At 46.9% G+C, this 144,179-nt stretch overlaps 2 protein-coding genes across 4 annotated transcripts in view; both read left to right on the top strand.

The window, feature by feature from the left end:
• calca (calcitonin-related polypeptide alpha) overlaps positions 1–7,267 on the top strand; it is a 14,843-nt gene extending 7,576 nt beyond the window's left edge. Inside the window, exons 4-5 of one of the 3 annotated variants that reach the window (XM_031900377.1) lie at positions 5,531–5,730; positions 6,786–7,267. In XM_031900377.1, coding sequence (XP_031756237.1) covers positions 5,531–5,705 — 175 coding nt within the window. In that variant the 3' untranslated portion in view covers positions 5,706–5,730; positions 6,786–7,267. Of the gene's footprint in view, positions 1–3,513; positions 4,068–5,527; positions 5,731–6,785 lie in introns of those variants that run through there. The other 2 variants (XM_031900376.1, XM_031900375.1) reach the window with 2 other exon arrangements.
• A 19,641-nt stretch (positions 7,268–26,908) lies between these two features.
• insc (INSC, spindle orientation adaptor protein) lies at positions 26,909–112,521 on the top strand. The gene is made up of 14 exons (XM_031900374.1): positions 26,909–27,204; positions 32,303–32,434; positions 49,032–49,126; positions 57,718–58,063; positions 61,139–61,191; positions 62,971–63,094; positions 68,514–68,627; positions 75,196–75,321; positions 92,371–92,542; positions 94,414–94,592; positions 98,525–98,591; positions 100,270–100,425; positions 100,995–101,071; positions 111,687–112,521. Exons 3-14 carry the CDS (start codon positions 49,074–49,076, stop codon positions 111,813–111,815), a joined length of 1,596 nt encoding a protein of 531 aa, XP_031756234.1. The 5' UTR covers positions 26,909–27,204; positions 32,303–32,434; positions 49,032–49,073; the 3' UTR covers positions 111,816–112,521.
• Positions 112,522–144,179: the final 31,658 nt, after the last annotated feature.

Raw genomic sequence — 144,179 nt, 5'->3', positions numbered from 1 at the left:
TCCCTGCACTGCTGGTTCTGACTCCTGATACAACTCCCCAATACCCATTCATTCCTCATTCTCACTGGGTTTATAGTTATGTGTAACTATCACTGTGTCTGTCCCTTTCCCTTCCCTGCACTGCTGGTTCTGACTCCTGATACAACTCCCCAATACCCATTCATTCCTCATTCTCACTGGGTTTATAGTTATGTGTAACTGTCACTGTGTCTGTCCCTTTCCCTTCCCTGCACTGCTGGTTCTGACTCCTGATACAACTCCCCAATATCCATTCATCCCTCATTCTCACTGGGTTTATAGTTATGTGTAACTGTCACTGTGTCTGTCCCTTTCCCTTCCCTGCACTGCTGGTTCTGACTCCTGATACAACTCCCCAATACCCATTCATTCCTCATTCTCACTGGGTTTATAGTTATGTGTAACTGTCACTGTGTCTGTCCCTTTCCCTTCCCTGCACTGCTGGTTCTGACTCCTGATACAACTCCCCAATATCCATTCATCCCTCATTCTCACTGGGTTTATAGTTATGTGTAACTGTCACTGTGTCTGTCCCTTTCCCTTCCTGCACTGCTGGTTCTGACTCCTGATACAACTCCCCAATACCCATTCATTCCTCATTCTCACTGGGTTTATAGTTATGTGTAACTGTCACTGTGTCTGTCCCTTTCCCTTCCCTGCACTGCTGGTTCTGACTCCTGATACAACTCCCCAATACCCATTCATTCCTCATTCTCACTGGGTTTATAGTTATGTGTAACTGTCACTGTGTCTGTCCCTTTCCCTTCCCTGCACTGCTGGTTCTGACTCCTGATACAACTCCCCAATATCCATTCATTCCTCATTCTCACTGGGTTTATAGTTATGTGTAACTGTCACTGTGTCTGTCCCTTTCCCTTCCCTGCACTGCTGGTTCTGACTCCTGATACAACTCCCCAATATCCATTCATCCCTCATTCTCACTGGGTTTATAGTTATGTGTAACTGTCACTGTGCCTGTCCCTTTCCCTTCCCTGCACTGCTGGTTCTGACTCCTGATACAACTCCCCAATATCCATTCATTCCTCATTCTCACTGGGTTTATAGTTATGTGTAACTGTCACTGTGTCTGTCCCTTTCCCTTCCCTGCACTGCTGGTTCTGACTCCTGATACAACTCCCCAATATCCATTCATCCCTCATTCTCACTGGGTTTATAGTTATGTGTAACTGTCACTGTGTCTGTCCCTTTCCCTTCCCTGCACTGCTGGTTCTGACTCCTGATACAACTCCCCAATATCCATTCATTCCTCATTCTCACTGGGTTTATAGTTATGTGTAACTGTCACTGTGTCTGTCCCTTTCCCTTCCCTGCACTGCTGGTTCTGACTCCTGATACAACTCCCCAATATCCATTCATTCCTCATTCTCACTGGGTTTATAGTTATGTGTAACTGTCACTGTGCCTGTCCCTTTCCCTTCCCTGCACTGCTGGTTCTGACTCCTGATACAACTCCCCAATACCCATTCATTCCTCATTCTCACTGGGTTTATAGTTATGTGTAACTGTCACTGTGTCTGTCCCTTTCCCTTCCCTGCACTGCTGGTTCTGACTCCTGATACAACTCCCCAATACCCATTCATTCCTCATTCTCACTGGGTGACAGACGGGCAGCGAAACCCTAATAACTGCGCGACAGGTCGGCGTTATGACTCAGTATAAAGTTGCTGCACAAGGACATGAAAATACTTAATTGTCTGTTTATTCCCATAATAAGTGGAGAGGCAAAGCTCCCTGGAGTTCATTGGGGTGGAGGTTTATTAAAGGGATGTGTAAGAGTGAGGTAGGTTGTTCCATTGGGAGAGGCGGAAGGATGAGCCCGGGGGGGTCTGAGCTCCTCAGTCAGTGCGGTGCATGAGTCGGAAGCAGCATGGATTATACTAATGGCCCCCCCCGCTCCCTGCACTGCAGCCATGAATAATACCTGGGCGGATCCCCAATGCACTTAGTAGCAATGACTTCATTCACAGAGCGGGCAGATCAATGGCGGAGCATGCAGTGCATACTAATGGCCCCCCAGCATGATCGGCATGGCCGGCACGTGGCACCGGGCGCAGGAAGCCCCCCAGTAGTGCCAGGCATGCCCCCTGCCTGCCCCAGTGCATGCTGGTCCCTTCCCAGAAGAGCATGATGACTAAACTGTGTACTAAACCCCCCACTAATAAAGGGGAAATTCACCTTACTATTAACGTTTGGTATGATGCAGACCAGGGTTGGGCGAACCGCAGCCACGGGGGTCGCTACCTCATCCCTTTAATACCGGCCCATATGAGTCCTAAACGCTGCACTGCTACTTAGTGACTGAAACAAGTGTATTCTGCAGACTGCAGCGGTGTCTAAGCAGCCATGCAGCTTGAGGATATCATACACGTGGGAATTAAAGGGTTAACCTTTGATATAACTTTTAGTACGATGTAGAGAATGATATTCTGAGACAATTTGCAATTGGTCTTCATTTTTTATCATTTGTCGTTTTTCAGTTATTTCGCTTCTTGCTCGGCAGCTCTGCAGTATCAGGTTGCTAGGGTCCAAATTGCCTTGGTAACCACAGAGCAGTTTGAATGAGAGAGAGTGATATTCTGAGACAATTTGCAATTGGTTTTCATTTTTTATCATTTGTCGTTTTTTAGTTATTTCACTTCTTGTTCGGCAGCTCTGCAGTATCAGGTTGCTAGGGTCCAAATTGCCTTGGCAACCACAGAGCAGTTTGAATGAGAGGGTGGTAAATGAATAGGAGAGGGACTGAATAGAAAGATAAGGAATAAAAAGTAACAATAACAATAAAACTGGAGCCTCACAGAGCAATTGTATTTGGTTGCCGGGGTCAGTGACCCCTAATTAGAAATCTGCAAATAGATTAAAAACGCTAACAAATAAATAATGAAGACCAATTAAAAAGTTGCTTAGAATATGCAATTATATGTCGTACTATAAGTTGACTTGCCAGCCGACTCTATGTTGGACTACAACTCTCCAATAGGAATTGTAGTTCAACTTGATACGGGTAACAGCATTCATTGCAGTTGGTCTTTATTTCTTTTATGGCACGCCTTTTTTACACCAAATCAGCTTTTTCTGGTTGCCAGGGCGACTGACCCTGGCAACACAATGGCACTTATGTTTTATGAGACATAAAAGAAAAAAAAAAAAGACCAATATCCCAAGTGCTGGGATGAACCCCCCCTGGAATCTGCAAGGTACTTAAACTTGATTGTGAGGTTAACTTTCCCTTTACTTTCCCAGGCAGACAATGGCAGCCCCTGTGCTGGGTACCTGAGGGGGGTGGGATGGAGAGGTGAGTCAGTCTGTGCCCAATGATGCCCAATTGGCTCATAATAGTGGGACGTGATTGGCTCACCCCTGGGGGCGGGGCATACTAGCATGGGGGTGGAATGTGATGCATGACTTGGGCACTGGGCACTGCCCCTTGGCCCGGCTTTCTTCTGGCATGTTCTTTTTGTTTCCCTCCCTCTGCAGCCCGGATAGATCCATTTCCAAACGCTGCTCCAATCTGAGCACTTGCGTCCTGGGGAAACTGTCGCAAGAGTTGCACAAGTTGCAAAGTTACCCTCGTACCGACGTGGGCGCTGGTACCCCCGGCAAGAAGAGAAACATTCTGCCCGACATGGACAGTGACCGTTACAGCAGCTACGGGGAGCAGTTTGAGCATAACTAGAGCACGGAGCCCCTTTATTCATTTAGTTTGCTCCTTTTGTCACTCGATGCATGTGATGTTGTTTCCTGATTCAGCTCCGGACACTAAAACCCCCCCCCTGACTCGGATCTCAGATAGAATAGGGCACGGAATGGCAATTGATCATAACAGTGCGCCCCCTAGAGTCCACAATCATTTTGGGAATAGAGAAAAATAGACGTTTGTACCCTCAGATCGCAAGTGATCGTTTGGCGTCTGCGTGTGTGTGTGAATCGCCAGATCCGCGTAGGAACGCACACAGGCAGCCGCCTCACTCACCCAAATCATATCCTTACGCCTGGCCATGCAATTAATTAATAAACCTATTTTTCTACAAGTTATAAGGGTCTGATGTTTTAATTAAGGAGACAAAGGGTTAATAGGGAGAGGGAATTGTGTCGGGATTTATCCCTGTGCCAAGTTCATTAGACTGGAAAATAATCCAATAAGGTAATAGAATCACTGAGAGTAGGAACGAAGCCTCCGATTGGATGTAAGTGACAGGTAAGTGCCCCTCTCTTCTACTCTCGCTTTCTATTGGTTGAATATTATACTTACCTGCTGTGTATTGTACCTGTACTGATCCCTGTAATATCTAGATACAGAGATAGAGAATAGACAGACAAATTGATAGATGATAGATAGATAGATAGATAGATAGATAGATAGATAGATAGATAGATAGATAGATAGATAGTAGAGAAATAGTTAATAGATAGACAAATTGATTGATATATAGATAGATAGATAGATAGATAGATAGATAGATAGATACATAGATAGATGATTGATAGATAGATAGATAGATAGATAGATAGATAGACAGACAGACAGATAGATAGATATATAGATAGATAGATGGACTTATAGATATGATACATAGACAGATGATAGATAGATAGATAGATAGATAGATAGATAGATAGATAGATAGACAGATGGACTTATAGATATGATACATAGACAGATGATAGATAGATAGATAGATAGATAGATAGATAGATAGATAGATAGATAGACAGATGGACTTATAGATATGATACATAGACAGATGATAGATAGATAGATAGATAGATAGATAGATAGATAGATAGACAGATGGACTTATAGATATGATACATAGACAGATGATAGATAGATAGATAGATAGATAGATAGATAGATAGATAGATAGATAGATGGACTTATAGATATGATACATAGACAGATGATAGATAGATAGATGATAGATAGATAGATAGATGATAGATAGATAGATAGATAGATAGATAGATAGATAGATAGATAGATGGACTTATAGATATGATACATAGACAGATGATAGATAGATAGATAGATAGATAGATAGATAGATAGATGGACTTATAGATATGATACATAGACAGATGATAGATAGATAGATAGATGGACTTATAGATATGATACATAGACAGATGATAGATAGATAGATAGATAGATAGATTGACTGATAGTAAGTAGAATGAGACAGACAGACAGATATAGATTGAGATAGATAGTAAATAGGCAGACAGAAAGACAGACAGATATACAGACAGACAGACATTATTAGTTAGATAGATAGATAGATAGATAGATAGATAGAAAGTAGAAGGACAAACAGACAGACAGATTATTACATAGATAGATAGATAGACAGATGGATATACAGACAGACATTATTAGTTGCAGGTCCCTAACTGCACCATTGGCAGTGCCAGTGTTTGCCCGGTGCAGCCAGAAGGTGGCGCTCACCGTACGGGGGGCCCAGGCTGACGGAATGTTCCATTTATCTCCCAGCAGCAGTAGCAGTAGCAGTGTGACGGCACAGAAGCGAGCGTGTAACACGGCCACCTGCGTAACGCACCGCCTGGCAGACTTTCTCAGCAGGTCAGGGGGAATGGGCAAGAACAACTTCGTGCCAACCAACGTGGGCTCCAAGGCATTTGGCAGAAGGCGGAGGAGCCTTTACTTCTAAATGGAGGGATTACATCAGGAATATGGTACTTACTGTCCCCCCCCCCCATACAGGGGGTTGTCATTATCTCTCCTAAGGCCAATAATTCTCTTTATTATAAGTTACAGTTAGTACTGTCCTGCCCCCCCACTATGTGCCCCCCCTTACTGTCCCAGCTTTACTCCCACTATCTTTCTCACTGCTCCTCCCTATCCTCTGTGCTGCCTGTGCTCTCGTCATATACACACAGGGGTGAACTGACTGCATAGTGTACAGGCTATGAGCAAACTTAGGGGGCTGTTCCTGCTGAATTGTGCTTAGTACAGGGGAATCCCTATGTGCCATAGGTTTATGGTATCTCTCTGTACAGGCTATGGACAAACTTAGGGGGCTGTTCCTGCTGAATTGTGCTTAGTACAGGGGAATCCCTATGTGCCATAGTTTTATGGTATCTCTCTGTACAGGCTATGAGCAAACTTAGGGGGCTGTTCCTGCTGAATTGTGCTTAGTACAGGGGAATCCCTATGTGCCATAGTTTTATGGTATCTCTCTGTACAGGCTATGAGCAAACTTAGGGGGCTGTTCCTGCTGAATTGTGCTTAGTACAGGGGAATCCCTATGTGCCATAGTTTTATGGTATCTCTCTGTACAGGCTATGAGCAAACTTAGGGGGCTGTTCCTGCTGAATTGTGCTTAGTACAGGGGAATCCCTATGTGCCATAGTTTTATGGTATCTCTCTGTACAGGCTATGAGCAAACTTAGGGGGCTGTTCCTGCTGAATTGTGCTTAGTACAGGGGAATCCCTATGTGCCATAGTTTTATGGTATCTCTCTGTACAGGCTATGAGCAAACTTAGGGGGCTGTTCCTGCTGAATTGTGCTTAGTACAGGGGAATCCCTATGTGCCATAGTTTTATGGTATCTCTCTGTACAGGCTATGGGCAAACTTAGGGGGCTGTTCCTGCTGAATTGTGCTTAGTACAGGGGAATCCCTATGTGCATTAGTTTTATGGTATCTCTCTGTACAAGTCCATCTGTAGTTCCCCTTTAAAGTGTGTCATTTGACCACAACATCCAATACTCCGTGTGCTTATTTTCCAGATCGCCATGCCAACGGGACTTCCGAGTCGCCCTTCTTCCAGAAACCACATGACGAGAGCCAAACCAACAAACCGCCCCGCATTCAGCTAGAACCCCATGATCCGATTTCCTTTCCGTTTGCGTTCGGCGCCACTAGAGCACTTCCGTTACTCGCCCACCAAACCGACCAATCATTATATTCTTATATATTTTTTTTTATATTTTCAAATAAAATGTCATGGCATATAGTGACGATTTCTTTGCCGGCAGATATATATAAATACGTGCAACGTGACGGACGCGGTGTGTCATGCGCAGTCTGCGAATCTCGGGGATTATACACTATAGCTGCCCGTGTTGTCGTGCCTTGATGTATAACATGACTGATTGTACAGTATATTTAAGAAGAAAAAGAGAAAAAAAAAAACAAAAAAAAAAAATTATAAGAGAGAAAAATTCTTCGACATTGTATCAATTGTGAATTTCAGCAAGATTAAAAAAAAGTATTTTAGATACAATCGGATTGGCAGACTTTTCATTGCATATGGTGGTGACCCTTGAAAGGGGGTGGGGCAGGGGCGGGGTCTATATAAAAGAATCTGGGCATTAAACTCATTTCAGGGCAAAGATAATCAGTTGGGGCCACAATGGGACCCTCACAAAATCATAGACCCACTGAATATTATTCCTCCTCTTGTATCTGTGTGTATAAGGTGTGTGTGTAGGGACTGTATCTGTGTGTATAAGGTGTGTGTGTAGGGGCTGTATCTGTGTGTATAAGGTGTGTGTGTAGGGACTGTATCTGTGTGTATAAGGTGTGTGTGTAGGGACTGTATCTGTGTGTATAAGGTGTGTGTGTAGGGACTGTATCTGTGTGTATAAGGTGTGTGTGTAGGGACTGTATCTGTGTGTATAAGGTGTGTGTGTAGGGGCTGTATCTGTGTGTATAAGGTGTGTGTGTAGGGACTGTATCTGTGTGTATAAGGTGTGTGTGTAGGGACTGTATCTGTGTGTATAAGGTGTGTGTGTAGGGACTGTATCTGTGTGTATAAGGTGTGTGTGTAGGGACTGTATCTGTGTGTATAAGGTGTGTGTGTAGGGGCTGTATCTGTGTGTATAAGGTGTGTGTGTAGGGGCTGTATCTGTGTGTATAAGGTGTGTGTGTAGGGACTGTATCTGTGTGTATAGGTGTGTGTGTAGGGACTGTTCTGTGTGTATAAGGTGTGGTGTGTAGGGACTGTATCTGTGTGTATAAGGTGTGTGTGTAGGGACTGTATCTGTGTGTATAAGGTGTGTGTGTAGGGACTGTATCTGTGTGTATAAGGTGTGTGTGTAGGGACTGTATCTGTGTGTATAAGGTGTGTGTGTAGGGGCTGTATCTGTGTGTAATAAGGTGTGTGTGTAGGACTGTATCTGTGTGTATAAGGTGTGTGTGTAGGGACTGTATCTGTGTGTATAAGGTGTGTGTGTAGGGCTGTATCTGTGTGTATAAGGTGTTGTGTGTAGGGGCTGTATCTGTGTGTATAAGGTGTGTGTGTAGGGACTGTATCTGTGTGTATAGGTGTGTGTGTAGGGGCTGTATCTGTGTGTATAAGGTGTGTGTGTAGGGGCTGTATCTGTGTGTATAAGGTGTGTGTGTAGGGGCTGTATCTGTGTGTATAAGGTGTGTGTGTAGGGACTGTATCTGTGTGTATAAGGTGTGTGTGATAGGGACTGGTATCTGTGGTGTATAAGGTGTGTGTGTAGGGGCTGTATCTGTGTGTATAAGGTGGTGTGGTGTAGGGGGCTGTATCTGGTCGTATAGGTGTGCTGTGTAGGGGCTGTATCTGGTGTGTAATAAGGTGTTGTGTGTAGGGCCTGGTATCTGTGTGTATAAGGGTGTGTGTGGTAGCGGACTGTATCTGTGTGTATAAGGTGTGTGTGTAGGGACTGTATCTCGTGTCGTATAAGGTGTGGTGTGTAGGGACTGGTATCTGTGGTATAAGGTGTGTGTGTAGGGACCTGTATCTTAGTGGTGTAGGACTTATGGTGTAAGGTGGGTTAGGGACTGTCATCCTGTGTGTATAAGGTGTGGTGTGTAGGGACTGGTATCTTGTGGTATAAGGTGTGGTGTGTAGGGGCTGGTATCTGTGTGGTATAAGGTGTGTGTGTAGGGACTGTATCTGTGTGTATAAGGTGTGTGTGTAGGGACTGTATCTGTGTGTATAAGGTGTGTGTGTAGGGACTGTATCTGTGTGTATAAAGGTGTGTGTGTAGGGACTGTATCTGTGGTGTATAGGTGTGTGTGTAGGGACTGTATCTGTGTGTATAAGGTGTGTGTGTAGGGACTGTATCTGTGTGTATAAGGTGTGTTGTGTAGGGGGCTGTATCTGTGTGTATAAGGTGTGTGTGTAGGGACTGTATCTGTGTGTTATAAGGTGTGTGTGTAGGGACTGTATCTGTGTGTATAAGGTGTGTGTGTAGGGACTGTATCTGTGTGTATAAGGTGTGTGTGTAGGGACTGTATCTGTGTGTATAAGGTGTGTGTGTAGGGACTGTATCTGTGTGTATAAGGTGTGTGTGTAGGGACTGTATCTGTGTGTATAAGGTGTGGTGGTAGGGCTGTATCTGTGTGTATAAGGTGTGTGTAGGGACTGTATCTGTGTGTATAAGGTGTGTGTGTAGGGACTGTATCTTTTTTGTATAAGGTGTGTGTGTAGGGACTGTATCTGTGTGTATAAGGTGTGTGTGTAGGGACTGTATCTGTGTGTATAAGGTGTGGTGTGTAGGGACTGTATCTGTGTGTATAAGGTGTGTGTGTAGGGACTGTATCTGTGTGTATAAGGTGTGTGTGTAGGGACTGTATCTGTGTGTATAAAGGTGTGTGTGTAGGGACTGTATCTGTGTGTATAAGGTGTGTGTGTAGGGACTGTATCTGTGTGTATAAGGTGTGTGTGTAGGGACTGTATCTGTGTGTATAAGGTGTGTGTGTAGGGGCTGTATCTGTGTGTATAAGGTGTGTGTGTAGGGACTGTATCTGTGTGTATAAGGTGTGTGTGTAGGGACTGTATCTTTTTTGTATAAGGTGTGTGTGTAGGGACTGTATCTGTGTGTATAAGGTGTGTGTGTAGGGACTGTATCTGTGTGTATAAGGTGTGTGTGTAGGGACTGTATCTGTGTGTATAAGGTGTGTGTGTAGGGACTGTATCTGTGTGTATAAGGTGTGTGTGTAGGGACTGTATCTGTGTGTATAAGGTGTGTGTGTAGGGACTGTATCTGTGTGTATAAGGTGTGTGTGTAGGGACTGTATCTGTGTGTATAATGGTTCATAAAATACACAGTTGGGTCATTTCCCTATGGAACCAAACTGAAAATTATATCCTTATAATCGGAGCTTAGTGATGTAATATCTGTCACATGACTCACTAAAATTTGTATATTATTATAAATAACGTGCCCCCTGTTGTAAAAAATAAGGATATTAAAAGTCACTTTGGAGTTCCATAACCTTTATAAAAGCATTTGGCCATCGGCCTTTTACCTATATATGGTCATAGAACTGGTCAGGGACATATAATATCCTTATATTTTACAATAGGGGGCACTTTATTCACTATATATTATAAGGAACTCCTCGGGGACTTATAATATCCCTATATGTTACAATAGGGGGCACTTTATTCACTATATATTATAAGGAACTCCTCGGGGACTTATAATATCCCTATATGTTACAATAGGGGGCACTTTATTCACTATATATTATAAGGAACCCCTCGGGGGCTTATAATATCCCTATATGTTACAATAGGGGGTACTTTATTCACTATATATTATAAGGAACTCCTCGGGGATTTATAATATCCCTATATGTTACAATAGGGGGCACTTTATTCACTATATATTATAAGGAACTCCTCGGGGATTTATAATATCCCTATATGTTACAATAGGGGGTACTTTATTCACTATATATTATAAGGAACTCCTCGGGGACTTATAATATCCCTATATGTTACAATAGGGGGCACTTTATTCACTATATATTATAAGGAACTCCTCGGGGACTTATAATATCCCTATATGTTACAATAGGGGGCACTTTATTCACTATATATTATAAGGAACCCCTTGGGGACTTATAATATCCCGATATGTTACAATAGGGGGCACTTTATTCACTATATATTATAAGGAACCCCTCTGTGACTTATAATATCCCTATATGTTACAATAGGGGGTACTTTATTCACTATATATTATAAGGAACTCCTCGGGGACTCATAATATGTTACAATAGGGGGCACTTTAGTCACTATATATTATAAGGAACTCCTCGGGGGCTTATAATATCCCTATATGTTACAATAGGGGGCACTTTATTCACTATATATTATAAGGAACTCCTCGGGGACTTATAATATCCCTATATGTTACAATAGGGGGCACTTTATTCACTATATATTATAAGGAACTCCTCGGGGACTTATAATATCCCTATATGTTACAATAGGGGGCACTTTATTCACTATATATTATAAGGAACCCCTCGGGGGCTTATAATATCCCTATATGTTACAATAGGGGGCACTTTATTCACTATATATTATAAGGAACCCCTCGGGGGCTTATAATATCCCTATATGTTACAATAGGGGGTACTTTATTCACTATATATTATAAGGAACTCCTCGGGGACTTATAATATCCCTATATGTTACAATAGGGGGCACTTTATTCACTATATATTATAAGGAACCCCTCGGGGGCTTATAATATCCCTATATGTTACAATAGGGGGTACTTTATTCACTATATATTATAAGGAACTCCTCGGGGATTTATAATATCCCTATATGTTACAATAGGGGGCACTTTATTCACTATATATTATAAGGAACCCCTCGGGGGCTTATAATATCCCTATATGTTACAATAGGGGGTACTTTATTCACTATATATTATAAGGAACTCCTCGGGGATTTATAATATCCCTATATGTTACAATAGGGGGTACTTTATTCACTATATATTATAAGGAACTCCTCGGGGGCTTATAATATCCCTATATGTTACAATAGGGGGCACTTTATTCCCTATTTATTATAAGGAACTCCTCGGGGACTTATAATATCCTTATATGTTACAATTGGGGGCATTTATAACTAACTCCGTCAGTAACGGACATGGGAATATTCCGTTTTAGTCACACAGGTGGGAGCGAATCTTGATCTCCCAGAATTCCCTGCGGCAGGACCCCCATCATTCAATCAGGCAGATCACCCCCAGTTCCCCGAGCGGAACGACAGGAATAGTTACATTTATATCAAGTAAATACAATGTCATTGTGACAAGTGTTCCCAAAGTGACACATTCCCCCCCCCCCCCCCCCCCGCAGATCCCCCGTATACCGATCCTCGCAGTGTTGGGGGCTCGTCACCTTATTATTTCAGTTTATTGTCACCGCTCTGACAGGGAGACGGGAAGGAAATCGCCATGATATAAAGAAGCCTAAAATTAGTTCTACACCCAAGCAAGAGCTTCTGCTGGGAGCTGCCATATTAACCAGACACATTAAAGGGGAACTAAACCCAACCGTAAAGCTGCCCCACTGCGCCCCCTAGCTCTCTATAGAAGTTGATGAAAAACATAATTACACATGGAAACCAATTCCCCAATGAGAATTCTACTGACCCAAAGCTTAATTGACCAATGAGAATGCTGATTCCCTGTGTCAGGCCCCTTGCTGGTACCTTACATATAGAGATAATGATGGCATTTTCCCGTCATTATATGGCACAGGAATCAGACATGGGGATAAAGGGACAGACTTGTTCAGTGCTGGGAAACTGTGCTTATTGCTCCCAACTCCAATTGCAGGAACAGAGAACAGGGAGCCGGATTTACTCACATCAGCTGGGATTCTCATTGGAGGATTCTTTTGCATTTCTGCCAATGCGGGCCCTAGAGAGCTGGGAAAGTTTTATTGGGCAATATTGCTTTAAGAATCCAACCCTGATGTTGCTGGACTACAGCTCCCAGCATGCCTCACCTGTCATTATATGTTACATTATTCTGGGATTTGAAGTCCGGCAACAGCTGAATAACGTTTGGTTGAGCCGCGCTGTGCTGCAGGGTTTAGTTTCCCTTTATATATCTATTTCCAGCCAGGGCAGATGAGCATTTGCTATTGGAAGCTCTGTCTGCACTGCTGGTTCTGACTCCTGATACAACTCCCCAATACCCATTCATTCCTCATTCTCACTGGGTTTATAGTTATGTGTAACTGTCACTGTGTCTGTCCCTTTCCCTTCCCTGCACTGCTGGTTCTGACTCCTGATACAACTCCCCAATACCCATTCATTCCTCATTCTCACTGGGTTTATAGTTATGTGTAACTGTCACTGTGTCTGTCCCTTTCCCTTCCCTGCACTGCTGGTTCTGACTCCTGATACAACTCCCCAATATCCATTCATCCCTCATTCTCACTGGGTTTATAGTTATGTGTAACTGTCACTGTGTCTGTCCCTTTCCCTTCCCTGCACTGCTGGTTCTGACTCCTGATACAACTCCCCAATACCCATTCATCCCTCATTCTCACTGGGTTTATAGTTATGTGTAACTGTCACTGTGTCTCTCCCTTTCCCTTCCCTGCACTGCTGGTTCTGACTCCTGATACAACTCCCCAATACCCATTCATCCCTCATTCTCACTGGGTTTATAGTTATGTGTAACTGTCACTGTGTCTCTCCCTTTCCCTTCCCTGCACTGCTGGTTCTGACTCCTGATACAACTCCCCAATACCCATTCATCCCTCATTCTCACTGGGTTTATAGTTATGTGTAACTGTCACTGTGTCTGTCCCTTTCCCTTCCCTGCACTGCTGGTTCTGACTCCTGATACAACTCCCCAATACCCATTCATTCCTCATTCTCACTGGGTTTATAGTTATGTGTAACTGTCACTGTGTCTGTCCCTTTCCCTTCTCTGCACTGCTGGTTCTGACTCCTGATACAACTCCCCAATATCCATTCATTCCTCATTCTCACTGGGTTTATAGTTATGTGTAACTGTCACTGTGTCTGTCCCTTTCCCTTCCCTGCACTGCTGGTTCTGACTCCTGATACAACTCCCCAATACCCATTCATTCCTCATTCTCACTGGGTTTATAGTTATGTGTAACTGTCACTGTGTCTGTCCCTTTCCCTTCTCTGCACTGCTGGTTCTGACTCCTGATACAACTTAAACAATGCAACCCTACCCCAGTTCCCACAATGCATTGCACATTCCATGATTCACCTTTTGTTACAGGTCTAATAAGAACAATAAACATCATTTATTAGAAATACATTGGCTTTTATAATGCAAAGTTTGGGTTTACTTTCCCTTTAAAGGTAACCCAATGTATTTCTGTCCCTATAACAGCACCTAAATGTGGTATAAAACGGATAATGACATTCAGGGAGGCTGTTTGTGTGTCTCACAGTTCAGCCCTGATGAATTCTGGGAGATTGGCCCCATCTGTGCGCGGCTGGGAACCCCCTGCTATTGGTCCATATCTCTGCTATTAAATGGGATTCCCAGTCGCAGGGGGCAAACTGTGACCCTCGCTATCCATTTAGGATATTAGAGATTGGTGTTATTACTAACATTAACCTTCCGTCTGGCCCGGGGGGGGGTCCCAGCAGCGACTGGTGTAGCAGTGAGCTGACTGTATAAACAGCATCGGGGGGCGGGGGGGGGGGGCAATGGGACAGGGGGAGGGGCTTTCATTCTTTATTAAAGGGATACGGACACAGGAAAAGATGTTTTTTTTTCCAAAACCCATCAGTTAATAGGGCTTCTCCAGCTCTGTAATCTGTTTTTCCCATGGGGCTAGCCATATTCTTCATTTCCCAGGGTGCCACAGCCATGTGACCTGTGTTCTGATAAACTTCACTCACACTTTACTGCTGCGCTGCAAGTTGGAGTGATATCCCCCCCCTCCCCCCCAGCAGCCGATCAGCAGAACAATGGGAAAGGAGCAAGATAGCAGCTCCCAGTAGGTATCAGAATAGCACTCAATAGTAAGAAATCCAAGTCCGGCTTGGGACTCCTCCAGTTACATGGGAGTAGGAGAAACAATAGGTTAGCTGAAAGCAGTTCTAATGTGTAGCGCTGGCTGAAAGCTCAGACTCAGGCACACTTTACTGCTGCGCTGCAAGTTGGAGTGAACTACAACTCCCAGAATTCCCTATTGGTGGTCTATGCAGTCAGAACCGACAGTACAGAGAATAGCAAAGCGACAAACAGACACTGCTTTCAGTAGTGATTTCACAGCTAAACCCAAATAGAACCTCCCCGGAGCGCTGGCCCAGAGAGGCACTGAGTGGCCGACTACAACTCCAGACCCTTTTAAGGTTATTAGCTAAAAATGCAGTCTGACATCAGTGTTTATATTCCATTATGTTCCATCCCTGATAAACAATTCACTTAAATACACTCAATGCCAAACGGCGGCCGGGGAGATACACGTTCACTCTAATTATTAATACGGTTAATAATATATGATGTATTGGGCTCATTCTCCTGCTCCCGGGTCCGAAAGAAGGAAAATATTCTGGATTTGTTTAAAAGGCTAATTTTGCCTTTGCTATAAATTCTCATTTGCTAAATATTTGCACACAATGTAAGATAATACTTATATTAATAATATATTAATAATTATATATTATTCTGAGAGATGATGGTGCCTATAGTAGCAGTGAGGGGGATAATAGCCTCTGGGAAGGGACTGGGGCTGTGGGATAGCAGGTATAGTAGGGAGAGATGGTGCCTATAGTAGCAGTGGGGGGATAATAGCCTCTGGGAAGGGACTGGGGCTGTGGGATAGCAGGTATAGTAGGGAGAGATGGTGCCTATAGTAGCAGTGGGGGGATAATAGCCTCTGGGAAGGGACAGGGGCTGTGGGATAGCAGGTATAGTAGGGAGAGATGGTGCCTATAGTAGCAGTGGGGGGGATAATAGCCTCTGGGAAGGGACAGGGGCTGTGGGATAGCAGGTATAGTAGGGAGAGATGGTGCCTACAGTAACAGTGGGGGATAATAGCCTCTGGGAAGGGACTGGGGCTGTGGGATAGCAGGTATAGTAGGGAGAGATGGTGCCTATAGTAGCAGTGGGGGGATAATAGCCTCTGGGAAGGGACTGGGGCTGTGGGATAGCAGGTATAGTAGGGAGAGATGGTGCCTATAGTAGCAGTGGGATAATAGCCTCTGGAAGGGACTGGGGCTGTGGGATAGCAGGTATAGTAGGGAGAGATGGTGCCTATAGTAGCAGTGGGGGGATAATAGCCTCTGGGAAGGGACTGGGGCTGTGGAATAGCAGGTATAGTAGGGAGAGATGGTGCCTATAGTAGCAGTGGGGGGATAATAGCCTCTGGGAAGGGACTGGGGCTGTGGAATAGCAGGTATAGTAGGGAGAGATGGTACCTATAGTAGCAGTGGGGGGATAATAGCCTCTGGGAAGGGACTGGGGCTGTGGGATAGCAGGTATAGTAGGGAGAGATGGTGCCTATAGTAGCAGTGGGGGGATAATAGCCTCTGGGAAGGGATTGGGGCTGTGGGATAGCAGGTATAGTAGGGAGAGATGGTGCCTATAGTAGCAGTGGGGGGATAATAGCCTCTGGGAAGGGACTGGGGCTGTGGGATAGCAGGTATAGTAGGGAGAGATGGTGCCTATAGTAGCAGTGGGGGGTTAATAGCCTCTGGGAAGGGGACTGGGGCTGTGGATAGCAGGTATAGTAGGGAGAGATGGTGCCTATAGTAGCAGTGGGGGGATAATAGCCTCTGGGAAGGGACTGGGGCTGTGGGATAGCAGGTATAGTAGGGGAGAGATGGTGCCTATAGTAGCAGTGGGGGGATAATAGCCTCTGGGAAGGGACTGGGGCTGTGGGATAGCAGGTATAGTAGGGAGAGATGGTGCCTATAGTAGCAGTGGGGGGATAATAGCCTCTGGGAAGGGACTGGGGCTGTGGGATAGCAGGTATAGTAGGGAGAGATGGTGCCTATAGTAGCAGTGGGGGATAATAGCCTCTGGGAAGGGACTGGGGCTGTGGGATAGCAGGTATAGTAGGGAGAGATGGTGCCTATAGTAGCAGTGAGGGGGATAATAGCCTCTGGGAAGGGACTGGGGCTGTGGGATAGCAGGTATAGTAGGGAGAGATGGTGCCTATAGTAGCAGTGGGGGGTTAATAGCCTCTGGGAAGGGACTGGGGCTGTGGGATAGCAGGTATAGTAGGGAGAGATGGTGCCTATAGTAGCAGTGGGGGGATAATAGCCTCTGGGAAGGGACTGGGGCTGTGGGATAGCAGGTATAGTAGGGAGAGATGGTGCCTATAGTAGCAGTGGGATAATAGCCTCTGGGAAGGGACTGGGGCTGTGGGATAGCAGGTATAGTAGGGAGAGATGGTGCCTATAGTAGTAGTGGGGGGATAATAGCCTCTGGGAAGGGACTGGGGCTGTGGGATAGCAGGTATAGTAGGGAGAGATGGTGCCTATAGTAGCAGTGGGGGGATAATAGCCTCTGGGAAGGGACTGGGGCTGTGGGATAGCAGGTATAGTAGGGAGAGATGGTGCCTATAGTAGCAGTGGGATAATAGCCTCTGGGAAGGGACTGGGGCTGTGGGATAGCAGGTATAGTAGGGAGAGATGGTGCCTGTGTGCCCCCCCCACACTGGAGAAACAATCACGACTCTCATGTTGCCTTTAATTCCTCCTCGGTACAAATACAAATTAATTTACGTCTGTGCCGCTGTTCCTCACACTCGGGGTGGGTTTCATATCCCCCCATATAAGCCCGGCACAATCCCCCCTAAGCCGCGACTGGATTCCTGCCGATATGAAGAATACCGCCGCGCAGCTACAAATCCCCTTTATTGCGGCCTTAGCGGAGATTTCGGCTCCGGGTTTCAGGAAATTTCATTAATTGATTCCTCCTCCGGGGCCCAAAGCGAATGGATAAATCTGACGCCGAGCGGCGGCGTAACGACTCCGGCACGTTGGCAAAGTGGTCGTCACGGTTACTTGTCAGCCAATAACTGGCACCCAATATGCCTAAATATGAGCAATATGGGGTCCCCAGTCTGACGGAAAATCAAACCTGCCCAGTCAAGATCTGGCCAATTTTAGGCCCGTCGGGGTTGCCCATACATAGGCAGATAAGCTGCTGAATCTGCCCGTGTAAGGCTGCCTTTACTGAACCGTTTCCCTTCTTCCAAATGCGCTACACAACTCTCCTGCTTTATGGCTGATAGTCACATGTTTCAGAGCCGGGGATACTCAGAATGTTCTGGCACAGGCAGCTGCCCAGAGATGCCCCGAATATCCATAAGTGCCCTCGACTGGCAGCTGCTCCTGCCCAACCCTTCTCTGGCTCATTGCTATGTTGGTGCTTTATAAATAACACATTACAATAATTTATATAACTATTTATATATATATCATCTATATATCTGGATCTGCCAATTGGTCTATCTATCCAGGCTCGGACTGGGCCGGAAAAAACCCAGTGGGCCCTGCTGGGGGTGTAAGTGCCCCTGGGGTGGCAGCCCTTGTAGGCCTTGCACCCCCCAGTGCAACTCTCTATCAATCTATCTGTCTGTCTGTCTGTCTATCTATCATCTATCATCTATCTATCTATCTATCTATCATCTATCTATCTATCTATCTATCTATCTATCATCATCTATCATCTATCTATCTAACTATCTATCTATCATCTATCTATCTATCTATCTATCTATCTATCTATCTATCTATCATCATCTATCATCTATCTATCTATCTATCATCTATCTATCTTTCTATCTATCATCTATCTATCTATCTATCTATCATCTATCTATCTTTCTATCTATCATCTATCTATCTATCATCTATCTATCTATCTATCTATCTATCTATCTATCTATCTATCTATCTATCTATCTATCTATCATCTATCTATCTATCTATCTATCTATCTATTATCTATTATCTATTATCTATCTATCAATCTATCTATCTGTCTGTGTACAGGGGTGTGGAGGCCCCTGGGGTGGTGGCCCCTGTGGGCCTTGCACCCCCAGTCCAATCTTCTATCTATCTATCTATCTATCTATCTATCTATCTATCTATCTATCTATCTATCTATTATCGATCTATCTATCTATCATCTATCTATCATCTATCTATCTAACTATTTATCTATCTATCTATCTATCTATCTATCTAATCTATCTATCTATCTATCTATCATCTATCTATCTATCTATCTATCATCTATCTATCTATCTATCTATCTATCTATCTATCTATCTATCTATCTATCATCTATCATCTATCTATCATCTATCTATCTATTATCTATCTATCTATCTATCTATCTATCTATCTATCTATCTATCTATGTATCCCGGGTCGGGCTGTGCCGGGAATCATTGTTTAGTTGGGGCAACACTGTATCACAGTCACTAATTACCCCCCATTCTCAGCCCTATTGAACTTGCTGGAAATAAAAGTGACAGTTTCCCTTTAAGGCGCACCGTCGGCGAGTCTGTCGCCGGGAGACGCCGCCCTCTCCCCTAATTGCTAAATGTTGTCGGTTACTGAGCCCCCCGCCCCCCACCCCTTCGCTTTAGCGCCATGGAAACTTTATTAAATCACTAATAATATTTAGGCTCACAATGGAATTAGCTTTTAGCGGTACAAGTGTCAGTTGAAAATGAAATGTGAAAACGCGGATTGATCAAGCGCCGCGGAGAGAGGGGATTAGGGGGGAGAGGGAAGGGGCTTTCATGGCCGCCGGGGCTCCGAGCCGCGTAATAAAGGCGATTCGAAAACACTTTTCCATTTTGTTTAATTAAGGAAATAACCTCTTCCCCCCGGCGCGGGTTAAGCAGCGAGGTCTCAGCAGCGTCTGCACCGGGCGAGAATAGATAGGATTGGGGCCCTCTGTGGCTCTGTATGTGGCCCCCCCCATATGGGCAGGGTCCCTCTGTGGCTCTGTATGTGCACCCCCTCTGTCTGGGCAGGGTCCCTCTGTGTCTCTCCATTCTGTATGTGCCCCTCATCTTCCCCTCTGTCTGCGCAGGGTCCCTCTGTGTCTCCCCATTCTGTATGTGCCCCTCATCTTCCCCTCTGTCTGGGCAGGGTCCCTCTGTGTCTCCCCATTCTGTATGTGCCCCTCACCTTCCCCTCTGTCTGGGCAGGGTCCCTCTGTGTCTCCCCATTCTGTATGTGCCCCTCACCTTCCCCTCTGTCTGGGCAGGGTCCCTCTGTGTCTCCCCATTCTGTATGTGCCCCTCATCTTCCCCTCTGTCTGCGCAGGGTCCCTCTGTGTCTCCCCATTCTGTATGTGCCCCTCATCTTCCCCTCTGTCTGTGCAGGGTCCCTCTGTGTCTCCCATTCTGTATGTGCCCCTCATCTTCCCCTCTGTCTGGGCAGGTCCCTCTGTGTCTCCCCATTCTGTATGTGCCCCTCACCTTCCCCTCTGTCTGGGCAGGGTCCCTCTGTGTCTCCCATTCTGTATGTGCCCCTCATCTTCCCCTCGGTCTGGGCAGGGTCCCTCTGTGTCTCCCCATTCTGTATGTGCCCCTCACCTTCCCCTCTGTCTGGCAGGGTCCCTCTGTGTCTCTCCATTCTGTATGTGCCCCTCACCTTCCCCTCTGTCTGGGCAGGGTCCCTCTGTGTCTCCCCATTCTGTATGTGCCCCTCATCTTCCCCTCTGTCTGCGCAGGGTCCCTCTGTGTCTCCCCATTCTGTATGTGCCCCTCACCTTCCCCTCTGTCTGGGCAGGGTCCCTCTGTGTCTCCCCATTCTGTATGTGCCCCTCCCCTTCCCCTCTGTCTGGGCAGGGTCCCTCTGTGTCTCCCCATTCTGTATGTGCCCCTCACCTTCCCCTCTGTCTGGGCAGGGTCCCTCTGTGTCTCCCCATTCTGTATGTGCCCCCCCCTCTGTCTGGGCAGGGTCCCTCTGTGTCTCCCCATTCTGTATGTGCCCCTCACCTTCCCCTCTGTCTGGGCAGGGTCCCTCTGTGTCTCCCCATTCTGTATGTGCCCCTCACCTTCCCCTCTGTCTGGGCAGGGTCCCTCTGTGTCTCCCCATTCTGTATGTGCCCCCCCTCTGTCTGGGCAGGGTCCCTCTGTGTCTCCCCATTCTGTATGTGCCCCTCATCTTCCCCTCTGTCTGGGCAGGGTCCCTCTGTGTCTCCCCATTCTGTATGTGCCCCCCCTCTGTCTGGGCAGGGTCCCTCTGTGTCTCCCCATTCTGTATGTCCCCCCCCCCTCTGTCTGGGCAGGGTCCTTCTGTGGCTCCCCATTCTGTATGTGCCCCCCACCTTCCCCTCTGTCTGAGCAGGGTCCCTCTGTGTCTCCCCATTCTGTATGTGCCCCTCATCTTCCCCTCTGTCTGGGCAGGGTCCCTCTGTGTCTCCCCATTCTGTATTTGCCCCTCACCTTCCCCTCTGTCTGGGCAGGGTCCCTCTGTGTCTCTCCATTCTGTATGTGCCCCCCCCCTCTGTCTGGGCAGGGTCCCTCTGTGGCTCCCCATTCTGTATGTGCCCCTCACCTTCCCCTCTGTCTGGGCAGGGTCCCTCTGTGTCTCCCCATTCTGTATGTGCCCCCTCACCTTCCCCTCTGTCTGGGCAGGGTCCCTCTGTGTCTCCCCATTCTGTATGTGCCCCCCCTCTGTCTGGGCAGGGTCCCTCTGTGTCTCCCCATTCTGTATGTGCCCCCCCTCTGTCTGGGCAGGGTCCCTCTGTGTCTCCCCATTCTGTATGTGCCCCTCACCTTCCCCTCTGTCTGGGCAGGGTCCCTCTGTGTCTCCCCATTCTGTATGTGCCCCTCACCTTCCCCTCTGTCTGGGCAGGGTCCCTCTGTGTCTCCCCATTCTGTATGTGCCCCTCACCTTCCCCTCTGTCTGGGCAGGGTCCCTCTGTGTCTCCCCATTCTGTATGTGCCCCCCCCTCTGTCTGGGCAGGGTCCCTCTGTGTCTCCCCATTCTGTATGTGCCCCTCACCTTCCCCTCTGTCTGGGCAGGGTCCCTCTGTGTCTCCCCATTCTGTATGTGCCCCCCCCTCTGTCTGGGCCGGGTCCCTCTGTGTCTCCCCATTCTGTATGTGCCCCTCACCTTCCCCTCTGTCTGGGCAGGGTCTCTCTGTGTCTCCCCATTCTGTATGTGCCCCTCACCTTCCCTCTGTCTGGGCAGGGTCCCTCTGTGTCTCCCCCTTCTGTATGTGCCCCCCCCTCTGTCTGGGCAGGGTCCCTCTGTGTCTCCCCATTCTGTATGTGCCCCTCCGCTCTGTCTGGGCAGGGTCCCTCTGTGTCTCCCCATTCTGTATGTGCCCCTCACCTTCCCCTCTGTCTGGGCAGGGTCCCTCTGTGTCTCCCCATTCTGTATGTGCCCCCCCCTCTGTCTGGGCAGGGTCCCTCTGTGTCTCCCCATTCTGTATGTGCCCCTCACCTTCCCCTCTGTCTGGGCAGGGTCCCTCTGTGTCTCCCCATTCTGTATGTGCCCCTCACCTTCCCCTCTGTCTGGGCAGGGTCCCTCTGTGTCTCCCCATTCTGTATGTGCCCCTCACCTTCCCCTCTGTCTGGGCAGGGTCCCTGTCCCCTCTGTTGTCTCCCCCATTCTGTATGTGCCCCCCCCTCTGTCTGGGCAGGGTCCCTCTGTGTCTCCCCATTCTGTATGTGCCCCCCCCTCTGTCTGGGCAGGGTCCCTCTGTGTCTCCCCATTCTGTATGTGCCCCCCCGCTCTGTCTGGGCAGGGTCCCTCTGTGTCTCCCCATTCTGTATGTGCCCCCCCCCTCTGTCTGGGCAGGGTCCCTCTGTGTCTCCCCATTCTGTATGTGCCCCCCCCCTCTGTCTGGGCAGGGTCCCTCTGTGTCTCCCCATTCTGTATGTGCCCCTCACCTTCCCCTCTGTCTGGGCAGGGTCCCTCTGTGTCTCCCCATTCTGTATGTGCCCCCCCCTCTGTCTGGGCAGGGTCCCTCTGTGTCTCCCCATTCTGTATGTGCCCCTCACCTTCCCCTCTGTCTGGGCAGGGTCCCTCTGTGTCTCCCCATTCTGTATGTGCCCCTCACCTTCCCCTCTGTCTGGGCAGGGTCCCTCTGTGTCTCCCCATTCTGTATGTGCCCCCCCCTCTGTCTGGGCAGGGTCCCTCTGTGTCTCCCCATTCTGTATGTGCCCCCCCCTCTGTCTGGGCAGGGTCCCTCTGTGTCTCCCCATTCTGTATGTGCCCCCCCGCTCTGTCTGGGCAGGGTCCCTCTGTGTCTCCCCATTCTGTATGTGCCCCCCCCCTCTGTCTGGGCAGGGTCCCTCTGTGTCTCCCCATTCTGTATGTGCCCCCCCCCCTCTGTCTGGGCAGGGTCCCTCTGTGTCTCCCCATTCTGTATGTGCCCCTCACCTTCCCCTCTGTCTGGGCAGGGTCCCTCTGTGGCTCCCCATTCTGTATGTGCCCCTCACCTTCCCCTCTGTCTGGGCAGGGTCCCTCTGTGTCTCCCCATTCTGTATGTGCCCCCCCTCTGTCTGGGCAGGGTCCCTCTGTGTCTCCCCATTCTGTATGTGCCCCCCCTGTCTGGGCAGGGTCCCTCTGTGTCTCCCCATTCTGTATGTGCCCCCCCTGTCTGGGCAGGGTCCCTCTGTGGCTCTGTAGGTGCCGCTCCCATTGCAGTAAAGTTTCCAAGCGACACAGAGGGACAAAACAAAACAAAAAGCCACAATAACAACGTTCTGCAGACGGGAAGGGAATCGGCATCTGGAACAGTTTCTTTGGGGGGGGGGCAGGTTGTGGGGGCAGGTTGGGGGGGCAGATCTGGGGCCTATATTCAGGCAGGAGAATAGCTGCTAATTACAGAGGAGCCGTTACGCTCAGTAAGTTCCGACTCACAAGTTGTTATTATCCCCATTTCTGGGCAGGGAGTTCCCTCTCCCCAAACCCCCAACCAGACGGCGCTGGGGCATCAGGATATGGGGAGTCGGCTACGTTCACCCCCCGCTCGCTCTCCAGACGCTTCTGTAAAATGTTTCCCACGTTGCCCGGATACTCCAGCTGCTTCATATTCATATGAACTACACTTCCCAGCATGCTCAGCTGCTCAGTAGTCACACTTAGGGGCCTATTCGGACGGCAACATTCGCCATTTATTTTGCACCGTTATTTCAGCGAATTTTGTTTACGCAGCATAATAAATAGGCCCCTTCGCCCTATGGCGCGCGTATTGCTACCCCCCTATGCAGAGCCAGTAGCCAATAGGAACGCAGCAAGTCCTGACGGATACAATGTATCACAGTTTATCCCCCATTAGCGCTGGTTTATGAATGGCGCGGCTGTTGGATGAATGGGACGCACACAAGGGGCCTGTGTAACCCCCAGTGTCTGATATACAGGATATTGCGCTGGACTCTATGAGGGATGTTTGTGTAAAGCCGAAACCGCGACAGTAGGTACCGAAAACAGGAAACGAAGGGAAACAAATGTGGGTTTTGTCGCCATCGGACAAGGAAAATAAACAGCTTTTCCCTTCAGTCGGTCCCTCTCCTGCCCTGTTAAAGGGGAAGTTCACCTTTAATTTATCTGACCAAGTCTAAGCAACTTTTCAGTTGGTCTTCATTTTTTTTACAGCTTTTAAATGGGGGTCACTGACCCCGGCAGCCAAACCCTATTGCTCTGTGAGGCTCCAGTTTTATTGTTATGGTTACTTCTTTTCATTAGTTTTTCTATTCAGTATCTCTCCTGTTCACTCATTCAAACTCACTGCCTGGTTGCTAGGATAATGTCAACCCTAGCAACCAGTTGCTGAACAAAAAGCTAAGTAATTCACAAACCACAAATAATGAAAAATGAAGACCAACTGCAAATTGTCTCCAGATGTCACTCTCTACATCATACTGAACCCAGGACCTTTCCCATTCAGCTTTCTATTCAGCCCCTTCCCTATTCATATGTCTTTCATTCAAACCACTGCCTGGTTGCTAAGGTAATTTGGAGCCTAGCAACCAGACAGCTGTTATAACCCCAAACTGGAGAGCTTCTGAATGACTGAAATAATTAAAAATAATAAAAAATGAAGACCAGTTGCAATCTGTGCACTGTCAGTTCTCACTCATGACTTCTAATAGACATTTCCCATGAAGACCAATTGCAATCTGTGCACTGTCAGTTCTCACTCATGACTTCTAATAGACATTTCCCATGAAGACCAATTGCAATCTGTGCACTGTCAGTTCTCACTCATGACTTCTAATAGACATTTCCCATGCAGACCAATTGCAATCTGTGCACTGTCAGTTCTCACTCATGACTTCTAATAGACATTTCCCATGCAGACCAATTGCAATCTGTGCACTGTCAGTTCTCACTCATGACTTCTAATAGACATTTCCCATGCAGACCAATTGCAATCTGCGCACTGCCAGTTCTCACTCATGACTTCTAATAGACATTTCCCATGCAGACCAATTGCAATCTGTGCACTGTCAGTTCTCACTCATGACTTCTAATAGACATTTCCCATGAAGACCAATTGCAATCTGCGCACTGTCAGTTCTCACTCATAACTTCTAATAGACATTTCCCATGCAGACCAATTGCAATCTGCGCACTGTCAGTTCTCACTCATGACTTCTAATAGACATTTCCCATGAAGACCAATTGCAATCTGTGCACTGTCACTTCTCACTCATAACTTCTAATAGACATTTCCCATGAAGACCAATTGCAATCTGTGCACTGTCAGTTCTCACTCATGACTTCTAATAGACATTTCCCATGAAGACCAATTGCAATCTGTCAGTTCTCGCTCATGACTTCTAATAGACATTTCCCATGAAGACCAATTGCAATCTGTGCACTGTCAGTTCTCACTCATGACTTCTAATAGACATTTCCCATGAAGACCAATTGCAATCTGTGCACTGTCAGTTCTCACTCATGACTTCTAATAGACATTTCCCATGCAGACCAATTGCAGTCAGTGCACTGTCAGTTCTCACTCATGACTTCTAATAGACATTTCCCATGAAGACCAATTGCAATCTGCGCACTGTCAGTTCTCACTCATGACTTCTAATAGACATTTCCCATGAAGACCAATTGCAATCTGTGCACTGTCAGTTCTCACTCATGACTTCTAATAGACATTTCCCATGCAGACCAATTGCAGTCAGTGCACTGTCAGTTCTCACTCATGACTTCTAATAGACATTTCCCATGAAGACCAATTGCAATCTGTGCACTGTCAGTTCTCACTCATGACTTCTAATAGACATTTCCCATGAAGACCAATTGCAATCTGTGCACTGTCAGTTCTCACTCATGACTTCTAATAGACATTTCCCATGCAGACCAATTGCAGTCAGTGCACTGTCAGTTCTCACTCATGACTTCTAATAGACATTTCCCATGAAGACCAATTGCAATCTGCGCACTGCCAGTTCTCACTCATGACTTCTAATAGACATTTCCCATGCAGACCAATTGCAATCTGCGCACTGTCAGTTCTCACTCATGACTTCTAATAGACATTTCCCATGAAGACCAATTGCAATCTGTGCACTGTCAGTTCTCACTCATGACTTCTAATAGACATTTCCCATGAAGACCAATTGCAATCTGTGCACTGTCAGTTCTCACTCATGACTTCTAATAGACATTTCCCATGCAGACCAATTGCAATCTGCGCACTGTCAGTTCTCACTCATGACTTCTAATAGACATTTCCCATGAAGACCAATTGCAATCTGTGCACTGTCAGTTCTCACTCATGACTTCTAACAGACAACTCCCGGGGACATGAGGAAGGAATGAACATCAGCTGGAGTTTTACAGGCTGGAATGTGTCTCCAAGGCTCTGGGAGTGTTTATAGGGAAAAGCCGCAGGATTGCACCTCCCTGAAAGGAAAATAACCCCTTGGGGGGGGGGGGCAGAATTTCAAGACAGGAAAGTTTTATGGAATGTTCCGCCCGGCAAAGAGCTGGAATTTCTATGGGAAACACCTGCCCTGGGCTCTGTAGGTTCCATATCTCCTGCCCCGGGGGTTGTTAGACTCTTCCAGCCTATCCCATGGTGCAAAGTGTTCCCCCCCCCTCCCGGCACAAAATTGCTGAATTATTATTATTTTACTTGGCCTTTTCCCCCCCCCCCCCCGTTGGTCTCTAATTTCACTCCTCAAAGCCCGACCAACGGGCGCTCGTTAGGGGCCCCCGCCGCCAGTCTGCTTCTGTGCGAGGGCCGGACAGAAATAGAACCAACCGAGTGGCTGTTATTGGCCGGGGGCCCGAGCCCAACTGTCAGCCAAACTATGCGCCAGAGGTTTTTTTGATGGGCAGAGCGGCTGCGACTGGGGAGTAAATGTTACAAAAGGGGCTTTTTGTTATCCCGGCCGAGCAGCGAGGGAAGCGGAGGAGCAGCTCCGGCTGAGGATTTGGGGGCCCCCCTGTAACTCTACGTAAGTACAAATCTCATAGCAGATGAACTAAAGCGTCGGGGGGGGGGGGGTCTGGGAAGCACAAATGGTGTTTATTTAGAGATATTCTGAGACACTTTGCAATTGGTCTTCATTTTTTCTTTATTTGGGTTATTTCGCTTTGGCGTTTCAGCAGCTGTGGGGTTGCTAGGGTCCGAACAATCCTAGCAACCAAGCAGGGGTGCGAGTGAGACATTAGGATATGAATAGGGGAGGGACTGGATAGAAATATAAGGAATAAAAAGTAACAGTAACAATAAAACTGGAGCCTCACAGAGCAATAGGGTTTGGCTGCCGGGGTCAGTTATCCTGTTGCTAGGGCTCCAATTACCTTAGCAACCACAGAGTGATTTGAATGAGACACAGGAATATGAATAGGGGAGGAGCTGAATAGAAAGATAAGGAATAAAAAGTAACAATAATAATAAAACTGGAGCCTCACAGAGCAATAGGGTTTGGCTGCCGGGGTCAGTTATCCTGTTGCTAGGGCTCCAATTACCTTAGCAACCACAGAGTGGTTTGAATGAGACACAGGAATATGAATAGGGGAGGGGCTGAATAGAAAGATAAGGAATAAAAAGTAACAATAACAATAAAACTGGAGCCTCACAGAGCAATAGAAAGCATTTGAAAGCTGCAAAGATAATGAAGACCAATTGAAAAGTTGCTAATTCTATAACATACTCAAAGTTAATTTGAAGGGGAACCACCTCTTTCAGTAAACTTTTAGTATGTAATAGAATTAGCAACTTTTCAATTGGTCTTCATTAATTATTTTTGTATGTTTTTTTTTTTTATTATTTAAGTAAATAAAAAAATAATAAGTCAGCCTTCTGCTCACTCATTGTAGCTTTCAAATGGGGGTCACTGACCCCGGCAGCCAAACCCTATTGCTCTGTGAGGCTCCAGTTTTATTGTTATTGTTACTTTTTATTCCTTATCTTTCTATTCAGCCCCTCTCCTATTCATATTCCTATGTCTCATTCAAACTGCTCCCTGGTTGCTAAGGTAATTTGGACACTAGCAACCAGATAGCTGCTGAAATACCAAACTGGAAAGCTGCCGAACAAAAAGTGAAATAATTAAAAAAACTACAATTAATAAAAAAAATGAAGACCAATTGCAATTTGTCTCAGTATATTACTCTTTATATCATTCTAAGAGTTAACTCAAAGGTAAACAAGCCCTGTAATAGTCAATCCCTGCACATTCACTAACTGGATTGGAGGCGGGGGGATCGACCCCCATTACTCACCGAGCTCTGCCTTTTAAAAAAAATTGTGAGAGTAATTGCGCCGTTTATTGGTCGGTTTGGGTCAGACGGGACGTGTGTGACACTGAGATGAGGTTTTTTCTGATACAAAATGCACTTGAGGTTTAAAGAAATGTTATTAGAATTATTATGAACAATTTCATTCCCTAAAACTGCTTTGTAGAAAAACACAGAGTGGCAGCACTAGGTAGGTACCTAATATATAGGGGCAGAGACAGGGGAAAGTGTTGGAAGGGTTACTGCCTGCCCTGCTCTCATTTCCCTACAGAAATAGGGGTTGGTAGCACTAGGTAGGTACCTAATATATAGGGGCAGAGACAGGGGAAAGTGTTGGAAGGGTTACTGCCTGCCCTGCTCTCATTTCCCTACAGAAATAGGGGTTGGTAGCACTAGGTAGGTACCTAATATATAGGGGCAGAGACAGGGGAAAGTGTTGGAAGGGTTACTGCCTGCCCTGCTCTCATTTCCCTACAGAAATAGGGGTTGGTAGCACTAGGTAGGTACCTAATATATAGGGGCAGAGACAGGGGAAAGTGTTGGAAGGGTTACTGCCTGCTCTGCTCTCATTTCCCTACAGAAATAGGGGTTGGTAGCACTAGGTAGGTACCTAATATATAGGGGCAGAGACAGGGGAAAGTGTTGGAAGGGTTACTGCCTGCCCTGCTCTCATTTCCCTACAGAAATAGGGGTTGGTAGCACTAGGTAGGTACCTAATATATAGGGGCAGAGACAGGGGAAAGTGTTGGAAGGGTTACTGCCTGCCCTGCTCTCATTTCCCTACAGAAATAGGGGTTGGTAGCACTAGGTAGGTACCTAATATATAGGGGCAGAGACAGGGGAAAGTGTTGGAAGGGTTACTGCCTGCCCTGCTCTCATTTCCCTACAGAAATAGGGGTTGGTAGCACTAGGTAGGTACCTAATATATAGGGGCAGAGACAGGGGAAAGTGTTGGAAGGGTTACTGCCTGCCCTGCTCTCATTTCCCTACAGAAACATTATATGAGTGATTACAGTCAGTAGGTGGGTAATACAATATGTATATATACAGTATATATACAGAAACTTGTTTCTATTTCCTATAAAAGCCATTTCAGGTCAAGTGTTTCACTTCTAAAATATGTTGGTAGAGACATCAGTGTTTTAAATGTTTCTGGGAAAGAAGCTGCGGTTTTGCCCATAATAACATGTTCTTTACGCGACTAAAGGGAACCTAAAACTTAACAAAGGAATGCTGCACATTATGTTTTAGGCTTCTGTTCCAGCCCCAAAGTACAGCTGTGCTGCTGAAAATGCCACCAGTAGCCCCCCATCTTCTTTCTCATGGGCTGCTATGGTGCCTATAGTAAGCTAGGGAACCACTCACTATACAGTATATACACACTATAACGGGCCCACTATACAGTATATACACTATAACGGGCCCACTAAACAGTATATATACACTATAACGGGCACACTATACAGTATATACACTATAACGGGCCCACTATACAGTATATATACACTATAACGGGCCCACTATACAGTATATATACACTATAACGGGCCCACTATACAGTATATACACTATAACGGGCCCACTATACAGTATATATACACTATAACGGGCCCACTATACAGTATATATACACTATAACGGGCCCACTATACAGTATATACACTATAACGGGCCCACTATACAGTATATATACACTATAACGGGCCCACTATACAGTATATACACACTATAACGGGCCCACTATACAGTATATATACACTATAACGAGCCCACTATACAGTATATACACTATAACGGGCCCACTATACAGTATATACACACTATAACGGGCCCACTATACAGTATATACACTATAACGGGCCCACTATACAGTATATATACACTATAACGGGCCCACTATACAGTATATACACACTATAACGGGCCCACTATACAGTATATATACACTATAACGAGCCCACTATACAGTATATACACGATAACGGGCCCACTATACAGTATATATACACTATAACGGGCCCACTATACAGTATATATACACTATAACGAGCCCACTATACAGTATATACACTATAACGGGCCCACTATACAGTATATATACACTATAACGGGCCCACTATACAGTATATATACACTATAACGGGCCCACTATACAGTATATACACACTATAACGGGCCCACTATACAGTATATATACACTATAACGGGCCCACTATACAGTATATACACACTATAACGGGCCCACTATACAGTATATATACACTATAACGAGCCCACTATACAGTATATACACGATAACGGGCCCACTATACAGTATTTATACACTATAACGGGCCCACTATACAGTATATACACTATAACGGGCCCACTATACAGTATATACACACTATAACGGGCCCACTATACAGTATATATACACTATAACGGGCCCACTATACAGTATATATATACTATAACGGGCCCACTATACAGTATATACACACTATAACGGGCCCACTATACAGTATATATATACTATAACGGGCCCACTATACAGTATATACACACTATAACGGGCCCACTATACAGTATATACACTATAACGGGCCCACTATACAGTATATACACACTATAACGGGCCCACTATACAGTATATATACACTATAACGGGCCCACTATACAGTATATACACACTATAACGGGCCCACTATACAGTATATACACACTATAACGGGCCCACTATACAGTATATATACACTATAACGGGCCCACTATACAGTATATATATACTATAACGGGCCCACTATACAGTATATATACACTATAACGGGCCCACTATACAGTATATACACTATAACGGGCCCACTATACAGTATATATACTATAACGGGCCCACTATACAGTATATATACACTATAACGGGCCCACTATACAGTATATATACACTATAACGGGCCCACTATACAGTATATACACACTATAACGGGCCCACTATACAGTATATATACACTATAACGGGCCCACTATACAGTATATATACACTATAACGGGCCCACTATACAGTATATACACACTATAACGGGCCCACTATACAGTATATATACACTATAACGGGCACACTATACAGTATATATACACTATAACGGGCCCACTATACAGTATATATACACTATAACGGGCCCACTATACATTATATATACACTATAACGGGCCCACTACACAGTATATACACACTATAACAAACCCCTATACAGTATATACACACTATAACGGGCCCACTATACAGTATATATACACAATAACGGGCCCACTATACATTATATATACACTATAACGGGCCCACTACACACTATATATACACACTATAACGAACCCCTATACAGTATATACACACTATAACGGGCCCACTATACAGTATATACACACTATAACGGGCCCACTATACAGTATATATACACTATAACAGGCCCACTATACAGTATATATACACTATAACGGGCCCACTATACAGTATATACACACTATAACGAGCCCACTATACAGTATATACACACTATAACGGGCCCACTATACACCATATGCAGTAAATTATGGGCAAAGGGTAAGTTTTCCCTTTAAAATAACTTGTTGTCGCCATTTTTTCCCCAGTGTTTAATATTCAGCCACAATAAAATCCAGAGATTCCAGGCCGTTGTCGTTGCAGCTTTAATTGGTTCTGATCCTCCAGAAAGTCATAAGGAATTTGTAGAGACAATTGTGCTTTTGTTAGATGCCTTTTTGCTGCCTTGTGGCTCCGAGTGCGACTAAATAGTGTTGTGTTGTATCCTACAGCGCGGCCCGGGCACCTCTCTGTCTTACCCAGCCCTGGGACCAGAGGAATACCCCTACCTGCCCCAAGGTGAGATGCAACTGCCTCCTCCACTGACTGTCGCACATCTGCATTATCCAGTAGCACTATAAAAGGTGAGAATTTATCCCTTTAGTATTAGATTCTGTGAGCCAATATGTGCTTTTGGGGACTAAGCAAAGGGGGTGCTGTTCCTCTGGGGAGGGATTGGGGCTGTGGGATAGCAGGTATAGTAGGGAGAGATGGTGCCTATAGTAGCAGTGGGGGGATAATAGCCTCTGGGAAGGGACTGGGGCTGTGGGATAGCAGGTATAGTAGGGAGAGATGGTGCCTATAGTAGCAGTGGGATAATAGCCTCTGGGAAGGGACTGGGGCTGTGGGATAGCAGGTATAGTAGGGAGAGATGGTGCCTATAGTAGCAGTGGGGGGATAATAGCCTCTGGGAAGGGACTGGGGCTGTGGGATAGCAGGTATAGTAGGGAGAGATGGTACCTATAGTAACAGTGGGGGGATAATAGCCTCTGGGAAGGGACTGGGGCTGTGGGATAGCAGGTATAGTAGGGAGAGATGGTGCCTATAGTAGCAGTGGGGGGATAATAGCCTCTGGGAAGGGACAGGGGCTGTGGGATAGCAGGTATAGTAGGGAGAGATGGTGCCTATAGTAGCAGTGGGGGGATAATAGCCTCTGGGAAGGGACTGGGGCTGTGGGAGAGCAGGTATAGTAGGGAGAGATGGTGCCTATAGTAGCAGTGGGATAATAGCCTCTGGGAAGGGACTGGGGCTGTGGGATAGCAGGTATAGTAGGGAGAGATGGTGCCTATAGTAGCAGTGGGATAATAGCCTCTGGGAAGGGACTGGGGCTGTGGGATAGCAGGTATAGTAGGGAGAGATGGTGCCTATAGTAGCAGTGGGGGATAATAGCCTCTGGGAAGGGACTGGGGCTGTGGGATAGCAGGTATAGTAGGGAGAGATGGTGCCTATAGTAGCAGTGGGGGGATAATAGCCTCTGGGAAGGGACTGGGGCTGTGGGATAGCAGGTATAGTAGGGAGAGATGGTGCCTATAGTAGCAGTGGGGGGATAATAGCCTCTGGGAAGGGACTGGGGCTGTGGGATAGCAGGTATAGTAGGGAGAGATGGTGCCTATAGTAGCAGTGGGGGGATAATAGCCTCTGGGAAGGGACTGGGGCTGTGGGATAGCAGGTATAGTAGGGAGAGATGGTGCCTATAGTAGCAGTGGGGGGATAATAGCCTCTGGGAAGGGACTGGGGCTGTGGGATAGCAGGTATAGTAGGGAGAGATGGTGCCTATAGTAGCAGTGGGGGGATAATAGCCTCTGGGAAGGGACTGGGGCTGTGGGATAGCAGGTATAGTAGGGAGAGATGGTGCCTATAGTAGCAGTGGGGGATAATAGCCTCTGGGAAGGGACTGGGGCTGTGGGATAGCAGGTATAGTAGGGAGAGATGGTGCCTATAGTAGCAGTGGGGGGATAATAGCCTCTGGGAAGGGACTGGGGCTGTGGGATAGCAGGTATAGTAGGGAGAGATGGTGCCTATAGTAGCAGTGGGGGGATAATAGCCTCTGGGAAGGGACTGGGGCTGTGGGATAGCAGGTATAGTAGGGAGAGATGGTGCCTATAGTAGCAGTGGGGGGATAATAGCCTCTGGGAAGGGACTGGGGCTGTGGGATAGCAGGTATAGTAGGGAGAGATGGTGCCTATAGTAGCAGTGGGGGGATAATAGCCTCTGGGAAGGGACTGGGGCTGTGGGATAGCAGGTATAGTAGGGAGAGATGGTGCCTATAGTAGCAGTGGGGGGATAATAGCCTCTGGGAAGGGACTGGGGCTGTGGGATAGCAGGTATAGTAGGGAGAGATGGTGCCTATAGTAGCAGTGGGATAATAGCCTCTGGGAAGGGACTGGGGCTGTGGGATAGCAGGTATAGTAGGGAGAGATGGTGCCTATAGTAGCAGTGGGGGGGGATAATAGCCTCTGGGAAGGGACTGGGGCTGTGGGATAGCAGGTATAGTAGGGAGAGATGGTGCCTATAGTAGCAGTGGGGGGATAATAGCCTCTGGGAAGGGACTGGGGCTGTGGGATAGCAGGTATAGTAGGGAGAGATGGTGCCTATAGTAGCAGTGGGATAATAGCCTCTGGGAAGGGACTGGGGCTGTGGGATAGCAGGTATAGTAGGGAGAGATGGTGCCTATAGTAGCAGTGGGGGGATAATAGCCTCTGGGAAGGGACTGGGGCTGTGGGATAGCAGGTATAGTAGGGAGAGATGGTGCCTATAGTAGCAGTGGGGGGATAATAGCCTCTGGGAAGGGACTGGGGATACCATGAGTAGCTACAGAGACTCGTGACCTTACAAGCTCTTTATGTTTAATCGGATCAGGGAGCGCTTGTATTCAGACTCGGGGACTCAGTCGTCGCTCTGATCAGATATAAATCCATTACTTTTATTTCTGAAATAGATTCCTTTATGCCGGGTTCAGTTAATGCATTAAGCAGGGAATTCATTTTCAATTTTGGAAGCGGCGAGTACAATCTCCCTTCCCATAATGCACTTGGCTCCGAAACCTTTTTAACTTTGCAGATTCAGCGCGTCCAAATTCTCTAAATCAAAGACTTAATTGAAACCTTTCCCAGAATCCCCTGGGTTCCTTTGAGCAGAAGACATGGCCGCCCACAGTAGTTTGGATGAAGTTTCAGGCGCAGTACCCATTCCCACCTGCTCTTTCCCATAGGGCAGCAACAGAACAGCGCCCCCACTTGTGCTGTAGATAAGTGAAGGCAATTGAATGGTTTTAGTGCTATTTATAAAGGTAACTGTTTTTGCAAGCAGTATTTTCTTATCCATTTCTGTGCTGATCAGGAGTCGGAACCAGCAGTGCAGGGGATAAGCATCCAGACAGTGATGAATAGTAAATGGAAAATGACTAAGAATCATATTTTATTTCATTAGGCAGAAACAGGTTTTGGGTGGAGTTTCCCTTTATTAAGAAAAGAACTTTTGCCCGTGATTAAGGGCTTGTAACTCATTTTTAGGAAGAGAAATCTGCTTCTGTGATTTGTATATCTGGCCCATAATAATACAGAGCCCCTGTAATTTAGCTCATTGTGGGGGGGGGGGGGGGGGGGGGGGGGGGGGTTGGAGCCACAACAGTTCAGCCACACGCCATTGGCATCGCTTGGTCTCTGTACAAAGGCCCTTTGTTCCTCTGGGGCTAATTCTTTCCATACAGACTCCAAGCAAATCTTTCCAAGCCCAAGTGTTTCTGCAGAACTGCAAAATACTGATCCGATTCATCCTCTCTCCTCTGGGGCACTGATACCTCTTCCCTTCCCTGAACCCTTTCCTCTTATTCCCTTCACTAAATCCCTGGGAGGAATCCCAGCAGCTCTAAGGGAAACACTATGGCACCTCCTACCCATATGTATAAATACAAATATACAGAGAAGGAATGCTCTGGGCACACAATAAGCTGTACCCCCATACTGTACTGTCTAAGGGAAACACTATGGCACCCCCTACCCATATGTATAAATACAAATATACAGAGAAGGAATGTTCTGGGCACACAATAAGCTGTACCCCCATACTGTACTGTCTAAGGGAAACACTATGGCACCCCCTACCCATATGTATAAATACAAATATACAGAGAAGGAATGTTCTGGGCACACAATAAGCTGTACCCCCATACTGTACTGTCTAAGGGAAACACTATGGCACCCCCTACCCATATGTATAAATACAAATATACAGAGAGGGAATGTTCTGGGCACACAATAAGCTGTACCCCCATACTGTACTGTCTAAGGGAAACACTATGGCACCCCCTACCCATATGTATAAATACAAATATACAGAGAAGGAATGTTCTGGGCACACAATAAGCTGTACCCCCATACTGTACTGTCTAAGGGAAACACTATGGCACCTCCTACCCATATGTATAAATACAAATATACAGAGAAGGAATGTTCTGGGCACACAATAAGCTGTACCCCCATACTGTACTGTCTAAGGGAAACACTATGGCACCCCCTACCCATATGTATAAATACAAATATACAGAGAAGGAATGTTCTGGGCACACAATAAGCTGTACCCCCATACTGTACTGTCTAAGGGAAACACTATGGCACCTCCTACCCATATGTATAAATACAAATATACAGAGAAGGAATGTTCTGGGCACACAATAAGCTGTACCCCCATACTGTACTGTCTAAGGGAAACACTATGGCACCCCCTACCCATAAGTATAAATACAAATATACAGAGAAGGAATGTTTTGGGCACACAATAAGCTGTACCCCCATACTGTACTGTCTAAGGGAAACACTATGGCACCTCCTACCCATATGTATAAATACAAATATACAGAGAAGGAATGTTCATTGAATATTTAACAGCGCCACCATCCTTTACACTAGGGTACTGCAGGCCCATAGTGAATATGACCAGGTGGAAGGATTAGGGAGTCAGATGGTGCCATATGTAATGACAAATGATTTATTCATGGGTTTCACACTGGTACCTTTGTCACATTCTCCCATGTCCGTAACTGAAATGTCTCGTTCATCCTGGTTATGGGGCCGGTTCCATTTTGCTAATAACCCAATTGTGTCTCTATTGTAGCTGTTTGTGTTCAGCCGTTTTTTGTGGCTTCTTTCCCGCTTCCCTGAGCTGCCCCACGTGCCCCATAGCCCAAGGTGCCGCACAAGAGAAGCCCCAGTGCACCTGAATGGCCGCTATCAGTTTACACCCAAGTAAATGTTTTATGTGCTTAGCAGCCTGTCAGTCCCACAGCCCCTTGCACTATCAGATCCTTGCACCAACGGGTAGTGAGCTCTGCGGCACAGGGAATTGCTTTACTATATCCCCTGGTTCCGACATTGCCCCGGGGTGGAATTTACTGACGAATAGCGGAGACAATGGGTGAGTGATACCTGATGCCCTATTACCCCCCCCCCATGCAATATCCTTACTAAGTACTTAGGGGAAAAGCAGATAATAAGCAGTCGGTTCTTGCAGTTATAATAAGAAAAGCAAGCTTCTGATTGGTTGTGGGATATTGGGGCAAATTCTCCTGAGTACTTAATACCGGGGGCAAGTATTTCTTAGTATCACAGGGACATCCAGGGAGGCTGCAGTGTGAGTGGAGGCAGCAGGGGTGGATAGTGGAGTCTGGTGCAATTAATCTGCTGGGTTTCTTAGTGGGATCCTAGTGCTTCTATGGCAGTCAGTTATTTACACAATTACCCAACACAAGCGCTGGGGGGCGCTACAGCCTTTCCAAGACAATCAAGGCCCTTTTACCTTGGAGGTATCTGCCCCATTAGCCCTAGGGACCCAATCCCAAAACCCAAAATCTTACCCCATCTTTATTGCCCCGAAACAACCACATCCCCTGTCATTTCTAACAGCATCTCCCCGTACATCCCAGCCTCTCTGTGTGTGACTTGCCCTCTCTCGTGGCAACATTACACCACTCGTCCTATTGCCCTTCCCCATATGTACTTCCCTATCAGGTTCCACCTCCTACCCACCATCTGTCTGCTGAAACCCTACCCACTGCACCTAGCACCCAGCACCCAGCACCCTGCCTGCAAGAGACACAGACAGGATACCCCTTTGAGTTAACTTTTAGTATGACGTAGAGAGTAATATTCTGAGACAATTTGCAATTGGTCTTCATTTTGTATTATTTGTAGTTTTTTTTAGTTATTTTGCTTTTTGTTCAGCAGCTCTGCAGTTTGGCGTTTCAGCAGCTATCTGGTTGCTAAGGTCCAAATGACCTTAGTGACCAGGGAGTGGATTGAATGAGAGGCTGGTATATAAATAGGGGAGGGGCTGAATAGAAAGATAAGGAATAAAAAGTAACAATAACAATAAAACTGGGGCCTCACAGAGCAATAGTTATTTGGTTGCCGGGGTCAGTGACCCCCATTTGAATGCTGCAAAGAGAAGAAGAATAAGGGAAATAATTAATAAACTATAAGAAATAAATAACGAAGACCAATTGAAAAGTTAATTAGAACTGGCTATTTATAACATACTAAAGGTTGACTCGAAGGTGAACATACACATTATGTGCACCCTAAAGTGTCCAATTGACATCTGGGCAATTTTGGCCATATATTGGTCGGGGGGGGGGCCTGCCGGAGGGCCCCCCAGTCTTAAGGAGCCGAATCCCCAGTTGAAATCTGACCACTTTCAAAATTACCCCAACCAGGTGCCATTATTACAATATAATTTCCCCTCTGCCCCTGTCACATGATAGATGTCTAATTAGGATTTTGCCCAATCGGGGTTTCCCTTGATTATTTGCACAATAAAATGAAATTGTGTTTGTTCCAATGAACCTGTACATATATTTATATTTATTTCCTTTTATAATACGTGGAATGGAGGCGCCACCTGCGCCGGTCGGAAGGATCACGCCATTATTTGTTGTAATTAGGGGCCAATTCATTGTTTTCTATATTTATTGCACAGAAATCCGTATTGTGCTGCTGAAATGAAACAATATAAGATTATAATGGCCCCCATCCTCCTCCCATGAGCCTATGAGTAAGTGAGCCGGGCTTATACACTACAGACCCCCCCGTATATCTGTATTATATAGATTCTCTCTGTATTAAACACCTGAGCACAGGCAGTAAATAGAAATGAACCCCCCGCTGAATGGAATAACCCTCTCTGCCCCCCACTTGTCTAATGATGCACAATGAATAAATCGGGGTCCTCGTAGGTTTAACTTTCCTATAATCCCAATAAATGTTCCGTAAAACACAGGAATGAAGATTATTCTGCCCAGAAAACCCTTTTATCTGTCTATTTGCATTGATACATATGTGCAGGAACTGCCTTTGCTGATGTAAAGGGAATGATCAATAACACAAGCCTTTTGGGGGTGCCACTGCAGCTTTAATGGGAGCCCCCAGTATAATGGCCCTTGTAGTAGTGGGTGCAACGGATACACTGAAGATCTATATAAACTGCCTATTTACTTATATATATCCAATAGGGTTTCCTGACTGAATATGAACATGGGAAAGGCAGGGATTGGTATTTTGTTTGTGACACTAATGGAAATATTCATATATAAGTTTAATTATTTGCCTCCATTTCTTTTTTGCCCTTCTATCCGTAAAGCAGCTCAGCTTCATGGTACAGTCTTGCAAAGAACTCCATTGTTCAAACAGTTTAGGGGCTGTTCCTGCTGAATTGTGCTTAGTACAGGGGAATCCCTATGTGCCATAGTTTTATGGTATCTCTCTGTACAGGCTATGGGCAAACTTAGGGGGCTGTTCCTGCTGAATTGTGCTTAGTACAGGGGAATCCCTATGTGCCATAGTTTTATGGTATCTCTCTGTACAGGCTATGGGCAAACTTAGGGGGCTGTTCCTGCTGAATTGTGCTTAGTACAGGGGAATCCCTATGTGCCATAGTGTTATGGTATCTCTCTGTACAGGCTATGAGCAAACTTAGGGGGCTGTTCCTGCTGAATTGTGCTTAGTACAGGGGAATCCCTATGTGCCATAGTTTTATGGTATCTCTCTGTACAGGCTATGGGCAAACTTAGGGGGCTGTTCCTGCTGAATTGTGCTTAGTACAGGGGAATCCCTATGTGCCATAGTTTTATGGTATCTCTCTGTACAGGCTATGGGCAAACTTAGGGGGCTGTTCCTGCTGAATTGGGCTTAGTACAGGGGAATCCCTATGTGCCATAGTTTATGGTATCTCTCTGTACAGGCTATGGGCAAACTTAGGGGGCTGTTCCTGCTGAATTGTGCTTAGTACAGGGGAATCCCTATGTGCCATAGTTTTATGGTATCTCTCTGTACAGGCTATGGGCAAACTTAGGGGGCTGTTCCTGCTGAATTGTGCTTAGTACAGGGGAATCCCTACGTGCCATAGTTTTATGGTATCTCTATGTACAGGCTATGGGCAAACTTAGGGGGCTGTTCCTGCTGAATTGTGCTTAGTACAGGGGAATCCCTATGTGCCATAGTTTTATGGTATCTCTCTGTAAAGGCTATGGGCAAACTTAGGGGGCTGTTCCTGCTGAATTGTGCTTAGTACAGGGGAATCCCTATGTGCCATAGCGGCAGCCAAACCTTATTTATGGTGAGGGAGGGAAGAATGTGTGTGCTTTCTGTTAAGATTTATTAAAACCCCACCGCTTCACTGAACTGATAAGATTTCTTTATATTTCGGATCCCAATTCCCCATCAACTCTGTCTTATTCAACCGCAGAGGGAAACAGAAACCTTTCTATTCGGCTGCCAGACTCATTTCCTCGCTGCAACAGTGAATAAATGGGACATGAAATGCACGTTACTCTCCTACAGCTGAGATTTCATTTATATCAAAGGGCAACTGAGTGGAAGCTAAAAATATTCTCTGAGTATAAATCATGAACATCACCCAATATTCCTCTTGGCTTCACACTAAAGTAATTAGGAGCATCCCCTCATGTACCGAGATCAGTAATAATAAAGATAATCAGGATCTGTGCCACTGTGACAGAATGCTCTGTTATACAGATAGCTAGAATCTCACCCATAAAGCAGGGCAGGACTGCTGCTTACAATGGGGGGATCAGATAGGATCTGTGCCACTGTGACAGAATGCTCTGTTATACAGATAGCTAGAATCTCAGCCATAAAGCAGGGCAGGACTGCTGCTTACAATGGGGGGGATCAGATAGGATCTGTGCCACTGTGACAGAATGCTCTGTTATACAGATAGCTAGAATCTCAGCCATAAAGCAGGGCAGGACTGCTGCTTACAATGGGGGGGGGATCAGATAGGATCTGTGCCACTGTGACAGAATGCTCTGTTATACAGATAGCTAGAATCTCAGCCATAAAGCAGGGCAGGACTGCTGCTTACAATGGGGGGATCAGATAGGATCTGTGCCACTGTGACAGAATGCTCTGTTATACAGATAGCTAGAATCTCAGCCATAAAGCAGGGCAGGACTGCTGCTTACAATGGGGGGGATCAGATAGGATCTGTGCCACTGTGACAGAATGCTCTGTTATACAGATAGCTAGAATCTCAGCCATAAAGCAGGGCAGGACTGCTGCTTACAATGGGGGGGGATCAGATAGGATCTGTGCCACTGTGACAGAATGCTCTGTTATACAGATAGCTAGAATCTCAGCCATAAAGCAGGGCAGGACTGCTGCTTACAATGGGGGGATCAGATAGGATCTGTGCCACTGTGACAGAATGCTCTGTTATACAGATAGCTAGAATCTCAGCCATAAAGCAGGGCAGGACTGCTGCTTACAATGGGGGGATCAGATAGGATCTGTGCCACTGTGACAGAATGCTCTGTTATACAGATAGCTAGAATCTCAGCCATAAAGCAGGGCAGGACTGCTGCTTACAATGGGGGGGATCAGATAGGATCTGTGCCACTGTGACAGAATGCTCTGTTATACAGATAGATAGAATCTCAGCCATAAAGCAGGGCAGGACTGCTGCTTACAATGGGGGGATCAGATAGGATCTGTGCCACTGTGACAGAATGCTCTGTTATACAGATAGATAGAATCTCAGCCATAAAGCAGGGCAGGACTGCTGCTTACAATGGGGGGGGGGGGGGGGGGGGGGGGGGATCCAATAGAAGAATAAAAGTGCCTTAGCTTTATCTTTTGATTTTGGCCACCAGTGAAAGCTAATGGATCTTCCCTGTTATGAAGAGAGACTGACCCAGCTGTGATTGTTTACGTGGGAATTAAGGGGATTATGGGGGGACATGACTTCTCTATATTAGGGGACAATACAACAAACTCTGTAGCTCCTTATTGTTATAATAAAAGAGATTTGACACTGACAGGGCTGGCGGATACAATAGACAGATTCAGGGAAGAGAATTAGTGTTATTACTGGGCCTTGGTCCATGTTTCCTGGAAAATCTTCATTTTCTCTGGTTCTGGGATTATTCAGGGGTTTATGTGGATTTTAAGGGTTGAACTTAATGAACATGTGTCTTTTTTCATGTTATTCTGCTTTGACAGAGTCCCAACCTCCACAGAACTGGACTGGTTCCCCCGGTTCTGGTTCTTACTGTGCCAATGAAACCATTAGGGTACAGAGGGGCAGGAAGGCAGTTTATACAGCCGGCTGGGGCTAAGTACCCCCCTCCCCTCCAATAGGAGCCAACGAGCCTTCACTTTCCCACATCTAATTGAATCATTTACAGTAACGAGCCGTCATTTCCTGAGTAATTCGGCTGCATTTGCCAGCGGGCGGCGGGGAAGCACTTAATGAGTTACAGGATCTCAGTTTGGCTCATAGGAAAATGCACAGAATAAAACTCAGGTAAAAATCCCCCAGCCCTGTAATATACTGTAATATACTGTAATATACTGTAATATACTGTAATATACTCAAGCCTGGCAAAGCTTGCTGGGAGCTGTAGTTCTGTAGCAAACATAAAATACCCTGCTTTATATGGGCAAGTATTTAACCATAACCACATTCCCTGTAAGCTGCCATCACGGTACTCTAGTCCCACCCACTGCCTGCCCCTTTAAACTGCCATCAGTGTCCTAGTCCCACCCACTGCTTGAGACTCCTTGCCCCTTTAAATTACCATTAGTGTCCTAGTCCCACCCACACTTTGAGTTACAGCCTCCCTGCCCCTCCCCCTGTAAATTTCCATCCGAGTGTCCCACCCATTGCTTAAGTCACAGACTCCCTGCCCCTCCCCCTGTAGGCTGCAATCATAGTGTTCTAGTCCCACCCACTGCTTAAGACTCCTTGCCCTTGCCCCTTTAAATTACCATTAGTGTTCTAGTCCCACCCACACTTTGAGTTACAGCCTCCCTGCCCCTCCCCCTGTAAATTTCCATCAGAGTGTCCCACCCACTGCTTAAGTCACAGACTCCCTGCCCCTCCCCCTGTAGGCTGCAATCATAGTGTTCTAGTCCCACCCACTGCTTAAGTCACAGACTACCTGCCCCTCCCCCTGTAGGCTGCAATCATAGTGTTCTAGTCCCACCCACTGCTTAAGTCACAGACTCCCTGCCCCTCCCCCTGTAGGCTGCAATCATAGTGTTCTAGTCCCACCCACTGCTTAAGTCACAGACTCCCTGCCCCTCCCCCTGTAGGCTGCAATCATAGTGTTCTAGTCCGACCCACTGCTTAAGACTCCTTGCCCTTGCCCCTTTAAATTACCATTAGTGTTCTAGTCCCACCCACACTTTGAGTTACAGCCTCCCTGCCCCTCCCCCTGTAAATTTCCATCAGAGTGTCCCACCCACTGCTTAAGTCACAGACTCCCTGCCCCTCCCCCTGTAGGCTGCAATCATAGTGTTCTAGTCCCACCCACTACTTAAGTCACAGACTACCTGCCCCTCCCCCTGTAAATTTCCATCAGAGTGTACAACCCACTGCTTAAGTCACAGACTACCTGCCCCTCCCCCTGTAAGCTGTAATCAGAGTGTTCTAGTCCCACCCACTGCTTAAGTCACAGACTCCCTGCCCCTCCCCCTGTAGGCTGCAATCATAGTGTTCTAGTCCCACCCACTGCTTAAGTCACAGACTACCTGCCCCTCCCCCTGTAGGCTGCAATCATAGTGTTCTAGTCCCACCCACTGCTTAAGTCACAGACTACCTGCCCCTCCCCCTGTAAATTTCCATCAGAGTGTACAACCCACTGCTTAAGTCACAGACTCCCTGCCCCTCCCCCTGTAAGCTGTAATCAGAGTGTTCTAGTCCCACCCACTGCTTAAGTCACAGACTCCCTGCCCCTCCCCCTTTAAGCTGTAATCAGAGTGTTCTAGTCCCACCCACTGCTTAAGTCACAGACTACCTGCCCCTCCCCCTGTAAGCTTCCATCAGAGTGTTCTAGTCCCACCCACTGCTTAAGTCACAGACTACCTGCCCCTCCCCCTGTAAGCTTCCATCAGAGTGTTCTAGTCCCACCCACTGCTTAAGTCACAGACTACCTGCCCCTCCCCCTGTAAGCTTCCATCAGAGTGTTCTAGTCCCACCCACTGCTTAAGTCACAGACTCCCTGCCCCTCCCCCTGTAAGCTGTAATCAGAGTGTTCTAGTCCCACCCACTGCTTAAGTCACAGACTCCCTGCCCCTCCCCCTGTAAGCTGTAATCAGAGTGTTCTAGTCCCACCCACTGCTTAAGTCACAGACTCCCTGCCCCTCCCCCTGTAAGCTGCAATCAGAGTGTTCTAGTCCCACCCACTGCTTAAGTCACAGACTACCTGCCCCTCCCCCTGTAAGCTGCAATCAGAGTGTTCTAGTCCCATAAGCTGCCATTAAACCTGTTCTGGTTAAATAAAATAAGAACTGACAATTTGGGGCGAATCTTTGCTCAAAATGATTCTATTTTCGCTCTCAGTCCTCTGTAGCTCAGATCCCACCTGGTGGCGCTGTTCTATTGCAGCCAATGGGAAACCTCTGCCGCTGGCAGGTAAGAGGCGGTACTGCAAGTGATCTGACTGCCAATATTGCACCTTCAGTGCATTTCCCCATAGGAATAAAGGGACGATACTCGGCCGAACCCTCCCCATGTAACAAAGTAACAAATGTAACGAGCGACGGTTGGGAAATATCATTTCATTTATGGGCAAATGGCGACCTTTCTATTTATGTCTGATTTATTTATTCTTTATCTTTTATTTATAACAGTTATTACGCGCCGCATATCTGATCCGTACGTACGGAGTCGGAACAGACCTTTATTGCCTTCTTATGAATTCACTTGTTTGCCGGAGGGGAGGCAGGAGCAAGGGATTGTGGGGAAATACTGCAGGGGGTGATGGGTAATCGCTTCTCTTTTGTTAATTCCAAATATATTTTATTTTCAGGGGAAAAAGAGCGGGGGGGGGGCAGTGTAATAATGAAAAGATTCAAATGCTACAAAAGCTCTTGTTCTTGTGTTTAATCAGATTATTGACTTATTTCCTTTTTCTTAGTAGGAAATTGATCAACTGTTTCTCTCCTCACCCCCCTCTCTTGCCCCCAACTGTGTCCATTATCCCTTCCCCTCTCTCCTTCTGTCTCTCATCCCCTCTCCTTTCCTTTTCTATTCCCCCCCCCCAACTGTTTGGCCTTACTCCCCCCCATCCTCCCTCTTCTCCCCCCTTCTATATTTCCCCTCTCCCCCCATTTGTCTCTCTACTCCCCGAACCCCCTTTCCCTTCCCCTCTCTCCTTCTGTCTCTCATCCCCTCTCCTTTCCTTTTCTATTCCCCCCCCAACTGTTTGGCCTTACTCCCCCCCATCCTCCCTCTTCTCCCCCCTTCTATATTTCCCCTCTCCCCCCATTTGTCTCTCTACTCCCCGAACCCCCTTTCCCTTCCCCTCTCTCCTTCTGTCTCTCATCCCCTCTCCTTTCCTTTTCTATTCCCCCCCCAACTGTTTGGCCTTACTCCCCCCCATCCTCCCTCTTCTCCCCCCTTCTATATTTCCCCTCTCCCCCCATTTGTCTCTCTACTCCCCGAACCCCCTTTCCCTTTCCCACTCACTCAGGAACCTGTAACACTCAGTTCCCCCCCGAGGCCGGATGAGCCCCCCCACCTCCCTTCTCCTTGTTTATATTCTGCCCCAGTTCTTTAATAACTGACAAGGCGCCGCTCCTCGCACCCAAAGGTCCCGGATTCCCATTAATTCTCTCTTTCTGCTCCGACAGGGAAAAAATTGCTAAAATTGTTCAGGAAACGTTTCATCTGTTTGAGCGACTTGCTCTGTTCTGCCCCATTTATTGTGCGTCCTGTACGGTGACACCCGGGGGCCAGGGAAATAAGTGACAATAGGCTGCAGCCAATGATGGACGGATCCAAATGCCGGGCTCTTTCTATTGTGTCGGCGTCACAGGCAAAGTGACATTTTATTGCTGATACATTGTAACCATTTGGGCAACAAAAAGCTTTGGGGGGGTCTGACACCCCCTCCATCTCCCCAATTTCCCATCTCTATAATTACAGAACCTGCTGAGCAGATTGATTGGGACGCTGGCTAATTGGGCAGAAATCCAGTTCTACCGAGAAAAAAACAAAGAAACTTAAATATTGGGGCTCATTTATCAACACTGGGCAAATTTGCCCCTGGGCAGTAACCCATAGCAACCAATCAGCGAATTGCTTTATTCAGCCATCTGCAGGTAGAACAATGAGTGCAACAATTTGATTGGGGCCTTGGCTGCAGTGATGCTGGAATTGTGGGTGGAAAGGTTGCATTGTGGGTAAAAAAACCTGGGATTTTGTGTTTGTAAATGGGCCCCACTCTCTGCACTGCTGGTTCTGACTTTCAGTGCAAAGTAACAAAGGCAGATCTCCCTTTACTGGACAACCAGGTTGGGACTGGGCTGGCGGGATGCTGGGAAAAAACCCGGTGGGTCACCCCCCACTTAAGGTGTACGTGGGGGGGAGGGGCTGGTGGTAGGTGACCAGACGGGTAGCAGGGGCCCCAGAGCGGTTAAGGGGGCCCCGGGGCAAGCAGCCCTGGTGGAATTAAATAAAGAAAGCCAATTAATAGCCATTATTATAGTGTTGTAATGTTATTTACTTTCTTTGGTTTAGTTTGCCTTTAAATCCTGACCCTGTTATTTAGCTGATTTACGCCCCGTTTTTTCGCCGATGGCTCTGTTTCCCACCGCGGCCAGGATTCTGGCGGATGAGCTGAGGCCTTGGGGCTGCCAGCTTTGCTTTTAGCCAATCCCCTGACCACAGAAAAGCTTTTGGGAGTTAATGAGCGTCAGCTTTAGGGCGAGCGTCTGGGTGGCGCGGGGTTTGCAAACACAAATTGCTCTGAAAGGCTCCAGTTTTATTGTTACTTTTTTTCATTAATTTTTCTATTCAGTATCTCTCCTATTCTCTCCCTGCCTGGTTGCTAGGATAATGTCAACCCTAGCAACCAGCTGCTGAACAAAAATCTAAGTAATTCAAAAACCACAAATAATATAAAATGAAGACCAACTGCAAATTGTCTCAGGATGTAACTCTCTACATCATAGTGAACCCAGGACCTGCCAATTAAGTAAAATGCCCCCCCCCCCCAAAATAGCCAATGAAATGCCTTAACCGTCCATGCCCCCAAGAATAAGGTGGTGCCCCCCAGTGGCTTCCTGCCCCCCAGCTCACCCACACTTTATCTTAAGATAAATACCCCCATACAATGCGACCGGGAATCAGCATTTAATACGGATAATTCTTTTTTATTACTTTTTATTTACTGACTCAATAGCCGGGGGAATAATAATAACGAACCCGCGCAGCTTCCTTTCTGCTGCCGTAAACGCTGCTGTTATTTCCCCATTGATAAAAGAGACAAAACCCAATGATGCTCCTAACGAGCGTCAGTATTAATAAGGCAAAACGTTGCTTATTAGAAGGTGCGCGCCAGGGGGGCTCATCCCTGCACCCTAATAACCCAGCCGAAATGGGATTTCTACTGCTTATAATTTCAATGTATCTGCAGGGCTTGTCTGTCTGAGATTAGAGAGAAGGGAACACGATGCGCTCACCCTGCAATGAGCACCGAGCCCCCATTTACCTGCTTGTTGGCAATGGGGGGTGGGGGGGCAACTGAGTTTACTCATTCTCTGGCTTCCAGGGGTTGGTAGCACTAGGTAGGTACCTAATATATAGGGGCAGAGACAGGGGAAAGTGTTGGAAGGGTTACTGCCTGCCCTGCTCTCATTTCCCTACAGAAATAGGGGTTGGTAGCACTAGGTAGGTACCTAATATATAGGGGCAGAGACAGGGGAAAGTGTTGGAAGGGTTACTGCCTGCCCTGCTCTCATTTCCCTACAGAAATAGGGGTTGGTAGCACTAGGTAGGTACCTAATATATAGGGGCAGAGACAGGGGAAAGTGTTGGAAGGGTTACTGCCTGCTCTGCTCTCATTTCCCTACAGAAATAGGGGTTGGTAGCACTAGGTAGGTACCTAATATATAGGGGCAGAGACAGGGGAAAGTGTTGGAAGGGTTACTGCCTGCCCTGCTCTCATTTCCCTACAGAAATAGGGGTTGGTAGCACTAGGTAGGTACCTAATATATAGGGGCAGAGACAGGGGAAAGTGTTGGAAGGGTTACTGCCTGCCCTGCTCTCATTTCCCTACAGAAATAGGGGTTGGTAGCACTAGGTAGGTACCTAATATATAGGGGCAGAGACAGGGGAAAGAGTTGGAAGGGTTACTGCCTGCCCTGCTCTTATTTCCCTACAGAAATAGGGGTTGGTAGCACTAGGTAGGTACCTAATATATAGGGGCAGAGACAGGGGAAAGTGTTGGAAGGGTTACTGCCTGCCCTGCTCTCATTTCCCTACAGAAATAGGGGTTGGTAGCACTAGGTAGGTATCTAATATATAGGGGCAGAGACAGGGGAAAGTGTTGGAAGGGTTACTGCCTGCCCTGCTCTCATTTCCCTACAGAAATAGGGGTTGGTAGCACTAGGTAGGTACCTAATATATAGGGGCAGAGACAGGGGAAAGTGTTGGAAGGGTTACTGCCTGCCCTACTCTCATTTCCCTACAGAAATAGGGGTTGGTAGCACTAGGTAGGTACCTAATATATAGGGACAGAGACAGGGGAAGGGTTGGGAGGGTTACTGCCTGCTCTATAATGCTACCTTTTCATACTCTGCATAATACTAAGAATGAATATTAAGGCGCACTTTCCCTTTATCCCTTACATATAACACATTGGTTTCTGTTTCTATTAATCAGGGGGCTCTCAGTCGGTAAAGTAGACACCAGGCGGAGATTCGGATGGCTTTCCAAGATGGCTGCCAATACAGTTCGCTGTCTGTGCCATTCCAGCGGTAAGAACCCCCCGCGCTGCTTGGGGACGGGGTCTCGGCGCTACCGGCCTATGTGCCAAACACACGGGGATAATGGGAAACATCAGCTTATGTCCTGACTGTGTCATGTTAATAAATACCATATTTATTGGGGGTGGAGTTCAATGGAGCTGCTGCCGACATGTGTCTGCCAGATGGGCATCTTCTAAGTAGCCAAAATATCTGCTTTTATTATATATTCCCTATTTGTCTCTGTCTCACCCTGTCTTCCCTTGTTTCTATGGAGTTTCACTGACTGACCCCCTATACTAAGCACAATTCAGCAGGAACAGCCCCCTAAGTTTGCTCATAGCCTGTACAGAGAGATACCATAAAACTATGGCACATAGGGATTCCCCTGTACTAAGCACAATTCAGCAGGAACAGCCCCCTAAGTTTGCTCAAAGCCTGTACAGAGAGATACCATAAAACTATGGCACATAGGGATTCCCCTGTACTAAGCACAATTCAGCAGGAACAGCCCCCTAAGTTTGCTCATAGCCTGTACAGAGAGATACCATAAAACTATGGCACATAGGAATTACCCTGTACTAAGCACAATTCAGCAGGAACAGCCCCCTAAGTTTGCTCAAAGCCTGTACAGAGAGATACCATAAAACTATGGCACATAGGGATTCCCCTGTACTAAGCACAATTCAGCAGGAACAGCCCCCTAAGTTTGCTCATAGCCTGTACAGAGAGATACCATAAAACTATGGCACATAGGGATTACCCTGTACTAAGCACAATTCAGCAGGAACAGCCCCCTAAGTTTGCTCATAGCCTGTACAGAGAGATACCATAAAACTATGGCACATAGGGATTCCCCTGTACAAAGCACATTTCAGCAGGAACAGCCCCCTAAGTTTGCCCATAGCCTGTACAGAGAGATACCATAAAACTATGGCACATAGGGATTCCCCTGTACTAAGCACAATTCAGCAGGAACAGCCTAGAAATTATAATGTCTAAACCTTAGTCTGTAAAGGAAACAATATAGAAACTCCTAGCAATATATATAAATACAAACACAACAGCCTCATACTCTGCTATTAGTTCAAGGCCGCAGTCCTGAGCTGGTTAGTTGGCGCAGATGAGGGTATGAATGAATAAATACATATATATGTAGACATGCATGTTTCCCGCCCCGGGGTTTTACATGTAGAATAAATGAATAAAGCAGCGACTCTTTAGCCCACAGACAGACAAACAGATAATCGGCCCCATTGTCGGCGTTCGGAGCCCCTTTTAATGTGAATGAGTAGATACATTATTCAGAAGTCGGACTTCATTCCTATAAATCAGCAGTGACGCATGTTTGTATCATTGCTATTCAGCGCAGCACAATAATCCCATCGGATATTATATATAATATATCCCCTACAGTAGCAACTCCCTGTAACACAATATTGCTCCGTGTATATACCCCCCCCCGGGGCATCACTCCTCATATTGGGTACCTACCTTCATATGTGTAATAGCTGAATGCATGGGTGGGTAACATGCAAGGGGGGGGCAGAACATTGTGGGGGGGGTATCAGGCATTGAAGGGGAATGGTGGGAACAACGGGGGGGGCAGTTACAGAAGCAAGAGGGCATTTAGGATTAGTGAGGGGATGGGGCAGAAAGGCAGCGCATAGAGATGAGAGGAGAATAAAGGAAGGAGATGGGGACAGAGGGGGGACCAGAAAGGAGACTGAGTTAGTAAGGAGAGGCTGGACCTTAGATATTAATGTATATAAGTATTGTTGGGAAGAGGATGAAGAGGCCAATTGAGCAAAGGGTAGGGACTGTGGGAGAAAGCAGAGCAATAGAGCAAACAGAAGAATTGTGTAACGTGAAGGGGAATTGTGGGAGTAAGTTACGAGGGCTGAGGAGGGCAGTGAAGAAGAACTAAGGAGAGATTGCAGCTGAATAAGGAAGGATAAAAGTCACTGCAACCAGGAGTAAACAATGGGGTGACTGGGGGGGTCCAGGGGGGATTGAGAAGAGATGTAGGAGAGGAAGGAGCTGATTGGTTGGAGGGGGAAGCAGAAGACTGGGGGGCTATGGACAGAAAAGAGACAGCAAGTTGGGTAGGAATGAAGCAGAGAGGAAAAACTTGGTTTATAAAGAATGAAGCAAGTGAACTGAGACAAGGGGGCTGGGGGGGGATTCTGTAGTTTGGGGGAGTCTGAGGGAGGCAGTGGGGTACAAGGGAGAGGAGGTGACCTGCAGGAATAGTAGTGGATCTGGGGAAGGCACCAAGTGAGAGGAGGTAGTGTTTAGAAACATGAAGCAGATGGATTGAGTAGGTTGGAGGACACAGAAGAAGGCAACGGTAACTTGGTAATTTGGAGGGGAGTAAAGGGGGGCCTTGATTTGCAGGATTTGATGAAGGCTAGGGACCACAAGGGCTGCGCTTCATTCATAGTGAGCAGAAGTGAGGGGTATGTCGGGGTAACTGTGAGATGCAGGGGACCCGAGGTGAGAAAGTTGCTTGTGAGAAGCAGAGCAGAAGTGATGAGAGATATTTGAAGAAAAGGGAGCCTATAGGAGAGGCCTGAGGAAGGAAGGAGCCTATAGGAGAGAACTTATGAAAGAAGAGAGCCTAAAGGACTGGACTGAAAAAGGAGGGAGCCTATAGGAGAGGCCTGAGGAAGGAGGGAGCCTATAGGAGAGGCCTGAGGAAGGAGGGAGCCTATAGGAGAGAACTGATGAAAGAAGGGAGCCTATAGGAGAGGCCTGAGGAAGGAGGGAGCCTATAGGAGAGAACTGATGAAAGAAGGGAGCCTATAGGAGAGGCCTGAGGAAGGAGGGAGCCTATAGGAGAGAACTGAGGAAAGAAAGGAGCCCATAGGAGTGAACTGAAGAAGGAGGGAGCCTATAGGAGAGAAATGAGGAAGGAGGGAGCCTATAGGAGAGGCCTGAGGAAGGAGGGAAACTTTTTCTATCATTTCTTATATTAGAGAATTATTTCGATAGCAATGGGAAATGTCATAGGTTTGTGACCCACCTTCCCCCCCCCCCCCCTGGTTTGTCCTACAGCCTGACACACTGGTTAGTGGCCAAATCATGGCACAAAGTAGCCACGACACTCTTGCTTTATGCCCTTGGGACACAATAGAGGGAACACAAGGCTCCTACTGAGGTGGATCAAAGGCTGATGGCAGAGGAGCTGACAGAGGGCCCCTTTATTAACCCCGTTATTTCCATTGATTAAATATTACCCCCCCCCCCCAGCTGCCTGGAGTCAGTGAGTGAAGCTTCTGCTCCCATAATTCTCTCTGCCATTGAATCTCAGAGAAATTAGAAAGGCTTTTGATGGATATTGACGTTTCCAAGAGTTCTTGGAATAACCGGCCTGGCATTATATATGGGCCTCCGTTAGCCGCGCTGGCCGCTGAATTAGCTAATTAAAGGAGCTTTAATGTGTCAGACCTTGTTCATTTGAATACAATAATTACATTCATATAAGTGGGGAGGGGGTCTTTATTTTTGGGGACCCTATATACATGGCACTTATTGAGTATATGCCAACCAGGAAACCGTATTTCATGTTCAAGGAGGGGCAGTTCTGACAGGTGAAGGGGCTTTAAGCAGCAATTGCCATTATATCTGCTCCCTGTAATCCCATAGGCTCCCCCCAAGGTGGTCGCGCTCTTAGATCCATTCCAAGGTGAGGCCTCTGTGATGGAACCCAACAAATTGACCAACAGCTGGAGGGTGTGGGGGGACCTCTATGTAGTCGGCTTTGTCACCTATATGTCTAAGTGCCAACCTGCAGTATGAGGGTCATCCCTTCCCATGTCCCAAGACCAGTTGGTGGACATTTGTTAACATGTTGGGGGCACCTAAATGTTCAGGCCTTCGTAGGCCAACGTTTGGTTGGAATAAATGTCATAGTGTGTCGTTCCTTAAGTCCTAAAGCCATTAAATCTAAATTTACCCACAATTCCCATCCTAACTGGTCCACAGCATAAGCCTCGTTTCCACTGCTTTGGGCCTACCTAAAGGGGATCTTCAATTTACCTAGTAATGTGGCCCTGAGGATTCCAACTTGTAGTATGCACATAGGAGATCCTACTGAGATACCAGAGTGTTCTCCAGTTCCAGATATGGCAGGGCTACCACATTGGTGTTCAACTATGGACTCATGGACAAGGGTCCTCAGGGTTGGAATGGGGTCCATCGGAACTGCCACCCCAGGGGCCCCTGCTGGCCATCCTTCAAAATTGCATACCTCATACCTACATAGGCACAATTGTGGGATGGAGTTCTAGGTTAAAGCATCAATGTTCCTGGCAGGGATCAGTTCTGGGTCGTGGGGATTTTTCCGGTGTCCCACTGGCCCAGTCTGACCCTGAGGTTCCTTGAGTAAGGCAGCCAATGGTAGTAAGGTAGAGAGGTAGATATACCTGGTCCAGTAGGATGGTAGAGAAGACAGTAGCCATGTTCTCATGTGGGGTTTATTCTGGTGTCCCGCTGGCCCAGTCTGACCCTGAGGTTCCTTGAGTACAAGCAGTCAATGCAGTAACTGGTAGTAAGGTAGAGAGGTACTTACACCAGGTTCAGTACGATGGTACAGTAGCCATGTTCTCCACTACGGCACCGATGTTCCTGGCAGGGATCAGTTATGGGTTGTGGGTTTTTTTCTGGTGTCCCGCTGGCCCAGTCTGACCCTGAGGTTCCCTGACTACAAGCAGCCAATGGTAGTAAGGTAGAGAGGTAGGTACATCAGGTTCAGTACGATGGTAGAGAAGACAGTAGCCATGTTCTCCACCATGGCACCGATGTTCCTGGCAGGGATCAGTTCTGGGTCATGGGGTTTTTTCTGGTGTCCCGCTGGCCCAGTCTGACCCTGAGGTTCCTTGAGTACAAGCAGCCAATGGTAGTAAGGTAGAGAGGTAGATACACCAGGTTCAGTACGATGGTAGAGATGACAGTAGCCATGTTCTCCACTACCGCACCGATGTTCCTGGCAGGGATCAGTTTTGGGTTGTGGGGTTTATTCTGGTGTCCCGCTGGCCCAGTCTGACCCTGAGGTTCCTTGACTACAAGCAGCCAATGCAGTAACTGGTAGTAAGGTAGAGAGGTAGGTACACAAGGTCCAGTACGATGGTAGAGAAGACAGTAGCCATGTTCTCCACCACGGCACCGATGTTCCTGGCAGGGATCAGTTATGGGTTGTGGGTTTTTTTCTGGTGTCCCACTGGCCCAGTCTGACCCTGAGGTTCCCTGACTACAAGCAGCCAATGGTAGTAAGGTAGAGAGGTAGGTACACCAGGTTCAGTACGATGGTAGAGAAGACAGTAGCCATGTTCTCCACCACGGCACCGATGTTCCTGGCAGGGATCAGTTATGGGTTGTGGGTTTTTTTCTGGTGTCCCACTGGCCCAGTCTGACCCTGAGGTTCCCTGACTACAAGCAGCCAATGGTAGTAAGGTAGAGAGGTAGGTACACCAGGTTCAGTACGATGGTAGAGAAGACAGTAGCCATGTTCTCCACCACGGCACCGATGTTCCTGGCAGGGATCAGTTATGGGTTGTGGGTTTTTTTCTGGTGTCCCGCTGGCCCAGTCTGACCCTGAGGTTCCCTGACTACAAGCAGCCAATGGTAGTAAGGTAGAGAGGTAGGTACACCAGGTTCAGTACGATGGTAGAGAAGACAGTAGCCATGTTCTCCACCACGGCACCAATGTTCCTGGCAGCGATCAATTCTGGGTCGTGGGGTTTTTTCTGGTGTCCCGCTGGCCCAGTCTGACCCTTAGGTTCCTTGAGTACAAGCAGCCAATGGTAGTAAGGTAGAGAGGTAGATACACCAGGTTCAGTACGATGGTAGAGAAGACAGTAGCCATGTTCTCCACTACGGATGTTGGAGCGCCCTGTAACGGTATCCGGGCCACTATCGGTAACCATGGGACCCTCCCAACCAGTTATGAACTAATTGGTCACTTGGCCCAACAACAAGCGAAATGACCCCGCCCCTGATCCACCCCCAAACACGCCCCATTTTGCCAAATTCCCAACGCCAATTCCCAAAACCCACAAGACCCATAAATTGCACTCCGCCGGTGGCCCCCAATGTCGCAGCATAAGGATTTCAGCCGCAAAGCTGCTTAGATTCCCTCCATCTACAACATCGTAAGAAAAAAAGGCAAATTTAATGAACAATTTCCCCTTTAACTCTTTAGCCGCCTTACTGGCAATTGGCAGGCAGCCGTGCGCGGTTTCCCTTGCTCATTAGCTGAGCGGTTCTGCTCCCATCCCAGCCGGGGCAGTTCCAGCTCCCATTGACGTTATTTACTGGCCAATCAATCACGGGCTGATGGCGCTGGGAGGGAAAAAAAAAAAAACGTGCGCTTTTCAGAAACATTTATCAAGCGCTTTAAACTCGGCGCCATTATGAGTTATTTCAGATGCACGCGGAGCCAGTAAATGACATTATTACGCAGAGTTTATGGATTCAGTTGGGGAGCTCGGAAAAACCCCCCATTGGGTACAATGTTCCTAATCTGACGGCGTGGAGCGAATGATTGGGATATACCATTATATGGGGGGGGGATTTATATTGGGGGTGATATATTGGTGGGTAAGGTCGACCCCTTGAGTCTTGGCTCCCAGGGTCCTTATGCCTCTCCTAATAACTCATAAAGCCCCCCTGTACCATTGAAACAACACTTCCCACAATGCCATTCTCTAATATTCCTCTACCATGGCACTGCCATCTCTTCTATACTCTACTCAGTGGCACTATATTCCTCTACCATGGCACTGCCATCTCTTCTATACTCTACTCAGTGGCACTATATTCCTCTACCATGGCACTGCCATCTCTTCTATACTCTACTCAGTGGCACTATATTCCTCTACCATGGCACTGCCATCTCTTCTATACTCTACTCAGTGGCACTATATTCCTCTACCATGGCACTGCCATCTCTTCTATACTCTACTCAGTGGCACTATATTCCTCTACCATGGCACTGCCATCTCTTCTATACTCTACTCAGTGGCACTATATTCCTCTACCATGGCACTGCCATCCCTTTTATACTCTACTCAGTGGCACTATATTCCTCTACCATGGCACTGCCATCTCTTCTATACTCTACTCAGTGGCACTATATTCCTCTACCATGGCACTGCCATCCCTTCTATACTCTACTCAGTGGCACTATATTCCTCTACCATGGCACTGCCATCTCTTCTATACTCTACTCAGTGGCACTATATTCCTCTACCATGGCACTGCCATCCCTTCTATACTCTACTCAGTGGCACTATAACCCTCTACCATGGCACTGCCAGTCTCCATCTCTTTTATACTCTACTCAGTAGCACTATATGCCTCTACCATGGCACTGCCATCCCTTCTATACTCTACTCATTGGCACTATATGCCTCTACCATGGCACTGCCCATTCCCATACCCTCTATACTCTACTCAGTAGCACTATATGCCTCTACCATGGCACTGCCAGTCTCCATCCCTTCTATACTCTACTCAGTAGCACTATATGCCTCTACCATGGCACTGCCAGTCTCCATCCCTTCTATACTCTACTCTATAGCACTATATGCCTCTACCATGGCACTGCCAGTCTCCATCCCTTCTATACTCTACTCAGTAGCACTATATGCCTCTACCATGGCACTGCCAGTCTCCATCCCTTCTATACTCTACTCAGTAGCACTATATGCCTCTACCATGGCACTGCCAGTCTCCATCCCTTTTATACTCTACTCTATAGCACTATATGCCTCTACCATGGCACTGCCAGTCTCCATCCCTTCTATACTCTACTCAGTAGCACTATATGCCTCTACCATGGCACTGCCAGTCTCCATCCCTTTTATACTCTACTCTATAGCACTATATGACTCTACCATGGCACTGCCAGTCTCCATCTCTTATATACTCTACTCAGTGGCACTGCCAGTCTCCATCCCTTCTATAGTCTACTCGTGAGCACTATATTCCTCTACCATGGCACTGCCAGTCTCCATCCCTTTTATACTCTACTCTATAGCACTATATGACTCTACCATGGCACTGCCAGTCTCCATCTCTTATATACTCTACTCAGTGGCACTGCCAGTCTCCATCCCTTCTATAGTCTACTCGTGAGCACTATATTCCTCTACCATGGCACTGCCAGTCTCTATCCCTTCTATACTCTACTTAGGATCACTATATTCCTCTACCATCTTGCATTTAAGGGCAACCAAAAATATTTATTGGGTGCAGCCTGCAGTGGGAGAAACAATATTTTGGATATAGTTGTCCTTTAGTGATGGACGGGCATGTACAATATTCATGTGGGTTTGGGTTGCTGGTTTGGGTTCAGGCGGGTGGTGGGTCCAGCTGTTTCCAGACATTCCACCATGAGCACCAGTGCAGTCATTGGGTGCCATCAGTGGCAGAGCCTTGAGATCACTGGTGGGTTTGGGTTTAGTAGGGGTCCATGGGCTCAAGGGGTGTGGGTCCCCTGGGGCAGGTAAGGGAATAGAAAAGGACAGACAGACTCTGCTGTACAAATATGACTGCAATGTAGTAGTGAATACGATAGTAATGTTGTGTTTGGGTTCCAGACTGCGCATAATCCAAGTGGACTCGGTGCGGCGCTGGATGGACGACCTGAAGCTGATGACGGAGTGTGAGTGCATGTGTATCCTGCAGTCCAAGCCCATCGGGAAGGAGGAAGATGCCCAAAGTGACCTGTTGCTCTCCTCCCCGGGCACGGCGCCCAGCAGCCTGGAGATCCTACTCAAGAGAGCTTGGATCGTAAGCACCGAACTGACCAAGATAGTGGAGAAGCTGATGAAGAGCAGGTGGAAGAGGCTGCACAGTATGGCCATCCGGGTCAGCTGCCACGTGCGCTCCATGCTCAGAGAGTATCACAGCTTTAATCGCCCCTCCACAGAGGAAATGCACCAGGTACCGGGGGTTCTGCAGAACGTTGACCCATTACTTCTGCTGTCCAACAAGGTCTCTACTGAGTCTCTGAGATACTGAATGATTTAATGTTCCTCTTCCCTGGCCTTCCTCATCCCCTCCATACTCTGCCCCGTAACCCTATCCTCTACCGTGGCACTGCCATCCCATCTATACTCTACTCAGTAACACTATATGCCTCTACCATGGCACTGCCATCCCATCTATACTCTACTCATTAGCACTATATGCCTCTTCCATGGCACTGCCATCCCCTCCATACTTATTAGCACTATATGCCTCTACCATGGCACTGCCATCCCTTCTATACTCTACTCAATATCACTATATGCCTCTACCATGGCACTGCCATCCCTTCTATACTCTACTCATTAGCACTATATGCCTCTTCCATGGCACTGCCATCCCTTCTGTACTCTACTCAATATCACTATATGCCTCTACCATGGCACTGCCATCCCTTCTATACTCTACTCATTAGCACTATATGCCTCTACCATGGCACTGCCATCCCTTCTATACTCTACTCATAGCACTATATGCCTCTACCATGGCACTGCCATCCCTTCTATACTCTACTCAATATCACTATATGCCTCTACCATGGCACTGCCATCCCTTCTATACTCTACTCATTAGCACTATATGCCTCTACCATGGCACTGCCATCCCTTCTATACTCTACTCATTAGCACTATATGCCTCTACCATGGCACTGCCATCCCTTCTATACTCTACTCAATAGCACTATATGCCTCTACCATGGCACTGCCAACCCTTCTATACTCTACTCAGTAGCACTATATGCCTCTACCATGGCACTGCCAACCCTTCTATACTCTACTCAATAGCACTATATGCCTCTACCATGGCACTGCCATCCCTTCTATACTCTACTCATTAGCACTATATGCCTCTTCCATGGCACTGCCATCCCTTCTATACTCTACTCATTAGCGCTATAAGCCTCTTCCATGGCACTGCCATCCCTTCTATACTCTACTCATTAGCACTATATGCCTCTTCCATGGCACTGCCATCCCTTCTATACTCTACTCAGTAGCACTATATGCCTCTACCATGGCACTGCCAACCCTTCTATACTGTACTCAATAGCACTATATGCCTCTACCATGGCACTGCCATCCCTTCTATACTCTACTCATTAGCACTATATGCCTCTTCCATGGCACTGCCATCCCTTCTATACTCTACTCATTAGCACTATAAGCCTCTTCCATGGCACTGCCAACCCTTCTATACTCTACTCATTAGCGCTATATGCCTCTACCATGGCACTGCCATCCCTTCTATACTCTACTCATTAGCACTATAAGCCTCTTCCATGGCACTGCCAACCCTTCTATACTCTACTCATTAGCGCTATATGCCTCTACCATGGCACTGCCATCCCTTCTATACTCTACTCATTAGCGCTATATGCCTCTACCATGGCACTGCCATCCCTTCTATACTCTACTCATTAGCGCTATATGCCTCTACCATGGCACTGCCAACCCTTCTATACTCTACTCAATATCACTATATGCCTCTACCATGGCACTGCCAACCCTTCTATACTCTACTCAATAGCACTATATGCCTCTACCATGGCACTGCCAACCCTTCTATACTCTACTCATTAGCACTATATGCCTCTACCATGGCACTGCCATCCCTTCTATACTCTACTCATTAGCACTATAAGCCTCTACCATGGCACTGCCATCCCTTCTATACTCTACTCATTAGCACTATATGCCTCTTCCATGGCACTGCCATCCCTTCTATACTCTACTCAGTGGCACTATATGTCTCTTCCATGGCACTGCCATCCCTTCTATACTCTACTCATTAGCACTATATGTCTCTTCCATGGCACTGCCATCCCTTCTATACTCTACTCATTAGCACTATATGCCTCTTCCATGGCACTGCCATCCCTTCTATACTCTACTCAGTGGCACTATATGTCTCTTCCATGGCACTGCCATCCCTTCTATACTCTACTCAGTGGCACTATATGCCTCTACCATGGCACTGCCATCCCTTCTATACTCTACTCATTAGCACTATATGCCTCTTCCATGGCACTGCCATCCCTTCTATACTCTACTCAGTGGCACTATATGTCTCTTCCATGGCACTGCCATCCCTTCTATACTCTACTCATTAGCACTATATGTCTCTTCCATGGCACTGCCATCCCTTCTATACTCTACTCATTAGCACTATATGCCTCTTCCATGGCACTGCCATCCCTTCTATACTCTACTCAGTGGCACTATATGTCTCTTCCATGGCACTGCCATCCCTTCTATACTCTACTCATTAGCACTATATGTCTCTTCCATGGCACTGCCATCCCTTCTATACTCTACTCATTAGCACTATATGTCTCTTCCATGGCACTGCCAACCCTTCTAGATGTAGAAATATCCGTAGGTTCTATGCACAAAGCTGAGGGATATTGGGGGCCGGTTCCAGCCTCTGAGCTAAATAACTTATGGGCTGTTTCCCTCGCCCCTCCGGTCACATCCGAATAGATTTCCCAATAATAAATACCGACTGAATATCATTGATACGCGGGGGTGGGGGGGGGGCTGTTGTTCTAGAAATAGCGCCGAGTTTGGGTTTTTAGTGGAAAGAGCCCATTTGGGTTCCTGCTGAAAATGATCTCATCTCCGAGGTCGAATTCATCACGTTGAGGGGCCCGAATCCATAACCCAGAGTGCTTTGCTCGCAGACACTTATCGGTGTAATGGCTGCTCGGGGACGGGACTGAGTGATGGAAAACATAATGCGAGCTTTCAGCGCCGGGAACACAATAATCACTCGTAATTAAGCCATTTGGCAGGAAAAACAAGCACAATTACATCAAAGCTGATGAAAAATAATATTATATTGTGACAGGACGGGGACAGTGGGGCGGCAGTCTCCTCATGCTATTTGCGGGGGGCGCTGGGAGAAAGGGGGGTCCCTTCTTAGTTAGGATTAAAGCCCTGTATTAAATGCCCCACATTAACCCCCTGTCCTCTCCTGTCTGATCATTTGCAGTTTGAGACGTTACTAATGGACAAGTGCTCTGAGCTGACCGACGTTACTGAGAGGTAAGTACCTGCCCCCCCCTTACTCCCAAATTCTGCAGCCAAGCGGGGAACAGCCCCCTAAGTTTGCCCACAGCCTGTACAGAGAGATACCATAAAACTATGGCACATAGGGATTCCCCTGTACTAAGCACAATTCAGCAGGAACAGCCCCCTAAGTTTGCTCATAGCCTGTACAGAGAGATACCATAAAACTATGGCACATAGGGATTCCCCTGTACTAAGCACAATTCAGCAGGAACAGCCCCCTAAGTTTGCCCATAGCCTGTACAGAGAGATACCATAAAACTATGGCACATAGAGAGTCCCCTGTACTAAGCACAATTCAGCAGGAACAGCCCCCTAAGTTTGCCCATAGCCTGTACAGAGAGATACCATAAAACTATGGCACATAGGGATTCCCCTGTACTAAGCACAATTCAGCAGGAACAGCCCCCTAAGTTTGCCCATAGCCTGTACAGAGAGATACCATAAAACTATGGCACATAGGGATTCCCCTGTACTAAGCACAATTCAGCAGGAACAGCCCCCTAAGTTTGCTCATAGCCTGTACAGAGAGATACCATAAAACTATGGCACATAGGGATTCCCCTGTACTAAGCACAATTCAGCAGGAACAGCCCCCTAAGTTTGCCCATAGCCTGTACAGAGAGATACCATAAAACTATGGCACATAGAGATTCCCCTGTACTAAGCACAATTCAGCAGGAACAGCCCCCTAAGTTTGCCCATAGCCTGTACAGAGAGATACCATAAAACTATGGCACATAGAGATTCCCCTGTACTAAGCACAATTCAGCAGGAACAGCCCCCTAAGTTTGCCCACAGCCTGTACAGAGAGATACCATAAAACTATGGCACATAGGGATTCCCCTGTACTAAGCACAATTCAGCAGGAACAGCCCCCTATGTTTGCCCATAGCCTGTACAGAGAGATACCATAAAACTATGGCACATAGAGATTCCCCTGTACTAAGCACAATTCAGCAGGAACAGCCCCCTAAGTGTGCCCATAGCCTGTACAGAGAGATACCATAAAACTATGGCACATAGGGATTCCCCTGTACTAAGCACAATTCAGCAGGAACAGCCCCCTAAGTTTGCCCATAGCCTGTACAGAGAGATACCATAAAACTATGGCACATAGAGATTCCCCTGTACTAAGCACAATTCAGCAGGAACAGCCCCCTAAGTGTGCCCATAGCCTGTACAGAGAGATACCAGAGCTGAATGGGTTAACCCCATGGAATGTACTTAGGGCTGCGCTGGAGTCACAGACTATAAAAGGCAGTGAGGATTCTGCACAAATAAAATAAAGGGTCACGGCTCCTCGTAGAAAGTGCGAACGCCGCGTCTCATTTTATCCCGTAGGTTTTGGCCACAGACGTAGTTGGAATCTGCATTTGGGAGTAATTGTTCCTCGGAATAAAATGAAATCATTAAATAGACACTTGGTTTAAAGGGAAAGTATTCAGGCATGCACCTAATAGGGCAGCTGATTAGCCAATTAGCAACGCACAATAGGTCATGGGGCAACCGTAATGCAAGCGGAATATTATACTGTTCCTGCAGGAACCGGGCCGCGGCCTGAGAAGCGGGATTTAAAGGGTTACAAATGTGTGGGAGACCCCCCCCCCCTAACAGTAATTTGGGCTCTGGGGCAGATACATTAGACAATACAAGGTTGGGGGGACGTCGGTTATATCTTCCAATTATTCTTGGGGGGTTGTATTTATAAGCACAAGGCCAACTAATAATAACTTGTCCCCTTCCCTCCTATAGGTGCGCGCTGTCCGAGGGGGATGTGACCTGCCCCTCCCTCAAACTGTCCATTAATGAAACCCTCACATCTGTTGGGCAGTATTTTAGTCAGCTGATAAATCTTGCCCTGACTCAGGAAATAAAGGTAGGTTGTTACTATAGGCACCTGTCTGATCCAGAGAAGGAATGTTCTGGGCACACAATAAGCTGTACCCCCATACTGTACTGTCTAAGGGAAACACTATGGCACCTCCTACCCATATGTATAAATACAAATATACAGAGAAGGAATGTTCTGGGCACACAATAAGCTGTACCCCCATACTGTACTGTCTAAGGGAAACACTATGGCACCCCCTACCCATATGTATAAATACAAATATACAGAGAGGGAATGTTCTGGGCACACAATAAGCTGTACCCCCATACTGTACTGTCTAAGGGAAACACTATGGCACCCCCTACCCATATGTATAAATACAAATATACAGAGAGGGAATGTTCTGGGCACACAATAAGCTGTACCCCCATACTGTACTGTCTAAGAGAAACACTATGGCACCTCCTACCCATATGTATAAATACAAATATACAGAGAGGGAATGTTCTGGGCACACAATAAGCTGTACCCCCATACTGTACTGTCTAAGGGAAACACTATGGCACCCCCTACCCATATGTATAAATACAAATATACAGAGAAGGAATGCTCTGGGCACACAATAAGCTGTACCCCCATACTGTACTGTCTAAGGGAAACACTATGGCACCCCCTACCCATATGTATAAATACAAATATACAGAGAAGGAATGTTCTGGGCACACAATAAGCTGTACCCCCATACTGTACTGTCTAAGGGAAACACTATGGCACCTCCTACCCATATGTATAAATACAAATATACAGAGAAGGAATGTTCTGGGCACACAATAAGCTGTACCCCCATACTGTACTGTCTAAGGGAAACACTATGGCACCCCCTACCCATATGTATAAATACAAATATACAGAGAGGGAATGCTCTGGGCACACAATAAGCTGTACCCCCATACTGTACTGTCTAAGGGAAACAGTATGGCACCCCCTACCCATATGTATAAATACAAATATACAGAGAAGGAATGTTCTGGGCACACAATAAGCTGTACCCCCATACTGTACTGTCTAAGGGAAACACTATGGCACCTCCTACCCATATGTATAAATACAAATATACAGAGAAGGAATGTTCTGGGCACACAATAAGCTGTACCCCCATACTGTACTGTCTAAGGGAAACACTATGGCACCCCCTACCCATATGTATAAATACAAATATACAGAGAAGGAATGTTCTGGGCACACAATAAGCTGTACCCCCATACTGTACTGTCTAAGGGAAACACTATGGCACCTCCTACCCATATGTATAAATACAAATATACAGAGAAGGAATGTTCTGGGCACACAATAAGCTGTACCCCCATACTGTACTGTCTAAGGGAAACACTATGGCACCCCCTACCCATATGTGTAAATACAAATATACAGAGAAGGAATGTTCTGGGCACACAATAAGCTGTACCCCCATACTGTACTGTCTAAGGGAAACACTATGGCACCCCCTACCCATATGTATAAATACAAATATACAGAGAAGGAATGTTCTGGGCACACAATAAGCTGTACCCCCATACTGTACTGTCTAAGGGAAACACTATGGCACCTCCTACCCATATGTATAAATACAAATATACAGAGAGGGAATGCTCTGGGCACACAATACGCTGTACCCCCATACTGTACTGTCTAAGGGAAACACTATGGCACCTCCTACCCATATGTATAAATACAAATATACAGAGAGGGAATGTTCTGGGCACACAATAAGCTGTACCCCCATACTGTACTGTCTAAGGGAAACACTATGGCACCCCCTACCCATATGTATAAATACAAATATACAGAGAGGGAATGTTCTGGGCACACAATAAGCTGTACCCCCATACTGTACTGTCTAAGGGAAACACTATGGCACCTCCTACCCATATGTATAAATACAAATATACAGAGAAGGAATGCTCTGGGCACACAATACGCTAATCCCTGCCTGTTTGTGATGATTCATTCCGTTTCCTAAAAACCAATCTGATAAACGCATGGAATAAATAATGGGTGGGGACGCGTGGCGTTGCGATCGCTCATAGAGGGAAAGTAATTGCCAGACATGAATCCACCCTGGGAAAGAGCTGAAATCTGTTATTTAGTAAATCTTATTTGCCGCGGTGCGGTGTCACCATGAATTATCCCGGGGGTGATGTAATGCTCTGGGCTGGTGCCGCCAGTCTGCGTAATGGCCGACACTCCCTGCATCTCACATCATTCCCTTCACCCCTTGGAGGAGCCTGAAACCCTGTGAGTCCGGTGGGACTCGTTCATTATTCATCTTAATAAGGGAAAAAGCTTCTCAGTGTTGGGCCAGTTGAGGTTCAGTGTCCCCGTCGTGGCGTAAATGGGCGGGGCCCTGGGATGCACCCAGCATTGTGTCGCCCGTACGGCACCGCTTCTTACTCAGGTCTTTTCAAAACTAGAAACCAAGTTCAGGAGTTTTCTGTCAATGACGGACACAGGGCTCCTCCTCTCGTTTCTATGTGACCCCCCCCCAAGAGACCCAGAGGTGACTTGGGCTACACTGACACTGATCCAAGCTCAGCTATCTTATCTAATATCTCCCACTGAGCATTGCTGTCTCCATTTTGTCTACTGTCCCCATCTTGCCCTATTGTCTCCATCTTGCCCTACTGTCACCATCTTGCCCTACTGTCCCCATCTTGCCCTACTGTCCCCATCTTGTCCTACTGTCTCCATCTTGTCCTACTGTCCCCATCTTGCCCTACTGTCCCCATCTTGTCCTACTGTCTCCATCTTGCCCTACTGTCTCCATCTTGCCCTACTGTCTCCATCTTGCCCTACTGTCTCCATCTTACCCTGCTGTCTCCATCTTGCCCTACTGTCTCCATCTTGCCCTACTGTCTCCATCTTGCCCTACTGTCTCCATCTTACCCTGCTGTCTCCATCTTGCCCTACTGTCTCCATCTTGCCCTACTGTCTCCATCTTGCCCTACTGTCTCCATCTTGTCCTACTGCCTCCATCTTGTCCTACTGTCCCCATCTTGCCCTACTGTCCCCATCTTGCCCTACTGTTTCCATCTTGCCCTACTGTCTCCATCTTGCCCTACTGCCTCCATCTTGCCCTGCTGTCTCCATCTTGCCCTGCTGTCTCCATCTTGCCCTACTGTCCCCATCTTGCCCTACTGTCTCCATCTTGCCCTACTGTCTCCATCTTGCCCTACTGTCTCCATCTTGCTCTACTGCCTCCATCTTGCCCTACTGCCTCCATCTTGCCCTACTGTCTCCATCTTGCCCTACTGTCTCCATCTTGCCCTACTGTCTCCATCTTGCTCTACTGCCTCCATCTTGCCCTACTGTCCCCATCTTGCCCTACTGTCCCCATCTTGCCCTACTGCCTCCATCTTGACCTACTGTCTCCATCTTGCCCTACTGCCTCCATCTTGCCCTACTGTCTCCATCTTGCCCTACTGCCTCCATCTTGCCCTACTGTCTCCATCTTGCCCTACTGCCTCCATCTTGCCCTACTGCCTCCATCTTGCCCTACTGTCTCCATCTTGCCCTACTGTCTCCATCTTGCCCTACTGCCTCCATCTTGACCTACTGCCTCCATCTTGCCCTACTGTCTCCATCTTGCCCTACTGTCTCCATCTTGCCCTACTTCCTCCATCTTGCCCTACTGTCTCCATCCTTTCCCAGTTTCTAAATGATGTTCTGCCCAATCACAGCACAGAGTGTCAATGTTCTACCACGTTCTAGCCTGAGCAGGGCCAACTTGAGAAACCCAATTCACACACGGGGGGCTATACAAATAGGACACCGGGGCTCCTTATCTTACTGGAATCTTACTGGTCCAAATAATGATGGGAACTGGTAGAGTAATACCCTCCGTACTGCGGGGCTGCACCTGAGACCCTATAGAGATGGAGCCGTGACTCTCCCCTCACTTCCTATCGACCTGTTGCTGCTACACGGGGAGAGTATTGACCCAGAGTCTTGTAAATATTTATTCCGGTCCATTTTGATCTCCGGTACTGATCCCTCGCTCCATGCATCGCCCCTCTATTGTGCGGCCGCATGTAATAACCCAAGTGCACTGTTTGTACATATAATTTATATACAGAAGTACCGTCTGATTCTTGGAACCAGCACCCCCCCATTTATTAACTGTCAGAAATATCAATGTCAGGTGTGTGAACTTCTGTACTTATAGTTATTAATACACAATGCAGTGTATTTGTATTTATACATATGGGTAGGGGGTGCCATAGTGTTTCCCTTAGACAGTACAGTATGGGGGTACAGCTTATTGTGTGCCCAGAACATTCCCTCTCTGTATATTTGTATTTATACATATGGGTAGGGGGTGCCATAGTGTTTCCCTTAGACAGTACAGTATGGGGGTACAGCTTATTGTGTGCCCAGAACATTCCTTCTCTGTATATTTGTATTTATACATATGGGTAGGGGGTGCCATAGTGTTTCCCTTAGACAGTACAGTATGGGGGTACAGCTTATTGTGTGCCCAGAACATTCCCTCTCTGTATATTTGTATTTATACATATGGGTAGGAGGTGCCATAGTGTTTCCCTTAGACAGTACAGTATGGGGGTACAGCTTATTGTGTGCCCAGAACATTCCCTCTCTGTATATTTGTATTTATACATATGGGTAGGAGGTGCCATAGTGTTTCCCTTAGACAGTACAGTATGGGGGTACAGCTTATTGTGTGCCCAGAACATTCCTTCTCTGTATATTTGTATTTATACATATGGGTAGGAGGTGCCATAGTGTTTCCCTTAGACAGTACAGTATGGGGGTACAGCTTATTGTGTGCCCAGAACATTCCTTCTCTGTATATTTGTATTTATACATATGGGTAGGGGGTGCCATAGTGTTTCCCTTAGACAGTACAGTATGGGGGTACAGCTTATTGTGTGCCCAGAACATTCCTTCTCTGTATATTTGTATTTATACATATGGGTAGGAGGTGCCATAGTGTTTCCCTTAGACAGTACAGTATGGGGGTACAGCTTATTGTGTGCCCAGAACATTCCTTCTCTGTATATTTGTATTTATACATATGGGTAGGAGGTGCCATAGTGTTTCCCTTAGACAGTACAGTATGGGGGTACAGCTTATTGTGTGCCCAGAACATTCCTTCTCTGTATATTTGTATTTATACATATGGGTAGGGGGTGCCATAGTGTTTCCCTTAGACAGTACAGTATGGGGGTACAGCTTATTGTGTGCCCAGAACATTCCTTCTCTGTATATTTGTATTTATACATATGGGTAGGAGGTGCCATAGTGTTTCCCTTAGACAGTACAGTATGGGGGTACAGCTTATTGTGTGCCCAGAACATTCCTTCTCTGTATATTTGTATTTATACATATGGGCACATTCTGTTACAGGATAATCCACTGATCCCGCTGATCCCCTTTTGCCTTGCAGAGCTTGGTTGCGGAGCTGAACGCGTGTGATAACATTTATAGCATGGAAGCCGCAATCTGCAGTTTGTACAGTCTGACCCAGGAAGGCTCCCGGCTGTGCAGTCTGGTGGCTCAGGTAAGGCCCAAACCATCCCTCTTCCTCCATTTGATCTGATTCCCTTGGGGCTTCTGTAGTTTTCCTATAGCAATGCATGGGCACAATAGGCCTCCCCCTCACCCTGTAATATCACAGACTGAGAAAAAGGGGGTCTGGGCAGCTTGTTAGATAGGCTTTATAGCCCTTATCTGCCCCCCCTGGGGGAGTCACAGACTGATAGAAAGGGAGTCTGGGTAAATTGTTAGATAGGCTTTATAGCCCTTATCTGCCCCCCCCCCCCCCCGGGGGAGTCACAGACTGATAGAAAGGGAGTCTGGGTAAATTGTTAGATAGGCTTTATAGCCCTTATCTGCCCCCCCCCCCTGGGGGAGTCACAGACTGATAGAAAGGGAGTCTGGGTAAATTGTTAGATAGGCTTTATAGCCCTTATCTGCCCCACCCCTGGGGGAGTCACAGACTGATAGAAAGGGAGTCTGGGTAAATTGTTAGATAGGCTATATAGCCCTTATCTGCCCCCCCCCCCCCGGGGGAGTCACAGACTGATAGAAAGGGAGTCTGGGTAAATTGTTAGATTGGCTTTATAGCCCTTATCTGCCCCACCCCTGGGCGAGTCACAGACTGATAGAAAGGGAGTCTGGGTAAATTGTTAGATAGGCTATATAGCCCTTATCTGCCCCACCCCTGGGGGAATCACAGACTGATAGAAAGGGAGTCAGGGTAAATTGTTAGATTGGCTTTATAGCCCTTATCTGCCCCACCCCTGGGCGAGTCACAGACTGATAGAAAGGGAGTCTGGGTAAATTGTTAGATAGGCTATATAGCCCTTATCTGCCCCACCCCTGGGGGAATCACAGACTGATAGAAAGGGAGTCTGGGTAAATTGTTAGATTGGCTTTATAGCCCTTATTTGCCCCCCCCCCTGGGGGAGTCACAGACTGATAGAAAGGGAGTCTGGGTAAATTGTTAGATTGGCTTTATAGCCCTTATCTGCCCCCCCCCCCCTGGGGGAGTCACAGACTGATAGAAAGGGAGTCTGGGTAAATTGTTAGATGGGCTTTATAGCCCTTATCTGCCCCCCCCCCCCTGGGGGAGTCACAGACTGATAGAAAGGGAGTCTGGGTAAATTGTTAGATAGGCTTTATAGCCCTTATCTGCCCCACCCCTGGGCGAGTCACAGACTGATAGAAAGGGAGTCTGGGTAAATTGTTAGATAGGCTTTATAGCCCTTATCTGCCCCACCCCTGGGGGAGTCACAGACTGATAGAAAGGGAGTCTGGGTAAATTGTTAGATTGGCTTTATGGCCCTTATCTGCCCCACCCCTGGGGGAGTCACAGACTGATAGAAAGGGAGTCTGGGTAAATTGTTAGATTGGCTTTATAGCCCTTATCTGCCCCCCCCCCTGGGGGAGTCACAGACTGATAGAAAGGGAGTCTGGGTAAATTGTTAGATTGGCTTTATAGCCCTTATCTGCCCCCCCCCCCTGGGGGAGTCACAGACTGATAGAAAGGGAGTCTGGGTAAATTGTTAGATTGGCTTTATAGCCCTTATCTGCCCCCCCCCCCCTGGGGGAGTCACAGACTGATAGAAAGGGAGTCTGGGTAAATTGTTAGATTGGCTTTATAGCCCTTATTTGCCCCCCCCCTGGGGGAGTCACAGACTGATAGAAAGGGAGTCTGGGTAAATTGTTAGATTGGCTTTATAGCCCTTATCTGCCCCCCCCCCCCCCCTGGGGGAGTCACAGACTGATAGAAAGGGAGTCTGGGTAAATTGTTAGATGGGCTTTATAGCCCTTATCTGCCCCCCCCCCCCCTGGGGGAGTCACAGACTGATAGAAAGGGAGTCTGGGTAAATTGTTAGATAGGCTTTATAGCCCTTATCTGCCCCACCCCTGGGCGAGTCACAGACTGATAGAAAGGGAGTCTGGGTAAATTGTTAGATAGGCTTTATGGCCCTTATCTGCCCCACCCCTGGGGGAGTCACAGACTGATAGAAAGGGAGTCTGGGTAAATTGTTAGATAGGCTTTATAGCCCTTATTTGCCCCACCCCTGGGGGAGTCACAGACTGATAGAAAGGGAGTCTGGGTAAATTGTTAGATAGGCTTTATAGCCCTTATCTGCCCCACCCCTGGGGAGTCACAGACTGATAGAAAGGGAGTCTGGGTAAATTGTTAGATTGGCTTTATGGCCCTTATCTGCCCCACCCCTGGGGGAGTCACAGACTGATAGAAAGGGAGTCTGGGTAAATTGTTAGATTGGCTTTATAGCCCTTATCTGCCCCCCCCCCTGGGGGAGTCACAGACTGATAGAAAGGGAGTCTGGGTAAATTGTTAGATTGGCTTTATAGCCCTTATCTGCCCCCCCCCTGGGGGAGTCACAGACTGATAGAAAGGGAGTCTGGGTAAATTGTTAGATTGGCTTTATAGCCCTTATCTGCCCCCCCCCTGGGGGAGTCACAGACTGATAGAAAGGGAGTCTGGGTAAATTGTTAGATTGGCTTTATAGCCCTTATCTGCCCCCCCCCCCCCCTGGGGGAGTCACAGACTGATAGAAAGGGAGTCTGGGTAAATTGTTAGATTGGCTTTATAGCCCTTATCTGCCCCCCCCCCCCCTGGGGGAGTCACAGACTGATAGAAAGGGAGTCTGGGTAAATTGTTAGATAGGCTTTATAGCCCTTATCTGCCCCACCCCTGGGGGAGTCACAGACTGATAGAAAGGGAGTCTGGGTAAATTGTTAGATAGGCTTTATAGCCCTTATCTGCCCCCCCCTGGGGGAGTCACAGACTGATAGAAAGGGAGTCTGGGTAAATTGTTAGATTGGCTTTATAGCCCTTATCTACCCCACCCCTGGGGGAGTCACAGACTGACAGAAAGGGAGTCTGGGTAAATTGTTAGATTGGCTTTATAGCCCTTATCTGCCCCCCCCCCCCCCTGGGGGAGTCACAGACTGATAGAAAGGGAGTCTGGGTAAATTGTTAGATTGGCTTTATAGCCCTTATCTGCCCCCCCCCCCCCTGGGGGAGTCACAGACTGATAGAAAGGGAGTCTGGGTAAATTGTTAGATAGGCTTTATAGCCCTTATCTGCCCCACCCCTGGGGGAGTCACAGACTGATAGAAAGGGAGTCTGGGTAAATTGTTAGATAGGCTTTATAGCCCTTATCTGCCCCCCCCTGGGGGAGTCACAGACTGATAGAAAGGGAGTCTGGGTAAATTGTTAGATTGGCTTTATAGCCCTTATCTACCCCACCCCTGGGGGAGTCACAGACTGACAGAAAGGGAGTCTGGGTAAATTGTTAGATTGGCTTTATAGCCCTTATCTGCCCCCCCCCCCCTGGGGGAGTCACAGACTGATAGAAAGGGAGTCTGGGTAAATTGTTAGATTGGCTTTATAGCCCTTATCTGCCCCCCCCCCTGGGGGAGTCACAGACTGATAGAAAGGGAGTCTGGGTAAATTGTTAGATAGGCTTTATAGCCCTTATCTGCCCCACCCCTGGGGGAGTCACAGACTGATAGAAAGGGAGTCTGGGTAAATTGTTAGATAGGCTTTATAGCCCTTATCTGCCCCCCCCTGGGGGAGTCACAGACTGATAGAAAGGGAGTCTGGGTAAATTGTTAGATTGGCTTTATAGCCCTTATCTACCCCACCCCTGGGGGAGTCACAGACTGACAGAAAGGGAGTCTGGGTAAATTGTTAGATAGGCTTTATAGCCCTTATCTGCCCCCCCCTGGGGGAGTCACAGACTGATAGAAAGGGAGTCTGGGTAAATTGTTAGATTGGCTTTATAGCCCTTATCTACCCCACCCCTGGGGGAGTCACAGACTGACAGAAAGGGAGTCTGGGTAAATTGTTAGATTGGCTTTACAAGGATTCCAAGTGTTTTTAGAGACCACTGATATAATTAAAACGACGCTATTGCTCATTAAATCTTGATGATCGTCCGTTGGGCTTAAACGGTTAATTAATGGTTATTGGATCCTTCTGACGTAAAGGGAAAGTTAAAGTGTTGCCGAGGCAGCGCTGACATTTACACATTCGCCGTGACGTCTGCGCCGATTGGCTCGGAAACGCGCTGACAGTGAGGTCACTTGTAAAGTCTGAACTCAGAGAATCTCCCGGAGGCCGACGCGCACGGAGCGCCGAACCCCCCGCTGAATTCCATTTGGCGCTGAACTTTCCGAGGCGCCGCCCAGCGACGAGTATCAGTCGGAAGCGGCGACCCCGGGAAATTACTTCCCTGCCCGGCAGCGGCCGCACTCGTTTCCATTACAGTCGCGCCTCCCCGTCTGTCGCTCCGACGCTAATGGAGCCGCCGTAGGGTTAAACTGAGCAGTTTGATTGGCTTCCACCTCTTGGCTAATGTTGGCCCAGTGAGGCCACCAAACTTTTGTGCTATGTGATTTGACAGGCTGAAACAGTGGGGCTCATTTAGCAACACTGGGCAGTAACCCATGGCAACCAATCAATTTTTTTGCATTCATTGTTCTATGTGCAGCTGGTTAAGGAATAGGGATGCGCCGAACCCCCGAACCCCCGAACCCCCACACTGACGGATTCTGCCGAATCCCAAACCGAATCCGAATCCTAATTAGCTAATTGGGATCAGAAGGGGTTAAGAAAAATTTTTAAATCCCCCCCCGACCATTTAACCCTTTCCGAATTCTAATTACCAGATGCTAATTTATGCAAACCCACACTGACGGATTCTATCGAATCCCAAACTGATCAGAAGGGGTTAAACATTTTAAAAATTAACCCCCCCCCCGACCATTTAACCCTTTCCGAATTCTAATTACCAGATGCTAACTTACACAAAACCACAGGGACAGATTCTGTCGAATCCCGAACTGAATATTAGCATATGCTAATTAGGATTAGAAGGGGTTAAAATTTTTCAAAATTAAACCCCCCCCCCCCCCCCGACCATTTAACTCTTTCCGAATTCTAATTACCAGATGCTAATTTATGCTAATAAGGATTCGGTTCAGCCGGCCGAAACCGAATCCTTAAAAAAAACGCCTGGATTCGACCCGAATCCTGAACCGAATCCTAAATTAACCCCCCCCCCGGCCATTTAACCCTTTCCGAATTCTAATTACCAGATGCTAATTTATGCAAAACCCACACTGACAGATTCTGCCGAATCCCAAATTGAATCTGGATCCCAATTAACATATGCTAATTAGGATCAAAAGGGGTTAAAAATTTTAAAAAATGTCCCCCCCCCCGACCAGTTAACCCTTTCCGAATTCTAAATACCAGATGCTAATTCATGCTAATAAGGATTCGGTTCAGCCGGCCGAAACCGAATCCCTGGATTCGACCCGAAATCCCGACCCGAATCTTAATTAACATATGCATATGCTAATTAGGATCAGAAGGGGTTAAAAAAAATTAAAATTAACCCCCCCCGGCCATTTAACCCTTTCCGAATTCTAATTACCAGATGCTAATTTATGCAAAACCCACACTGACGGATTCTGCCGAATCCCGAACAGAATCTGATTCAGAAGGGGTTAAAATTTTGAAAAATAAAAAAAATGCCCCCCCCCCCGACCATTTAACCCTTTCCGAATTCTAAATACCAGATGCTAATTAGGATTCGGTTCGGTCGGGACTGTGGATTCGGCGCGTCTCCCAAAGCGAATCCGGGATTCGGTGCATCCCTACTAAGGAATGCCAATCCCTGATTGGTTGCTATGGGTTACTACCCACAGGCAAATTTGCCCCGTGTTGGTGAATGAGCCCCCACTACCTATTGCGCAGGATTTCCTTTTTTTACGAATCGCAATGAAAAAATTCGCACAAATTTCAGAATTCGCTAAATCAGTTTAGCGAACATTTTTTTCCCGCCACCACAGTTTCGGCGCAATTTGGACGCAGAGCGAATCCATCGGCGTCACTAGTCATTTTGCCGTTTGGGCCCCAAAGCTGCGCGGCTGAACGGGAGCCGAAGGGACTAAAGGGTAACAATGGCGTCTAATTCGCTCGTTATTCCTAATGAGTTCATTCGCCGCGCAATTGGACACATGACAGGGATTATTCCGAGACTTATTATTATTCTTATTCTTTTAATTACGTGTCAGAAAATCAAAGTGATGCGAATCTCCCCTTCGTGGCGGGATAATTCCGGCGCGGTCTGGACAAGTTCACGCTACGCGAATACGGGACGGCGAATTACCAACGAGCGACGACAGTCTGTGGGTCGGCTCCCACTCGTTATTACCGGTCGCTAGGGCGCCCGCGTCTTAATTGGTCGCTAATTAATGCTCAAATTGCGCAAATTGGCGAGGATGATTCAGTGCATTCCGCCGCCTTTTTGACTCTTTCAGCGAGTTTAATTAATATGGTATTTTGCAAATGCTAAAAGTCAATTTGCGCTGAAATACGGATCTAATAATAGATAAATTAGATAATTTGCTCCATTTCTGGCCGATTAAATGTGTCATTAACGGGCAAATATATAAAAAAAAAACAACAGATGTGTAAATGTGGGCGTGGCTACGGGTTAATGTCTTTGTTAGGCCAAAGGGGCTTATTCGCCAAAGGTCGATGTCATTCTACGTAACGAGTCTTGCGTCACTTACAGGAGGACGCGGTGGTGGCGCTGTTTAAGATCTGCCGGCAAGATTGCTTCCGATGTCTCCATTCGCCCGCCCTAAGGACGTTGGCTTCCCTCTGCGGCGTGGAGGAAGGTCTCTGCCAGATGGAAAAGGTAAGTGGTCGTCGTGGAGGTTGGTGTCAGGGTTGGTGGTCGGAACCAGGGGGTGAAGCTCGAATAAGAATTTGAGCCCCAAGAATTGCAGAAAAGACCAATTGGAAAGTGGTCAAGTAATGTCCATGTCAGAAGATCAGGCCCAGTTGGACAAGGGGAGTCGGGAGCAGCCAAAAGTCAATACCCCGGCATGATAAAAGCCCAGGAACCATGAGTGAGGTAGACCCCAACCAGTGGCTCAGGGGCCAGAGGCCTCAAAGTAGCAACCTGGCTTGGAGGCAAGTTTTGGAGGCTTGAAGGCCACGTGTAATGCCAAACAGAGCCTCCTACAGTCCGTCAGTCCACATGGGGCTACCAAATAACCAATCATTACCGTTACTGAGCAAGGTAGTCCTATGACAGTGATCCCCAACTAGTGTCCCAAGGGCAATATGTTGCTCTTCAACCCCTTGTTTGCTCCCGGAGTCCTCAAAGTAGCAACCTGGCTTGGAGGCAAGTTTTGGAGGCCACGTGTAATGCCAAACAGAGCCCCCTATAGTCTGTCAGTCCACATGGGGCTACCAAATAACCAAATACAACCCTTACTGAGGAAGGTAGACCTACAAAAGGGATCCCCAACCAGCGGCTCAGGGGCAATATGTTGCTCTCCAGACCTATGGTTGCTCCTAGAGTCCTCAAAGTAGGCGCCCTTTTTAAAATTTATGGCTTGAAGGCAAGTTTTGGAGGCCAAACAGAACCTCCTATAGTCTGTCAGTCCACATGGGGCTACCAAATAACCAATAGCAACCCTTACTGAGCGAGGTAGACCTATGATAGTGATCCCCAACCAGTTTCTTGGGGGCAACAAGTTGCTCACCAGATCTTTGGTTCTCCCAGTGGCCTCAAATAGGTGCCCATTTTTGCATTTCTGGCTTGGAGACAAGTTTTTGAGGCCAAACAGAACCTCCTATAGTCTGTCAGTCCACATGAGGCTACCAAATAACCAAGCACAACCCTTACTGAGCAAGGTAGACCTACGACAGTGATCCCCAACCAGTTTCTCGGGGTTGCTCTCCAGACCTTTGGTTGCTCCCAGTGGTCTCAAAGAAGGTGCCCATTTTAAAATTTATGGCTTGAAAGCAAGTTTTGGAGCCAAACAAAGCCTCCTATAGTCTGTCAGTCCACATGGGGCTACCAAATAACCAACACACAACCCTTACTGAGGAAGGTAGACCTACAGTGATCCCCAACCAGTTTCTCGGGGGCAACATGTTGCTCACCAGACCTTTGGTTGCTCCCAGATGCCTCAAAGTAGGTGACCATTTTTACATTTCTGGCTTGGAGGCAAGTTTTGGAGGCTTGAAGGCCATGTGTAATGCCAAACAGAGCCTCCTATAGTCTGTCAGTCCACATGGGGCTACCAAATAACCAATAGTAACCATTACTGGTCACCCCCTAGGAACTTTTCTCATGTTGCTCACTGGTAAAAAAGTTTGGGGACCCTTGACCTACAACAAAGTACAGAGCCCTCAATGCTATTTGGCTGTTTGATGGACACCAAGACTAGGAACATACCCCTCATGCAGTGGCTTTGGGTGGGACTTTGTGCATATGTGGCCCTCCAGGAGCTTTTGATGGACCCCAGACTGCTCAAGAGCTCCACTAACCTCTATGGCTCGATTATTATACCTCGCTGCGTTTTGCGCTCAAGTTTTACTTGTGAATGGAGGAGGGACGGGCCTCAAATATTCTTTTCAATAACGGCCAATTTTCTCTGTAACTTTAACGTTTTTTCATTTGAATAATTTTGGTCTTGAGACTCCGCCCCACCGGCTCCATTGTCGTGTAATTGCCCCCCAGGTTGAGCGATTTTGAATGATTCAGGCAGATGATGCAGGGGATGAAAGGGAAAGGCAAGACTCGTTGCCATGGAGGCTCGCGCTCTAATAACTCGTTTGTTTGTTGTGTAGGTTTTTATAATAATCATTTTCTTGTCACATCAGAGTTATACCGGCGGCTTGTGCAGCAAATGGTTAAACCAGAGCGTTGCTAGGATACACCTCGTTCCTATAGAAGAACTAGGTGCTAGGTGCCATCCTGGTGTCTGGTTACTGAGGCTCTCGCTCTTTTGCAGCCCTTCAACTACAGGTTCATCTATTAAACTCAACTCAACCCAACAGCGGCCCGGCCTGGCCAATGTGTTCTGACCCAGCTCAGTGCAAACCAAGTCCTTGTAACTCTACCAAACAACTCGATTCCAACCCAACTTACCTTAGTCCTGCCAAAGCCTTCGGAAATAAAGTCCAGCTCAGTGTCTACCAAACCCAACGTTACCAGCACGGCCAATGTGTTCTGACCTAGTTAAGGTCAATGCATTCCAGTTGTATGCAACTAACTCAGCTTTACCCAATCCAATCCAGATCAGCTACTGTATAACTAGTAGTATGGCCAATGTGTTCTGATCTAACGCTAAGTCAACTCAATCCAGCTAAATGTAACTCTACTAAACTCAACTTTACCGGCACGGCCAATGTGTTCTGACCTAGTTAAGGTCAATGAATTCCAATTGTATGCTACTAACTTAGCTTTACCAATTCCAATCCAGATCAGCTACTGTATAACTAGCAGTATAGCCAATGTGTTCTGATCTAACTCTAAGTCAACTCAATCCAGCTAAATGTAACTCTACTAAACTCAACTTTACCAGTTAAAACCCAACTCAACTTTCCCTGAGCGGTGTGTTCTGATGCAGTTAGGGCCAACTCAGTCCAACTACGTGTAACTCTACTGAACTTCAGTTCCAAAAGAACTCAACTTAGCTCACCAGTATGTCCCGATTGCAACTCAATTTCACAAATTCCAACTCAACCGAACCTGGCCAACACATGCTGACCAAGCTGCGGTCAACTCAATGTGGCTAATGATAACCCTTCTGAACTCTACTGCACCAACTGCAACCTTACTCAACATAGCTTGGACAACATGTTCTGACCTAGGTCAACTCAATATAGCTCAATCAATTAGCCTACCAAAGTCAACTTCACCTCTTTCAAACCAAACCAACTTGACCTGAATTAGTCCAACTCATTCCAACCCATCCAGCCTTAAACAGTGGCCTCATCAAACTTACTAAAGCCCAACACAGTTAATCCTAACACTACTCATCCCAATCAAATGCAACCTAAACCAATCCCCCCCAACTTTTCCCATTTAAACCTACTGCATGATGACTTGGTGGTGTCTAAGACAACCCAGTTTTAAAGTCCAACCGACCCAATTCTTTCAACTTTAATAATGCAGAGGAATCAGGCAATTTTCCTGGCCAACACATGCTGACCAAGCTGCGGTCAAATCAATGCGGCTAAGTGTAACCCTTCTGAACTCTACTGCACCAATTGAAACCTAACTCAACACAGCTTGGACAACATGTTCTGACCTAGGTCAACTCAATATAGCTCAATCAATTAGCCTACCAAAGTCAACTTCACCTCTTTCAAACAAAACCAACTTGACCTGAATTAGCCCAACTCATTCCAACCCATCCAGCCTTACACACTCATCAAACTTACTAAAGCCCAACACAGTCAATCCTAACACTACTCATCCCAACTAAATGCAACCTAAACCAATCCCCCCAACTTTTCCCATTTGAACCTATTGCATGATGGTGGCATTGGTGGTATCTAAGACAACCCAGTTGAACAGTCCAACCCACCCAATTCTTAATCCAAGTTGGGAGGAGCCTTAGTATAAAAGCAGATCCAACCATCAGAAAGTTCTTCTGCCCGACATTATATGGAATTTTCCTTTCTCTTCTTCTGACATTGTGTTCAGTTCAGATTTATTGGTGGATCAGCACATTGAGGAGCCCGACTAGAGTTCCATTGGGCAGTGAAGCAGCAGAGGAGTGAAGTTGCACTTTTCAGTCATTATTTCCCAAGGAAAAGGTTATTCTGTACTGACTGTGCTCATCAAGCCGGAGAGAGAGACGTCCACAAATGAACTGGATCTTCATGTTCTTAAACGTCTCATTCTCATCTCTCCCAATTAGCTGACTAAGGTGTCTCTTTAATTTGATTTCCCCGCTGTATTCTGCCCCAAACGTTGCATCTGCCCCTGTGCCCTGAGGGGGCAATTTTGTACCATGTTGTGTTTTACCAATCGTTTTGGGAGCCTTTAAAGAAATCTGTCCCTTCTGGTAACTTCTCCCTAGAGGCTATTATCCCCCCACTGCTACTATAGGCACCATCTCTCCCTACTATACCTGCTATCCCCCAGCCCCAGTCCCTTCCCAGAGGCTATTATCCCCCTACTGCTACTATAGGCACCATCTCTCCCTACTATACCTGCTATCCCACAGCCCCAGTCCCTTCCCAGAGGCTATTATCCCCCACTGCTACTATAGGCACCATCTCTCCCTACTATACCTGCTATCCCACAGCCCCAGTCCCTTCCCAGAGGCTATTATCCCCCCCACTGCTACTATAGGCACCATCTCTCCCTACTATACCTGCTATCCCACAGCCCCAGTCCCTTCCCAGAGGCTATTATCCCCCCACTGTTACTATAGGCACCATCTCTCCCTACTATACCTGCTATCCCACAGCCCCAGTCCCTTCCCAGAGGCTATTATCCCCCCACTGTTACTATAGGCACCATCTCTCCCTACTATACCTGCTATCCCACAGCCCCAGTCCCTTCCCAGAGGCTATTATCCCCCCACTGCTACTATAGGCACCATCTCTCCCTACTATACCTGCTATCCCACAGCCCCAGTCCCTTCCCAGAGGCTATTATCCCCCCACTGCTACTATAGGCACCATCTCTCCCTACTATACCTGCTATCCCACAGCCCCAGTCCCTTCCCAGAGGTTATTATCCCCCCCACTGCTACTATAGGCACCATCTCTCCCTACTATACCTGCTATCCCACAGCCCCAGTCCCTTCCCAGAGGCTATTATCCCACTGCTACTATAGGCACCATCTCTCCCTACTATACCTGCTATCCCACAGCCCCAGTCCCTTCCCAGAGGCTATTATCCCACTGCTACTATAGGCACCATCTCTCCCTACTATACCTGCTATCCCACAGCCCCAGTCCCTTCCCAGAGGCTATTATCCCACTGCTACTATAGGCACCATCTCTCCCTACTATACCTGCTATCCCACAGCCCCAGTCCCTTCCCAGAGGCTATTATCCCACTGCTACTATAGGCACCATCTCTCCCTACTATACCTGCTATCCCACAGCCCCAGTCCCTTCCCAGAGGCTATTATCCCACTGCTACTATAGGCACCATCTCTCCCTACTATACCTGCTATCCCACAGCCCCAGTCCCTTCCCAGAGGCTATTATCCCCCCACTGCTACTATAGGCACCATCTCTCCCTACTATACCTGCTATCCCACAGCCCCAGTCCCTTCCCAGAGGCTATTATCCCCCCACTGCTACTATAGGCACCATCTCTCCCTACTATACCTGCTATCCCACAGCCCCAGTCCCTTCCCAGAGGCTATTATCCCCCCACTGCTACTATAGGCACCATCTCTCCCTACTATACCTGCTATCCCACAGCCCCAGTCCCTTCCCAGAGGCTATTATCCCCCCACTGCTACTATAGGCACCATCTCTCCCTACTATACCTGCTATCCCACAGCCCCAGTCCCTTCCCCACTGCTACTATAGTCGGGGCCCAGTTTTACCGCCGGACACACAGATTTAGTAGCAGGTTCTCAATTAAACTGTTCCCCATCATTAAACCCCTTATTTGTCCTGGCCTGTGATTGGCAAACAACTAAAGCCCCAGCCCGGGGAGGCAGAAAACCACGACGCATTGTTTCTTGGCGACTATTGAGGCTGATGGATAATAATAAAACCACAGAGGAGGTGTTTGCGCCCATGTCCCGCGCCAGCGCTGTATAAATACGCCCCCCCCCCCCCAGGTAAAGCGCCGCCATGTTGAAGGGATAAAGAAATAAATAATCTGCATTAGGTACATATTTACTCTCCTGCATTCCCATTTAACCCTTTCCGGGCAATTTACAGATTATGCTCAGCAGTGGGGTAACTAGAAGGTACTGGTTCCCACAGCAAAACCATTCTAGGACCCCCCCCCCATTTACTCCGGGACATTTTGCATTTAAATATATTGAAACTCACTGCCCAACCCTAATCTGTCTCCATTCTTACTGTAGGGGTCACATGGTATAACCCAACCAGTGAAGGCAAAACAACTTGTTACAGGCCCCACCCACTTGCGCCGTATGTGGGTCACATGGTATAGTGGCCGCGGATGCTTGGTGGTGCTTGTGGGGGTATAAGGAGGAGGGTGCCCTATTAATGCCCCTGACTGTCAGAGGGAAGTGGAATGAACAAAAGTGCCTATTAGAACAAGCCACACCTCTCTGTACAGAAACTCCTCCTCCTAGTAGAATTCTATTAGGCTTTAGAGCAGATATAGCCGTAGCCTCTCCATGAGTAGAACTGGTAGTGGGATTCTGGGTTGTCCTGGGAGGGTAGAAAGAGGAGGGTCACTGACCCTAGCAACAACAAATGCCAAACCAGAGGCATAAGGTTTAAACCCAAAAAAAGGATAAAAACAAAGAAGACCAACTGCAAACATTCAATGCGGACATAACAGAACTGACTAATATATAGGAAAGTGGAGAGGAAAACCCTGTAACCCCTGTAATTCCTTATGGATTGTTATAGAGCTCTTATTAACATGGGCCCCCCGTTATTTGTGGGTGCAGAGCCCATGAGTTGCAGTACCCCATCCCACCAGCGTGGGGCAGCAGCCAATCATTCTCATAGGTTAGAAATAGGTATATATTTCATTCTGCCAATGATTGTCCCACAGGCTGGGGAGATAAGTAAAGGGACAGCGATACTATAGGGGAGACTGGGGCATCATTGCAGCACTGCTGGAAAGAAAAGATGTTGTGCAGGAACCATACAAGCCACGAAATAGCCAGTACCAAAGGGCAAGTTAAACAACTATAGAAGAAATATCCCCTAACAAAACTGTTACATAAAATATTAAGGACCAATAAGGGAGACTGGGTCATCGTTGCAGCACTGCTGGAAAGAAAAGATGTTCTGCAGGAACCATTGAAGCCAAGAAATAGCCAGTACCAAAGGGCAAGTTAAACAACTATAGAAGAAATATCCCCTAACAAAACTGTTACATTAAACATAAAGGACCCAATAAGGGAGACTGGGTCATCGTTGCAGCACTGCTGGAAAGAAAAGATGTTCTGCAGGAACCATTGAAGCCAAGAAATAGCCAGTACCAAAGGGCAAGTTAACCAACTATAGAAGAAATATCCCCTAACAAAACTGTTACATTAAACATAAAGGACCCAATAAGGGAGACTGGGGCATCGTTGCAGCACTGCTGGAAAGAAAAGATGTTCTGCAGGAACCATACAAGCCAAGAAATAGCCAGTACCAAAGGGCAAGTTAACCAACTATAGAAGAAATATCCCCTAACAAAACTGTTACATTAAACATAAAGGACCCAATAAGGGAGACTGGGGCATCGTTGCAGCACTGCTGGAAAGAAAAGATGTTCTGCAGGAACCATACAAGCCAAGAAATAGCCAGTACCAAAGGGCAAGTTAACCAACTATAGAAGAAATATCCCCTAACAAAACTGTTACATTAAACATAAAGGACCCAATAAGGGAGACTGGGGCATCGTTGCAGCACTGCTGGAAAGAAAAGATGTTCTGCAGGAACCATACAAGCCAAGAAATAGCCAGTACCAAAGGGCAAGTTAACCAACTATAGAAGAAATATCCCCTAACAAAACTGTTACATTAAACATAAAGGACCCAATAAGGGAGACTGGGGCATCGTTGCAGCACTGCTGGAAAGAAAAGATGTTCTGCAGGAACCATACAAGCCAAGAAATAGCCAGTACCAAAGGGCAAGTTAACCAACTATAGAAGAAATATCCCCTAACAAAACTGTTATATAAAATATAAAGGACCCATAAGGGAGACTGGGGCATCATTGCAGCACTGCTGGAAAGAAAAGATGTTCTGCAGGAACCATACAAGCCAAGAAATAGCCAGTACCAAAGGGCAAGTTAACCAACTATAGAAGAAATATCCCCTAACAAAACTGTTACATTAAACATAAAGGACCCAATAAGGGAGACTGGGGCATCGTTGCAGCACTGCTGGAAAGAAAAGATGTTCTGCAGGAACCATACAAGCCAAGAAATAGCCAGTACCAAAGGGCAAGTTAACCAACTATAGAAGAAATATCCCCTAACAAAACTGTTATATAAAATATAAAGGACCCATAAGGGAGACTGGGGCATCATTGCAGCACTGCTGGAAAGAAAAGATGCAAGTAAAGAAATAGCCCATAGCCCCAGGGTTCTGCAGCATTTTACCCACAATTCCTCCTGCTTCCATTGATGGCCAAGCTTTCAAGGTGGCCAAATGCCTCTGGCCCCCACCAGGGACCCCCCCACCCCACTTTCATAAATAAATGATCCCACATTTTACCCTCGTCCTTGTTTCTTCCTACTTTATTCCCAAAAGTTGTGTCCTTGTGTCTTTTGCCCATTTCCTTCCTTCCCATTGGTCACGGGCAAAGCTAATGGCTAAAAGCCTGAATATCTGCAAATACACTTCGGGGAGTGGGGGTCATTGGGCAATTGAAAACCTGTAAATAAATAATGACCAATTGCAAAGCCGTGTCGGAATATCCGTTATCAGCTGAGCCGGCCCTTTAAATGACTTTGGGGCTGATTTACTGGTGATCAATTATTACTGATCGATAACAATTTGTTATGACTGATCCGCAAGGGATGCGACTCCCCAAACCTGCCATTCAAACTGCTGCTGGGGGGGGGGGGGGTTAACGACTCCTGATAACGATCACTATTATCAAATCGACCAATAAAATCAAAGATAAGTTGAATCCAATAAAAACAATTAAGATAAATAAACTGAGCAAAACAGTGACCACCAATGTACAATGATCCGCTGTAGTTCAACTACAACTACGGTAGGACAGAAACACTGTATTTTGCTATTTAGTTCTCTTTAGTAGACCTTGCCCTAATTATTTTACACCCTTCTCAGGATACAAAGGCCTGTGTTTCTCACTCAATTTCTATAACAATACAAGGAACATTTCTATGAAAAAATATAATTTTTGTTGTACTAATTGAAGGGAACGATGCGGCTCAAATGGGAAATGATCTGCTGTCTGGCACTGCCACCTGCTGGTCGAATGAGGGAACTGCAACTATTCAGTGTTGAAGGGTTTTCCATAAGGAAAGTGTCTGTCTCAGCTCTATAGCGATTCCTTGCGGCCATAGAGACGAACTGCGTCCATTTATGTCCTCTAGGGGCGCTGTTTATTGTATGAGGAGCTCAGCTCCCATATGTATAAATACAATTAGAATGTTAGCCAAAAATAAATAGAATGACAGGTGAACATTAACTCACAGATAAAAAGATAGGGAGACTGATAGATAAATAGAGATATACCTGCAAAGATGGGGGCTGTTCCTGCTGAATTGTGCTTAGTACAGAGGAATCCGTATGTGCCATAGTTTTATGGTATCTCTCTGTACAGGCTATGAGCAAACTTAGGGGGCTGTTCCTGCTGAATTGTGCTTAGTACAGGAGAATCCCTATGTGCCATAGTTTTATGGTATCTCTCTGTACAGGCTATGAGCAAACTTAGGGGGCTGTTCCTGCTGAATTGTGCTTAGTACAGGAGAATCCCTATGTGCCATAGTTTTATGGTATTTCTCTGTACAGGCTATGAGCAAACTTAGGGGGCTGTTCCTGCTGAATTGTGCTTAGTACAGGGGAATCCCTATGTGCCATAGTTTTATGGTATCTCTCTGTACAGGCTATGGGCAAACTTAGGGGGCTGTTCCTGCTGAATTGTGCTTAGTACAGGGGAATCCCTATGTGCCATAGTTTTATGGTATCTCTCTGTACAGGCTATGAGCAAACTTAGGGGGCTGTTCCTGCTGAATTGTGCTTAGTACAGGGGAATCCCTATGTGCCATAGTTTTATGGTATCTCTCTGTACAGGCTATGGGCAAACTTAGGGGGCTGTTCCTGCTGAATTGTGCTTAGTACAGGGGAATCCCTATGTGCCATAGTTTTATGGTATCTCTCTGTACAGGTTATGAGCAAACTTAGGGGGCTGTTCCTGCTGAATTGTGCTTAGTACAGGGGAATCCCTATGTGCCATAGTTTTATGGTATCTCTCTGTACAGGCTATGGGCAAACTTAGGGGGCTGTTCCTGCTGAATTGTGCTTAGTACAGGGGAATCCCTATGTGCCATAGTTTTATGGTATCTCTCTGTACAGGCTATGGGCAAACTTAGGGGGTTGTTCCTGCTGAATTGTGCTTAGTACAGGGGAATCCCTATGTGCCATAGTTTTATGGTATCTCTCTGTACAGGCTATGGGCAAACTTAGGGGGCTGTTCCTGCTGAATTGTGCTTAGTACAGGGGAATCCCTATGTGCCATAGTTTTATGGTATCTCTCTGTACAGGCTATGAGCAAACTTAGGGGGCTGTTCCTGCTGAATTGTGCTTAGTACAGGGGAATCCCTATGTGCCATAGTTTTATGGTATCTCTCTGTACAGGCTATGGGCAAACTTAGGGGGCTGTTCCTGCTGAATTGTGCTTAGTACAGGGGAATCCCTATGTGCCATAGTTTTATGGTATCTCTCTGTACAGGCTATGGGCAAACTTAGGGGGCTGTTCCTGCTGAACTATGTTTGTCCATATGGTTTGAGATACATTTTGGTGTAGAAGAGAGAGTTGATATATGATTTCTAGTAGTTCTTGGATGCACAGAGCTCAGTACTTCAAACCTGAAACTTTAACCCCCAAACCCTCACAACAATATTTGACATTTCTGATAAATTTTTGATAAATATTCCGGCTGAGCAGAACTCGCTGATCAATAATCAAAAGAAAATGAATTATTTAAAAACCCTATTTCCGTGTCAGTTCCGACTCTCTGTTTAATTTAGGGAGAAATTCCTCGACTCTCAGTCGTTTCCGCGTTTGTTGTCGCTGCCGCAGACTGCAGTGACAGGGGGGTAATAACATTGGGAATGGGGGCGCTTGGCCTCCTTTGCAGAAATGTGTCATTATTACGAGAGTGAGTGACAGCTCTTCAGCCACGGTGGGTCTAATGAACTCGACTCGCTGCGCCCCATGCATTATTTAGTGCCCGGCGCCCCCTGATTGGCTGTAACGGCCGAGACTCTAATAATGGCGCCGGGGGGACGCGCCGCTCCTTTATACACAAGTTCGTTAGCCAGCGTGTAACGTTGTGTCAATGAGGCGCTGGGTTTGTCGGTTAATAAATCAGTGGCGCTCATTGCCGTTGCCGGGGGTGATCGTTAGCGCAGATGGATGGCGCAGCTCGTTTGCTGCCATTAGTAATTCCCTCTCTTCCAGTCGGAGCGGCGCCTGATGCCGATGGACAAGCAGAACAAAGATGGAGGGAGATTAAAGGACGCGGCGTTCAGAAATCTGCAGTGTCAGCGCTTTTGGGGCGACTGGTCTGATGCTTCTTTGTGCCCCCGGGCAGCGCCAACGCTTTCTACTCCGGATATTCAGCTCTTTTAGTGCAGAGAGAGTAACACCTTGCTGGGCGCCATATTGACCAGTTATACGGCCAGTCTCTACCCTGAGATTGGGTCTCTTGGCTGGGGGTGGCCAAAGGGGCAATAGCCACACTCACACTCCATGGTGGCACTAAAGCTGCTTCTAACTTCAGCTTGGCCCAAATACTGCCCAATCCTCATTCATGGGGTCTAATACCCTGAGCTCTGAACATACCTCTTCCCGTTCTTTTGAGTGGGACCCAAGGAACTGACACCCCTGGTGTCCAGAACCTGCAACTGCTCGACCCAGTGAGACAGAATCTCATTTATTTTGTGTTCTGCAGGGACTTTGGGTTCCAAAGCTAAAAATGAATCACTAAAATGAGTAGGGAGCTAAAGGCAGCTGTTAATTGCTTGGGGGGCGCGGTCAATCTGGCTAAACCCCCAGACTTGCTGACAGATTTGGGGGAAATCTGTATGGATCTCTGGCACCATAGCAGGGGGGTAATGTTTGCACTTGGGGAGGCTAAAGACATTTCTGTATAGTATACCAAGGCAAATTCAATATGTAATGCCCCAGAACACACAGCAGGATAAATACAGTGGTATAGGTCCATATATGGGTACCTTACACTTTTTATTTTGCACGTTGCCATCTGTTTTAAACCTATAGTGCCGCATCTCATCTTATTTACACAAGTTTACACATTGTTTACACTTTGTTTCCAGTAAACCTGTGAATTTCCTGAGTACTGAGTTTGTGAGTGGCTAGTACACAGGCAGTATTGGTCCATGTATGGGCACCGTACTGTACCCAACGCTGTTTTGTTTGCACGTTGCCATCTGGTTTAGTCCTACAGTGCCCAAGGCTCCTGTTTACAAAAGTTTACACCTTGTTTACACTTTGTTTCCAGTAAACCTGTGAATTTCCTGAGCGCTAAGTCACTTTGTGAGTAATTTCAGAGACTCAGTTGGCCCCTTAGGTGCCAAACATTGGCCAATAAGCTTCTGAGTTGGTAAGCGGCTAGTACACAGGCAGTATTGGTCCATGTATCTGCACCTTACTGTACCCAACGCTGTTTTGTTTGCACATTGTCATCTGTTTTATTCCTACAGTGCCCAAGGCTCTTGTTTATAAAGGTTACACATTGTTTACACTTTGTTTCCAGTAAACCTGTGAATTTCCTGAGCGCTGAGTCACTTTGTGAGTAATTTCAGAGAATCAGTTGGCCCCTTAGGTCCCAAACTTTAGGCAATAAACTGCTGAGTTGGTCAGCGGCTAGTACACTGGCAGTATTGGTCCATGTATGGGCAACTTACTGTACTCAACACTGTTTTGTTTGCACGCTGCCATCTGTCTTATTCCTACAGTGCCCAAGGCTCTTGTTTACACAAGTTTACACCTTGTTTACACTTTGTTTCCAGTAAACCTGATGATTTCCTTCTGTGCTGCCATACTTTCCTGATGTATGATAACATGCTGGGGGCATAACTATAGAGGAAGCAGGCACTTTCACTGCCCCAGGAGGTGTTAGGGGTTAGGGGGTCTTGACTAACAAGCAGTTTCAGGATATATTTATGAAAAATATCTCATACCTAAAGATACAACTGTCAGATCCACCTGCTACTCTAGTGCCCACTCGGTGCCAACCAGCCTCAGCGGTTTATGCTGTACTCGAATGCCCAATTACTAGTGGAACCCCCAAGCATGATGGGAGAAAATGCCCCAAACACAGAGGCAACGCACAACTCCCCGAGTCTTTGAAAGATGCAGATATTTTAGAAAAAATATGAAATTTACCACAAGGGACAGACAAAAATATTTCACTTGGCCTCCGCGCTCCCGGTTTTCTCACATTCCGAGCGGCACAGAATTAATGTGGCCTTTAATTGATTGCCGTAATAAAAGAATAGAATGCACAGGGCAGGGATCCAGTTCCCTTCTCAACATTAATTCTAATTATACCCGTGCTTGGATCAGCAGCTTTCGGAAGATAAAACTGCGCTTAAAAGATGGTTCCTCGTGCCAATGAATCATTAGCGGGACGATGGCCTCTTCCTTCTGGGCATCAGGGTTTATTGAAAATCCCATGAAAAATATCAAATATTATCAAAGTCACATATTTTTTAATAATTAAGCATGAAAAAATATATGGGCGGAGCTGTTAAATGTTTAATAGTGGTTTAGGCTGCTTGGTTTGGACCTTGGTAGGGTGGTCATCTGACCCAAGAATGAAGTCTGCATTCTTAATGGCTAAGCAGGAATGACCTTGGCTTGGCACAAGGTCCAGTACAGTCTGCATCCTAATGATTTGCTGATTGGCTGAGCAAGATGTGGATTTAAGATGTTTTTCAGGACTGAGGTGGCAGTCGTAGACCCTGGAAAGTAGACAGTCACAGGGTGAGCCAGGCAATACATTTCTCTGAGACTGCTGCCGGGAGTTGGCAGAGATCTAAGGTCTGCACTCCAGTTGCCCTGTTTTCTCCCCGTGCAACAACAGACCTGCAGCGTAGGGAGTTGCAGTTCAAGTAGACGTGCTGACCAACCACCAGTCAGTGTAGGACCAAAACTTGACATGCAGTAGAACTCCTTAGAAGCCCAGAAGAAACCCCTAGGCTGTGCATCTCCCCAAGAAACAGGAGTTGTGAGACCCTGATTTGCAGAACAGAGCGACAAGTGGGTGAAAAGATCTGAAGGAATGAGTAGATGGAGCAGATCCAAATAACTGAGCTAATGGAGCAGATCTGAAGAAACAAGTAGATGTGGAGTAGATCCAAAGAAATGAGCAATGGAGCAGATACAAAGAAACGAGCAGATGGAGCAGATCCAAAGAAACGAGCAGATGGAGCAGTTTCAAAGAAACGAGCAGATGGAGCAGATCCAAAGAAACGAGCAGATGGAGCAGATCCAAAGAAACGAGCAGATGGAGCAGATCCAAAGAAACGAGCAGATGGAGGAGATCCAAAGAAACGAGCAGATGGAGCAGATCCAAAGATACGAGCGGTTGGAGCAGATCCAAAGAAACGAGCGGATGGAGCAGATCCAAAGAAACGATCAGATGGAGGAGATCCAAAGAAACGAGCAGATGGAGCAGGTACAGAGAAACGAGCAGATGGAGCAGATCCAAAGAAACGAGCAGATGGAGCAGGTACAGAGAAACGAGCAGATGGAGCAGATACAAAGAAACGAGCAGATGGAGCAGGTACAGAGAAACGAGCAGATGGAGCAGATCCAAAGAAACAAGCAGATGGAGGAGATACAAAGAAACGAGCAGATGGAGCAGATACAAAGAAACGAGCAGATACAAAGAAACGAGCAGATGGAGCAGATACAAAGAAACGAGCAGATGGAGTAGATGCAAAGAAACGAGCAGATGGAGCAGATACAAAGAAATGAGCAGATGGAGCAGATCCGATGAAACAAGCAGATGGAGAAGATCCAAAGAAACGAGCAGATGGAGCAGATAAAAAGAAACGAGCAGATCCAAAGAAACGAGCAGATGGAGCAGATACAAAGAAATGAGCAGATGGAGCAGATACAAAGAAATGAGCAGATCCAAAGAAACGAGCAGATGGAGCAGATCCAAAGAAATGAGCAGATGGAGCAGATACAAAGAAATGAGCAGATGGAGCAGATCCGATGAAACAAGCAGATGGAGAAGATCCAAAGAAACGAGCAGATGGAGCAGATCCAAAGAAACGAGCAGATCCAAAGAAACGAGCAGATGGAGCAGATCCAAAGAAACGAGCAGATGGAGCAGATGCAAAGAAACAAGCAGATGGAGCAGATACAAAGAAATGAGCAGATGGAGCAGATCCGATGAAACAAGCAGATGGAGAAGATCCAAAGAAACAAGCAGATGGAGCAGATGCAAAGAAACGAGCAGATGGAGCAGATACAAAGAAATGAGCAGATGGAGCAGATCCGATGAAACAAGCAGATGGAGAAGATCCAAAGAAACGAGCAGATGGAGCAGATAAAAAGAAACAAGCAGATCCAAAGAAACGAGCAGATGGAGCAGATACAAAGAAATGAGCAGATGGAGCAGTTTCAAAGAAACAAGCCCATGTTCACTATGGTCAAAGGATGGCTCAGAGTAAGGAGCCAGGTCTACTGTAAAGGGTAGATGGAGCAGATCCATAGCAACAAGCAGCTGAAACAATGAGTAGGCCCTGTAAGAAAAAAGTACAAGTCAACAAAACTGAGTACCCATAGACGCTGTGTGTATCTCTGGCTTGTGATGTATTTGGTACACAAACTAGTAGGGGCAACAACCCATGGAAGTCTGGAGAACTGGTTTCATAATGATCACGTGAGGTCTCCTTTCTTCTAATCCCAAAGCACTGGGTTGGATTGTCCTGACCAGGATCTGCCCCAGTCTGGGACAATTCCCATCTCATTTCCACCATAAATCTATATAACTTCCACACCATTTGGCACTGTCTCCATCTAATTGCCGTGTGAGTGGGCCCTGGAGGTGGGGTTCTTAGGTGGGCCCTTGGAGTTGGGGTTCTTAAGTGGGCCCTGGAGGTGGGGTTCTTAGGTGGGCCCTGGAGGTGGGGTTCTTAGGTGGGCCCTGGAGGTGGGGTTCTTAGGTGGGCCCTGGAGGTGGGGTTCTTAGGTGGGCCCTTGGAGGTGGGGTTCTTAGGTGGGCCCTTGGAGGTGGGGTTCTTAGGTGGGCCCTTGGAGGTCCAATCTGACAGTGTCAAGGGTTACCACCTTTCATTTACATGCAAGATGGGCAGGTCTGATGATGTCAGCGGCAGGGCAATGACGTGGTGATGGGGGGTTGGCCTATCGCCACATCAGTCAAGGAAAGTCCTGTCCAGATTTCCTTATTTGGAAAATTGGGCAGTTTTGACCTGGAAAGCACCTAAGAAAACCAAACTCTCCGGGTCAGAACCAGACAGATGGCAACTCTATGCCATGTTGTCCCTTGGAAAGATCTCCTGGTATGAGAGACGCCATATCCACCCCCCAGTCTTCAAGTTAAATGTACAACACCAACTTAAGCAGTTTGTATTCATAGGTCAGATCCCCTTGATTAATTTAGTTGCTTTTCTCTGTCTTCTTGCAGGGTGTACTAATGACTGATTGGTTGCTATGGGTTACAGCCCAGGTGCAAATTTGCCCAGTGTTTATAAATGAGCCCCGACTCTCAGTGAAAGTCGCTGTAATTGAACCTGACGTAATTAAAAACAAAACAAGTGCGACTAACGAATCAATTTAGCAGGTATTGATTAGAATTTATTGAACTTAGTGACAGAGAAAGAGAGTTCGGTGGGGTTTTTCTCAAACAAAACATCATTGGGGGTCATTAAATCTTATGGGGGGCATATAGATCCAGGGGCCCAAACAGATATTCAAGCAAAGACCTGGGGGCCTCTGGTCGGTTAAGAGTGGAAAATCTGTTGGTTCTGCTAATGGCCTGACTGAAAGCTGACTGTTCATTGGTCAGGTGGACGGGATCCTGTGCCTCACAGACATGCTGACCGACGAGACGCAGCCCGAGGCCACGAGAGCAGAAGTCGCAGCGGTGATTGCGCAGATCACGTCTCCACATCTCCAGTTCACCCAACATCTCAGCAGCTTCCTGGAGAACATGGAGGAGATCGTGACTGCTCTGCTGAGTGAGTGTGGGGCATGGTAAGGTGGGCTGCAGATGGGCGGGGCATGGTAGGGTGGGCTGTAGATGGGCGTGGCATGGTAGGGTGGGCTGCAGATGGGTGGGGCATGGTAGGGTGGGCTACAGATGGGCGGGGCATGGTAGGGTGGGCTACAGATGGGCATGGTAGGGTGGGCTACAGATGGGCGGGGCATGGTAGGGTGGGCTGCAGATGGGCGGGGCATGGTAGGGTGGGCTGCAGATGGGCATGGTAGGGTGAGCTACAGATGGGTGGGGCATGGTAGGGTGACCTGCAGATGGGCGGGACATGGTAGGGTGGGCTGCAGATGGGTGGGGCATGGTAGGGTGACCTGCAGATGGGCGGGACATGGTAGGGTGGGCTGCAGATGGGCATGGTAGGGTGAGCTACAGATGGGTGGGGCATGGTAGGGTGACCTGCAGATGGGCGGGACATGGTAGGGTGGGCTGCAGATGGGTGGGGCATGGTAGGGTGGGCTGCAGATGGGTGGGGCATGGTAGGGTGGGCTACAGATGGGCGGGGCATGGTAGGGTGGGCTGCAGATGGGCATGGTAGGGTGGGCTGCAGATGGGCGGGGCATGGTAGGGTGGGCTGCAGATGGGCATGGTAGGGTGGGCTGCAGATGGGCGTGGCATGGTAGGGTGGGCTGCAGATGGGCATGGTAGGGTGGGCTGCAGATGGGCGGGGCATGGCAGGGTGGGCTGCAGATGGGCGGGGCATGGCAGCGTGGGCTGCAGATGGGCGGGGCATGGCAGCGTGGGCTGCAGATGGGCAGGGCACGGCAGGGTGGGCTGCAGATGGGCATGGTAGGGTGGGCTGCAGATGGGCGGGGCATGGTAGGGTGGGCTGCAGATGGGCGGGGCATGGAAGGGTGGGCTGCAGTTGGGCGTGGCATGGCAGGGTGGGCTGCAGATGGGCAGGGCATGGCAGGGTGGGCTGCAGATGGGCATGGCAGGGTGGGCTGCAGATGGGCATGGTAGGGTGGGCTGCAGATGGGCATGGTAGGGTGGGCTGCAGATGGGCATGGTAGGGTGGGCTGCAGATGGGCATGGTAGGGTGGGCTGCAAATGGGCATGGTAGGGTGGGCTGCAGATGGGCATGGTAGGGTGGGCTGCAGATGGGCATGGTAGGGTGGGCTGCAGATGGGCATGGTAGGGTGGGCTGCAAATGGGCATGGTAGGGTGTGGTTGGGGAACGGTCTTTGCACCTTCTTTGGGTGCATCTGTAGCTCTTGCCTTGGTCTATTAACCTGTCCCATGACATGGTGGTAAACTGGGCCTACCAAAACCCGTTGCTTCACCAATAATTGTCCCAATGTAACTCTTTCTCACATGAGAGCCTTCACATACACTGGAGGCCAAGGTGTAGTGCAACTATATCTCTCGGGTTGAGATAACATTAAGGCCACCAGTGGTTCTTGAACTTAATCCATATCAGAGTACTTGACCAACAGTAAAGCAGGCTTTATACAGAGCACAGGGGTCAGGCAAATACTCCCAGATACTCTGCCCCTCAGGGCCAATCAGCACACAGCGGATTGGTTCAATAAGGATGGGTCGCCCCCAGCTTTCAGGATCTTCCTTCAAGAGAAACCCTAGGAGACCTCTCTTTGTCCCTATATCTGTACAATTGGTCCCCACTCTGGGCAGTGCCCCCGGGATACTATTCTCTTTACATCTCCTTGTTGGAGCTCAGGCTGCTCCCTAGTTAGCCCTATACTATCTATCGCAACCAGTGGGATCTATGAAAGATACTGGTTAGGTCTGGGCCTGGCCTAGGTTCTAGTTGTACTTAACCATTTCAAAGCCAACCTGCAACTGTCTGATCCGAGCATTGTCTCCCCAACTGTCTCCCAGGGCTTTGTAAAGAGGCTTCATGTGGGGAGGTCTGTCTCTTGGCCTCTGCAGCGCTCGCCAATGTTACCTTTTTCGATACGCTCGCCTGCGAGATGCTTCTTCAGATGGGCGCCATGAAAATCCTACTGAACGCCTGCGCGGACAAACAGCGAATAGACACGTCGTTTGCCAGAGACCAAGTAAGTGGCTCCGACATTCTATTGGGAGAATCCTGGGTGTAACCCATAAGTGAGTGATTCATTGGGGGTGGGGAGGAAAGGGGATCTCACCATCAGCATAGGAAGGGGTTCCTTACTGTAAGGGCAGTCAGGTTATGGGATTCCCTACCCAGAGAGGGGGAATGAGTGATACATTGGAGGTGGGGAGGAAAGGGGGTCTCACCATCAGCATAGGAAGGAGTTCCTTACTGTAAGGGCAGTCAGGTTATGGGGTTCCCTACCCAGAGAGGGGGAATGAGTGATACATTGGAGGTGGGGAGGAAAGGGGGTCTCACCATCAGCATAGGAAGGGGTTCCTTACTGTAAGGGCAGTCAGGTTATGGGGTTCCCTACCAAGAGAGGGGGAATGAGTGATACATTGGGGGTGGGGAGGAAAGGGGATCTCACCATCAGCATAGGAAGGGGTTCCTTAATGTAAGGGCAGTCAGGTTATGGGGTTCCCTACCAAGAGAGGGGGAATGAGTGATACATTGGGGGTGGGGAGGAAAGGGGATCTCACCATCAGCATAGGAAGGGGTTCCTTACTGTAAGGGCAGTCAGGTTATGGGGTTCCCTACCCAGAGAGGGGGAATGAGTGATACATTGGGGGTGGGGAGGAAAGGGGATCTCACCATCAGCATAGGAAGGGGTTCCTTAATGTAAGGGCAGTCAGGTTATGGGGTTCCCTACCAAGAGAGGGGGAATGAGTGATACATTGGGGGTGGGGAGGAAAGGAGATCTCACCATCAGCATAGGAAGGGGTTCCTTACTGTAAGGGCAGTCAGGTTATGGGGTTCCCTACCCAGAGAGGGGGAATGAGTGATACATTGGGGGTGGGGAGGAAAGGGGATCTCACCATCAGCATAGGAAGGGGTTCCTTACTGTAAGGGCAGTCAGGTTATGGGGTTCCCTACCCAGAGAGGGGGAATGAGTGATACATTGGGGGTGGGGAGGAAAGGGGATCTCACCATCAGCATAGGAAGGGGTTCCTTACTGTAAGGGCAGTCAGGTTATGGGGTTCCCTACTTGGCCACCGGGGGGCACTGTTACATTTCAGTCTATGGGACACCCTGTGTTTCTCTCAACTTCTCCGGATGAAATGAATTCCACTTTCATGGAAACCTAAAACTCTCATTTAATAAAACTCCCCGTACCTTTATTTGTAATTAAAGGTGATTATAAAAATTAAATGAGATGCTCGTTATCCCTTTAATCGCTTAATGTCCCTATTTGCCGCGCCGGCGCCCCCCCCCCCCCGGTTATTATTAACCATTTCAGGGCCGTTTCTGTGAGTCGTTTTCATTGCGGAGCCGGGAGACTGGGGGGGGGGCAGAACGGCACCAAATTAAAGGGTAAGTTAAGAGCTTGGAGTCGGGGGGGAACGGTTCCTACTTGTAACGCAGAGCAGCCGCTTTGGCTCGGGGAAGATAATGAAATCCTCAATCTCTGTCTCTCCCGGGGAGCCGCGCCGCACACGCTCTAATTACACGTCTGTAATTGGAAACATTTATGGGAACCGGCGCAATCACCGCTCTATCTCCGAGCTGGGGAAATTTGATGATTATATTGATGTATGCCCGCCGTCATCAGCAGCGCGAAATGCGCCCGGTAATGATTCCGCCCAGCGCATCTGCTCAGGCCGATACCTTGTGGAATTGGGAGTCGGAGATCCGCAGCCGCAATGTTGTTTGTGTTTCTACCGAGTGTCAGGAGTCGCAACACGTAGTTCAACCACAAACTTTCCTTCCATAGATACCCTGACCCAGGGCAGTAACCCTTCCAACCCTTCCCCTGTCTCTGCCCCTATATATTAGGTACCTACCTAGTGCTACCAACCCCTATTTCTGTAGAGAATGAGGGCAGAGCAGGCAGTAACCCTTCCAACACTTTCCCCTGTCTCTGCCCCTATATATTAGGTACCTACCTAGTGCTACCAACCCCTATTTCTGTAGGGAAATGAGAGCAGAGCAGGCAGTAACCCTTCCAACACTTTCCCCTGTCTCTGCCCCTATATATTAGGTACCTACCTAGTGCTACCAACCCCTATTTCTGTAGGGAAATGAGAGCAGGGCAGGCAGTAACCCTTCCAACACTTTCCCCTGTCTCTGCCCCTATATATTAGGTACCTACCTAGTGCTACCAACCCCTATTTCTGTAGGGAAATGAGAGCAGAGCAGGCAGTAACCCTTCCAACACTTTCCCCTGTCTCTGCCCCTATATATTAGGTACCTACCTAGTGCTACCAACCCCTATTTCTGTAGGGAAATGAGAGCAGGGCAGGCAGTAACCCTTCCAACACTTTCCCCTGTCTCTGCCCCTATATATTAGGTACCTACCTAGTGCTACCTACCCCTATTTCTGTAGGGAAATGAGAGCAGGGCAGGCAGTAACCCTTCCAACACTTTCCCCTGTCTCTGCCCCTATATATTAGGTACCTACCTAGTGCTACCAACCCCTATTTCTGTAGGGAAATGAGAGCAGGGCAGGCAGTAACCCTTCCAACACTTTCCCCTGTCTCTGCCCCTATATATTAGGTACCTACCTAGTGCTACCAACCCCTATTTCTGTAGGGAAATGAGAGCAGGGCAGGCAGTAACCCTTCCAACACTTTCCCCTGTCTCTGCCCCTATATATTAGGTACCTACCTAGTGCTACCAACCCCTATTTCTGTAGGGAAATGAGAGCAGAGCAGGCAGTAACCCTTCCAACACTTTCCCCTGTCTCTGCCCCTATATATTAGGTACCTACCTAGTGCTACCAACCCCTATTTCTGTAGGGAAATGAGAGCAGGGCAGGCAGTAACCCTTCCAACACTTTCCCCTGTCTCTGCCCCTATATATTAGGTACCTACCTAGTGCTACCAACCCCTATTTCTGTAGGGAAATGAGAGCAGGGCAGGCAGTAACCCTTCCAACACTTTCCCCTGTCTCTGCCCCTATATATTAGGTACCTACCTAGTGCTACCAACCCCTATTTCTGTAGGGAAATGAGAGCAGGGCAGGCAGTAACCCTTCCAACACTTTCCCCTGTCTCTGCCCCTATATATTAGGTACCTACCTAGTGCTACCAACCCCTATTTCTGTAGGGAAATGAGAGCAGGGCAGGCAGTAACCCTTCCAACACTGTGTCTGTCTCTTTTGGGTACAAAACCACTTGACCCCCCCAGTTAATATGATTTTCCTTGTGCTTTATTAATCCCCCATGGGAGGGGGAGTGAGTCGGAACTACACTATTTACTAACTGCAGATTACAAATAATATCATGGTGAGACTTTAATGAATGGTAATTTGGCTTTACGCCCCGTTAATTCCCCAAGTACAAAGTGTTTGTTGTTAAACAAAGGTCCGAGCCGACGCTTAATCCTTGGCATTTATTGGTGCGTTGCCGCGGGCGGGGGGCTCCGGCGGGGGGATAATCATGGATGTAAAGCCCGTCCCTGACTGACAGGTATGAGTTGCTCACTCACTGACAGTAATTCATGGTTATGGGACGGAGGGGGGGTAATTATTACCTGCCCCTTCCCAGCAGTCCCCCAACCCGAAAAACAATCACTAATTAATCATATAAAGAGCAAATAATCTCTCGTCATTAAGTCGGATACAATGTTTCTCATTCATATTCCGCTGAATTGGAAAAGTCACAGAACCACCTTGTGTGATCCGTCAGCACCGAGGGAGGTTTCCCATTCAGCCGACGTGGGATGGGGGGGGGGGTCTTTAATATCCTACAAACAGCTCAGATCCCATAGAGCCCTCAGGTATTTGTATTTCCAGTGTTTGTGTTAATTATTCTACGGCAACAGGAAAATAACCAGAATCTCAGCCGTAAAGCAGGGCAGGACTGCTGTATCCTATCCAAGTCATTGTTCCCCCAAATATTCAGCCCCTGACACCCTCATTCTTTTGCCCCAACAGATTGTGACAATTCTAGCCAACCTGTCGGTTCTGGAACAGGGAGCACCGGAATTTGTTCAAGAAAATGGTCAGTTTCTCCCCTGTTACTAATAGTTGTGTCTGTCCCTTTCCCTTCCCTGCACTGCTGGTTCTGACTCCTGATACAACTCCCCAATACCCATTCATTCCTCATTCTCACTGGGTTTATAGTTATGTGTAACTGTCACTGTGTCTGTCCCTTTCCCTTCCCTGCACTGCTGGTTCTGACTCCTGATACAACTCCCCAATACCCATTCATTCCTCATTCTCACTGGGTTTATAGTTATGTGTAACTGTCACTGTGTCTGTCCCTTTCCCTTCCCTGCACTGCTGGTTCTGACTCCTGATACAACTCCCCAATACCCATTCATTCCTCATTCTCACTGGGTTTATAGTTATGTGTAACTGTCACTGTGTCTGTCCCTTTCCCTTCCCTGCACTGCTGGTTCTGACTCCTCATACAACTCCCCAATATCCATTCATCCCTCATTCTCACTGGGTTTATAGTTATGTGTAACTGTCACTGTGTCTGTCCCTTTCCCTTCCCTGCACTGCTGGTTCTGACTCCTGATACAACTCCCCAATATCCATTCATCCCTCATTCTCACTGGGTTTATAGTTATGTGTAACTGTCACTGTGTCTGTCCCTTTCCCTTCTCTGCACTGCTGGTTCTGACTCCTGATACAACTCCCCAATATCCATTCATTCCTCATTCTCACTGGGTTTATAGTTATGTGTAACTGTCACTGTGTCTGTCCCTTTCCCTTCCCTGCACTGCTGGTTCTGACTCCTGATACAACTCCCCAATACCCATTCATTCCTCATTCTCACTGGGTTTATAGTTATGTGTAACTGTCACTGTGTCTGTCCCTTTCCCTTCCCTGCACTGCTGGTTCTGACTCCTGATACAACTCCCCAATATCCATTCATTCCTCATTCTCACTGGGTTTATAGTTATGTGTAACTGTCACTGTGTCTGTCCCTTTCCCTTCCCTGCACTGCTGGTTCTGACTCCTGATACAACTCCCCAATACCCATTCATTCCTCATTCTCACTGGGTTTATAGTTATGTGTAACTGTCACTGTGTCTGTCCCTTTCCCTTCCCTGCACTGCTGGTTCTGACTCCTGATACAACTCCCCAATACCCATTCATCCCTCATTCTCACTGGGTTTATAGTTATGTGTAACTGTCACTGTGTCTGTCCCTTTCCCTTCCCTGCACTGCTGGTTCTGACTCCTGATACAACTCCCCAATATCCATTCATTCCTCATTCTCACTGGGTTTATAGTTATGTGTAACTGTCACTGTGTCTGTCCCTTTCCCTTCCCTGCACTGCTGGTTCTGACTCCTGATACAACTCCCCAATATCCATTCATTCCTCATTCTCACTGGGTTTATAGTTCTGTGTAACTGTCACTGTGTCTGTCCCTTTCCCTTCCCTGCACTGCTGGTTCTGACTCCTGATACAACTCCCCAATACCCATTCATTCCTCATTCTCACTGGGTTTATAGTTATGTGTAACTGTCACTGTGTCTGTCCCTTTCCCTTCCCTGCACTGCTGGTTCTGACTCCTGATACAACTCCCCAATACCCATTCATTCCTCATTCTCACTGGGTTTATAGTTCTGTGTAACTGTCACAGTTGGTTTCTGCTACATTGTTGTGGTAGTGAGAACCACCAGTACATGTGTAAATCTTTATATATTCATGTATTAAACCCCAGGAGTTGGGACTCTGATGGAGTTGCTGTCTGAGAAATCCCCTTCTGGAAGACTGTCGGAAATCTCATCGTGTGAGCGCGTCCAACAGAAAGCCGCTGTCACCCTCGCGCGTCTGTTCCGGGATCCGGGCGTTGCCCTCAGTGCAATAAAACTGAATTGTGAGTTCACCGTAGGGCAAATAAAACGGCATTTAACTCTTATTCTATTTAGAGATCAGGGGCGTCATTGGGGGGGGGGAACCGTAATCATGAAAGGAGCGGGACTTGTATGAGAAATGGGCGGGTTTAGGTTGATCAAATAATTGGGGCCCTATTGGGGGAAGGGCCTTGCTCACTTTGTATGGGACCCTGTGATTACTAAGATATACAGAATGTTCCATTCAGAGACAATAAGAAATCCGCTTTGCTGTAAAGCAAGATCTGGTTGCTGTTCATGATCATGGGGGCGTGGCTAAAAGTCAGGAAACTCCTCCCACTCACCAAAGAAAATTGAATTGGCAGCAGACTGAATATGTGAATTAAAATGGAATGTTCATCCCTTTAGTGAATTGGTTTTCAAACAGATGATATTATATTAAAGTAATTAAATAAAAGCCACCAATCAGAATGACACAGGGAATGAGCTTGGCCTAATCCAGGTACCGGATCCCCCCGGGGGGGGGCAGAGGATAAGTCGTCGCTCTCAGACATAAATCATTCGATGTCTCTCTCTGTCTCCCTCCCTACAGGTATTCCCCGCCTCATCAAACTCTGCCGCTCGCCGGACCAGAGAAATAACAGCGACGCGGTCCTGGTTGCCTGTCTGGTAAGTTAATGACTCCAATCCGATAGATGATGATGGTCTGTGTTGTCCTTCATCATCATCATTTATTTGTATAGCGCCCGCATGTTACATTGCAACATAACATTATTATAAACAGGGGTTTTATACAATAAAACAGCAGGATAAATACAGTGCCAATTCCATGTATAATACCCCAGAACCCACAGCGGGATAAATACAGTGCCAATTCCGTGTATAATACCCCAGAACCCACAGCAGGATAAATACAGTGCCAATTCCGTGTATAATACCCCAGAACCCACAGCGGGATAAATACAGTGCCAATTCCATGTATAATACCCCAGAACCCACAGCAGGATAAATACAGTGCCAATTCCATGTATAATACCCCAGAACCCACAGCGGGATAAATACAGTGCCAATTCCATGTATAATACCCCAGAACCCACAGCAGGATAAATACAGTGCCAATTCCATGTATAATACCCCAGAACAGACAGCAGGATAAATACAGTGCCAATTCCATGTATAATACCCCAGAACCCACAGCAGATAAATACAGCACCAATACCATGTATAATACCCCAGAACCCACAGCGGGATAAATACAGTGCCAATTCCATGTATAATACCCCAGAACCCACAGCAGGATAAATACAGTGCCAATTCCATGTATAATACCCCAGAACCCACAGCAGGATAAATACAGTGCCAATTCCATGTATAATACCCCAGAACCCACAGCAGGATAAATACAGTGCCAATTCCATGTATAATACCCCAGAACCCACAGCAGGATAAATACAGTGCCAATTCCATGTATAATACCCCAGAACAGACAGCGGGATAAATACAGCACCAATACCATGTATAATACCCCAGAACCCACAGCGGGATAAATACAGTGCCAATTCCATGTATAATACCCCAGAACCCACAGCAGGATAAATACAGTGCCAATTCCATGTATAATACCCCAGAACCCACAGCGGGATAAATACAGTGTCAATTCCATGTATAATACCCCAGAACCCACAGCAGATAAATACAGTGCCAATTCCATGTATAATACCCCAGAACCCACAGCAGGATAAATACAGTGCCAATTCCATGTATAATACCCCAGAACCCACAGCAGATAAATACAGTGCCAATTCCATGTATAATACCCCAGAACCCACAGCAGGATAAATACAGTGCCAATTCCATGTATAATACCCCAGAACCCACAGCGGGATAAATACAGTGCCAATTCCATGTATAATACCCCAGAACCCACAGCAGATAAATACAGTGCCAATTCCATGTATAATACCCCAGAACCCACAGCAGGATAAATACAGTGCCAATTCCATGTATAATACCCCAGAACCCACAGCGGGATAAATACAGGGCCAATTCCATGTATAATACCCCAGAACCCACAGCAGGATAAATACAATGCCAATTCCATGTATAATACCCCAGAACCCACAGCGGGATAAATACAATGCCAATTCCATGTATAATACCCCAGAACCCACAGCAGGATAAATACAGTGCCAATTCCATGTATAATACCCCAGAACCGACAGCGGAATAAATACAGCACCAATTCCATGTATAATACCCCAGAACCCACAGCAGATAAATCCAGTGCCAATTCAATGTATAATACCCCAGAACCCACAGCAGATAAATCCAGTGCCAATTCCATGTATAATACCCCAGAACCCACAGCAGGATAAATAAAGTGCCAATTCCATGTATAATACCCCAGAACCCACAGCGGGATAAATCCAGTGTCAATTCCATGTATAATACCCCAGAACCCACAGCGGGATAAATACAGTGCCAATTCCATGTATAATACCCCAGAACCCACAGCAGGATAAATACAGTGCCAATTCCATGTATAATACCCCAGAACCCACAGCAGGATAAATCCAGTGCCAATTCCATGTATAATACCCCAGAACCCACAGCAGGATAAATCCAGTGCCAATTCCATGTATAATACCCCAGAACCCACAGCAGGATAAATAAAGTGCCAATTCCATGTATAATACCCCAGAACCCACAGCGGGATAAATCCAGTGTCAATTCCATGTATAATACCCCAGAACCAACAGCGGGATAAATACAGTGCCAATTCCATGTATAATACCCCAGAACCCACAGCAGGATAAATACAGTGCCAATTCCATGTATAATACCCCAGAACCCACAGCGGGATAAATACAGTGCCAATTCCATGTATAATACCCCAGAACCCACAGCAGGATAAATACAGCGCCAATTCCATATATAATACCCCAGAACCCACAGCGGGATAAATACAGTGTCAATTCCATCTATAATACCCCACAACCCACAGCAGATAAATACAGTACCAATTCCATGTATAATACCCCAGAACCCACAGCAGGATAAATACACTGCCAATTCCATGTATAATACCCCAGAACCCACAGCAGGATAAATACAGTGCCAATTCCGTGTATAATACCCCAGAACCAACAGCAGGTTAAATACAGTACCAATTCCGTGTATAATACCCCAGAACCCACAGCAGGATAAATACAGTGCCAATTCCGTGTATAATACCCCAGAACCCACAGCAGGATAAATACAGTGCCAATTTCATGTATAATACCCCAGAACCAACAGCGGGATAAATACAGTGCCAATTCCATGTTTAATACCCCAGAACCCACAGCGGGATAAATACAGTGCCAATTCCATGTATAATACCCCAGAACCCACAGCGGGATAAATACAGTGCCAATTCCATGTATAATACCCCAGAACCCACAGTGGGATAAATACAGTGCCAATTCCATGTATAATACTCCAGAACCCACAGCGGGATTAATACAGTGCCAATTCCATGTATAATACCCCAGAACCCACAGCAGATAAATACAGTGCCAATTCCATGTATAATACCCAGAACCCACAGCGGGATAAATACAGTGCCAATTCCATGTATAATACCCCAGAACCCACAGCAGGATAAATACAGTGCCAATTCCATGTATAATACCCCAGAACCCACAGCAGGATAAATACAGTGCCAATTCCGTGTATAATACCCCAGAACCCACAGCAGGATAAATACAGTGCCAATTCCATGTATAATACCCCAGAACCCACAGCAGGATAAATACAGTACCAATTCCGTGTATAATACCCCAGAACCCACAGCAGGATAAATACAGTGCCAATTCCATGTATAATACCCCAGAACCCACAGCAGGATAAATACAGTACCAATTCCGTGTATAATACCCCAGAACCCACAGCAGGATAAATACAGTACAAATTCCGTGTATAATACCCCAGAACCCACAGCGGGATAAATACAGTGCCAATTCCATGTATAATACCCCAGAACCCACAGCGGGATAAATACAGTGCCAATTCCATGTATAATACCCCAGAACCCACAGCGGGATAAATACAGTGCCAATTCCATGTATAATACCCCAGAACCCACAGCGGGATAAATACAGTGCCAATTCCATGTATAATACCCAAGAACCAACAGCAGGACAAATACAGTGCCAATTCCATGTATAATACCCCAGAACCCACAGCAGGATAAATACAGTGCCAATTCCATGTATAATACCCCAGAACCCACAGCAGGATAAATACAATGCCAATTCCATGTATAATACCCCAGATCCTACAGCAGGATAAATACAATGCCAATTCCATGTATAATACCCCAGAACCCACAGCAGGATAAATACAGTGCCAATTCAATGTACAATACCCCAGAACCCACAGCGGGATAAATACAGTGCCAATTCCATGTATAATACCCCAGAACCCACAGCAGATAAATACAGTGCCAATTCCATGTATAATACCCCAGAACCCACAGCGGGATAAATACAGTGCCAATTCCATGTATAATACCCCAGAACCCACAGCGGGATAAATACAGTGCCAATTCCATGTATAATACCCCAGAACCCACAGCGGGATAAATACAGTGCCAATCCCATGTATAATACCCCAGAACCCACAGCAGGATAAATACAGTGCCAATTCCATGTATAATACCCCAGAACCCACAGCAGATAAATACAGTGCCAATCCCATGTATAATACCCCAGAACCCACAGCAGGATAAATACAGATCTAATTCCATGTATAATACCCCAGAACCCACAGCAGATAAATACAGTGCCAATTCCACGTATAATACCCCAGAACCCACAGCAGATAAATACAGTGCCAATTCCACGTATAATACCCCAGAACCCACAGCAGGATAAATACAGTGCCAATTCCATGTATAATACCCCAGAACCCACAGCGGGATAAATACAGTGCCAATTCCATGTATAATACCCCAGAACCCACAGCGGGATAAATACAGTGCCAATTCCATGTATAATACCCCAGAACCCACAGCAGGATAAATACAGTGCCAATTCCATGTATAATACCCCAGAACCCACAGCGGGATAAATACAGTGCCAATTCCATGTATAATACCCCAGAACCCACAGCAGGATAAATACACTGCCAATTCCATATATAATACCCCAGAACCCACAGCAGGATAAATATAGTGCCAATTCCATGTATAATACCCCAGAACCCACAGCAGGATAAATACAGTGCCAATTCCATGTATAATACCCCAGAACCCACAGCAGGATAAATACAGTGCCAATTCCATGTATAATACCCCAGAACCCACAGCAGATAAATACAGTGCCAATTCCATGTATAATACCCCAGAACCCACAGGAGATAAATACAGTGCCAATTCCATGTATAATACCCCAGAACCCACAGCAGGATAAATACAGTGCCAATTCCATGTATAATACCCCAGAACCCACAGCAGGATAAATACAGTGCCAATTCCATGTATAATACCCCAGAACCCACAGCAGATAAATACAGTGCCAATTCCATGTATAATACCCCAGAACCCACAGCGGGATAAATACAGTGCCAATTCCATGTATAATACCCCAGAACCCACAGCAGGATAAATACAGTGCCAATTCCATGTATAATACCCCAGAACCCACAGCAGATAAATACAGTGCCAATTCCATGTATAATACCCCAGAAGCCACAGCAGATAAATACAGTGCCAATTCCATGTATAATACCCCAGAACCCACAGCAGATAAATACAGTGCCAATTCCATGTATAATACCCCAGAACCCACAGCAGGATAAATACAGTGCCAATTCCATGTATAATACCCCAGAACCCACAGCGGGATAAATACAGTGCCAATTCCATGTATAATACCCCAGAACCCACAGCGGGATAAATTCAGGGCCAATTCCATGTATAATACCCCAGAACCCACAGCGGGATAAATACAGTGCCAATTCCATGTATAATACCCCAGAACCCACAGCAGGATAAATACAGTGCCAATTCAATGTACAATACCCCAGAACCCACAGCGGGATAAATACAGTGCCAATTCCATGTATAATACCCCAGAACTGACAGCGGGATAAATACAGCACCAATTCCATGTATAATACCCCAGAACCCACAGCAGATAAATCCAGTGCCAATTCCATGTATAATACCCCAGAACCCACAGCAGGATAAATAAAGTGCCAATTCCATGTATAATACCCCAGAACCCACAGCGGGATAAATCCAGTGTCAATTCCATGTATAATACCCCAGAACCCACAGCGGGATAAATACAGTGCCAATTCCATGTATAATACCCCAGAACCCACAGCGGGATAAATACAGTGCCAATTCCATGTATAATACCCCAGAACCCACAGCAGGATAAATACAGTGCCAATTCCATGTATAATACCCCAGAACCCACAGCGGGATAAATACAGTGCCAATTCCATGTATAATACCCCAGAACCCACAGCAGGATAAATACAGCGCCAATTCCATGTATAATACCCCAGAACCCACAGCGGGATAAATACAGTGTCAATTCCATCTATAATACCCCACAACCCACAGCAGATAAATACAGTACCAATTCCATGTATAATACCCCAGAACCCACAGCAGGATAAATACAGTGCCAATTCCATGTATAATACCCCAGAACCCACAGCAGATAAATACAGTGCCAATTCCATGTATAATACCCCAGAACCCACAGCAGGATAAATACAGTGCCAATTCCATGTATAATACCCCAGAACCCACAGCGGGATAAATACAGTGCCAATTCCATGTATAATACCCCAGAACCCACAGCAGGATAAATACAGTGCCAATTCCATGTATAATACCCCAGAACCCACAGCGGGATAAATACAGTGCCAATTCCATGTATAATACCCCAGAACCCACAGCAGGATAAATACAGTGCCAATTCCATGTATAATACCCCAGAACCCACAGCAGATAAATACAGTGCCAATTCCATGTATAATACCCCAGAACCCACAGCAGGATAAATACAGTGCCAATTCCATGTATAATACCCCAGAACCCACAGCAGATAAATACAGTGCCAATTCCATGTATAATACCCCAGAACCCACAGCAGATAAATACAGTGCCAATTCCATGTATAATACCCCAGAACCCACAGCAGGATAAATACAGTGCCAATTCCATGTATAATACCCCAGAACCCACAGCAGATAAATACAGTGCCAATTCCATGTATAATACCCCCAGAACCCACAGCAGGATAAATACAGCGCCAATTCCTTGTATAATACCCCAGAACCCACAGCGGGATAAATACAGTGCCAATTCCATGTATAATACCCCAGAACCCACAGCAGATAAATACAGTGCCAATTCCATGTATAATACCCCAGAACCCACAGCAGGATAAATACAGTGCCAATTCCATGTATAATACCCCAGAACCCACAGCAGGAGAAATACAGTGCCAATTCCATGTATAATACCCCAGAACCCACAGCAGGAGAAATACAGTGCCAATTCCATGTATAATACCCCAGAACCCACAGCGGGATAAATACAGTGCCAATTCCATGTATAATACCCCAGAACCCACAGCAGGATAAATACAGTGCCAATTCCATGTATAATACCCCAGAACCCACAGCAGGATAAATACAGTGCCAATTCCATGTATAATACCCCAGAACCCACAGCAGATAAATACAGTGCCAATTCCATGTATAATACCCCAGAACCCACAGCGGGATAAATACAGTGCCAATTCCATGTATAATACCCCAGAACCCACAGCAGGATAAATACAGTGCCAATTCCATGTATAATACCCCAGAACCCACAGCAGGATAAATACAGTGCCAATTCCATGTATAATACCCCAGAACCCACAGCAGATAAATACAGTGCCAATTCCATGTATAATACCCCAGAACCCACAGCAGATAAATACAGTGCCAATTCCATGTATAATACCCCAGAACCCACAGCAGGATAAATACAGTGCCAATTCCATGTATAATACCCCAGAACCCACAGCAGGATAAATACAGTGCCAATTCCATGTATAATACCCCAGAACCCACAGCAGATAAATACAGTGCCAATTCCATGTATAATACCCCAGAACCCACAGCAGGATAAATACAGTGCCAATTCCATGTATAATACCCCAGAACCCACAGCGGGATAAATACAGTGCCAATTCCATGTATAATACCCCAGAACCCACAGCAGATAAATACAGTGCCAATTCCATGTATAATACCCCAGAACCCACAGCAGATAAATACAGTGCCAATTCCATGTATAATACCCCAGAACCCACAGCAGGATAAATACAGCGCCAATTCCATGTATAATACCCCAGAACCCACAGCAGATAAATACAGTGCCAATTCCATGTATAATACCCCAGAACCCACAGCAGGATAAATACAGTGCCAATTCCATGTATAATACCCCAGAACCCACAGCAGATAAATACAGTGCCAATTCCATGTATAATACCCCAGAACCCACAGCAGATAAATACAGTGCCAATGTCACCATTTTGTCTTATTCCATAAAATTTATTGGGCCTGATTCACTAAAGTGCGATAAAACATGCGCTATTTATAGCGTGTGGTAAAAATTGTATCACATCTTAATTTTCGCGACTTTTTGCACGATTCACTTGCGCTATCTTTTGAAAGATACATGAAACGGGAAAAATGTTGTGCGGGGAAAAATTTTTTTGCCCGTGACTATTATTTTTTGACGCTTGTAGAAATTTTTGGACGTGCGGTGAATTTTCGCGTGGCGAATTTTTTCATGCGTTTTGCCATTGGCGGATTGTTTTGCGAAACGCATGAAAAAATGTGCCGCGGAAAAATTCGCCGCACGTCCAAAAATTCGCTGCGAATCCATGCCTGCCGAAACATTTCATCACTTGTAGCCGCATATAAATACTCGCGCAAATGAACGCACGCCATGTTAGCCATACACGCCATATTTTATTGCCAAAAGCTCATTTACTGTACTTTTCTATGATTATCGCCTGCCTGTAGTAGGGGTTAATTTTCGCATAGCCGAATGCGATATTTAGCGTGCCTAAGTTATAGTGAATCATGCGATCGTATTCTTTTCAGCGCGGAAATTAACGCATGCGGTAAAACTAGCGCAAGAAATACCGCATGCGAAAATGGCGACTTATAGCACGCGATAATACTATGGTGAATCGCGCTAATTAACGCGACTTATTTAACGCAAAAAGCGTGCGATAAATCTTATCGCACTTTAGTGAATCGGGCCCATTATCTTTTTTAAAACATCAGAATAATTAACCCAAGAATCATTTTATTAACCCTTTCCCCCTCTATTAATATGGCTGCCATTGTTGGGGTGATTCTTTACATCAAAAACTTACTAAAAATGAATTTACTCCTTTTTGCCCCTTTTCCATCTTTATAAACAGCTGAAATCCCCCTGGAAACAATATTGTTACAAACCATAAAAGACATTTTATTGACTGACCCCCCGTAGGGCCGTTTGCACGGTCAGCGCTCAGTCTGATTTACAGAGAACGGGGGACAGAGAATTGTTATTTGGCAAATTCCCCCCCCGGCGATTCCCTCACAATCAAATTCTCTCGGTTAATTATCGGCCATTCCTGCAATTTGCCTGATCTGTGAACTGTTACAGTGAGAATGTGTCCGTCATGAACCATTTGCCTCCCGACTCCGAGCTTTAGGGACCGGGATGTCTGACAGCAAAATAAACTCTGAGTAACTGAGTAATGTGGCCAATGGGTATAACTGTACTGTATGTACCCCGGGGGGGCAACAGGGGCACCAGTATAAACTGGGGTGGGAAAGAGAAGGAGGAAAATGGGTAAAGGTAAAAGACAGAGGGCAAAAGAAGGAAAAAGAAAGAAAAGATTCTTAGTGAGTGAGAGACAAATGGGGGGAGAGGGGAAATATAGAAGGGGGGAGAAGAGGGAGGATGGGGGGGAGTAAGGCCAAACAGTTGGGGGGGGGAATAGAAAAGGAAAGGAGAGGGGATGAGAGACAGAAGGAGAGAGGGGAAGGGAAAGGGGGTTCGGGGAGTAGAGAGACAAATGAGGGGAGAGGGGAAGGGAAAGGGGGTTCGGGGAGTAGAGAGACAAATGGGGGGAGAGGGGAAATATAGAAGGGGGGAGAAGAGGGAGGATGGGGGGGAGTAAGGCCAAACAGTTGGGGGGGGGAATAGAAAAGGAAAGGAGAGGGGATGAGAGACAGAAGGAGAGAGGGGAAGGGAAAGGGGGTTCGGGGAGTAGAGAGACAAATGGGGGGAGAGGGGAAATATAGAAGGGGAGAAGAGGGAGGATGGGGGGGAGTAAGGCCAAACAGTTGGGGGGGGGATAGAAAAGGAAAGGAGAGGGGATGAGAGACAGAAGGAGAGAGGGGAAGGGAAAGGGGGTTCGGGGAGTAGAGAGACAAATGGGGGAGAGGGGAAATATAGAAGGGGGGAGAAGAGGGCAGATGGGGGGGAGTAAGGCCAAACAGTTGGGGGGGGGGAATAGAAAAGGAAAGGAGAGGGGATGAGAGACAGAAGGAGAGAGGGGAAGGGAAAGGGGGTTCGGGGAGTAGAGAGACAAATGAGGGGAGAGGGGAAGGGAAAGGGGGTTCGGGGAGTAGAGAGACAAATGGGGGAGAGGGGAAATATAGAAGGGGGGAGAAGAGGGAGGATGGGGGGGAGTAAGGCCAAACAGTTGGGGGGGGGGAATAGAAAAGGAAAGGAGAGGGGATGAGAGACAGAAGGAGAGAGGGGAAGGGAAAGGGGGTTCGGGGAGTAGAGAGACAAATGGGGGGAGAGGGGAAATATAGAAGGGGGGAGAAGAGGGCAGATGGGGGGGGACTCGGGGGGACTCGGGGGAGTAAGGCCATAAAGGGAAGGAGATTGGGGAGAAGGAAAGCACGAGAAGCAGACACAGGAGACAAATGCAGTTATTAGGGAGCAGATAAATAGAAACAGGAGGTGAGTGGGAGTTGTGACTGAACGTTCCCCCCGTTTGGGAGAAGAGGAGAGAAATTGCCATTTAATAACTGTATGTGGTGGGGGGGGGGGGGGAAGGTTGAGGGCTGACAGTCAGAAGAGCAGATTAGGGGGTTGGTGGGGTTCCTGGATCCCAATGTGCATGATTTCCCCATAACCCCAAACATAGTGATTGTGGCCCCCTGGCCCCCCGTTATTAGTGAACCCCATTCATGGCAGTTTCCCCCATAGGCTGCTCTGCGGAGACTGGCGACCATGTACCCCGAGGGTCTGGAAGATTCCGACTTCAAGCAACTGGTGAAGCCGCGACTGGTGGATTCCTTCCTCCTCTGCTCAAACATGGAAGAGAGTTTCGTATAGCGCAAAGCCGAGGGGGTCCCTGTGTGTCTTGCACCCTAATCTCTAATGGGGCAGAGGAGAAGGACTGGGTGCCCCACCCAAGGGTCTCAGAGCTTCATTTGTACCAAACTTTTATACCAACTTTGTATTTGTTTTTATGGGTTTCTATTTGATCTGAAAACATTTTATACTACGAACGAAGACTTTGGGGTACAGTTGGGGGTCTTGGCCAATGTTGGGTGAGGTGAATTATTGCCACTCTCTTCGCTTCCCCTTTAATTCCCACTTTGTTCCTGAGGAGCTGTGTTTGGTACGGGGACCCCCAGCTTAGAGGGGTGCCTACAGGGTCCACAGGGAGCGGTATTGCTCTTTGGGGTCCAGTTGAGCAGGCGCTGGGTATAAATCAAATGGACCCCACAAATAAGGGTAATTGTATTATGATGGTCCTTATGGTACCGACCCACTGCTCTGACCTCTTAGACGTAGGAATTGAGGTTGAAAAAAGACTCAAGTCCGTTGAGTTTGGGTTTTCTGCACCAACTGCACATTTCCACCAGGGGGCAGCACACAAGGCTTGGGGATAAAACTGGGGTTTATTAAGAACAGAATTTAATATAACAGAGACTTTACAATAATCCTTATATCACAGGTTGGGGGACAAGAAATTATTTCTTGTAATCTGGGGTGTAAATAAACCGACGTTCCTTCAGCCGAAGGGGGGAAATTACTGGATTCTCTGAAATATTCTTAAAATAAGGGGGTGTGGTTTAGGAAGTGTCTGGGTGTGGTCATTTAAAACATGTTAAAATCAGCCCCCCCCCCTCAAAGATCTAGGGTAATTAGGGCAACCAGCTAAGTGGTATAAGGGGTTAAGACACTCATTTTGCCCAGGAGCAGTAACCCATAGCAACCAATCAGCAGGTGGAATTTACTGGCCACCTGTTTGAAAGCATCTTATTGGTTGCTATGGGTTACTGGGCAAACTTAGTGCCTTTAATTACATAAGGGGGGGTAGTGCCTTATGATATCTGATGTAGCCCCTCAGCACAAAGACTCATCAGCTTAGGGGCAATTAATAGTCCAGGTTAAATTCCCTAAAATAGCCAGTAACAGGACTGTCCAATAGGTGTACGGCAACCTTGGGCCCATAGTTGTTCACTCACTGTTGGAAGCTGCCGTTGGAATGTTCTAGCCCCGCCCACTGCTTGAATCACAGGCTCCCCAAGATGGGTGTGGAAGAGCCCTGACCTTGACCCAACTGAACCCTGGCCGTGAGTCAGGTCTGATCCCCAACATTAGCACCCAACCTCACTGAACTCCCAGCAACAATGTTCCAGCATCTAGTGGGGACCTTCCTAGAGGAGTAGGGGGCAGTTATAGGAGCAACAGGAGGGCTAACATCATATTAACCCCCTTTGGGTTGGGAATGAGATGTTCCCCACACTTTTAGCCATGTAGGGTCCAGACAATACTTCCACACATTTCTCATATTGCAAAATATATGATTTATTGAGGAGAAAGTCAGTATGGCACCCATCCTCCATGGTGGAGCTGTTGGACAGAGGGGGTGCCAGATAGCGGAAAAACCTTAGAACCCCATTAACATTTGCATCAATGCTATAAAGAACAAAAGAATATCTACAAGAGGTCCCACCATAATGTGGAGCACAATGTGACATCTTGGATCCAAGGATGACTCAGTGGAAGGTTCATCTATGGCTGTTGGGAAGGATATGGTCCGTCAGGTACTTGGGTTGCTTTGCCTCTATTATTAAATCCTGGATCTTAGAAGCTGATGAGATGAAGACACCATAAGTTCTACTTATATCCCTTGAGATGTTCATCAAAGGAACCAGTGGACATGCTAATCCTCACCAGGGATCTCCTCAGGGCCTTGATGTCTCTGTTGATATCTGAGCACCCAATCCAGGGCAATCTCTGGAACACTCGGACAATCTCAATATTCCTTTTCTCTTCACCTCGGTTCACCACCTTCGCCCACCTAAGAGCAGCCGTGTCCTCCACTTTTTTTATTGAGATCTTCAGCTTTGGAGGATTCATCTCTATTTTCATTGACTTCTGCTTGGAAATATCGGGGCCATCGCAATGTCTAATCCTCGGGGTCTGACCCTTGTTATGAAGGGAGGGAATGTGACTCCTGGTAAGGGTGGAAGGTTCATCTATGGCTGTTGGGACGGATATGGTCCGTCAGGTACTTGGGTTGCTTTGCCTACATTATTAAATCCTGGATCTTAGAAGCTGATGAGATGAAGACACCATAAGTTCTACCTATCTCCCTTGAGATGTTCATCAAAGGAACCAGTGGACATGCCAATCCTTGCCAGGGATCTCCTCAGGGCCTTGATGTCTCTGTTGATATCTGAGCACTGGATCCCGGCCGATCTCTGGAACACTCGGACAATCTCAATATTCCTTTTCTCTTCTCCTCGGTTCACCACCTTCGCCCACCGAAGAGCAGCCGTGTCCTCCACTTTCTTCATGGAGATCTTCAGCTTTGGAGGATTCATCTCTGTTTTCCTTGACTTCTGCTTGGAATAATCGAAGCTGTCGCAGTGTCTAATCCCCGGGGTCCGACCCTTGTTATAAAGGGTGGGAATGTGATTCCTGGTTAGGGGCTGTGCAAGTTAATCATTGGCCGGTTCCTTCAGGCTCCGATGATCACAATCTCCCCCCCCCCATTGAGCTTCACAGAGAACCACAACATTCATTTCATTCTTTACGTTCCATTAGTGATAAGTGAGACTGTCTGGTTTGGTTTTGGTGAAAAATTTATAAAACTGCTGAAAAATTCATAAAATGGTGAAAAATTAGCCAAACCCCCCCCCTCTAAAAACGGAGTTGGGAATTTTTTTATTTTCGTTAAATCTGCCGGATTTCCTATTAATAGCGGTTACAGACGGATGTCTCCTAATCAATCTCGTTTATCAGCAAGAGAAATCCCATGCCAATAGGGTGCAATTAGATCTGATTAACAGGAGCGGCTCACCTGGCGGATGCTGTCGGCGCGGCAACGCTGCTGAATTGTGGGGGTTCGGCACGGAACAGATTTAGTTGGGTCACCATGTTCATTTTTGAAGACAATGGGGGGTGGAGCAAAAGAGGATGAGGAGGGTCATAGGGGGCGTAAAACAACTACACCTGTTGTGCAAAAAGTGTCAAATTTTTGGCACTTTTTCTCCCTGGAATATCCCTATAGATAAACATGATGACCCCACCCCTTCAAGACCTGCCCTGGGTGGGATGGGAGGTCACTGGGCGGGACAGGAACCATGTAGGGGCGGGGCTATGGTGTGGCTATTAGAGATTGCCCAATTGCCACATCAATCTCAAGGAGTCTTGCTCGGTTTTGACCCGGACAGCCCTTCCGAAAACCGAACAGGTGGCAAAGCTAGGGAGTAGGCGGGGCGTAACATGGGGGCAGGGCAATGATGTCACAGGGTGGGGAGTGGGTGGGGAAATGGGCGGGGAATAGGTGGGTCTATACTTATATGGAGTAATCAATTAGTGGAGAGAGTCAGGGAAGGGAGGGGTCAATGACATTTTTGGTAAGATTGTAATTTCGGCCCTAGTTGGGGGATTTACCGGCCAGGCGGTACCCCTAATAATCGGTGGGGGCAGCGTATGCCTAGTGATGTCACCAGGGGGCAAATAACTTATAAAAACCCCAGCCTGCAGGGTCCCCTGTCTCTGCCCCTATATATTAGGTACCTACCTAGTGCTACCAACCCCTATTTCTGTAGGGAAATGAGAGCAGGGCAGGCAGTAACCCTTCCAACACTTTCCCCTGTCTCTGCCCCTATATATTAGGTACCTACCTAGTGCTACCAACCCCTATTTCTGTAGGGAAATGAGAGCAGGGCAGGCAGTAACCCTTCCAACACTTTCCCCTGTCTCTGCCCCTATATATTAGGTACCTACCTAGTGCTACCAACCCCTATTTCTGTAGGGAAATGAGAGCAGGGCAGGCAGTAACCCTTCCAACACTTTCCCCTGTCTCTGCCCCTATATATTAGGTACCTAGCTAGTGCTACCAACCCCTATTTCTGTAGGGAAATGAGAGCAGGGCAGGCAGTAACCCTTCCAATACTTTCCCCTGTCTCTGCCCCTATATATTAGGTACCTACCTAGTGCTACCAACCCCTATTTCTGTAGGGAAATGAGAGCAGGGCAGGCAGTAACCCTTCCAACACTTTCCCCTGTCTCTGCCCCTATATATTAGGTACCTACCTAGTGCTACCAACCCCTATTTCTGTAGGGAAATGAGAGCAGGGCAGGCAGTAACCCTTCCAACACTTTCCCCTGTCTCTGCCCCTATATATTAGGTACCTAGCTAGTGCTACCAACCCCTATTTCTGTAGGGAAATGAGAGCAGGGCAGGCAGTAACCCTTCCAACACTTTCCCCTGTCTCTGCCCCTATATATTAGGTACCTACCTAGTGCTACTAACCCCTATTTCTGTAGGGAAATGAGAGCAGGGCAGGCAGTAACCCTTCCAACACTTTCCCCTGTCTCTGCCCCTATATATTAGGTACTTACCTAGTGCTACCAACCCCTATTTCTATAGGGAAATGAGAGCAGGGCAGGCAGTAACCCTTCCAACACTTTCCCCTGTCTCTGCCCCTATATATTAGGTACCTACCTAGTGCTACCAACCCCTATTTCTGTAGGGAAATGAGAGCAGGGCAGGCAGTAACCCTTCCAACACTTTCCCCTGTCTCTGCCCCTATATATTAGGTACCTACCTAGTGCTACCAACCCCTATTTCTGTAGGGAAATGAGAGCAGGGCAGGCAGTAACCCTTCCAACACTTTCCCCTGTCTCTGCCCCTATATATTAGGTACCTACCTAGTGCTACCAACCCCTATTTCTGTAGGGAAATGAGAGCAGGGCAGGCAGTAACCCTTCCAACACTTTCCCCTGTCTCTGCCCCTATATATTAGGTACCTACCTAGTGCTACCAACCCCTATTTCTGTAGGGAAATGAGAGCAGGGCAGGCAGTAACCCTTCCAACACTTTCCCCTGTCTCTGCCCCTATATATTAGGTACCTACCTAGTGCTACCAACCCCTGTATCTGTAGAGCAGAGTAGGCGCTGACTTGGTACAATAGCGAATGGAAGAGAGGGGTAGGTGGGGGAGCGCTACATATAATTGCTATTAATACTACACTGAATGCCGAACACCTTGCAGAGAGTCACATTACTTATTACAGAGGAAACTATTGCAATTTTGGGAATAGCCGAATCGATTGGCCCCGCAGCAGTAAAAAGCTTTTATATAAAAATAGTCGTGAAAGCACCAAACTGTTTGTAAATGGAAATACAGAAGGGGGTGGCTGGTAGGTAGTTAATTGCTTCTGTTGCCCCCTCCGTTCCAAAATAAATCCCCTGCATTTATTCCCTCTCTGGACGTTTCCACTCCCGGCCACCAGATGTCGCTCTACACCTTTATAATAAATTCCGCCTTATTGATCGCTGCTGGCGGGGCTCATACATCTGAGTCGCTCCGTTTTGTGTCGGGTTATTAAATATCAATGTCTAATGAAACAAAGACTTTCCCTTGAAACTCACAGACTGATCAGAACTAAATGCCCCGCCGCTCTGAGAAGGGCACACAGAATATATGGCATAGGCTGAGAGCAGGGCAGGATAGATTCAGGGGTACATAGGGACCCCCTGCACTACTGTATGGTATTGCACCAAGCCGGGGGGTGTTGTGCCAGAATTCCCCATTAACCAGATCTGCACACAATACATGAGATGCACAAACCACTGAACCAATGCTCACCCACTGATTGAGTTACAGACTCCCTGCCCCTCCCTCTCTAACCTTCCATCATAGTGTTCTAGCTCCACCCACTTCTTGAGTTACAGACTCCCTGCCCCTCCCTCTCTAACCTTCCATCATAGTGTTCTAGCTCCACCCACTTCTTGAGTTACAGACTCCCTGCCCCTCCCTCTCTAACCTTCCATCATAGTGTTCTAGCTCCACCCACTTCTTGAGTTACAGACTCCCTGCCCCTCCCTCTCTAACCTTCCATCATAGTGTTCTAGCTCCACCCACTTCTTGAGTTACAGACTCCCTGCCCCTCCCCCTGTAACTTTCCATCTGTATTCTAGCCCCACCCACTTCATGAGTTACAGACTCCCCACCCTTCCCCCTGTAACCTTCCATCATAGTGTTCTAGCTCCACCCACTTCTTGAGTTACAGACTCCCTGCCCCTCCCCCTGAGTATTCCAGCCCCACCCACTTTGTGAGTCACAGACTCCCTGCCCCTTCAAAACAAGGTCAGACAACATCCAAGGGCAAGTAGACCCATTGACATGTCTAAGACTTGAAAAACAAAATGGACCAATGAGGTGAGGCAGCTCGCAGGCAGTGCAACAAACTGAGCAAGAAATACAACTGACGTTGGTGTAAATTCCTTGAGTGAGACAAGTTGCCCACTCACACTCACACTCACAGCATTACAATTACCCACAGTCGTTACACAGAACCCCCCCCCCTCTGCTGAGGAATAATAACGAGCGAAACAATCATTATGATAATGGGGCCGAGCGCTAAGTAGGTCAGCGCATTGTGTGCGAGTCCCGGCGCGACGGCGCACGACGTTCATTAAAGTTTAACAATTCCACTCGGCCGGGATGGAAGCGATTGCACAAACGCAGCTCAGGATTCGCACTCGCTGGGATTGAACCCGCAGCTCCACATGCTAATTGCCCCGGCGCTTGTGTACTCGGGGAATTGCCGCGCGTTTCATGCAGAGATAATAACATTAATGTTTCAACAAAGAGGCCCTAAAAATAATATCTGCCCCCCGGGGCCCCTCCCACATCAAAGCCCCCGGCCGAGGAGCGCTGAAAGGGGGATATCGGGGCGGGGGCTCTGGAAATAAGCACAAAAGGGGTTAATTACCTGTCATTTTATTCATTAATGGGTAATTAACTCTTTAATGGGCCAGGCATGGATTTGCTGTGAATTTCCGCGTTTCGCCATTGCCATTTTTTGCCAAAATTCGCCACGGGGAAAATTTGCCCCGCGACAAAAAAAAAGTTGCGCTTTGTGAATTTTTTGCCATTTCGCTATATTTTTTCACAGTTTCGTGAATTTTTCGGCAAAGCGAAATGGGACGGATTGGCTCATCCCTAGTCAGAATCATGGTGGGCCCGGCGGCGCCGGCGCTGTACCTCATTGGTTCCATCAGGGTCCGGAATGAATGAAGTTTCAACAATGAATGAATTTGTTTCCGCCCGACAATAACTGACAGTTTGTGATTTTAGACGGGTTTATTATTGGGGGAAGGGTGCCCAGCGGAGGATGATGGGAAATGTAGTTGTGTAAGAGGCGGAGCAACTGTTGGCGAGGGGATTCGTCGCGTGGAATGAGGTTTCCATGAAATAAAATGATTGGTGATTTGACGAAAGGAAGGCAATGGCTGCAGATTTCTCACAAGTTCTGAGTAACGGTCAGTTCTGCAAAGTCTTCAGAGGATGGAAGTTTCCTGGTACTGATAATATCTCTGTATCTAATTATTGTGCGTCTGGGGGAAAGAACCCCTAGAATATACCCCTGGTAATGTTCTATTCCAGAGAGATGGATGGAGGGATGGATAGATAGATGATAGATAGACAGATGGATAGATAGATAGATAGATAGATAGATAGATAGATAGACAGACGGATAGATAGATAGATAGATAGATAGATAGATAGATAGATACATAGATAGATAGATAGATAGATAGATACATACATACATAGATAGATAGATAGATAGATAGATAGATAGATAGATAGATAGATAGATAGATAGATAGATAGATAGATAGATACATAGATAGATACATACATACATAGATAGATAGATAGATAGATAGATAGATAGATAGATAGATAGATAGATAGATAGATAGATACATAGATAGATAGATACATAGATAGATAGATACATAGATAAATAGATACATACATACATAGATAGATAGATAGATAGATAGATAGATAGATAGATAGATAGAGATAGATAGATAGATGATAGATAGATAGATAGATAGATAGATAGATAGACAGACAGACAGATCAATGATAGATAGAGATATAGATAGATAGATAGATAGATAATAGAAAGATAGATAGATAGACAGATGATAGATAGATAGATAGATAATAGAAAGATAGATAGATAGATAGATGATAGATAGATAGATAATAGAAAGATAGATAGATAGATAGATAGATGATATAGATAGATAGATAGATAGATAGATAGATGAAGGCTAGATAGAGAGGTAGATAGACAGACACTCAGACAGAGAGATAGATGAAAGATAGATAGATAGATAGATAGACAGATAAATAGACAGACAGACATCTATAAGATGACATTGTGACTTGAGCCCCCTGAGGTCACATGACCCCCCCATTCTTGCAGGTTCAATATTATAACAAATTTATCAGCAAAAGGAATATTCTGAAGACATGACACAAAACATACAGTTAAATTTGCTGTTCATTTTCTGCCCCCCCCCCGAAAAAAATTACGATGATTAAACCTGTAAAAAACATGGTGAGTTCAAACTGTAAATACTCTGATTCTTAATAAAGACGTTTCAGGGAAGGGTTCAGCCTCTGCCGAAATAAATAAATAAAGCGAATTGAAAGAAAATCTCCCATAAAATGTCTTCATTTGAGGCCTTTGCGCACTTCCCCCCGGCGCCACTTGGGGGCAGCGCAACACAATACTGAATACGGAACATTTTGGAACATTTTTTATGGCCACTTTGCACGCAGCTTTCTGGGAATTAGTTTCATTTCAGTCGCTGGTTACATTGTTGCTCAAATGACCTGCTTGGATCCCGGCACGTTTCCTAACATTCTGTGTCTCGTATGGGATGGGGGGGGTTTGGTTATGTGGTCTCTTTCACCCCTTCATTAATGCTGGAGATAAAACTTGAAAGGAGAGAAAAAAAATATCATTCAAACGTATGAAATAAAATATAAAAAAAAAGTTTATAGAATGTACAAGTTGAACTAATAGGAGTCGGCGTAACTGGGTGTAACCTGGCGTAATCTGGCGTAACCGGGTGTAACCTGGCATAATCTGGCGTAACCTGGCATAACCGGGCGTAATCTGGAGTAATCTGGTGTAACCTGGCATAACCTGGCATAACCGGGTGTAATCTGGCATAACCTGGTGTAACCTGGCGTAATCTGGCATAACCTGGCGTAACCGGGCGTAATCTGGAGTAATCTGGCGTAACCTGCCGTAGCCGGGTGTAATCTGGCGTAACCTGGCGTAACCGGGCGTAATCTGGAGTAATCTGGCGTAACCTGGAGTAGCCGGGTGTAATCTGGCGTAACCTGGCGTAACCGGGCGTAATCTGGAGTAATCTGGCGTAACCTGGCGTAGCTGGGTGTAATCTGTCGTAACCTGGCGTATTACTCCAGCGTAAATCTGGCTACAGCGGGGTTAATTATTATTATTCATTTTCATCATAATCACCCGCCCTTATAGTCTGTAAGTATCTACCAACCGCATCACAGTTATTGCCCTCGGGTTTGTTTGTGCTGGATATACGCCCCCCCATGGTGCACAATTGAAATAAAGGTCAAGCAAAGCCTCACTAATGTGTGTGTTGCACCTGTATTATTTCTGATACAATCTCTAAAATTTACATTTTTAATTAACATTTTATAGAGTTTTTTTGAATTATTTAAGTGCTGTCAAAGTGCTGAGTGATTGGACTATAGGGATAGTGTTGCCTTTATTCTGCCTCGGCTCCCGGGCCTCCTAGCGACACTTGCACCGCTTTGTAATCAGCTGACCCTCCTACAGGGACCTCTGGCAACGGAACAAGTTCAATATTTGTTAATAAATCCCATATCCCCGTCTCTTCCGCAATTTATTCCTTTTTTCCCCCAAATATTTTATTTACTATTTTCATTTTTATATATTTTGTTTGATAATTTTTATTTTATTTTTTATGTAATCAATTTTGTATAATTTTTTATTTTATCTTTTTATTTTTATAATTTTTAATTTAAATTTTTTTTATAAAAAAATACTTTATCTTTAATTATTTATTTTTTATTTTAGCAATTTTATTTATTTTTATAATTTTTTTATTTTCTGTTTTATTTTCATTTTTATTGTTACTTTTTTTATTTTATCTTTTTTATAAAAAAAACTTTATCTTTTATTATTTATTTTTTGTTTTATCATTTTTAATTCATTTTTTATCATTTTTTTTATTTTACCATATTTTATTTTATGTATTATTTTCATTTTTATTTAATTTTTTTATTTTATCATTTTTTAAAAAATGTTAATCTTTATTATGTATTTTTTACTTTATCATTTTTATTATTTTTTTATAAATTTTTATTTTTTTCTTGTTTTTTTATTTTACCATTTTTCTTTAATGTATTTTTTACATTTTTATTTTATCATTTTTATAAAAACAATTATTGTATTTATTTTGTATGTTATAATTTCTATTTGATTTTTGTTATTTTATCTTTTTTTATTGCTTTTTATTTTATCATATTTATTTATTTTTCTTATATTTGCTTTATTTTATTTTTTCCCTTTATTTCTTTTGTTTTATATATTTTTCAAATGCACAAAAGAAGGTATTTTGTTTTTACACCAGGTAAAATTACCCCAAACTCAGTGCAGCAAACTGAAGATCTCAGGAACTTTCTCTCAGACCTTTGGCCACTGCAGAACATTATCCCTGGGGAGACTTTTTGTATAATGTGAGTGAAATGATTTTTTACCCTATAGAAGACTTTTCAACTGAAAAACATGAGTTGAGATGTGCGTTGTCTCACAAATTGCTAAACAGGTTATTTGTACAAAGCATCAGATTTATAGAATAATGAACATTTTGAATACCCTCCCAATATTATTCGCAGTCCCAGCAGGCCGTGCAGCAGATCAACTCACAATCTCATGTCCCTGCCACTCACACACACTCACTCACTCATACTCACTCACTCATACTCACTCACACGCTCACACACACACAAACTCACACACACACTCACACTTACACTCACACACTCATACTCACACACACACATTCACACACTCACACACTCACACACACACACACTCACACTTACACTCACACACTCATACTCACACACACACACACTTACACACACAGATTCACACACACACTCACACACACACTCACACTTACACACACATTCACACACACTCACACACACTCACACACACACTCACACATACTCACACACACACTCACACATACTCACACACACTCACACACACTCACACACACACTCACACACACTCACACACACTCACACATACTCACACACACTCACACACACTCACACTTACACACACATTCACACACACACTCACACATACTCACACACACTCACTCACACATACTCACACTTACACACACATTCACACACACTCACACACACACTCACACACACTCACACACACTAACATCCACACACAAACACACTAACACAAACTCAAACACACACAAAAACATTTTTGACACTTCTTTCTGCCAAACTCAAATGTCGTTTTCTAGAAGGTTCTTTTGAATCCGCAGAATCCTGGAAGTTGATGTTTTGTCCATTTTCTCTCCACATCTAAAGAGAATGTTCAAATGTCCAACAAGGAGAGAGAACACGACTTTCTGCTTCAAATCTGTTTTGATTTTTTTGTTTTTAAATTTGTTTTGGCTTCAGACGTTTCTCCACTAATTTGTACCGGATTTGGTAGCCGCTTCCTCCCCCCAAAGGCACAAAGATTCCTCCTGTGATCCGGAACGTTCCCCGCAAATTCCACCGAGGTGTCAGATCCCCAACGTGGGGCCTTTGGTGCAGATACAGAGCCGCTCTCTCTCCCTCAACTTCTATTGGCTCCCTGTCTGGGTGTTACATGCACCCCCCCATGTACCCCCCAAACCTTGGGGATAATGATCTGTATCTCACACATATATTGTACATCAGTCAGGGACCCCACTGGTCCCCCTATACTCCTGCACCCCCAAACCTTGGGGATAATGATCTGTATCTCACACATATATTGTACATCAGTCAGGGACCCCACTGGCCCCCCTATACTCCTGCACCCCCAAACCTTGGGGATAATGATCTGTATCTCACACATATATTGTACATCAGTCAGGGACCCCACTGGCCCCCCTATACTCCTGCACCCCCAAACCTTGGGGATAATGATCTGTATCTCACACATATATTGTACATCAGTCAGGGACCCCACTGGCCCCCCTATACTCCTGCACCCCCAAACCTTGGGGATAATGATCTGTATCTCACACATATATTGTACATCAGTCAGGGACCCCACTGCCCCCCTATACTCCTGCACCCCCAAACCTTGGGGATAATGATCTGTATCTCACACATATATTGTACATCAGTCAGGGACCCCACTGGCCCCCCTATACTCCTGCACCCCCAAACCTTGGGGATAATGATCTGTATCTCACACATATATTGTACATCAGTCAGGGACCCCACTGGCCCCCCTATACTCCTGCACCCCCAAACCTTGGGGATAATGATCTGTATCTCACACATATATTGTACATCAGTCAGGGACCCCACTGGCCCCCTATACTCCTGCACCCCCAAACCCTGGGGATAATGATCTGTATCTCACACATATATTGTACATCAGTCAGGGACCCCACTGGCCCCCCTATACTCCTGCACCCCCAAACCTTGGGGATAATGATCTGTATCTCACACATATATTGATATTGTACATCAGTCAGGGACCCCACTGGCCCCCTATACTCCTGCACCCCCAAACCCTGGGGATAATGATCTGTATCTCACACATATATTGTACATCAGTCAGGGACCCCACTGGCCCCCCTATACTCCTGCACCCCCAAACCTTGGGGATAATGATCTGTATCTCACACATATATTGTACATCAGTCAGGGACCCCACTGGCCCCCCTATACTCCTGCACCCCCAAACCTTGGGGATAATGATCTGTATCTCACACATATATTGTACATCAGTCAGGGACCCCACTGGCCCCCCTATACTCCTGCACCCCCAAACCCTGGGGATAATGATCTGTATCTCACACATATATTGATATTGTACATCAGTCAGGGACCCCACTGGCCCCCCTATACTCCTGCACCCCCAAACCTTGGGGATAATGATCTGTATCTCACACATATATTGTACATCAGTCAGGGACCCCACTGGCCCCCCTATACTCCTGCACCCCCAAACCTTGGGGATAATGATCTGTATCTCACACATATATTGTACATCAGTCAGGGACCCCACTGGCCCCCCTATACTCCTGCACCCCCAAACCTTGGGGATAATGATCTGTATCTCACACATATATTGTACATCAGTCAGGGACCCCACTGGCCCCCATATACTCCTGCACCCCCAAACCTTGGGGATAATGATCTGTATCTCACACATATATTGTACATCAGTCAGGGACCCCACTGGCCCCCCTATACTCCTGCACCCCCAAACCTTGGGGATAATGATCTGTATCTCACACATATATTGATATTGTACATCAGTCAGGGACCCCACTGGCCCCCCTATACTCCTGCACCCCCAAACCTTGGGGATAATGATCTGTATCTCACACATATATTGATATTGTACATCAGTCAGGGACCCCACTGGCCCCCCTATACTCCTGCACCCCCAAACCTTGGGGATAATGATCTGTATCTCACACATATATTGTACATCAGTCAGGGACCCCACTGGCCCCCCTATACTCCTGCACCCCCAAACCTTGGGGATAATGATCTGTATCTCACACATATATTGATATTGTACATCAGTCAGGGACCCCACTGGCCCCCCTATACTCCTGCACCCCCAAACCTTGGGGATAATGATCTGTATCTCACACATTTTCTGTGATGATTTCTAATGAGGGTATCCTTCTATGCTGATGGTGAGATCCCCTTTCCTCCCCACCCCCAATGAATCACTCATTCCCCCTCTCTTGGTAGGGAATCCCATAACCTGACTGCCCTTACAGTAAGGAACCCCTTCCTATGCTGATGGTGAGATTCCCTTTCCTTGAAAGAGATCACCATGTTTATGATAAGGGGGCACACAGTCCATATATATCTGGTTAGTATTTCTGCCCTAGATCCTTCCAGTAATGAGCCCCCCCCCCTCTAACTATAACTTGTTCCGAGCTCCCCATTCAGACAAGCAGAGTGTGGGCACGTGGGCCGTATTTGCGCCCTTTGCAGGTAACGTTTAGGAAGAATAACAAACGACTTGTTTACTCGTTGCAGGCGCGGCAGCCTCCATCTTGATCTCCTGGGATTCCTGCCAAGTGTTTGGAGGACTTTTTCCACAAGCTGTGCAGTTTTATAAATATAAAAGAAGTCTTATTAAGCCTTTTACTAGCCGACTGCGCAATTAGGATTACAGGTAATTAGATTGCTTTATTCCGACTCGAGTGGTGGGGACGCGGCGCAGCCACCGGGCACCTGGGGACGTGGCAGAAAGATCTCCCTCCGCTAATTCTCTCCTTGATCGGCTCATTAGGATTCAGGGGCCACTTACCCCCTAATCACACGGCGCAATGCAAAGTATAGGGGATCGGGGAGGTTAATACAAACTGGCAAAAAAACAGATATGGCAATCAAAATAGTTGTTTAACCCCTTGTTTCCTCTCTTCCGCCCCCCCCCCCGGTACTATGGAAAAGTTCAAATCCCGGAGATGTTGCTGCTGAATGGAAAGGAAATCTGTGTACCATGTGACCATATGGGGGGGGGGGTAAAATAAGTTTTAAAGGGACACTAAATCCAACCATAATAATGTCCTACTAAGCCCCCTAGTTATCTAAAGAAGTTGCCAAAAAATGTAATTATAGATGCAAGAAAATTCACCAATGAGAATTCTATAGACTAAAAACTTAATTACAGATGCAAGAGAAGTGACCAATGAGAACGCTGATTCCCAGCACTGTGTCAGGCCCCTTGCTGGTACCTTACATATAGAGATAATGATGGCATTAACCCTATTCCTAACCCTATTCTTAATACTAACCCTAATACACTAAACCTAACCCTAATACATATAGAGGTAATGACGGCCCTAACCCTAACCCTAACCCTAACCCTAACCCTAACCCTAACCCTAACCCTAACCCTAACCCTAACCCTAACCCTAACCCTAACCCTAACCCTAACCCTAACCCTAACCCTAACCCTAACCCTAACCCTAACCCTAACCCTAACCCTAACCCTAACCCTAACCTAACCCTAACCCTAACCACCCTAACCCTAACCCTAACCCTAACCCTAACCCTAACCCTAACCCTAACCCTAACCCTAACCCTAACCCTAACCCTAACCCTAACCCTAACCCTAACCCTAACCCTAACCCTAACCCTAACCCTAACCCTAACCCTAACCCTAACCCTATCCCTATCCCTCTCCCTCTTCATTATAGATGCAAGAGAAGTGACCAATGAGAATGCTGATTCCCTGTGTCAGGCCCCTTGCTGGTACCTTACATATAGAGATAATGATGGCATTAACCCCAATACCTTAAATATAGAGGTAATGATACCCCAAACCCTAACCCTAGCTCCTCTATGATGTACATTTCTGAGCACCTTGTCCGCCCCACGGTACCCCCTTCTCAACTCTCCTTTAGGGAGTTGCGGAACGGACCTTGCGCTTGAGTCTTTCCCTCCCGTGTATCCGGGGTATCACCCAGGGTTCTACGCAGAACAACTCAACGTCCCAGTTGGACGACCCAGATATATTTACACCAAAACCCCAAAATCAGAGATTGTACAAAGTCATTTTTGTACCTTTTTGCTAAATCATTTCTCCGCGTTCCAGTGGCGCAACTGGTGGTTACCGGGCCCCACAGCAAATTCAATTTAGGGCCCCAAAACATTAGTAAATATCAGAACCTGTTCTACCTTCAGGCCCCCCACCCTACACTCCAGGGCCCCCACCGATTGCAGGGTCTGCTTCCTCCATAGTTCTGCCCCTGCCGCACTTTAACATGAGGTTTGTGTATCTGTGGGGTAACTATATACACAGCAGACCCTGCGGTCACTGGGGGCGGGGCCCCGGGTCCTGGACTATGGGGTCTGCTGTACCTTAGTCCCCCCTCTCCTACCATCAATATAGCCACATGGGGAGAAGGGAGTGGTCACGCCAGGCCCCCTCAAAATATTTTTCTGCAGGAAGGCCCCTACATATAATGCCCCCTACATGAACAAACCCCCCCCCCAAAAAAAATCTTAATTTTTTCCCATGATTCCCGCTGATGGAATGGCTCCCTGGCTGCTCCCGACACAAACCTTCACTTTCTTGTATAAATGAAAGCCGCGTTTCTTATGGAAATGAAATCCTTCCCCCCCCCCCCACCCAACGCCACCGCGATGCATCTGGAGACTCTGCGCAAGTGTAAAATGCTGCAAATGTCAATTTCAGACGTGTGATTCGGATGAGGAATTGATCGCTATAGACAGGTTCACACTAAACAGCCTGGGAGTGACAAGCGCTGGGGGTGGGGGGGGGGGGCAAATCAAAGGGTAAGTGGTGGTCGCACCAGTCAATTAGAGTCAAATGGCGGCGTCTCGGTGCCAATGTTGCCGCCGTCTGACTGTGTCGACGCGGAGCTGGGGGGGTAATTAAATATCAGGTGCTGGGGATGCGCTAGAATTTGACATATTTTGCCGCAGGCGATGATCCCGGGCTGCGCAGTGTGGGGGCCACATCGGCGAGAACATTGTCTCAGCGTCGGGGGGGGGGGGGGTGACACTTATTTGATCATGACAAGCGCGGCCCGGGGTAACGATGTTGTCTAATTAGTCTCCATTAAATCTCACCTACTAATCACAAATGACTCTGGCAGAAAAGTGTGACTTAGTGCGGGTGAATGAACAATGCGGGGGCCCCATTGTGAGCCGAGCAGTCACCGGGGGGGGTTACATGTCTCTCCGGGGGTCTCTCAGGAATGTAACTACAGGGGAAGCAGAGCCTGCGGCTGCAGGGGGGCCCCGTAAGACCCTTATTAATAATGGGGCGCCCCTAGAGGTTTGATGCATTGTTACCCCCCCGACATGTAAGTGACTATAAATGCTGGATCTTCTCATTCTCACCCAATTCCCTCCTAGAAAGATGCATTTTGCTTTATAGAAGGTTCTGAGCTGGAGTTATTATCAGGGTCGGACTGGGTAAAAATCCCAATGGGCCCCACCAGGGTCGGACTGGGGGGTGCAGGGCCTATCGGGGCTGCCACACCCCCCAAGGTGTCTCATCTGGCCGCGTCCCCCGCAGGGGCCCCTGTCCAACATCCTCCCCTGCATGTGTGTATGTGAAATGCGTTAGGGGAGGACACTGGGGGCCAGAGGAAGCGGCAATAGGGTCGGGTCTGGGCCACTGGGGCCCACCGGGTATTTTCCCAGTGTCCCGGCGCCCCACCAACCCAGACCCGTTCCCCACCGGGAAGCATCACCTAGGAAAGTATGAGCTATGCACCCTGGAAGGGGGGGGGCCCTGGGGGTGAAGGGGACCCCTGGGGTGGCAGCCCCAATAGGGGTGGAGCCTAGTGGATCAAGAGGGGTCGGCTGTGGATTGGGACAGAGTAATATGGGTTGAGTTGGGGAAGGACTGGGATTGCTGGTAAAGGTGTAGTAGTGGCCCCAGTCTGGTCCCAATGGCGTAACTAGGGGACCACGGGCCTGGGAGCAAAAACTGTACTTGGGGCCCCAACCAATCTGCCCCCCCCCCACACCCACTGCTCCTCCAGTAGTCAATACAGTGGCATTTCTAGAACACTCAGGGGGCAAAAAAAAATCTTCATCGAGGGAGCAACTCATCACTACCCACCTGCCCCTTCCATTCTACATCTACCCCCCCCCCCATTCCAAACCAGCCCGCCCCGCCTCATGTCTCCCTGCCCACTAACTCTCAGCCCAGGCCGATGGGGACGAGGGTTCCCTAAAGCTATTGAGGAAGCCCCCCTGTCCCTCCTGTCCCCCCACAGCCATAGACTCTGCCTCCTCTATAGTTAAACCCCTATAGACTGATATTATCCATCGGAATGTTCTATCGTTTGGACCCAAACCACTGAAAATGATCAAGATAAACTGAATTCTTTTGGGGGCCGAATAATCCATAACAAATAGGAAGGGGGCGTTCTGTTACCCCCCCATCGCCCCGCGCTCCAACGCTGGCGGTTCCGGGAACAAAGTCCCCACTTAAACCCCTTGCACTTTGCAGAATGCGCATTGCCGCTAATGGCAGTTATTTCTTCCTACGATTTCAGATTTACCTAAAATAAAAAAAAATAAGAAATAAACGTATTCGGCGGTGGCGGCGGCGGCGCTCCCCGCGTTAATGCTAAGAGGGTAACAATCCAAGTCGCCACTTAGGGTGCACTTCACAGGTAACTAGGAATAAAGGCCGCTCGCAAATACAGCTAATAATTCCCTGAGATTGTTTAATGGCTGCTGAAATAAAGGTTTGCAGATCACCAATGAGGGCGCATATATTGCCGGCGCCGCCGTAATCTTTTTGTTAACTACCTGCGGGCGCCGCGGGCTCCGGCGGAATTACAGCGCATAAACAATGCCAGAGAAACCGCCATTAATTCCTTTTTAAAAGGAAAAGGTGGGGGGGGTTTAAATCCATTTGTTTATGGCTGTTAGGGATGTCGGTGCATATTGCAAATTTACCTTTATTGTCCCCCCGGCAAAAAGGCGAGAACTTCGCTCTCCTTATCTGACATTTATGTCGCAGATAAAAACGCGCCCCGTGCAGGTTAGAGCCGCGCCGGTAATGAGAGGAATGGGAGCGCCGCGCATATTTATTTGTGTTTCTAAATAAAACGACTGTAAAGCGACGAACGCCAAGTTTTAATCGTCTTGAACTCAGGCACCGGCTTTATTATATTATCCGGCTCCACCGGCGCGTTAGGGGGGCTGTCATGTTGTTTCATGGTCGGGGCACCCCCCCATCCACTGTGTATTTATACATATGGGTAGGGGGTGCCATAGTGTTTCCCTTAGACAGTACAGTATGGGGGTACAGCTTATTGTGTGCCCAGAACATTCCCTCTCTGTATATTTGTATTTATACATATGGGTAGGGGTGCCATAGTGTTTCCCTTAGACAGTACAGTATGGGGGTACAGCTTATTGTGTGCCCAGAACATTCCTTCTCTGTATATTTGTATTTATACATATGGGTAGGGGGTGCCATAGTGTTTCCCTTAGACAGTACAGTATGGGGGTACAGCTTATTGTGTGCCCAGAACATTCCCTCTCTGTATATTTGTATTTATACATATGGGTAGGAGGTGCCATAGTGTTTCCCTTAGACAGTACAGTATGGGGGTACAGCTTATTGTGTGCCCAGAACATTCCTTCTCTGTATATTTGTATTTATACATATGGGTAGGGGGTGCCATAGTGTTTCCCTTAGACAGTACAGTATGGGGGTACAGCTTATTGTGTGCCCAGAACATTCCCTCTCTGTATATTTGTATTTATACATATGGGTAGGGGGTGCCATAGTGTTTCCCTTAGACAGTACAGTATGGGGGTACAGCTTATTGTGTGCCCAGAGCATTCCTTCTCTGTATATTTGTATTTATACATATGGGTAGGAGGTGCCATAGTGTTTCCCTTAGACAGTACAGTATGGGGGTACAGCTTATTGTGTGCCCAGAGCATCCCTTCTCTGTATATTTGTATTTATACATATGGGTAGGAGGTGCCATAGTGTTTCCCTTAGACAGTACAGTATGGGGGTACAGCTTATTGTGTGCCCAGAACATTCCTTCTCTGTATATTTGTATTTATACATATGGGTAGGGGGTGCCATAGTGTTTCCCTTAGACAGTACAGTATGGGGGTACAGCTTATTGTGTGCCCAGAACATTCCTTCTCTGTATATTTGTATTTATACATATGGGTAGGGGGTGCCATAGTGTTTCCCTTAGACAGTACAGTATGGGGGTACAGCTTATTGTGTGCCCAGAACATTCCCTCTCTGTATATTTGTATTTATACATATGGGTAGGGGGTGCCATAGTGTTTCCCTTAGACAGTACAGTATGGGGGTACAGCTTATTGTGTGCCCAGAGCATTCCTTCTCTGTATATTTGTATTTATACATATGGGTAGGAGGTGCCATAGTGTTTCCCTTAGACAGTACAGTATGGGGGTACAGCTTATTGTGTGCCCAGAGCATCCCTTCTCTGTATATTTGTATTTATACATATGGGTAGGAGGTGCCATAGTGTTTCCCTTAGACAGTACAGTATGGGGGTACAGCTTATTGTGTGCCCAGAACATTCCTTCTCTGTATATTTGTATTTATACATATGGGTAGGGGGTGCCATAGTGTTTCCCTTAGACAGTACAGTATGGGGGTACAGCTTATTGTGTGCCCAGAACATTCCTTCTCTGTATATTTGTATTTATACATATGGGTAGGGGGTGCCATAGTGTTTCCCTTAGACAGTACAGTATGGGGGTACAGCTTATTGTGTGCCCAGAGCATCCCTTCTCTGTATATTTGTATTTATACATATGGGTAGGAGGTGCCATAGTGTTTCCCTTAGACAGTACAGTATGGGGGTACAGCTTATTGTGTGCCCAGAACATTCCCTCTCTGTATATTTGTATTTATACATATGGGTAGGGGGTGCCATAGTGTTTCCCTTAGACAGTACAGTATGGGGGTACAGCTTATTGTGTGCCCAGAACATTCCCTCTCTGTATATTTGTATTTATACATATGGGTAGGGGGTGCCATAGTGTTTCCCTTAGACAGTACAGTATGGGGGTACAGCTTATTGTGTGCCCAGAACATTCCTTCTCTGTATATTTGTATTTATACATATGGGTAGGGGGTGCCATAGTGTTTCCCTTAGACAGTACAGTATGGGGGTACAGCTTATTGTGTGCCCAGAACATTCCTTCTCTGTATATTTGTATTTATACATATGGGTAGGAGGTGCCATAGTGTTTCCCAATACAGGGTGCAAACAGTTTTTGGGTTCCACTGTAAGTTGTTTTGCTGCCGGGAGAAGCCAATTAACAAACAGGGCCCAACCCTCTGTAACGAATACATTCGTTTTGTGTTGCTCGTTAGGAACCCAGTAACGGCGTTCCTCCCTAAATGTTCCCTAATTAGAGCTGTTTTCCCACTTACAAAGCGCCGCCGCGCATAATTAGGTTTTTTAGCAGAAAGACAATCCCCCCCCCCTCGCCCCGCGACACAATGACGAGACGGGGGGGGAACAGCTGTTTCCGTAAAAACGTGCGACGCCGCGAACACCGTCTGGGACGTCGTTATTACAGCGAAAATATGGATCTTCCCAAACTTGTTACAATTTCTTCAATCCATGTTTCACACCCCCCCGGGGGGGCGTCGGCCTTGGCGGCGGGGGGGCGTCGGCCTCGGCTGGGGACGGAAAAATGACTCTTCCCTACGTTCCGACCCGCGTTCACCAAAATGAGGCGGATTTTTCATTCTGATAATTCCGCCGAATTCTTTCCGGGTCGTTGAACATTAATAGAAATCACTTCGTGTACAAATTTCACACTTTTCTCTCCTTTTGAAAAATGTTTCCCATCATTTGCAAATTAGCGCGGGGGGGGGGACGACGGGATTCATTTACGGAACATTTATTTCAAATAATCGAAGGGGAAGGCGCGCCGAGCGAGGCCGATAAAGAGACCGCCATTTATTTCCGAGGGAGGAATGATGCCTTCGTTACGGGTCAGGATTAAGACTTATGCGCGGCCTCGTTATTTCTCCCGATGAGGCGCAATCAGAGTTAAAGTCGCAGCCAATCACGTTCCCCTCGCAGGAGGCGAAATAACCCGGGGACCCACGGGGAAAATTAGGTCCAGTTGCCATTTAGTAACCTGAAAAGCGAATTAGAAGTGCCCATAGGGCGGCCAATCAGGGCTCTGTCTGTAGCGCAGGCCATTCCCCGTCGTTACTACTCATTCAGGCAGCAGCCTTACTGTATAACATCAGCAGCAACGGGGCTGAAATCAGTGCCAAACTGGGAGTCCCAGGGGCCACCAGAGATCCTGGGGCCCAATATGGGCACCATTACAGGGGTCATGCAAAACACTAAGGGAAGCAAGAGCGCCCCCTTCAGGGTCGGACTGGGCTGATGGAACACCGGGCTAGAACCTATTGGGCCCCAGTGACCCAGACCATCTCCACTGGTGCTCCCCCTCCCCCCCCAAAGATAAAGTGGGGCCGTGGAAGGGGCCCCTGGGGCGACAACCCTGGTGGGCCCTCTACATAGGAGTGCCACCTGTCCGTTTTGTCTAATATCCTTATCATTTTCAGTAGGGGGTACATTACCCCTTATAATACATGAGTGATACTCAGAGTTCCCTGTATAACTCAGCCTGCAGCCTTGTGCCTTTATATGGGGGGCACAGAACCCCTCAGTGACTGCTAATATCCTTATCATTTACAGTAGGGGGTACATTATCCCTTATAATACATGAGTGATACTCAGAGTTCCCTGTATAACTCAGCCTGCAGCCTTGTGCCTTTATATGGGGGGCACAGAACCCCTCAGTGACTGCTAATATCCTTATCATTTACAGTAGGGGGTACATTATCCCTTATAATACATGAGTGATACTCAGAGTTCCCTGTATAACTCAGCCTGCAGCCTTGTGCCTTTATATGGGCACAGAACCCCTCAGTGACTGCTAATATCCTTATCATTTACAGTAGGGGGTACATTATCCCTTATAATACATGAGTGATACTCAGAGTTCCCTGTATAACTCAGCCTGCAGCCTTGTGCCTTTATATGGGGGGCACAGAACCCCTCAGTGACTGCTAATATCCTTATCATTTACAGTAGGGGGTACATTATCCCTTATAATACATGAGTGATACTCAGAGTTCCCTGTATAACTCAGCCTGCAGCCTTGTGCCTTTATATGGGGGGCACAGAACCCCTCAGTGACTGCTAATATCCTTATCATTTACAGTAGGGGGTACATTATCCCTTATAATACATGAGTGATACTCAGAGTTCCCTGTATAACTCAGCCTGCAGCCTTGTGCCTTTATATGGGGGGCACAGAACCCCTCAGTGACTGCTAATATCCTTATCATTTACAGTAGGGGGTACATTATCCCTTATAATACATGAGTGATACTCAGAGTTCCCTGTATAACTCAGCCTGCAGCCTTGTGCCTTTATATGGGCACAGAACCCCTCAGTGACTGCTAATATCCTTATCATTTACAGTAGGGGGTACATTATCCCTTATAATACATGAGTGATACTCAGAGTTCCCTGTATAACTCAGCCTGCAGCCTTGTGCCTTTATATGGGGGGCACAGAACCCCTCAGTGACTGCTAATATCCTTATCATTTACAGTAGGGGGTACATTATCCCTTATAATACATGAGTGATACTCAGAGTTCCCTGTATAACTCAGCCTGCGGCCTTGTGCCTTTATATGGGGGGCACAGAACCCCTCAGTGACTGCTAATATCCTTATCATTTACAGTAGGGGGTACATTATCCCTTATAATACATGAGTGATACTCAGAGTTCCCTGTATAACTCAGCCTGCAGCCTTGTGCCTTTATATGGGGGGCACAGAACCCCTCAGTGACTGCTAATATCCTTATCATTTACAGTAGGGGGTATATTATCCCTTATAATACATGAGTGATACTCAGAGTTCCCTGTATAACTCAGCCTGCAGCCTTGTGCCTTTATATGGGGGGCACAGAACCCCTCAGTGACTGCTAATATCCTTATCATTTACAGTAGGGGGTACAGTATCCCTTATAATACATGAGTGATACTCAGAGTTCCCTGTATAACTCAGCCTGCAGCCTTGTGCCTTTATATGGGGGGCACAGAACCCCTCAGTGACTGCTAATATCCTTATCATTTACAGTAGGGGGTACATTATCCCTTATAATACATGAGTGATACTCAGAGTTCCCTGTATAACTCAGCCTGCAGCCTTGTGCCTTTATATGGGGGGCACAGAACCCCTCAGTGACTGCTAATATCCTTATCATTTACAGTAGGGGGTACATTATCCCTTATAATACATGAGTGATACTCAGAGTTCCCTGTATAACTCAGCCTGCAGCCTTGTGCCTTTATATGGGGGGCACAGAACCCCTCAGTGACTGCTAATATCCTTATCATTTACAGTAGGGGGTACATTATCCCTTATAATACATGAGTGATACTCAGAGTTCCCTGTATAACTCAGCCTGCAGCCTTGTGCCTTTATATGGGCACAGAACCCCTCAGTGACTGCTAATATCCTTATCATTTACAGTAGGGGGTACATTATCCCTTATAATACATGAGTGATACTCAGAGTTCCCTGTATAACTCAGCCTGCAGCCTTGTGCCTTTATATGGGGGGCACAGAACCCCCAGTGACTGCTAATATCCTTATCATTTACAGTAGGGGGTACATTATCCCTTATAATACATGAGTGATACTCAGAGTTCCCTGTATAACTCAGCCTGCAGCCTTGTGCCTTTATATGGGGGGCACAGAACCCCTCGGTGACTGCTAATATCCTTATCACTGACAGTAGGGGGGTAGGGGGGATACAACTGATCAGAGGGAAAGCTTTTCAATAAGAGCTCACAAAGCTTTGAATAGAGTCGGCGCTGTGACTGCTGCCAGGAGATATAATAACATACGGAGGTGCCCCCTTTAATGTAACTAAATACAAATAACACCCAAAAGGAGAATGAAAGGTTTCCGCTGATTTAAAGGCAAAATAAGTGACAAATAAAAGCCGAACGTGGGGGCCGGGGGGGGGGGGCTCGTTTGATTGAGCAATAAACAGTTCTCCGGTGTTGCCCAAAGACAGTCGGATCCTTTGAACTCTCGGTTTCATGTCTCTGATAATTAACGAGCAGTGACCGGCTCATTAGCAGAAGGAATGTTATTGTCCCCCTGTATTTGTTAATGGGGGGGGGGGCCGTAGGATTGGGGGGGGGGGAATCAAAGCGACTCCCTGTGTTATTTATTCGGAATTATGAAAACACACAAGGAGCCTTTGGTTGGAATTACGGGTGCAAATGTATTCAGGAGCCGGCGAATCGCTCGCCTTTCTTCCTCCCCTTGTAGCTTAAATTTTTCATTACAAATTTCCGAGGCTTCAAAGTAGCAGCGCGGCCCCTTCTCCCCCCCCCCCCCCCCCCCCCCGCGTGACAAAGAGCCGTCAGGAACAGCCCCCCCTGTTTGTTACTTTCTCTTTATTCTCTCATCTAAATGTCAGGCAGCTCCCCTTAAATACAGCCCGGGCGTTCCTCGGCTCAAGAGCTCACACTCACACAGAGCGGCCCCTTCTCCCCCCCCCCCCCGCGTGACAAAGAGCCGTCAGGAACAGCCCCCCCTGTTTGTTACTTTCTCTTTATTCTCTCATCTAAATGTCAGACAGCTCCCCTTAAAAACAGCCCGGGCGTTCCTCGGCTCAAGAGCTCACACTCACACAGAGCGGCCCCTTCTCCCCCCCCCCCCCGCGTGACAAAGAGCCGTCAGGAACAGCCCCCCCTGTTTGTTACTTTCTCTTTATTCTCTCATCTAAATGTCAGGCAGCTCCCCTTAAAAACAGCCCGGGCATTCCTCGGCTCAAGAGCTCACACTCACACAGAGCGGCCCCTTCTCCCCCCCCCCCCCGCGTGACAAAGAGCCGTCAGGAACAGCCCCCCCTGTTTGTTACTTTCTCTTTATTCTCTCATCTAAATGTCAGGCAGCTCCCCTTAAATACAGCCCGGGCGTTCCTCGGCTCAAGAGCTCACACTCACCCAGAGCGGCCGAGCCCCTTCTCCCTCCCCCCGCGTGACAAAGAGCCGTCAGGAACAGCCCCCCCTGTTTGTTACTTTCTCTTTATTCTCTCATCTAAATGTCAGGCAGCTCCCCTTAAATACAGCCCGGGCGTTCCTCGGCTCAAGAGCTCACACTCACACAGAGCGGCCCCTTCTCCCCCCCCCGCGTGACAAAGAGCCGTCAGGAACAGCCCCCCCTGTTTGTTACTTTCTCTTTATTCTCTCATCTAAATGTCAGACAGCTCCCCTTAAAAACAGCCCGGGCATTCCTCGGCTCAAGAGCTCACACTCACACAGAGCGGCCCCTTCTCCCCCCCCCGCGTGACAAAGAGCCGTCAGGAACAGCCCCCCCTGTTTGTTACTTTCTCTTTATTCTCTCATCTAAATGTCAGACAGCTCCCCTTAAAAACAGCCCGGGCATTCCTCGGCTCAAGAGCTCACACTCACACAGAGCGGCCCCTTCTCCCCCCCCCCGCGTGACAAAGAGCCGTCAGGAACAGCCCCCCCTGTTTGTTACTTTCTCTTTATTCTCTCATCTAAATGTCAGGCAGCTCCCCTTAAATACAGCCCGGGCGTTCCTCGGCTCAAGAGCTCACACTCACACAGAGCGGCCGAGCCCCTTATTCCCCCCCCGCGTGACAAAGAGCCGTCAGGAACAGCCCCCCCTGTTTGTTACTTTCTCTTTATTTTCTCATCTAAATGTCAGGCAGCTCCCCTTAAATACAGCCCGGGCGTTCCTCGGCTCAAGAGCTCACACTCACACAGAGCGGCCGGGCCCCTTCTTCCCCCCCCCCCGCGTGACAAAGAGCCGTCAGGAACAGCCCCCCCTGTTTGTTACTTTCTCTTTATTCTCTCATCTAAATGTCAGGCAGCTCCCCTTAAATACAGCCCGGGCGTTCCTCGGCTCAAGAGCTCACACTCACACAGAGCGGCCGGGCCCAAAGCAAATGGCAGCGGGGCCCACAATTTGGCATGAACTTCAGGGGGTTTGTTTAAAAGAATAACGGGGGAATGTGATTGGATGAGAGGAGACGGGGGGAGAGAAGCCAAATTTGAAAAAATAGGGGGGGTTGAGAGCTATCACACACTCGCACTCACACTCGCACTCGCACAACGGCACAGATGGCTGCTAAATAAAGGGCCCCAATTAATGAATCCAGAAGGCGCACTCATTACAATCATTAGCAAAGTCGGTGTTATCTACAAACAGCAAGTGCTTCAGTGAGTTCTAGAGCCGCACACACCGGCGCCGGCCCCTCCACTCAGCGACTCCCCCCGGGGACTGTGTCTCCTTCACTGGGAAATTACCCAGATCCCATTAACTCTCACTCTCTTGAGTCCCTTTTCAGAATCAGAAAATGCCATATTTTATGGTATCTCTCTGTACAGGCTATGAGCAAACTCAGGGGGCTGTTCCTGCTGAATTGTGCTTAGTACAGGGGAATCCCTATGTGCCATAGTTTTATGGTATCTCTCTGTACAGGCTATGAGCAAACTTAGGGGGCTGTTCCTGCTGAATTGTGCTTAGTACAGGGGAATCCCTATGCTGCCATAGTTTTATGGTATCTCTCTGTACAGGCTATGAGCAAACTCAGGGGGCTGTTCCTGCTGGATTGTCCTTAGTACAGGGGAATCCCTATGTGCCATAGTTTTATGGTATCTCTCTGTACAGGCTATTGGCAAACTTAGGGGGCTGTTCCTGCTGAATTGTGCTTAGTACAGGGGAATCCCTATGTACCATAGTTTTATGGTATCTCTCTGTACAGGCTATGAGCAAACTCAGGGGGCTGTTCCTGCTGGATTGTCCTTAGTACAGGGGAATCCCTATGTGCCATAGTTTTATGGTATCTCTCTGTACAGGCTATGAGCAAACGTAGGGGGCTGTTCCTGCTGAATTGTGCTTAGTACAGGGGAATCCCTATGCTGCCATAGTTTTATGGTATCTCTCTGTACAGGCTATGAGGAAACTTAGGGGGCTGTTCCTGCTGAATTGTGCTTAGTACAGGGAAATCCCTATGTGCCATATTTTATGGTATCTCTCTGTACAGGCTATGGGCAAACTTAGGGGGCTGTTCCTGCTGAATTGTGCTTAGTACAGGGGAATCCCTATGTGCCATAGTTTTATGGTATCTCTCTGTACAGGCTATGAGCAAACTTAGGGGGCTGTTCCTGCTGAATTGTGCTTACTACAGGGGAATCCCTATGTGCCATATTTTATGGTATCTCTCTGTACAGGCTATGGGCAAACTTAGGGGGCTGTTCCTGCTGAATTGTGCTTAGTACAGGGGAATCCCTAGGTGCCATAGTTTTATGGTATCTCTCTGTACAGGCTATGGGCAAACTTAGGGGGCTGTTCCTGCTGTATTGTTGGAGGAATATCAGCCATAATGTTCTACACGATCTTAAGTATCATGAGATGTTCATTGCTTAATTGACTCAAAGCCCAACCTTCTATATACTTGTTGAATGATTCTCAGGCAAAGACCCCCTGGAGATCCCTTTCCCTCAGGCTTTCATGCCAACCTTCCCTTGACCACATTTCCTCAAGATACATCAGGAAGTTGGGCATGTTCCTCACTGTATGGTTTTATAATTACAGTTAATGACTCCTGTACTGAAGAATTGGATTTATCATTGCAAATGGTGTGGCTTCCAGTTGGGCACCTCCTTCATAGAACCTTCAGCCAACTGTGCACCAATAACTGTGCACCTCCTCTAATAGTCAGGAAAATCCTATTCCAGTGGGCTCGGGGGTCAAGATATTGTCATCTGGGTCTTCTTCATTGTCTCTCATTCCACAACACCCCTTCCTCTCTCACACCCATGAGGTCTCTACCTCCAACCATGGTAGATGGAATATCGGCCATAATGTTCTTCACGATCTTAAGTATCATGAGATATTCATTGCTTAATTGACTCAAAGACCAACCTTCTATATACTTGTTGAATGATTCTGAGGCAAAGACCAACTGGAGATCCCTTTCCCTCAGGCTTTCATGCCAACCTTCCCTTAACCATAATACATCAGGAAGTTGGGCATGTTCCTTACTCTATGGTTCTACAATTGCTTAATTGACTCAAAGCCTGACCTTCTATATACTTGTTGAAAGACCCCCTGGAGATCCCTTTCCCTCAGGCTTTCATGCCAACCTTCCCTTGACCACTTTTCCTCATCATACATTGAGAAGTTGGGCATGTTCCTTACTCTATGGTTCTACAATTATGGTTAATGACTCCTGTACTGAAGAATTGTATTTGTAATTAGAAATGGTGTGGCTTCCAGTTGGGCATCTCCTTCATAGAACCTTCAGCCAACTATGCACCAATAACCTCCTCTGATAGTCAGGAAAAACCTCTTCCAGTGGGCTCGGGGGTCAAGATATTGACTTCTGGGACTTCCTCATTGTCTCTCATTCCTCAACACCCCTTCCTCTCTCACACCCATGAGGTCTCTCCCTCCAACCATGGTAGATGGAATATCAGCCATAATGTTCTACATCATGAGATGTTCATTGCTTAATTCACTCAAAGATTGACCTTCTATATACTTGAATGATTCTGAGGCAAAGACCAACTGGAGATCCCTTTCCCTCAGGCTTTCATGCCAACCTTCCCTTAACCACTTTTCCTTATGATACATCGGGAAGTTGGACATGTTCCTTACTGTATGGTTCTACAATTACGGTTAATGACTCCTGTACTGAAGAATTGTATTTGTAATTGCAAATGGTGTGGCTTCCAGTTGGCCATCTTCTTCATAGAACCTTCAGCCAAATGTGCACCAATAACCTCCTCTCATAGTCAGCAAAACCTCTTTCAGTGGGCTTTGGAGTCAAGATATTGTCATCTGGGTCTTCTTCATTGTCTCTCATTCCACAACACCCCTTCCTCTCTCACACCCATGAGGTCTCTCCCTCCAACCATGGTAGATGGAATATCGGCCATAATGTTCTTCACGATCTTAAGTATCATGAGATATTCATTGCTTAATTGACTCAAAGACCAACTGGAGATCCCTTTCCCTCAGGGTTTCATGCCAACCTTCCCCTAACCACTTTTCCTCATGACACATCGAGAGGTTGGGCATGTTCCTTACTCTGTGGTTCTACAATTACGGTTAGTGACTCCTGTACTGAAGAATTGTATTTGTAATTGGAAATGGAGTGACTCCCAGAAGGAAGGTAGGGCCAAACTTGGCCGTTTGATGGGCAAGAACTGATTTGACAACCATTGTGCTTATTCTGTGCTGCCATATTGATTTCAAGATACGCGGTGTTTGGCCTTGTCCCATAGTATCTGTTAAAGATGGAAAGATGTGAAGCAATGAAATCTCATATTAGCAGTCAGGTATCTGTGAGCTAAACGTTATTGAAGCCATTTCTCCGAGGAGAATAGAATAGAAACCCCACCGCTGCTCAAAGCGTTTGATTCTTCATACAAAATGATAAACAGGTCAGTCTAAATGTCACATGTTCGCTAATCAGATAAAACTCGTTAGGCCAACAGACGCGAGGATAACGAAGTAACCTTCTCATAATTAGGGAGGTGCCAGAAACCCTGGTAATTAAGAGACAAGAAGTCAAACATTATATTAATTACCTCTTTTAATTGTTTCTCAAGCTCATTGAGGTAAAAGAACCTGACAGCGAAGTCATTTGTGACGGGAACATTGATGTTTTCAAGATGTTTTTTTTCTCTTTTTCTGCCCAGTTTCATCCTCCCAGTGTCACACCTGCCAACCCGTCAGCGGTAATTTTATTTGCTATTTTATGGAAGGTGCACATGGGGGGGGGGGTAACAAGGAGAGAGATTTAATCAGACGGGGGGACAATTTGAAGTCCTAATGAATCTGGGTTTGTCTCTCAACATGTTCCTCCTGCCCAGCACTGCGAGGTGCCCACAGCGGGATAAATACAGTGCCAATTCCATGTATAATACCCCAGAACCCACAGCGGGATAAATACAGTGCCAATTCCATGTATAATACCCCAGAACCCACAGCAGGATAAATACAGTGCCAATTCCATGTATAATACCCCAGAACCCACAGCAGGATAAATACAGCGCCAATTCCATGTATTATACCCCAGAACCCACAGCAGATAAATACAGTGCCAATTCCATGTATAATACCCCAGAACCCACAGCAGGATAAATACAGTGCCAATTCCATGTATAATACCCCAGAACCCACAGCAGGATAAATACAGTGCCAATTCCATGTATAATACCCCAGAACCCACAGCAGGATAAATACAGTGCCAATTACATGTATAATACCCCAGAACCCACAGCAGGATATATACAGTGTCAATTCCATGTATAATACCCCAGAACCCACAGTGGGATAAATACAGTGCCAATTACATATATAATACCCCAGAACCCACAGCAGGATAAATACAGCGCCAATTCCATATATAATACCCCAGAACCCACAGCGGGATAAATACAGCGCCAATTCCATATATAATACCCCAGAACCCACAGCGGGATAAATACAGTGCCAATTCCATGTATAATACCCCAGAACCCACAGCGGGATAAATATAGTGCCAATTCCATGTATAATACCCCAGAACCCACAGCAGGATAAATACAGTGCCAATTCCATGTATAATACCCCAGAACCCACAGCAGATAAATACAGTGCCAATTCCATGTATAATACCCCAGAACCCACAGCGGGATAAATACAGTGCCAATTCCATGTATAATACCCCAGAACCCACAGCGGGATAAATACAGTGCCAATTCCATGTATAATACCCCAGAACCCACAGCGGGATAAATACAGTGCCAATTCCATGTATAATACCCCAGAACCCACAGCAGATAAATACAGTGCCAATTCCATGTATAATACCCCAGAACCCACAGCGGGATAAATACAGCGCCAATTCCATGTATAATACCCCAGAACCCACAGCGGTATAAATACAGTGCCAATTCCATGTATAATACCCCAGAACCCACAGCAGGGTAAATACAGTGCCAATTCCATGTATAATACCCCAGAACCTACAGCAGGATAAATACAGTGCCAATTCCATGTATAATACCCCAGAACCCACAGCAGGGTAAATACAGTGCCAATTCCATATATAGTACCCCAGAACCTACAGCAGGATAAATACAGTGCCAATTCCATGTATAATACCCCAGAACCCACAGCAGGATAAATACAGTGCCAATTCCATGTATAATACCCCAGAACCCACAGCAGGATAAATACAGTGCCAATTCCATGTATAATACCCCAGAACCCACAGCAGATAAATACAGTGCCAATTCCATGTATAATACCCCAGAACCCACAGCAGGATAAATACAGTGCCAATTCCATGTATAATACCCCAGAACCCAAAGCAGGATAAATACAGTGCCAATTCCATGTATAATACCCCAGAACCCACAGCAGGATAAATACAGCGCCAATTCCATGTATTATACCCCAGAACCCACAGCAGATAAATACAGTGCC

The sequence above is a fragment of the Xenopus tropicalis genome, chromosome 4 (genome assembly GCF_000004195.4).
Source record: "Xenopus tropicalis strain Nigerian chromosome 4, UCB_Xtro_10.0, whole genome shotgun sequence".
In the NCBI taxonomy this organism is placed as follows: domain Eukaryota; kingdom Metazoa; phylum Chordata; class Amphibia; order Anura; family Pipidae; genus Xenopus; species Xenopus tropicalis.
This window is presented reverse-complemented; position numbering and strand designations above follow the sequence as displayed.

Excerpts from the sequence above, each read along its gene's own strand:
- insc (XM_031900374.1), top strand. The coding sequence starts at position 49,074 with ATGGCTTTCCAAGATGGCTGCCAATACAGTTCGCTGTCTGTGCCATTC. Across the intron at positions 58,064-61,138 it reads CCACAGAGGAAATGCACCAG|TTTGAGACGTTACTAATGGA; the intron begins GTACCGGGGGTT and ends GATCATTTGCAG. Across the intron at positions 101,072-111,686 it reads CGGTCCTGGTTGCCTGTCTG|GCTGCTCTGCGGAGACTGGC; the intron begins GTAAGTTAATGA and ends TTTCCCCCATAG.